Here is a 137,317-nt window from a genome sequence, read left to right on the forward strand (position 1 = left end):
CCTTTGCCGTGCAACTTCCTCCAGCAGTATCAACCCCTGCCTTTGTCTTGGGTAAGTCTGTCTGCCTGCTTGTCTTCCCTTGAGAAGAGATGGGGTGATAAACCTGTGTGCTTAATGCGTTTTGCTCACACCCCCCACACCCCGGATACTACAACAGAAATCTTGGTGAACTAACTGGGTCTGAGCAGACCAAATCAAGTCTGCATCTTCTATTTCTTTGCATTGTGCTTCTACCATTCTTACATAACTGTGGGAACCATCTATAGATAGTCCTCAATTTATGAGCAGTTGCTTTGGGGAGGCCTTACAACAGGCCTCCCCAAAACTACTTAAAAAAGACCTGAAGTTCCGACCTCCTCCTGCTGCAGTCACATGATTGTATTTTGTCTTCTTGGCAACCAGACCATATTTACAATTGTGACCGCTATTTATGGTTGTGTGTGTGTGTGTGTGTGTGTGTCTTTGGTTATTTGGGTTTTCTCCCGTGTAAAATTGGAAGTGTCTTGGCGACGTTTCAACAAAGTCTCATTCGTCATCTTCAGGCTGGTGTTTTCAGCTTCGTGCTTCGTGTTTTCGTGAAGCCGAAAACACCAGCCTGAAGATGACGAAACGTCGAAACGTCTTCAAGACTTCATCGAAACATCGCCAAGACACTTCCAATTTTACGCGGGAGAAAACCCGAATAACCAAAGACCTACATACAAACACCCGCGAAAACCTCAGAAATACACACACACACACACACACACACATGCAAGTCTTGGCGTATTCAGGCCTTTTCCCGTGTAGGATTGAGAGTATCTTAGCGACGTTTCGACGAGGTCCCACTCGTCATCTTCAGGCTGGTGTCTTCGGCTTCGTGCTTGTGCGAGCAAAGTGTGATTGGAGATGCTCGCACAAGCACAAAGCCGAGGACACCAGCCTGAAGATGACGAGTGGGACCTTGTCGAAACATCGCCAAGATACTCTCAATCCTACACGGGAAAAGACCCGAATACGCCAAGACTTGCACACTGTACCCGTGAAAATCTACGAAAACAGTTTTTAGCAGAAAACACCAATTAGGCCCAATGGGTTCACTTAATGACTATGGTGGTCACTTAACACACAAAACTAACACACAAACACACACCTGTAAAATTGGGCGTGGTCACGTAACTCATTATCGGCCTGATCTAAGGCCATAATTATTGACTGAATGATGGACGCACCTGTACATGAATGCTTAAAGCACTTCAGAACACAGCAGTCCCAATAAATACTTGATATTTATGCAGGATGTATTCATGTAACATGGATTGGCTGCAAAGCAAAGAATCAGAGCAGATAGTAGTATGTGTTCAATTTCTGGCACTATTTGACATTGCTATATGACCCGTACACCTCCCAGCTCATTCCCAAATTATAGTTTACTTACAAAGAGATAAAAATATGAGATATGTGTGAAATAGTAGTCTTAGCTGTATTTTTATGTAATTTAAACCACAGTTAGTTTTTGTTCCTGGTCCTCACTTTGGCTTACAAACCCTCCTCCCAGAATACAATTTTAAGATTGTGTGAAGTCTGGAAAAAGGTAACATTTTCCTGTTTGAATCAATTGGTTGGATTTTCAGAAGATGCAGAACTAGGGAGTTGTAAAATTTGTGGAGTATTGTGGAAAACCCAGGCCAGGTCCTACCACATTGGATGAACCATATTAAGACATATGCTTTATTTGTTTTGGATTGGATGTTTTCTGAATAAAGCTTTGTTTTGGGATTAGGGTTGGGGTTAGAGTTTAATGGGTCATGAGAGCATAACCTCTGAGTAAGCAAGTGGAATTCTTTGCAGCAAGAAAAGCAATTCAAGTGTGGGCAAATTAAATAAAAGACACTGCCAACAGAAACTCAAAATATATAAAGCCTAAAGTTAAATTGATGATTATTCCTGACATACATAAAGACTTGGAAACCATGACCCTGATCTGGAATACAGGTAGTCCTGAGTTAACTACTATAATTGGGACAGGGAACTCCTTCAACACAGTGACCCAGTTGTATATATATATATCATGTGATCACAGTTTAGAGTGGCAGTTCTGGTTATGGTTGTTATGCAAAATCAAAGGTAATCATTAAGCACAGTGTGACTTTACAGCAACTTTTACTTCTTGCCAGTTTCCTCATTGACTCATTGCCATTAGTGAAGGTCCCAAATGGCAGTCACATGACCACGGATACTGCAACCATTGTAATTGTGTGTCATTTGCTAAGCACCTGAATCGCAATCATATGACCATAGGCATGTTGCAATGGCCACAATGTTAAGGACCAGCCCAGGCTCCTTGTTTCATTGCTATCATAACTTCAAACTATTGCTGAATGAGTGGCCACAAAATGAGGACTACCTTATTCTTTCTGCTGGATTGGGCCGATGAAAGCCCCTAGGCTTTCATGCACCAACCCAGAAAATAGCACTTAGACTTATGTACTGCTCCATAGTTTTTTATTTAGCCCTCTCTAAGTGGTTTACAGAGTCAGCATATTGTCCCCAACAACCCGGGTCCTCATTTAACTGACCTCAGAAGGATGGAAGGCTAAGTCAACCTTGAGCCAGTCAGGGTTGAACTCCTGGCAATTGGCAGAATTAGCCTGCAATGCTACATTCTAACCATTGTGCCATCAAAAAAAAAATCACACATCAGCCTACTTCTGATAAAGTTTCTGAGTTCTGGAGATAAATTGCACCATTTTGCACCCCTGTTTATTTGTTTGTTTAATGTTTTTGGCCACCCATCTTATTCAATGACTCTATAAATGAAAAAAAAACGAAGGGGTCTTAATCAGCTTTCTCTAAACTAGGTGGAGTGTGTTACAATTCCCTTGCAATGAAAGCCATCCCGGCTTGGAAACTGGAGAGTTGTAGCTGTAGATCTCCCATACAATTATAGTGAAGACTATCTACAAACCTTGAGATAAAAGAAATGCTACAGGATTCATAAAGATGCATCCCAAGGCCAGTTGCCCTGGTCAGATCTTTTTGTTGGCTTATAGATGGAAGTCAAACTTTATGGGGAGGCTTCCCTATCCCTATCCTACCCCCATATCCACCACCCCCACCCCCCAGATTTTACATTTTACACAATTTCAATTAGAATTTATATGTTGTTTCCCGAGGGATTCCTGGACTTATTGGAAGAAAATATGGCATCAGCAATTACTGTGTCAGTCGAACATTTCTGCTGGCTTTTCTTCCCTGGATTGTAAGAAGAAAGCCTAACTTTCTAAGATCATTCTCTCCTATATGTGTGTGTCTCTGTCTCCAGAATCCTTCATACAAAGTCGAGAGATTTTCTTTCTTGATCCTGGGCCGGGAATCGGGCAAGTCGATGGAGCCCTGGCCTCGCGTCACCCAACCTGTCCTTTGCCGCAAACGCCATGTCCATGTGCATCTATGTTGTGCTGATGGCACCCTTCAACATGCTGTTGTGACATCAAAGAAACATAGCAGGTACTCGATTCCCTCTCGAGGTGTAAGAAGTCCTAGATCCAGGCTCCGCTGCCCTGAAACCAATAGAATAATAGAATTGGAAGGGACCTTGGAGGTCTTCTAGTCCCTGCTTAGGCAGGAAACCCTATACCACTTCACTCCAACATCTTAAAAAGTTCCAGTGTTGGAGCATTCACAACTTCTGGAGGCAAGTTATTCCACTGATTAATTATTCTAACTGTCAGGAAATTTCTCCTTAGTTCTAAATTGCTTCTCTCCTTGATTAGTTTCCACTCATTGCTTCTTGTCCTGCCTTCAGGTGCTTTGGAGAATAATTTGACTCCCTCTTCTTTGGGGCAGCCCCTGAGATATTGGAACATTGCTAACATGTCTCCCCTAGTCCTTCTTTTCATTAAACTAGACATACCCAGTTCCTGTAGCCATTCTTCATATGTTTCATCCTTGAGTCCCCTAATCATCTTTGTTGCTCTTTCTAGAGTCTCCACATCTTTTTTACATCGTGGCAACCAAAACTGAATGCAATATTCCAAGTGTGGCCTTGCCAAAGCATTATAAAGTGGTATTAACAGTTCATGTGATCTTGACTCTATCCCTCTGTTTATGCAGCCTAGAACTGTGTTGGCTTTTTTGGGAGCTGCTGCACACTGCTGGCTCATATTTAAATGGTTGTCCACTAGGACTCCAAGATCCCTCTCACAGTTACTGCTATTGAGCAAGTTACCACATATACGGTACCTGTGCATTTTGTTCTTACCTAAATGCAGAACCTTACTTTTTTCACCACTGAATTTCATTTTGTTAGATAGCGCCCAATGTTCAAGTCTGTCAAGATCCTTCTGCATCTTAAGCCTACCTTCCGGAGTGTTGGCTCTTCCTGCCAGCTTGGTGTCATCTGCAAATTTGATGAGTTCCCCATCTATCCTTCTCCAAGTCATTGAGGAAGATGTTGAAGAGCACTGGGATTAAGATTAAGAAGTTAGCTCTAGATCCAGGGTTACATTCAAGTGCCCATGAATGTAGCTCTGGGGGTCATCACCTGTCTTTGCTTCTTGCAGGGATCTCTATCGATGTGTCTGGAACAGTAATTGTGGAGATCGGCTTCCTATCCTGACTACAGATATAAAATCCATTTCGGAGGACAAGTCAACTCTCAAAGACCAGATAAACGATTCTCAAAAAGTGAATACTGCTCCTTGCCAGGATCAGAATTGATGAGGTCCCTTCCGGAATACTTTTATGCTTCCTTTTGGTGTGTTCAGACTGGATGTCTATCTCAGTTTGCTGGTTTCCAGAATCTGAATTTCTTATGCTGTTCTTGGAGCTGTAGACCCAAAGTTGTTTCTGCTCGGTAGTGCGTGTATAATCAACAACATCAAAGTGTGGTATACCTCAGTCTGTGTTCTATGGATCATGGCGATTTTCTTGCAACAACTTTGGCCAGTATCAGATGTGGTGGATTTAATTCAGCTGTTTTTGTCTTGGATATTAATAGCAAGCCACGTCAGGTATCCAGAGATTTAATTAGCTGTGATTATGTTGGTGGGCAGTTTGAACATTCTCACAAGACACAGAGACAAGCCCTTTGGTCGACTTCTTCAGTCTTGTGCTCTACAAAGAATTTGGATTACAGATTCCAATTTGGCTGTGAGAGCTCATTGGGCATGACAAAGGCTTCAAGAACATGAGGGTGCCAGAATCTACACTGCATTTATCTCTTTCTGAATTATTCCATTTGGGTTGGAAATGGACTATTTAAATATTCTCATCCTTTTAAAACATCATCTATAAGAAGATTAACTGAAGGTGATAAAAAATTAGCTTATTAACATTTTCACAGACAGTAGGAGTGTGTTACACAAGAAATGCAGTAACACTCCCTTCCAGAGGAGTAGTAGAAGCCAAATCTATATGGGTCAGCATAATATTTTTCTGTTCTGAGTGACACTTGGGTGCCCTGAAACTCACAAATACGTCTCCTACCTAATTTTGGATTGGTTGATGAGCAGTTTCAAAAGCTTGGCTTGATTGTGGTTGTTTTCTTCCTTGTTCTGCCTTCCTATTGTGTTATGTGTTTGGCTAAAGGAGAGAACAAATATTTTCCAACTTTTTTTTTTTTTTTTAAGAAAAGGTGTTCAAATAAAATGGCTTGGAGATCCTGAGTGAAGAGGAAGTGGAAAACAGTTTTGGCTTACTCTATGATGCAAAAGGGTGTGTGCTTATGACCACTTTATCTCATATCTCAGCAGGCTTTTTGTCATTGAACCAGGATGATCTTTTGTTTAGGCCACCAACATGCTCTGCTCAATGTTTTCTCCCTCCCTTCCCACAAATCATGTTGAGGGGGAAAAAAATTCCTTATCACTCAGATCTGTAGTACTCCCTGCCTGAGTCTGATTCCTATCTATCTATTGTCTATGAAAATTTTCAGTCATCTAGGTCCTGGTTGTCCCAAAAGTGCTTTTTGGTCTTTCTGTGTTTTTTTTTTCTTTGAAGACATTTTGCTTCTCATCCAAGAAGCTTCTTCAGCTCTGAGCTCTTGAAAAAGTACCTTTTGGGACATTCCTGTCCATTCTTCCTGAAGTCCAAATCTGGCTGCCCCATTTCTACCACTTTGATTTGAATGGCAGTAAGGAGAAATTGGAGGTCCAGTTTCTTAATCAGAAGAGGGTGCAGATTCTACTCAGTGATGCAGGCAATTATTTAGTGTAGCTTTGTATCTGTGATAGCAGTGTTTTTTTTAAAAGCCTGCTGAAATCAATCGAGTTAATTATAGTCTTTCTTGGTGAGAATGAATCATGTAGGTCAGGGGTGTCAAACTCACTTTGTCACGGCGTCTTCATGTGATGTATTTTTCCCCCTTCGCTAAACCAGACGTGGGCGTGACTAGCACGTGACGCATCCTGCCCATGGGCCGCGAGTTTGACAGCAGTGATCTAGGTCAGTATTATATAAACCTGGCAATTTTTAAAATGTATGGATTTCAATTCTCAAAATTGCTGGCTTTAGTCTCTCTTGCTGGTTGGGGAATTCTGGGAGTTGAAGTCCACACATCTTGGAAGTTTCCAGGTTTGAAAAACATCAGCCCATGGAACATTTGAGACTTGACTGGATTAAATTGGTGATCTGTCTTATCCAGTATTTTGTTTTAACCTAGGCAGCTCGAATTCCAGTTGGCTATTGCGTGTGTATAAAATAGATGTTGAGACTCTAGAAAGAGTGCAGAGAAAAGCAACCAAGATGATTAGGAAACTGGAGGCTAAAACATACGATGAACGGATGCAGGAACTGGGCATGGCTAGTCTAGGGAAGAGAAAGACCAGGGCAGACATGATAACAGTGTTCCAATATTTGAGGGGCTGCCACAGAGAGGAGAGGATCAAGCTATTTTCCAAGGCACCTGAAGGCCAGACCAGGAATAATGAATAGAAACTGATCAAGGAAAGATTCAACCTAGAAATAAGGAGAAATTTTCTGATAGAACAATCAACCAATGAAGCAGTTTGCCTTCAGAAGTTGTAGGAGCTTCATCACTGGAAGCTTTCAAGAAGAGACTAAACTGCCATCTGTCGTAAATGGTGTAGGGTCTCCTGCTTGGGTGGGGGGTTGGACCAGATGTCCCTTTCAACTCTGTTATTCTGTTCTATGTATCTGGATACCTGTTTCAAGTATTTGATGGAGTCAGGCAAAAAAAAAAAGAGAAGCTGGGTTAAGATTAACAATGGATTTAGATTAACTTTAAAATTAACTGAGATGAGTTAAAGGAAACTAATATTACCCTCTTTTTTGAATCCTTTTGGTCATAAGTTACCGATATTTGATATTGATTGGAGGGCTTTGGGGAGAGGGATTATATAATTGGAATTCCCCCCCGCCCCGCCATTCAATCCTGAGATTTTCACCAGTTAAAATAGTGCATGACAGCTATCAAACAGAAAAGAAAGAGCATCCAGTGTGCACATATCCAGCAGTATCTTGGCCCCAATTAATTAACCATTAAAATTCTGCTAATACGTTGCTGACTTTGACAAAAACCAAAACTTATCAGCTTTTATGTTGCGGTGTATACATTAGCCTGAAACTTGGCTACTGGACTGGAGCTGTGCGGTTGTTGATTGGACAAAAGGTAAAGTACACACCATTTAACTGCTTTGCCAAGTGTGTTTTTTAAAATGGGTGTGATAAGGTTAGAGCAGATATCTCTGAGGGGGATAGTGAAGAAAAAAACAACCCTGACTTTTCAAGTCTCTAGGGTCAGAGGACAGTTACATTAAAGGACAATGTTGTAGCCCTGAAAGCAAGGAATTCAGCTGGGTCCTAAAAGAGCTTCACATGCCTTGGGAAGCAGCTTTGACTTAGGTTTAAAGAGGTTATGGTTGATGAAAGCAACCTGATTTAGAATTATAGACTTTTTAAAAAAATTATATGGGGAGAAATTTAAAGCACCCTTTAAATTTGCTGATGCTGATGAAGTGGAAGAAACTCAGCTAATTTTCTATTAGATCCCCATAAGGGTGAAATTTTTATTTTTCTCCCACCCAACAACACCTCAAAACAGCCAACCCATCCATGCCCTTTTCAGGAAAAAGAGCAGAAAAGAGGAAAGGACAACATAGAAGGCTCCCATTGGCCACCAGTGAATCTAAACAGAATTTGGTTGAGCCAAAGCAAAGTTATTGAAACAAAGCAAAGAAAAGCCACTTTTCTAGACTATTTTTTTTTCATTTTCATTTTATTGAATTTATATACCACCCTACTCCCAAAGGACTCAGGGCGGTGAACAGCCATAGAATAAAAACATATAAATACAAAATTTAAAATAGAATAAAACGAATTAAATAATTTGGCTGAACAAATTTAAAACCCCAATAATTTAAAACCAAATTTAAAATTTCCATTTAAAAAGGGGAAAGACTTAGGACAGGCCAGCTTGATGAAATAGGACAGTCTTGAGCGCGCGACGGAAGGTACGCAGATCCGGGATCCTCCGTATCTCCGGGGGGAGCTCGTTCCAGATAGTAGGTGCCCCCACAGAGAAGGCTCTCCCCCTGGGGGACGCCAGTCGACTATCAGAATACTGGCACGGCATGAATGAAAAACGATGCTAGAGTGTTTCTCAACCTCAGCAACTTGAAGATGTGTGTGGACTTCAGCTCCCAGAATTCCCCAGCCCTCATGCTGGATTTCTGGGAGTTGAAATCTACATATCTATTGACGTTGAAAATACTGCTGAACTATGCCTTGTACATGGATGTTTTTTGCTGTCCATCTGGGAAAGTGTCCGTCCTCCTCACCCCCAACAATTGATAGGATTCTCCTTAGTTTTTGTTGGCAAACATTATGGGATGATGTTCCAAATGGAGGGAGCCACCACAGAGAAGGCCCTTCTAGGGAGGGATGAGAATAGCTCCTCAACTGGAGAGCCTTTGCTTGCCAGCATAAACTGATCTTCCCCAACTACAGGTAATCCTCATTTAGCAACCATAATGGGGACCAAAGATTTGGTCATTAAGCAAAGCAGCTAAGTGAAACCATGACTGCTTACTATCTTACTTTCCTTTGCTTTAAAAGACCTGTGAAGGTTATAAATACAAGGATTGGTCAAAAAAGTTGCTTTTTAAAATCACCATTGTAACTGTAAATAGCCACTGTAGGAAACAATTGCTAAATGAGGACTACCTTATGTATGACCTTAAATGTTTGGGCTTCTTCATCTCATGCCAACGTAAGATTATAGGAGTTGTAGTTCAGATCCTTTAGAGCAATAACAATCCAGGGAAGTTCGAAGCAAGTGGCCCTTAAGCAATTTTATTATAAGACAACATCCAATATTTTGTAGACGGAAAAAGGCAGTTGGTTCCAATTATGACCCAAATGGTTAATTTGTTTCTTTACAATACATCTGGCCAAAGGTAGTGTTTTAGTCTTGCAATGATCAAGGTTTTAAACAGCTGTTACACAAAAAAAATTTTTTAAGAAACCCTGTCACATAAATAGCGTCCCAAGCTCTGGACAAAATGGTGTTTCATTTCAAGGTTTAAATCTTCCAACAAAGGAAATAACAGAAACTCAGGACAAGTCATTTTTCCCCCCTCTCAGAAATGCAGAAGTAGCTGAAGTGGTAATAATCCCTGCTGTTTTATTTATTTATTTTGCTTAATAAAATGTCCTTGGCAAAAAAAAATAAAAAAATAAAAAAATGGGACAATAATTGAGTGTTTTTTAAAAATCTTGCCATCTATTTGCTATCTATTTTTTATTGGTAAAAAATTATCCTTTTAGGGGTTTATTTCAGTAGGTTATGTTGAAAGTAGCATTCCAGTGGACCACTAACCTCAAAACTCAGGACATCACAGGATTTTTTTTTTTTTTTACAAGTTACAACTAAATAAATTATCTGGAACATACACTGCTGTTTTTCTGTAGATGAATAGTAAAGGTGTTTCCATTGCAATAATGATACCGTAAAAAGGTTTGAAAAACACTGTGTCTTTTTTTTTTTTATGCAAACAATTCAAAGTTTTCCTTTTTTTTTTTAACTGCTGTATCCAATACTATGTTCCAAAGGCCACCCTTGCTACCTGAAGAACTGAGGAGCAAAGTAGGAGTAATCTCTAATAGTAAACTATGTGAAATGGGTGCTATACCTTTGATGTTTATTCTGACGTGTGTGTATCCAGTAGGGCTATACCACCTAACAAATGAGGGCATTCAGATTGTTGCTTTCATTAACTTAACAGCTTTGGTATGAGTCCTGATGCTGCTGGATTTTTTTAATTTTTTTTTTATGCTGATGGAGCAGCTTGGTTTTACCTTGAATTAAAAGGGAGGAGTCAGGCTGGAAGCTGTAATCTTGAAATACTTCTGCATTAACGTAATCATCGAAGCCTGCTTGCAGTCCATAGAACCAAAAGGTTGATTGGGAAAAAAAAATAGTAAATCGATTTAGCATTGATTCTCTAAGTCAACCTGGTTTGCCTTTTTGCAGATGGTAGTGGCTCAGTGGCTAAGATGCTGAGTTTGTCGATCAGAAACGTCAGCGGTTCGAGTTCCTAGTGCCCTGTAACGGGGTGAGCTCCCGTTACTTGTCCCAGCTTCAGCCAACCTAGCAGTTCGAAAGCACATAAAAAAATGCAAGTAGAAAAATAGGGACCACCTTTGGTGCTGCAATGGATCTTCACTGGCAGAATGCAATTGTTCGACTTACCAATTATTATTGGTATACCAATTATTAAGTTTGCTGCTTGGATGTTGTGCCAATCTTGCTTAGGGAATCTTTCCAAAGGAGAAAAGCAACCTGCTCATTCACATACCTATATATTTAGAAGAGGGGTACACAGGGCCTGCCAGGAACTGTTGCATTCCAAGTCCCATCATCCTGAAACCACATGGCCAGTGATCAAAGGCGAAGAGTGTTGTTATCCCTTACCTCTTTGTAGGAGTTGGTTGTGAATTACTTCATTGAATAGGTAGCAAACTTGAAGAAATCTTTCAAAGCTTCATTTGGCAATACAATTGCTTACTTGGAAAAAAAACCAGTCTATTTTGCAAAGGTGGGTAGTATAACCTTCAGGGCTCATGGAATTTTTTTTTATCCCTTTTCTCCACCCACCCATGTATAGAATAGTTCATACATGGAGCAATTAGCATAACTAATTGCCATTCTCACTGCAGCCTTCGCTGCCTTCTGCAAAAATATTAAGGCTGGTTCCAGCCACCCAGATCTTATCCTTCCTGTCGTGGTTTTAGCCTTACGTTGAATAAGTCCACAAAGAATTCTAGTTAATATAAGTCCATGTGCTGGATACATGCCAAGCTAAGCCACGGGTTGCTCTGTGCTACTTTGCTGAATGTTTTTTAGGGTTCAGATTTTTCACATTTTGCAAACTATATTAAGTTCACATAACATATTTAACCACGTATAGCTTAGCATCCTGGATCTGTTACATTATCTGAAGAACTATTGCGACTTGTACTTGATATAGTTTTTGTGATTTCTGCCCAATTTTTCCAGGAATGCAGACTGCCTTAAATTTATCATCTTTTGTTAGAACTACTATAAAATTGGGTGCATTGCATAGTAAATGACATGATTCATGCACTTATGGATTCTGGTCTATTTGGAGATCACTTCAATTTTTTTTTTATTTTCTTTTTTGGTTAAGTTAACAAACTCCAATTTTAATTACTCATTTTATTGGAAATTTGGAGGCGGAGCCCTTGTCTACTGCTACTATGGCCCAGTGACCTTAAGTTTATGATGAAAGTTTCCCTGACGAGCTGTTTCCTATAAGTGAAGCATGGTGTTTTAAAGTTTAATAGAGCAATTGGAATGGGCTGGGACACCAAATTGGTGGGAGGTTCCCTTGTGGAGTATCAGGGTGATTATTCACAGACATCCAGAGAAGTGTTAAGAACTGAAGGAAGATGGAATGGAAGCAAGCAGAGGGGAGAAGAACCTGGTGAGAAGGAGACAGGAGAAAGGAGGAAAGATGGAATAGAAGCAGCAAGGCTTCAAGAAAACTAGGACAGTGGGAGAACAGGAAGAAATTAGGAGAATGGAAGTCATTGTGAAGTGGAACTAAAAAGAGACTGAAGGTAAAGAAGAAACCAATACACTTTGGAGCTTTCAAGTTTGCCGTGGGGTAGAGGTGGACTTCATGAGTGCACAAGAGTGGATATCTTTCCTTGATCTTTGGTTTACTAAAGGAAGAAGGTCTGCAGAGTGAGAAGGATTTCTTCGCTCAAGACTAATTAATTGGCCTGAGAAGTTTTAGGAGCAGATTGGCCTGAGAAGGACCAAAAGCAACAGGAGGTGATCCTTATTTTGTTCTTCAACTCTTCAGCCCTCTTCCTTCCAGTTGCAAAGATGGATCAGTTGTTGGCTGTGAAAATTGGATGCCTGGCAGGGGTGCTGCTCATCACTCTTTTTTGCGGCCTCATCCCAGCCCAGATCAAGTGGTTCCACATCAACATGGCCAGAGGTGAGACATTTGGAGGTGTCATGACTTCCAAGATGTTAGGTTGGAACTAAGATAATAGAAAATGTGGAGATGGCATCCTAAAAAAATTGGGATTCATTATTTTTCTCGTTTTTGTTATGAATCCATTCATTTAAACCAGGAGTGTCAAACTCAAAGCCCAGGGGCCGGATCTGGTTCACGGGGTGCTTAGATCTGGCCCACAGTGCTCTCTGGAAACAGCGAAGGACCGGCCCGTGGTGCCTCTGCCAGCAAAAACGGAGCTCGGGAGGCTCCATTTTCTCTGGCAGAGGGTTGCAGGAAGCTGTCCTAGCCGAAAGCTGCTCACAAGGGCCACACAGCCTCCCACCCCACGAGCTCTGTTTTCACTGGCAGAGGGTTGCAAGAGGCTGTCCCATCTGAAAACTGAGCTTGGGAGCCTGTTTTCACTGGCAGAGCGCCCCTGACACGAGTGACGTCAATCTGGTCAGGCCCATCTTGTCCAGACCCACCCCAGCGCCCCAACATCAAACACAACCCCTGATGCAACCCTCAATGAAATCGAGTTTGACCCCCCTGATTTACACAGACCCTAATTTGTGATCGGGGTGAATTTTTGGTGACTCAGTATCCTTATTTTGTCTCTGAGATTTTAATGACAACATTGGCACGTACGGCACTTTATAAATCATAGGATTATAGGTTATTACTTTTCAGGCAGAGGAGCACAACTTGAAGTTCAGTGACTTAATAAGCTTTCCCAAAGCCTTTAATTTAGCCTCCTTTACTTTTATGTGAAGATAAGTTATTGAATGCTTTAAACGAGTCATATTAAGTATAATTAATTTTAATAAGTTAAGGCAGTGCTTCTCAACCTACACCACTTTAAGATATGTGGACGTCAACTCCCAGGATTCCCCAGCCATGATGTATTGACTGGAAAATTCTGGGAGTTGGAAGTCCACACATCATTAAATTAGAAGTGCTATATTGAAGACATTTAGAGTAAACCCAGATTGTGTTCAGAAATGTCTTTATGGGTCTCAGCACAAGAAGCATTTCATAGAAAAGAACCAGCATTTAACCTATTGAAAATTGTGAGAACAAGAGAATGGAGGATATAAGATGAAATAAAAAGATCAGTTGACTACTTATTTACCGTGTTTCCCCAAAAATAAGACCAGGTCTTATATTAATTTTTGTTCCAAATGACGCATTAGAGCTTATTTTCTGGTTAGGTCTTATTTTGGGGAAAATACGGTACTAAATGCACCCATCTGGCTGACAATCTTAACTCGGGCTTATTTTGAGGGTAGGGCTTATATTACGAGCATCCTGAAAAATCATGCTAGGACTTATTTTCCAGTTGGGTCTTATTTTCAGGGAAACAGGGTGTTTGTTTGTTTGTTTATATTTGTATGGCCATCCATCCACTCTCGGTGACTCTGGGTGGATTATAAAAATGCCAATATACAAACTTAAAAAACAGTAATCACCTACCTATCCTGGTAATGACGATCAATCAAACAAGCCATTTGATGGGTTCCATCCCTTTCTGGGTTCTCCAGACTCGTTGGCAAAACCAGATCTTCTGAGCCTTGAAAAAGAGTGTCAAAGTGCCAAATTTCCACAGGGTTGATGTTCCAAAAGGAGGGAGCCACCACAGAAAAGATCCTTCTTGTTCTCCTTAGGAGAGGACACTTATAACATTCCCTGTTGTCATTCCCCCCACTCAGTTTTCAAGGTATTTCATATGTACAATTAAGAGAAAGATTTGAAACCTATAAATAAGGTATTTGGAAATCGAACAGCACAAGACAGAATTTGAAACTGTGCAAATTTTATACACGTACAAATGATGATTTCTAAAATATAAATGACGATTTCTAAAATTTCTAAAACTTTTTTCGAAATTTGAAATGGGAGAACAAGTGAAAGGCTTATGATAAAAATAAGCTAAGAACTTTGGACACAATATGCTGATGGAACAATGGTAAAATATGCGACCAAAAGGGCTGAAATTAACATTACGTTATAATTTAAAAGAGAACTTTTATAAAATGGTATGCCATTGCCGTACGACTCCAGAAAAATTATCTAGAATGTATAAAACTACTTCAAACCTATGTTGAAAATGTGGAATAAATGAAAGGTCATTGTGTCCTATCTGGTGGACTTGCAAAAAAACCCCAGAGAACTTTGAGTTTAAATGCATACAGGTGATACAAAGAATTTTAAAGGTTGACATTCAATTGAAACTGGACCTTTTCTTGTTGGGACTAATGGATACACAGAAAAGAGTTCTGGAAGATTAGTTTTATATATGATAACTGCTGTGAGTTTATTATATGGACAAAAATGGAAAGACTCTGAAATACCCACAATGGAGAAATGGTTGGTGGAGGTGGGGGAATTAGCAGAGATGGTAAAATTGGCTTACTTGATTAGAGAAAGGAAAATAATCACATTTATTAGTCACTGGAAATTCCATAGGGACTTTTTGTTGAAAGAGGGGAAAAAATAAACTTGTGATGTATGGATTTGATGAGTGGAAAGAGTAGACTATGGAAAGAAGGTAATTATAAGATGGGGGGGGAGAGAGGGAGGGAAGGAGAGAGAGAGAGAAAGAGAAGTAAATTAAGTGCTGTTAAAGAAACCAGAAGCTAAATATAAATATAACCTCCTTCTCTCCCTCCACCTCTCCTGCTCCCTCTCTCCTCTTTATTAAATGTGGATACTACCCATAATAAATATGAGATTATTTCCCCCCCCCCACTTCTGTGTCTTTCTTTGCATTTTCCCACCTACTACATTCCTTTCCTTAATTTTCTGTTTCAAAATTTGTATGGTTTATGCCTTTAAAAATATTTAATAAAAATTATATATAAAAATTGTCATCACTTTTAATCCTGTTGAAAGGTACATTAAACCCTTTTTCATTTTTTTTCTCCTGGCCCTTCCCATTTCTTTGTCTTATTCCTGCCTACCCTTTGGAATAAGCAATGTAGCTTTACTATTACATTGTTTTTTTTAAACAGCCAAGTATCTTTCTATGTCAGAAAATTCTTCATCAGCTTTGGCACAGAAACAAACAGCAAAACAAGAGGGTGGAAGTGGAAGAAGGCATAGATAGATTAATATGTATAAGTAACTAGAAGTTTCAGGTTTGCACAATCCCAAGCATAAAAACTTGGATGCAGAACAATTGGATGTAAATGCAATCAGAATCAACACTCAAAGCATTATACAAGGTGTAACCTTGCTTAACCTTATAGAAATCCAAATTTACTGATCGAAATCCAGGACAGTCCTCAACTTACAACAGAATTGAGCCCAACGTATCTGTTGCTCCATTTTACGACCAATTGTTAAATGAATCACCGCAGTTGATAAGTTAGTAGCACAGTTGTTAAGTGAAGTGTTAAGTTTGCAAAAGGAGCCATTTGGGACGCCGTAATTGTCATAAATACATGCCAGCTGCCAGGTGTCCTGATCACATGACTATGAGGATGCTGCGACGGTTGTAAATGTGAAAAATGGTCATAAGTCACATTTACAAGGAATGTTTGTAAATCAAGGACTACCTGTAAAATGTGAGTAGAATGTCAATAGGATTTGAAATAAGTAGCTTGGATCATTTCTTTTTCATTGGGTGTTGAAGTTAGGGTGATAGGCCTATTTATTTCTTCATGCTAACTTTGTCCATACATTTATAGCCAGCAACTTTCCAAACCAGGCAGCCAGGAATCTTTTTTTTTTTTAAATTTATAAACTTTATTAACACAAATATAAAACACATATAACAAAAATATTAAAATACATTGTACAATAAACAATTATAAGTAATCAATTATTTGAAGCGTTTGTTACGTAATGGTCTTTCAAGTAGTATAGTAATACTTATTCCCCTAAATCTTAATTTAATAATTTCTTTTTGCCTTTTCTCCCTCTCCTTTCTAAGACTTCTCCTTTAATAATCTATATATTATATATTGGGATTATACCTTTGCTTTCTAGGCTTCTCTTTGTAAATTTATTTGCCCATAAAAAAGGAAGTGTTTGCATACACACTTGTATTTCTATTCTATCTAACTTCCAATTATATTTCTTCCGTAGTAGCTGTATGCCATTGATACCATTTGTTCCAGACTTTATAAAATTCTGTGTCTTCTTTTCCTTTTAGCTCTTTTGTCAGCATGTCCATTTCAGCATACTGTGTAATTTTATCCATTATTTCTTCTTCTGTCGGGGTTTTTTCCAGTTTCCAATTTTTGGCATATGTTATCCTCGCTCAGGCAGCCAGGAATTTTTTATTTCTCTTCAGAATAAAAAAAAAAAGTAGTAAAATCTCATTAAGTAAGAATGAGGAAACATTCAGCTTTTCTTACCTTTGTCCTCCTGATAAAAATCTGGTTATACGTACAAGTATGTGACTTGAAATGAAAGAATCTTTATTCCTTCATTTATGGGAATCTTTATGGGAATCTTTATAGGACGTTCACAGCAAAACTTTTAGTTCTGGAAGAACAAATAGTGGAAAAAATTCATCTTCCAGATTTAAAGTTAGGAGAAAAGGTTCTCAGCCATGAACGGTCTTGCAAAAATGAGTGGGAAAAAATAAAAATAAGAATGGTTGAGCATCTTTGTTCTCGTATCACGTAAAACAATGAGATGAATTGTGTTAACTCCTTGGTGAAATCTTCCTACAACTTCATTCAAGGTTGGTGAAACAAGGTAGGCACAAGGCACGGGTGGGCTTCTCCGGGTTCTCCCGGGTTCAGGTGATCCTCTAGCAAAGAGTATGCGCAGTTTGGCGAACCCCCAAATCCCACTCCTGATTGGCCTCTCCCACCTCGCCACTCCCAGGAATCTCCCCACGGCCCGTTTTGGATGTCAGGTAAGTGCAGGGCCTTCATGGAGGCTCAGGGAGGACGAAAAATAGGCCTACCGGAAGCTCCGGAAAGCCAGAAATGGGCCCATTTCCAGCTTCTGGAGGGCCTCCAGAGCCCGGGGAGGACGTTTTCGCCCTCCTGGAGGCTTGAGGAAAGCCTCTGAAACCTGGAGAGGGCAAAAAATGGACCTCTCAGAACTTTCAGAAGGCCAGAAACACGCCCCTTTTCCGGTATCCAGAGAGCCTCTAGAGCCTGGGGAGGGTGAAAATGCCCCCCTGCCAACTAGGTCATGCCCACCTAGCAACCGGGCAGAATACCTGTTGTTAAAATTTTTGAAGCCCACCCCTGGCACAATGTCTCAAGTGTCCCTACAATTATCACATAGTGTGGATGGCACTGTTTATCTTGTCACCAGGCAGCCTCACCTTGTACAGGTAAGTCTGCAGAATTGGATACCATCCATAAACAGCTGCTCCCAAGTAGGCAACCATTGGAGCATGTTTTTGTATACATAAATCTATACAGATGTAACTGCTCAGAGGAAATTTTGTTTTTCCTTGATACAGATACTATATCAAAATATTATTTTTTGGGGGGGGGGTAAGGCTTATTCCAAAAAGGTAGTCCTCAACTGGTTATTTGATGGCAGTTAGAAGATACGACGGTTTTTAAAATGTTTATGACCCATCCTTGGAAGTTACGACTGCCACCCATTCCGGTCATGTAACTGTGTTTTGCGTATTTGGCAACCAGCTTGCATTTACAACCAGTTGCAGTGTTCCACAGTCATGTGACTATGATTTATGATATTTTACCAGTTTCCGGTGTTTTTGCTGGTTTCCAGCAAATAGGTTTCCACCTATTTGGAAGAATAGATTTGCTTAATGACCATGTGATTCATTTAATAACCACCTGATTTGCTTTCTGACTGTAGTGACTTACTTTATTTATTTATTTGTTTAAATTTCTATACCGCCCTTCTCCAATGTAGGACTCAGGGCGGTGAACAGCCAAAGTAAAAACAAGACATACATACAAAACATACAAAATCTAAAATCTGTTTAAAATAATTAAATAATTTTGGCCGTAATTAAAACATTCCAATTTAAAATCCGTTTAAAATTTGACTCAAGCCAGCCCAGCTAGTTGAAATAAATGGGTTTTTAGGGCCCGACGAAAAATCCAGAGGTCTGTTATTGTACGTAGCTCTGGGGGGAGGTTGTTCCAGAGGGCGGGCGCCGCCACAGAGAAGGCTCTCCCCCTGGGGGTCACCAGCCGACATTGTCTGGCAGACGGCACCCTGAGGAGGCCCACTCTGTGGGAGCGTACTGGCCGGTGGGAGGCTATTGGTGGCAGAAGGCGGTCTCGTAAGTACCCCGGCCCTAAGCCATGGAGCGCTTTAAAGGTGGTCCAAAGGCCCAAAGATGCTTTTTCAAGAGACAACTGGACTTTCTGGTTTTTCTTTGAAGATGTTTCACTTCTCATCCAAGAAGGTTCTTCAATCGTGACTGGATGGTGGATTAGAGTTAGGGTTAGGGCTGAAGAAGAGCTGAAGAAACTTCTTGGATGAGAACTGAAATGTCTTCAAAGAAAAATCAGAAAGTCCTCTTGAAAAAGCATCATGAATGACTGAGAATCTCCATAGACACTTACTTTACAGTGCTGTAAAAGTTATAAAATTGAGTCTAGTCATGTAATACCGTGACTTACAGCCACAAAAACTTAACGATCACAGTTCCAGGCTCCACTGTTCTTGTAAGTCAAGAACTACCTGTACAATTTTTTTTTCCAGGAAAGGACTGCATTTTTAATTTTCTTCTACTGAACATCTAAGCACTGAGCAAAGTGGCGATGTGTCTTTAGAATTGGTGGGAACAAAAACATGAGCTTTCTTGTTACAGGTTTTTTTTAAAAAAAAGATTCAGAAAATGGAGTGATTAAGAAAGACCTAATTTATTCAAAACGAAAAAGATGGAACAGATTAGAAATAATCTCTTTACGCTGCCAAATTTCAGCATAATCCTGAGAGGACTGGAGAAACGAATTTGATGTCTAGTTTGTTGCCTAACCACAATATGACAATTCAGGTTTGGGTTTAGTAGTAAATTCCATATCTCTCTTTCCTGCTTAGAAAATTTATGGATGCAGAATAAGTGACTAGGGATTGAAGTAAATATATAAATTGCCTTTTTAAACCCATGTTCAATTGAAGTGTGTAGTGCAAATAATCAATTTTGCTATAAAGTAGAACTCCCCAATATATTGAATGCAGACAAAAATGCAGAATAACAGGCAGTTTAGCAACTGCTTCATTTAGTGACCATTCAGTTACAATGCTGGTGAAAAAGTAACTTTGTGATCAATCCTTATTTTTATGATAAAATGTATAAACCAAAGGAAATCTGAAAGCCACTTGTAAGCTGAGTCACATCCACTTAAACTTTACAGCGGAGTTCCCATTTTTTTGTTGTTCCAAATCTGTGCACTGACCAATTCCTAGCAATACTGGATAGTTCAAAAGAAAACATGAGAATTATACAGGTAGTCCTCGACTTACGACCACGATTCAGCCCAAAATTTCTGTTGTTAAGTGAGACATTGGTTAAGTGAGTTTTGCTCCATTTTATGACCTTTCTTGCCACAGTTGTTTGTTTATTTAGGAAAATTTATATAGCTGCCTACTTGCGACTCTACAGTAGGTGGCTTACAGAAAATAAAAACACAATGTAAAAAATAAAAATAATAAAATAATAACCCTACCTCACCCCCTCCTCGGGCACAGCACACACTCAAATCAGCCATTTAATAGGCTCCATCCCATTCTGGGTTTCTCAGGCCTGCTGGTAAAACTACATCTTTAGGCAGGGTGTTTTGAAAGAGTGTCAGAGTTGAGGGCCACTCTATTTTCTGGAGGGATGATGTTCCAGAGGGAGGGACCCAATAATCTATATATATATAAGAGCCAAGTGCCACTCACTCATCACGAAATCTCTAGAACGGTGAAGCCTACAAACTTGAAATTTGGCACATATGTTCCTCTTGGCTTCTAGGTGCTCGCTAAGAAAGGATTTTTCAAAATCAGATCATTAGTATACAGTATTATATACACATGCTCTGATACTAAGGAGTTCGATGTTCTACTCTCCCTCCACCTGAAAGGAACTCTGTCCCAACTGCCAGTTGCCTTATATTAACACCCTACATTCTATATTAAGTTTCAAGCTTTAAGTGTCAAGTTATCACACCCAATCACAGTTTCATAGAGAAGCACGGGCGTCCAGCTAGTGCTATAATAAAAGAAGCAAAGATGCATAGCACCAAACAAACTTAGGGGGTTACACCCTTCCTATCTAAGGCAAGGAATTAGATCTTCAAGATTCTTTGAAACACTAGCAGGGTGGGGCAGGTTGGATCTAGGGAACCTCATTCCAGAGAGAAGATCATGTGACAGATGTGTTTCCAAGGTCCCGAGATTTGGCACTGTTTAATGAAAGGGATCTCAAGCACACCAATCCTGCAGATGGAAGCAGTTGGGCAGATACTACTGTGATTCCTCAAGAATACAGTGCTCTATTGTTTCCATAGATTAATATCTGATCACAAATTACTATTTTACACATTCGATCAGGGGGGAAAAAAATCCCACTTCAAAGAAAATGTACTTTGACTTGCTATTTAATCCCATTGTGATTAGATATAATTTTACGCTTAATATATTTATAGCCCTTTAATTGCAGTGGGAATGTCTGTGAGTGAGAATGAGGTTCATTTTGAGCAATGCCTTTTCAGCTTAATCCCGGGTATGTTCTCCTTTAGTCAGTAGGCTAACTATATTCAAGGCTTCCTTCCCTTCTGTTCCCTTATTTTCCCTTCCTCCTTCCCTTCTCTTTCCTTCTCTTCCTCCTTTCCTTTCTCCTTCCCTTCCCTCTTCTTTTCTTTTCCTTTCCTTTCCTTCTCTTCCCTTCCCTTCTCTTCCCTTCCTCCTTTGCTTTGCTTTCCTTTCTCCTTCCCTTCCTCCTTCCTTTCCTTCCCTTCCTCCTTCCCTTCCCTTCCCTTCCCTTCCCTTCCTCTTTTCCTTTCCTTCCCTTCCCTTCCCATCCCATCCCATCCCATTCCATCCCATCCCATTCCATCTTCCAAACTAATTATTCTACAGTGTTTAATATGTAGATTGAAGCAGGGGTTGGTTCTAAATTTTTTTACTACCGGTTCTGTGGGTGTGGCTTATTTTGTGGGTGTGGCTTGATGGTCATGTGACAATTCTTTAGGATTTAGCAGAGGTACTGGTTTACCAGGCTTTTAACTGCTTGCAGAGCTGTACCAATCTACCCATTTATTTTTGCAGGCACTGATCTACTCATGTATTTTTGCAGGCACTGGTCTACCCATTTATTTTTACAGGCACTGGTCTACTCATTTGTTTTCTTTTAACACTGATCAGTTGTAGGGAGGCCCTTTGAAGCCCTGCCGCAAGAGTTTAAACTGTTTTTTCCCCTCTAACCATCAGCTGGGACTCAGGAGGCAGCAATTGATTGGGGGTGGGGCCAAATAAAAGGTAAGAATAACACGGGGTGGGGGGGGCGGAGGGGCAGAACCAGTTCGGTGACATCATCACCGCTACTGGCTCGGCGGAACCAGGAGGAACCGGGAGAAACCCACCACTGGATTGAAAGCCTAATACAAAAATGTGTTTTCTTGAAATTAACAAGAAATCCTATAAGAAAGATCAGTAAGTCCCAGACAATTCACAATTGAAGACCACTACACACACAGCGCACACACACACACACAATAAAAAAAAATATGCAGTGGCTTCCACAGTAATTTACTACTTTATCAGAATGATGACAGTGGTGTCATACCATAAGCTTCACTTCTTTGGGATATGCATGTGACATCATGATACATGTAGAAAACCATAGTACAGCTTGTACCATCCTTCTGCTCCTTCCCACTTCCAATAGATGCTGATCTTACTATGCGTATTATGTCTCATATGCCTATTTTACATAATAAAGCCTCTATACCAAAATTTGAAACTAGCAACCTACAGCTACACTAAATCTTTATTTGTCTTCATTCTTTTTTTAAAAAAACCAACTTCTCCCTAAGGGCTATTTGTCAACATCAATGAAACCAGAGTGGTATTAACAGATTTTTCTGGTCTTTCTTTCATGAGTTATAGCAATAGCACTTAAACTTATATACCTCTTCACAGTGCTTTACAGCCCTCTCTAAGCAGTTGACAGAGTCAGCATATTACTACCAACAATCTGGGTCCTCATTTTACCAACCTCGGAAGGATGGAAGGCTTAGTCAACCTTGAGCCAATCAGGATCGAACTTCTGGCAGTCGGCAGACGTAGCCTGCAGTACTGCATTCTAACAACTGTGCCACCATGGCTCTTACAAGATGTCTAGCAGCCATTAAAACAAAGCAAGTGCGTAGTTAGCAAGTTTTCATTTGCTCCTCTGAATGCCAATAATGGAGATTATCCAGGTTCCAGTTATTCATTTCCTATTTCAATAAAAATTTTGCACAATCCTTTGAATGTTCATGTAGGACCACCACAAATGTAAATATTTTCCACTTCTGATAACTTCCTCACCGATACAGATAGTCCTTGACTTAGGATCATTCATTTAGCAACTGTTCAAGGTTGCCACAGCACTGAAAAAAAAAAAAGGACTGGTCCTTGTACTTACAGCCATCACAGAATTCCCATGGGCGTATGATTGTGATTCAAGCACTTGGCAACCAAGTGAAATGAATGCATTTACAATATTGCAGCATCTCATGGTCATGTGATCACCGTTTGAGACCTTCCCAGTTGTCTTCCAACAAGCAAAGTCAGTGGAGGATGCCAGATTCGCTTAATAAGGGTGTGAATCACTTAATCACCCTGGCAAAAGGAGCTTGTAAAATTGGGGCATGGTGATGTGATGACTCACTTAATAATCCCATTGCTTAGCAATGGGTTGTAGTCCTGATTGTTTTTGTAAATCAAGGATTATCTATGCATTGGGTTGAGTACAAAGCATTTGTTCACTGCACTGTCCATGGTGCTGGAAATTGGGGGGGGGAATATGCTTGATGCTTGCAAGTGGATGATCACCAAAACAAAGACTTGCCTGGGCAGGTGATCCTTAAAGATCTTTCTCTTTCCCATTTATTTTCAGGGAAACATCGGCGCATCCTCAGTTTTATTGGCTGCTTCGCCGCTGGGGTCTTCCTCGGTGCCTGTATAATGCACATGGTGGCCGATGCACTGGGAGACATCGAAACAGAAATAAGAAAACGGCAGCACATGGTGAGTGCTGTTAGGAGAGCCTTGATTTCCATTTTTGCCATCCTGGAACAAGATTGTGCTTCCAAATGCCAAAGTTCTATGACTCATCATTTCCTATTCGAAAAAAATAAGTCCATGTAGGACAGGAAAAAATTCTGACGTTCTGTGAGTTTCTAATTCACCAGTTACTTCATTGATCCCCTCTGCGAGTCAATGTAATAATCTCCTTGGCTATTCTTTACTCTCATAGTAAGAATCTTATGACGTAGATTGATCTGAAAGTGACTGGCTCAAAGAATTGAGCTTGGTTTTTCTCATTTCACTGGCCTGTCCAATTTAGAGGTTCCCATATAGTTTTAAAAAAAAACAACGAACTACACCTTCATACACAAGGTCTCATGAAATCTTATGATCTCTTGAGATTTGGAACATGTTATTATTTTTTTTAATGACAGTGAATTAGATTGTATGTAGATGATGCTAGAAAAGTTGGTCAAATCCTCCTTTGACCAAATCAACCTGCTAACTAATTGTTGATAATTACTGCAAGAAATTCTGGACCAGAGTTAGCAATAATCTCACCTGGTAAAACAGTAAGTTAAGATTGTCTTTCTTAAGACAGTAAGAAAATCTGATTTTCTTCTACCTTTATGTGTATGCATATATTCTCACCTGCATCTGACAAATGTGTGTCTATCTAAAAGGAATATGCCTTTTCCAGCTGATTCTTAAAAGTCAGTATGAACAGCAATGTTGCAAAAAGTTAAATAGTTTCGAAAGCCAAATTCAGAACATGGAGATGAGTCATTTTCAAATTGATACCTTCCTTTTATTTCTGTGGAGTGGAGTGGAGTGGAGTGGAATGGAATGGAATGGAATGGAATGGAGTAGAGTCAAGTCGAGTCGAGTCGAGTCGAGTCGAATAGAATAGAATAGAATAGAATAGAATAGAATAGAATAGAATAGAATAGAATAGAATAGAATAGAATAGAATAGAATTCTTTATTGGCCAAGTGTGCTTGGACACACAAGGAATTTGTCTTTGGTGCATACGCTCTCAGTGTTCATAAAAGAAAAGATACATTCATCAAGAATCATAAGCTACAACACTTAAGTTTAAGTTTAGTTTAAGTTTTATTAAATTTCTATATCACCCTTCTCCCGAGGGACTCAGGGCAGTGTACAGCCATATTAAAACACATGAATTTATAAAATTTAAAGCCAATTAAAATCAGATATATAAAATTTGGCCCTAAATTTAAAACACACATATACCCATTTAAAATTCATATTAGGCCAGTCCAGCTTGCTGAAACAGAAGGGTCTTAAGGGCGCAGTGAAAAGTGCGCAGGTCGGGGCTAAGACGAAGCTCTAGGGGCAGCTCATTCCAAACGGCTGGTGCCCCCACAGAGAAGGCTCTCCCCCTGGGTGTCGCCAGTCGGCATTGTTTGGCCGATGGCACCCTGAGGAGCCCCTCTCTGTGGGAATGTATTGGCCGGTGGGAGGTTGTTACTGGCAGAAGGCGGTCTTGTAGATACCCCGGTCCTAAGCCATGGAGCGCTTTAAAGGTGGTAACCAACACATTGAATTGCACTCGGAAGACCAACAGGAGCCAGTGCAGCTCGCGCAGGAGGGGTGTTACATGGGTATGCCGAGTCGCACCCATAACCACCCGTGCGGCCGCATTCTGGACCAGCTGGAGCCTCTGAGTGCTCTTCAAGGGGAGCCCCATGTAGAGAGCATTGCAGTAGTCCAGACGGTACATGACGAGGGCATGAGTGACTGTGCGCAGGGCATCCCGGTCCAGAAAGGGACACAACTGGTGTACCAGGCAAACCCGATAAAAAGCTCCCCTGGCCATGGCTGTCATGTGATCTTCCAAAGACAGCCGTGCACCCAGGAGAACACCCAAGTTGCGAGCCCTCTCTGTGGGGGCCAAGGTTTCACCCCCAATAATCAGCGATGGTGCCAGCTGACTATACCGGGACGCCGGGAGCCACAGCCACTCAGTCTTGGAGGGGTTGAGTTTGAGCCTGTTTCTCCCCATCCAGATAACGGCCTCCAGATAACATTCTCAACATTCCCCTCCATCAGTCCATCCGGATCTACCCAATCAGAATCCAGTCCTTCCCGAATCTGAGTGACTTTGTCATGCAGGAATTGCACAAAATCCTCAGTCCTGCCCTGCAAGGGGTCTTCCCTTGCTCCAGATGAAGGAAGGAGCGAGTCACCCTAAACAGGGCAGCTGGGCGGTTCTCTGCAGACCCGATAAGAGTGGAAAAATAATTAAATTTTGCTGCTTTTATTGCCACTAGGTATATCTTAATATGAGACCTCACTAATGTTCGGTCAGATTCGGAGCGACTGGCCCTCCAATCACTCTCCAGGCGTCTTTTCCGGTGCTTCATCTCTCTCAGCTCCTCAGAGAACCAGGGAGCCAGGTGACCCAGGCACTGGGTCAGAGGCCGCAAAGGCACGATACGATCCAGAGCTCCGGCGGCCGCCCTATCCCAGGCGGCCACCAGCTCTTCAGTCGCGCCGTGAGCCAGAGCCTCAGGGAATGGCCCAAGCTCCGTCAAGAACCTATCCAGGTCCATCAGGCGCCTGGGACGGAACCACCTAGTCAGTTCCGTCTCCCTGCAGCGAGGTGTAGCGGTTCGAAAGTCCATGCAAAAGAGGGAATGATCAGACCATGACAAGGGCTCGATGACTAAATCCCCTCTTTCCAGATCACTCTGCCACTGCCCAGAGACAAAAATCAAGTCCAGAGTGTGTCCCCCCCCACAAGTGAGTAGGGCCTTGAACTAATTGGGTCAGGTCCAAGGCCGTCATGGAAGCCAAGAACTCCTGAGCCGCCATGGACATTTCGCCGACAGATGGCAGGTTGAAGTCCCCCATAACCATAAGCCTGGGGGTACCAACTGCCACCCTGGTTATCACATCAGGTAGCTCGGGTAGGGCCGCTGCCACGCAGCAGGGAGCCAAGTACGTAATCAGCAGGCCCATCTGCACCCCACGACCCCACTTCACAAGGAGGGACTCACATCCGGCTATCTGAGGTACAGTGGTCTCCCTCGGACATAGACTTTCTTTAATGATAACCGCCACCCCCCCACACCCCTACCCTGGGCCCACTTAATGATAGTCATAGGGAACAAATAAGCAATCAAATCATATTAGGAAACAGTCAATATAAATTGTAAGGGTACCAGCAACAAGGTTACAGTCATACAGTCATAAGTGGAAGGAGATGGGTGGTGGGAACGATGAGATGATTAATAGTAATGCAGACTTAAGAACTAGTTTGACAGTGTTGAGGGAATTATTTGTTTAGCAGAGTGATTACTTTCGGGAAAAACTGTTCTTGTGTCTAGTTCTGGTGTTCAGTGCTCTATAGTGCCGTTTTGAGGGTAGGAGTTGAAACAGTTTATGTCCAGGATGCGGAGGTCTGTAAATTAGTAGCTTTGATTGAATATAGGTCTTGTGTCCAAAATTCTGATGTTGTGTTGTTTCTAGGCCAGACATAAAGAAAATAGCACCTACACGGACACTGATAATGATTCAGAGGTAAGTATCCCATTGTTTGAGAACTTTGCTTTCCCTTCCTCTTGGCCTTTACTAATCAGATGAGTTTACTACTGATTGGGAACCTGTAATTTTCCATATGTTGGGCTCCAACTCCCATTGTCCCTGGCCATTGGGCATGCTTCCAGGGATGATTGAAGTTGGAGTTTGAAATGACATTTGACACAAAGAACCTATTACCTCCCTCTTCTGGGTCTTCAAACTTTGAACATGATGATGAATCTGTGAACTTCCAGTGTTCTTGAATTCCACAGATGCCTCATCAAAATCAAGATTTGAAGACCATAATGTCGGTAGAGGGAGGTAATACGTTCTTTCAGTCGAATGTCATTCCTGGTGACTTCAGGAGTATAGAAAGCTGTGTAACTCTCTTGGCAAAAATACAGAGTGACTTCCCATTGCTTTCTTTTGGGTTTATTAGTGGCCGTACTGGGTGTTTCATTGGATTTTTTTTTACTTCCCAGTTTAGTCTTGAATTCTTTTTTTCAACAACTAGCCAGACCTGTTCTTGCTTAGCTATTGGAGATCAGCTAAATTCTGCTAAATGCTGCTAAATGCTGCTATATAGTTGGGCAGAACAACATCTGTCAATCTTGTCCCCTTTAAGATGTATGGACTTCAACTCCTAGAATTCCCCAACCAGCAACCAGCTTGGGAATTCTGGGAGCTGAAGTCCATACATCTTAAAGTTTCCAAGTCTGAGAAACACCAGTCTAGAGAGAAATAAATTCCTTGACTGTGACCTCTGTGAATCGTATTTTATATTGTTCTACTTAAAAGTAGACGCACTAACTCCAATAGCTGGCCCAAATGTTCACATTTGTAACAGAATGGGTGTGGATCACCCAAGATTAAATTTTGTATTGGTTTCTCATTTTGTAATATTTTCGATTTTCTAAATCTCACAAGCTCAAGCTTCCACTTGGTTTTAGAGCTTCCAAAAATAGCAATACCTAACTTTGATTTTTTTTATATTAGATTAGACAACTTTAAATGATTTGTTATGATTTGTCTTTAAACTCTTTAAGCTTTTATGCTTAAAGAGCTTATGATAACCAGCTGGTATGATAACTTATCATATGAGTAGAAAAAGAACTGTTCCTTGATTTGCTGCCTGTTTGAGCCTTAATCTTTTTTTTTTAATTTGATTGTTGTCATTTTTCTGGAAGACTTTTTAAACCCAATTTTTAAAACAAGTACCATATTTTTCAGAATATAAAATGCTCCGGACTATAAGACGCACCTACCTATTTTGGTGAGGAAAACAAGAAAAACAAATCTGCCTCTGCAATTTTGCCTCGTTGCTGCAAACAGCCTGCTTTACTTTCATTTTCGTTTTCAGCATAGTTTGATTATCACAAGAAAAAAAAATCTGCTCCCAGCAATTTACCTCCTTGCAGCAATAGCAGAGGCCCATGCAGCAATAGGCAATGACAATCCCTGCAGCCTGAAACAGCTGACAGTTGGGAGGCCGATCCAAGGGACAATCAATTTATGCTAATTAGGCTGTGCTGAAGCTGAAATGGGCTGTTTCTTCTTGCTGCTTGCTGCAAGGAGGTAAATTGCTGAGAGGCAGAGGCCAAAGGGTGGGGGCCAGTGGGTGGGTGTGGCGACATTCAGTGTATAATACGCACCTAAATTTTCATTTCTTTTTAGGGGGGGAAAGGTGCGTCTTATACTCCGAAAAATACGGTAGATTGAAATACATAAATTTTGAACAATTGCTCTTAGGGCAATGTAGTACTTTGGATTTAAATTTGAAAAGTTGCTTCCACGTATGCAGGAATATATAGGCTTAATTCACCAGATCCTCATTAAATTAGTGATGCTTTATCAGCATCATGCAGTAATTATGAAAAGGACATGGCTGCCTTAAAGACATACGAAGAAGTACACTCCAAAATTCATGCTCAAGAGTCATATTCAAAGCATTGCAAAGCCTTTAAAGCAGAAGTTGGCTTTAAAACAACGATCTTGGCTACAGGGATGATTTGGCAAAAGAAACTCCTCCTCCCACAAATCTAATTTATTTCCTAGTGCATTTGTCAGATGCAAGGAGCCAGGATGACACAGGTAGTTAATAGCAATTAACAATCACACTTAGACTTACATACCCCTCCATAATGCTTTACAGCACTCTCTAAGTGGTTTACAGTGTCAACCTATTGCCCCCAACAATCCGAGTCCTCATTTTACTGACCTCAGAAGGATAGAAGTGTGAGTCAACCTTGAGCTGGTCAGGATTGAACTCCAGACTGTGGGCAGAGTTAATCTGCAATACTGCATTCTAACCACTGCACAGTTGATCAGATAGACATGCTCACCTATTGACAGGAATCTTGCCAGACTAATGCACTCATGATAGGATAGGATAGGATAGGATAGGATAGGATAGGATAGGATAGGATAGGATAGGATAGGATAGGATAGGATAGAATAGAATAGAATAGAATAGAATAGAATAGAATAGAATAGAATAGAATAGAATTCTTTATTGGCCACAATAAAGAATTGTGGTTGGACACACAAGGAATTTGTCTTGGTGCATACGCTCTCAGAGTACATAAAAGAAAAGATACATTCATCAAGAATCATAAGGTACAACACTTAATGATAGTCATAGGGAAACAGTCAATATAAATCTTAAGAATACCAGCAACAAAGTTACAGTCATACAGTCATAAGTGGGAGGAGATGGATGATAGGAACGATGAGAAGATTAATAGTAGTGCATTCTTACTAACTAGTTTGACAGTATTGAGAAACTACTAACAGTGTTGTAGAAACTACTAGATAAGTACTGCAAGCTTTAGGGACAATTTGCTTTCCACCACCTCCTTCCCCTTAACAGTTCCAAGCTAGCCAGATTCTCCTCCCAGCTCCAGATTCCACTGCGTCATTGGACTTCAATCTCCAGAATTCACCATTTAGTAAGAACTTTGCCAGTAGGGGCTGGGTTGGGCTAGAGTAGTAAAAAAACCTGCAAGTTAATGTGTTCACGTAGTATTAGGGTGGGGATAAGTGATTTAGGAACCAACAAATGTGTAATCTTTCACAAACTGTGGGATTTTTTTACTCAATAAATACCCTGTCCATAGATCATGAGGAGGTAATTTGTGGCCTTCCAGGTGCTGCTGCACTACAGTTCCCAGCATTCCTCATCATTGGATATACTTCCTACTTTGCTTGCTTGCTTGTATTCGTGTCAGAAGCACCTAAAGCACTTCCAGGCTGAAAGAATTAGATGATGACATCACAGTTCCCCTGGGGATGCCTGAATGGGGGATGACCAACTCAAGGTTGACTTCACCTTCCATTCCTCCGAGGTCGGTAAAATGAGGTCCCAGATTGTTGGGGGCAATATGCTGACTCTGTAAACCACTTAGAGAGGGCTGTAAAAAGCACCGTGGAGCAGTATATAAGTCTAAATGCTATTGCTACTTGCAATTACTCACTTTGGAACTGCTAGATGAACAGGAGCTGGAGCGAATGACGGAGGCTCACCCTGCCACACAGCAGCACTCAGGTCTTGAACGGGGGCTTGCTAATTATCAACCTAGCATTCTAGCCACCTAAGCAACCACGCTCCTTCCTCTTCTCTTGCTTATTCTGACAGATAACAGGAGGGAAAGAGGCAAACCTGGGGAAAGGAACCCATTTCAGTGGCCAGAAATCAGCCAAATTCTTTTGAGAAGGAGGCTACCATGGAAGGAAAAATGGGGCAAAAATGGGCAGGAACTGAACTTTATTTATTCCCAGAGGTTGGTTTTTTTTTTTTTTTTCCCAGAGAGCAGAATGACTTCCTTTCTTTTATGAATGCCATTATTCTGTGGCTGAAGTTAGTAAAAAAGACTTTAAAAAAAAAAATCACAATTGGCTTGTCCCTGCTCTAATTCAGGCTTTTCTTCAGAACTTGGTTTCTGGCATCAGAACCGGGGTGGGCTCTAATTTTTTTTACTACCAGTTCTGTGGGTGTGGCTTATTTTGTGGGTGTGGCTTGATGGTCAGGTGACAATTCTTTAGGATTTAGCAGAGGTACTGGTCTACCAGGCTTTTAACTGCTTGCAGAGCAGTAGTGGTCTACCCATTTATTTTTGCAGGCACTGGTCTGCTCATGTATTTTTGCAGGTACTGGTCTACCCATTTATTTTTGCAGGCACCGGTCTACTCATTTGTTTTTGGAGGCACCGGTCTACCACCAAACTGCCTTTTACCACTGATCAGCTGTAGGGCGGCCCTTTGAAGCCCCGTGGGAAGAGTTTAAACAGTTTTTTTCCATATAGCCCATCAGCTGGGACTCAGGAGGCAGCAATAGATTGGGGGTGGGGCCAAATAAACGGTAAGAATAACGCGGGGGGGCAGGAGGCGGGGCGGCAAAACCAGTTCAGTGACGTCATATCGTCACTGCTACCGGCTCGGCAGAACTGGGAGGAACCCACCACTGATCAGAACAATAGGTTTCTGACATCAGGACAATAGGTTACACCCCTGAGAAGCGTCCTACGAGTATATTGATTCATGTCAATCCAAGACTGGCGAGATCAGATTTGAGATCTAGGAAACTGAGCAACTTCTCAGTCTCACCCAGCTCATAGGTAACAAATGAGTGTTGGAAGAACTGCACACGTTATGGGTCTGTTTGTTTTTTTCATTCTTGTTGTCCCAAAAGGTGCTTTTGGGTTGTCCCAAAACAAAAGCATCTTTTGGGACAACCATGACCTGGATGACTGAGAATCTCCATAGACTTTATCATTCCACAGGGAGTAAAAAAGCAAAATTAAATTTGCTTCACACACACACACACATACTTACTTTTTAAACTATGATGTTGAGAATTCAGCCTCGCACAAGTTTGCATTCTTGGAAATGTTGATATACTTTTTTTAAAGTGCCTTTCTGTACTGAGTGAGAGATCTTTCCTTTGTTCCCAGTAGAAATGTTAATAACCTAAGAGCCTAAGAAATTACTATCTGTAAAGGAAGACTTTCTGTTGAGTAATCCTTCACTGCCTCCTGCTGGTCCAACCTTAGTATTGCCACACATCAATTCTCCAGAATCAGTAAAAGAAGGACTAGTGGGGACATGATAGCAGTTTTTCCAATATCTCAGGGGTTGCCACAAAGAAGAGGAAGTCAAGCTATTCTCCGAAGCACCTGAGGGCAGGACAAGAAGCAATGGGTGGAAAACTAATTAAGGAGAGAAGCAACCTAGAACTAAGGAGAAATTTCTGGACAGAACAATTAATCAGTGGAACCACTTGCCTCCAGAAGTTGTGAATGTTCCAACAATGGAAGTTTTTAAGATGATAACCATTTGTCTGAAGTGGTGCAGGGTTTCCTGCCTAGGCAGGGGGTTGGACTAGAAGACCTCCAAGGTCCCTTCCAATTCTATTATTCTATTCTACTTTAAAATATATTTATTTATTCGTCAAACAAAAATTTACAAATTTGAACAAACATAATGAAAAAACTGTAACAGGGGTGCTAGGTACATTACTGCACTTACCCACTAGGGACCTTAGGAACCTCTTAAAATATGCGATGAGGTCCACAGAAGTTAAGTTGGAATTAAAAGAGACAACTGCTACATATAAGATTTTCTTAGTTTTGCCTTCATTTCTTGGCAAAGGTGGGCGAGTAGAAAGTGTGGGGGGGGAGAAACCCTGAAAAAAATGTAACATTTGCCTGTTAATCTTGAAAGATTTGAAAACCTTTGTAAACCTTAACAACTGTTTTGTCATGCAGACTAATGGGCGGCTTTTGAAAAATAGCAATGGGGAGTAATTGTCCAGGTTTTTCAATGTAGCGATAAAGCTATAGTTGGTCATGAATAAATAAGTCTCGTAGTCTTGGATCCTTAGAACAAATGGAACATAGTTATGTTGCCAGCAAAATCCAGATTCAAGACTCCATTCAACAATGGACATTCGTGGGTTTCTCTGGATAAATCCAAATAGCCAAAAATCCAAATCACAGTAGCTTGGTTGATATTTTGTCCACTTGATCTTTTAGGCCAAGGTGCCAGTGTGCATTGGTCAGAGATAATCATGGATGCCTCTGTTCAGTGTTGAAGGAAGCTGCTGTTTCTTTCACAACTGAGTGTAATGTGTAATAAAAGGTAAAGGTTCCCCTCGCACATATGCGCTAGTTGTTCCTGACTCTAGGAGGAAGTGCTCATCTCCATTTCAAAGCCGAAGAGCCAGCGCTGTCCAAAGACACCTCCATGGCTATGTGGCCGGCATGACTCAATGCCAAAGGTGCATGGAACACTGTTACTTTCCCACCAAAGGTGGTCCCTATTTTTCTACTTGCATTTTTTTACATGCTTTCAAACTGCTAGGTTGGCAGAAGCTGGGACAAGTAACGGGAGCTCACCCTGTTACGCGGCACTAGGGAGTCAAACTGCTGAACTGCCGACCTGTTGATCAATAAGCTCAGTGTCTTAGCCTCTGAGCCACTGCGTCCCTGTAATGTGTAATACAGGTCCTCATTCAGCAGCTCTGTTGCAAGTCAGCTTGCCTTCAGTTAGCTTGCCTTTGCCTTGGAACAGAGGACTTTCAATATTCAACCAAATTGTTTCAACATCCATGTAGATTTCTTTCTTCTTTCCAATACCCCCATTTTTGGTTAGAGTTCTAAAGAACTCAGAAACATCCATGTTTTTAAGAGAAGGATGAGGGTGGGGCATGATAGCCTCCCAATACCTGAAGGACTCTCAAAAAAGAAGAGGAGATTGACTCCTAACAGAGAGAACAATTAACCAGCGGAACAACTTGCCTTCAGAAGTTATGGGTGCTCCATCACTGCAGGTATTTAACAAGAGCCTGGACAGCCGCTTGTCTGGTATAGGGTCTCCTGCTTGAGCAGAAGGTTGGACTTGAAGACATCCAAGGTTTCTTCCAATTTATTTTGTTAGATTCTGTTATGTTAGACTTATTCTCTAGGGCGGGTGTCGGGAACGTGCAACTCCCTAACTGCATGCGGCTCTTATGTCCCCCTCCTCTGGCTCCCTGCCAGCTGGCTGGCCCCGCCCTTTGCCCTCCCCTCTCCCAGTCTCTCCTCGCCAGGTCTGAGAAGGTAAGGGTGACAGCAGGGGTGGAGACTCGCTCCATATTCCAGAGCGGGAGGGATTTTACTTGCCTCTCATCTCGTGGGCGCTTCTTCCAGCACTTCTTGGTGCTGCGCGCACCTCAGTTGCTCGGGGAGACGCGCAACTTCCTCTCTGCCCCGAGACACTGGCCCAGCCCAGCTGATGCTCTGCTTTGTAATGGGCTCCAGGAGGAGGAGGGGATGCTGTCTCCCCCATTATGAAGCACGCCAAAGTTAAGTGCAGGCCATGGAGCCGGCGAGAGCAAGTTGCACACCCGGAGCCACAAAACCCAGGTAGGCATGACTGGGGGGGAGTGATGTGACTGGGTTGGAGTGCTATTGAGTTGGCCACACCCACCCAGGTTTTGTGGCTCAGTGTTTTCTGTGAGAAACGGGTCCAAATGGCTCTTTGAGTGTTTAAGGTTGCAGACCCCTGCTCTAGGGCAGCAGAGGCCAGCACAATGGGGGGAAGCTCGTCAAAGAGAAGGACAACCTAAAAGTAAGGAACCATTTTCTGACAGTGAGAGCAATTAATCAATAGAATAGCTTGTGTCCTGCAATTGTAGACGCTCCATCACTGGAGCGGTGGTGAAATCTAAAATTTGTTACTACTGGTTCTGTGGGTGTGGCTTAGTGGGGGGGGGGTAATGTGACGGTGGGTGTGGCCAATTTTTTTTTTTTTAACTTTTAAAACCATTTTTCTACAACCTCTTTGGCGAAAAGCTCTGACGATCCCAGCTGAATTGCCTGATTGTCAGAGGCTTTTTTTCTTTTAAATGCCTCTGACGATCAGGCAACTCAGCTTGGATCATCAGAGGCATTTAAAAGAAAAAAACCCTTTTATTTTAGTTAGATATGAGCTTGTTCGTATGCTTAACAATTCAGTGACCCAGGTTCAGATTCACCTTTAGCCAGGCAAACTTCTTGAATGGATTTTTCCTTCCTCAGCTTAACCAACTCCACAGAACGTTTGCAAGAAAATTAAGAATGTGCTAATGGAGGAAAGGGGAGATTTAACCTGAACTAATACATTATACAATGATGAGTGCTTTAATTCATAATGATTCTGTTTCATTACTCATTCTCTCTCTCTCTCTTTCTCTCCCACTCTCTTCCTTTTCTCCCTTGACAGCTGTACCCATATGGAGAGCTCATAATTTCATTGGGCTTCTTCCTGGTGTTTTTTATCGAAAGCATGGTGCTCCACTGTTGCCCTCAAGCTGTTCACTCGCATGGCAGCCACGAAAATCATGAGGATCACAAAGAGCTCCCACCTTCTCACAGTTCCTTCCGGGCATTTATACTTTTCCTGTCACTGTCCTTTCATTCGGTCTTTGAAGGAGTCGCTATTGGCGTGCAAAAGGAGACCACGGACACCATCCAACTTTGCCTGGCCGTGCTCATCCACAAAGCCATCATGAGCTTCAGCTTGTCTTTGAAGTTAGTGCAGAGTAGCACCAAGCTCCAGTGGAGGATACTCTACCTGGTGGTCTTTGCTCTGATGTCTCCTATTGGTATCAGCATAGGCATCGGTGTGTCTCTTTCCAATGGGGATGGGAGCGGTCTGGCTCAAGCTGTCCTCGAAGGGGTTTCAGCAGGAACTTTCCTCTACGTCACATTCCTGGAAATTCTTCCTTACGAGCTGGGTTCTCATGAAAGCCCTCTCACCAAGTTCCTTTTCATCAGCCTAGGCTTCTCTATCATGGCTGTCATTGCTATTTGGGCATGAAACTCATGCTCATGCTAAGGAACCTGGAAAACTTGCCTTCCATCAACCGTCGTCGATGCACGGACCTGTTCCTGTTTGTCTTCTCTGGCACTTTGTATTGTGCCTATTCATGTTGCGTATGCCATTATGCTTGCCTTGAGTGCCACGACAAAAATGTAGCAAGGAGAGACACCTATAACAATCCTCCAAGGAAGTTCAAGAGAAAACTAGGCGATCTAGATAAAAATAGTTGACTGTGACATATGTAAGACATCAAATGGATTCATTTTCACTTCTTGAGCTACCGAAAAGGCTGTAATTCAGTCTTCTCAATCATTTGTCTTCTATAAAACTGAAGACCATAGATTAAAACAAAACGTTAACAACAAAAACATAATGGAAGAAGCAGAGACTTCAGCAGTGGAGGTCAGTGATGAAAATGGTGTTGTGTTGTCTCAACACAAGTCCACCTTTATCTACACATGTCATGCTGCTAGATGGATGCACGAAAGGGGCATAGCTACTACTATCATAATTCTGTGAAACATTGATTCCTGAGGACATCTCTGGGAAGAAGTCAATAAGTACCATCTTATTATTGCTAAGTCCATGATTTGGCTGGGAAGAATCTTTAAGGGTTGGGGATGGGATGTAAGTAAAAAAATTGAATGGCCCCTTCCTTTTTTAGGAAGTCAAAGAGAAGATAGGCCATTATAGCTGGACTGAGAAAAGGAGAGATAATGGAAATGTTAATTCAATATACTTTGAAAAATAACACAAAAAGAATATTCTGGTAACAAAACAAACATTCTGTAATTAAACATAAGGACATAAGCGTGTCGATGTCCCTTTTTCAAGCAAACAGCTTACTATATACCTTACTCACACACCCATCTATGATACTATCCTACTAAGAAAAGAACTGATATAATTGACAACGTCAAACACCAGAGTATAAATTCTATTATGCTAATAATAACAATAATAATAATTTTATTGTCATTGTATGTGTATATACAGTATATACAACGAAATTCACTTAACATCCAAAGACCAGGTCCAACACACATAACAATCCCCAAACACACTCCCACCCACCACAAATTCCCCACCCCTAAACCACCCAAACATCCACCCAACAGACCAAGTAATGCTGTCCAACAGCTCACTGATGGTGGCCCTTTAGTTCATTGTTGAGTGCAATTATAGCTCTGGGATAAAAGCTACTCAGAAACCATGTGGTCCGAGTTTTAATAGTTCTGTATCTTCTGTCAGAAGGCAACAGTCCAAAAAGATTGTAAGCAGGATGGGAAAAGTCTCTGAGAATGATATGCAACTTCCTCAAACAGCGAGATTCGAAGATGTCATTCAGAGCTGGTAGCTGGAGTCCGATGATATTCTGGGCAGTTTTAATGATTCTCTGTAGAGCTTTTTTGTCTGCTACAGAGCTGCTCCCATACCATGCAAGAATGCCGTATGTCAGGACCCTCTCAATGGTGCTGTGATAGTAGGACAGAAGTAGATGCTGAGATAGATTTATCTTCCTGAACATTCTCAGGAAGTACAGCCTCTTCTGTGCCTTCTTCACAAGCATGTTAGTTGGCATTGTTGTCATTATCATTAAAGAACATTCAGCCTTCCCAAACCTTGGAAGAAATAACGGCTCTTCTGTCCAATAAACCCTAGTTTTCCCATGTGGATCTCCACTCTTCCACACACACACACACTTTTTTTAAAAAGCTGGCCATGTGCTATCAGCCAGCACCAAGTAAGCACCTTGTCACTCATCATGTCTACATCTACAACACTATGGCTTTAGTGAGTGACAACTGTTTGATATAAAATCACTCAGCAGTTATAATCTAAATAGTTAAATATGGCTTGGTTGATACAGAACAGAGTGGAATTGTGGATTTCTTATGATCTGGAAAGAGGTGTACAGCTGAGTATCATCATCAGGTTGATATTTTGTCCCATGGTAACGGATGATCTCATCCAGCAGTTTCATCTCACCATCATAGCATTTGTACATCAAAACTGTCTCAATCCATTTTTTTTAAAAAAAAAATACCTGTCTTCTACATTGCTCACAGTTGCAGCCGTCTGGAACTCTGAGCAATAGGCCAGGATGGGAACTTTGTAATTTAAATTGGAATATTAAATTATTCACAACTGTCTTAGAATCTCAGTTTTGTACCTATTTGAAGTGCAGGTTACTTGTAGGTGCCCACTTTTTATTATCTTTTTTTTAAAAAAAAAATTAAAATCCTGTAAATTCTAAACGATGTAAAAGGGAAATTTCTTAAAAAATATAAAGATAAGAAAACAAGGGATGAAAGGAAATGAATAGAAGAGAGGAATAATATTTAAAATGTTCCAGATAGAAAGGAAAACTGCTGACACACAAAAAATGGGTAATTAATTGGCATTAAAATGTGGGTTAGACTAAATGTTGGTAATCTACTTTCCAGATGCTAAATTTCCTGAATCTTTTCTGGAAGGAGGAGGAGGGGGAGGGGGGAGGAGGAGGGGGGGAGGAGAAGAAGAAGAAGAAAAGAAGAAGAAGAAAGAAGAAGAAGAAGAAGAAGAAGAAGAAGGAAGAAGAAGAAGAAGAAGAAGAAAAAAGAAGAAATCTTGTTAGACTCACTTTAATCCTTACTTTGGCCATGTTCAGATTTTGCAAAACCATAATTTCTGTAGAACTTCAGGGACTAGTGGACTTGAGGGAAAGTTATTATTTTGCCCTATAATTAAGAAAATCACTATGCTGCATTTCTTAATCTCCGGAGGTATGAAAGTTATAGAAAGATTACTAAACAAAACATAGCCAGCTACACTTTGTAAAGGCACCTCATATTTCCCATTTAGCACAAAGGTTAGTTGTAACAAGCCAGGAGCAGTCCGTGGAAGTTTTAATAAGTCCTCCTTTTTCTTTTAACCATCTTCACACTTCTGCACAGAAATTTTCTCTTAGGTCTCGGTGATATGTGTTTGAACTTTGTGCTTTGATATGGCCTATAGGCTAATCAATAAAGCTGTCTATCCATCTTAGGTCTCGTTAATAAATGTTATTTGCAGTGATCTCAGCTATTTTTATGTTAGTTATGTATTTTCCAAGATGGGGTAATAGGTTGAAAGTGTTGGCAGTTCAACCCTTCTTGCTTTTTTTCCTTCCTGAGAATGTCAGTGAGAGTTTCAAATCGATGTGCCGCCAGCCCGCTAAAGATCCAGAGAAACTGCGAGGCAATAATGTTGCTGTGATACTTGGGGCATTTATTTCAATTGTATTTTGCAATTTAAGTTTAGTAAACTTCATACAAGAGCCAATCACATCAAAAGTGGGATTGTAAGTACATCTTTCTTCTTTGTGTTAACACGTGATATGATTAAAGAAAATGGATTGAATCAAGAAAAGAAGATAATTCTGGTTCAGAGCTCACTGTTACAGCATTGCCAAAAAGGCATTAAGACTTGTTAACCTAATTTTGTGAAGCTTCTTCTCTGGTAACATCAAATTGTTAACTAGGGCATACAAAACCTTTACCAGACCAGTTCTTGAATACAGCTCATCTGCCTGGAATCCACACTGTATATCGGACATTAATACAATTGAGCAAGAAGTATTTCACGAGAAGAGTCCTCCCCTCCTCTGCTCACAATAGAATACCTTATGCCACCAGGTTTCAAATTTTGGGCTTGAACAACCTAGAAACTATGCTGACTACGGTCTGACCTAAGCGTAGTACACAAAATTGTCTACTACAATATCCTACCTTTCAATGACTACTTCAACTTCAACCGCAATAATACACAGGCAAACAATAGATACAAACTTAAGGTAAACCGTTCCAAACTCAATTGCAGAAAATACGATGTCAGCAACAGAGTCGTCAATGCCTGGAATGCACTACCTGACTCTGTTGTCACATCCTCAAACTTTAACCTTAAACTGTCCACCATGGACCTCACCCAATTCCTAAGAGGTCTGTAAGGGGGTGTACATCAGCGCACCAGCATACCTACCTTCCGTGTCCTACTGTCCCCATTTATTCATACTCATTTCCTGTATTCATGTCCATGTTTATATGTATAACTCTTTTCTCATATATGTTTGACAAACTAAATAAAATAAAAATAAAAAATAAATAGAGGATATAGCATTGAGTGATTTTATCCAAGACTTTCAGAGAGATGGTGCTTATAATACTCATAATACACAAGTGAGATTTGCTCTTAATTAGCAGCAATCTGAAAATGAGCTGCAACCCCACTCACCCCATGAATGACAGTATAGAGGTCAGTTAAAACAGGACCATTGATCTACCTGTCTTTTTCCACATAGCAAATACTGGGGACTTTCGTAACATTTATCGGGGGTGGGAAGCAGAATTCAGGCATTTAAATAAAGGCAAGTAAAATTGTTTCCAATAACCCATTAGAAGCAGAATGCTAAATTAAGAAATTCCTTTCTGAGAATGTTCAGCTTAGATCTTCCTAATCAAATTGTTCATCTGCTGATGCCAATGAATGAAGGAACTAAATGGAAAAGATTTGAAAATGCACTGTGAACATTGAGTTCCATGTTGAGAATTAACATTGGTTTAGGCTTGTAGTTCTACCTGAATGTTTATGTCAGTACGTTTTGGTGAGTCAAAAGTTATTTTTACACCCTTGAGTAATTTACTGTAGTGTTTTAATATACGTACCCACAGTGTTGATTGCAGAAGGTTATATATTAGTAGATAGTATCCACCATCTATCTACCATCTATTTAAAACTATTAAAGCATTAAAGGATCCAGAAAAGGACTTCCAAAAAGCCCCTTCAACACCTTTCCCTGGATATCTTGCTAAATTAATAGATTAACAAGAGTTGGAAGGGACCTTACAGGTCATCTAGTCCAACCCCCCGCTCAAGCAGGAGACCCCACACCATTTCTGACAAATGGCAGCCCAATCTTTTCTGAAAGTCTCAAGTGATGAAGCTCCCACAACTTCCGAAGGCAACTTCTGTTCCTTTTTGTTGATTGTTCTCACTGTCACAAAGTCCCTCCTCATTTCTAGGTTGAATCTCTCCTTGGTCAGTTTCCATCCATTATTTCTTGTCTGGCATTCAGGTGCTTTGGAAAATAGCTTGACCCCCTCCTCTCTGTGGCAGCCCCTCAAATATTGGAAGATGGCTATCATGTCTCCTCTGGTCCTTCTCTTCACTAGACTTGCCATGCCCAGTTCACGTAACCCGTTCTTCATGTTTTAATCTCCAGTCCCCTAATCATCCTGGTTGCTCTACTCTGCATTTTTTCTAGAGTCTCATCCCAAATGAATTGAAGACTTGTTACCTTATTATGAAGTTGGTATTAACTACATGATTAACAGCAAATGTATTATTTTCCTATATGTGTTGTAACAAAGAATAAAACTGATTTATCTTGGTTTTTCATTGATAAATTAACTACTTTTCATATGTATTAAGAATCCAAAGGATAGAAGTTAGAAAGTGGCAGAGTGGATTACATTCTTAAAACAAGATTAAATGACTGTCTTTTCAGGCAGAAGAATTCTTGCTCATTTACAAGGAGTTGATATGCACGATTCAACTCTGTTGTTAAAATAGCAGCAGATTTGATATAGTGAGCATCATGTGAAAAGGACAAGTTTCTTTAAGTAACAATCTAAAATTAAATACGGTCGCAAATTGCTGAAATTATGTGAATTATTTGTAATTGGTTTGCTTCTTTTTCTGGCATAATGATGTGCATTTATGCATTCCAATTTCAGAATGATCACCAAAGATTACCAACATGTTCTTTCTATGTATTTTGCCATTCATGAGATCAACAAGAACATTAAACTGTTACCCAATACTACCCTACAGCTGGAGATTTTTGAGCATAGTTTTATAGCACATTTTGCCATTCAGAACATTCTAAAATTTCTTTTTTTAAAGCAAGGGAATGCCTTAAACTACAACTGTATCAGAAGGATGAAAAGCAAGCTCTGGAATGTCATTGGTGGCCTCACTTCTCACAGCTCCGTCCACATAGCTCACATTTTGAACACCTACAAGATTCCACAGGTAGGATAACTTTTCCACAGGACAGCTTGTAGTTGTGAAATGATCAGTCTCAGTAAATTAAACTGCACTTCTTGTGCTATTTTGAACAGTTATTTTAATGTTTTAATTTTTTAAAAATGAAACCAACTTCAGGTGGAAAAACACAAAATCTAAACAAAGCAGAGGATAGGTCAATAGAAGGTCTTAGGCATTTTGGATTCTAAGCTCAGGAATCGTTCCTAGAGTTGATGAAGGAATAAATTGTGCGTCAAGCCAAAATATTTTAAAGGCACAAGGTTGCATAGAAGAAATTATGACAGAATGAGAAAGTATAAAGAAGAAATAATAAATGAATTAGTAATAGAAACAAAATGCCCATGGTTTATTAAAAAGGTTTAGAAAAACATCCTATTGGATATAGATGTATGTTGGAATTAAGTTAAAATATTAAATATTAATTTTTGCATCTGTGTTTTTCTCTGGGGTAGTAATTCAGTATATGTGTGTGTGTGTGTGTGTGTGTGTGTGTGTATAGTTAATATTTCGGGTTTCTTCCCGTGTAATTGTGGATATATCCCTAAAAGGGTAGAAGCGACGTTTCGGCAGAATCCCATCTGCCATCATCAGGCTTATGTTAGCAGTCATTTTGCGCTAACAAAATGTGCAAAATGACTGCTAACATAAGCCTGATGATGGCAGATGGGATTCTGTCGAAACGTCGCTTCTACCCTTTTAGGGATATATCCACAATTACACGGGAAGAAACCCGAAATATTAACTATACACACATACATACCCGTGAAAACTTACATAAACATATATATATATATATATTTGTTTTCTGAGGTTTTCGCGGGTGTTTGTATGTAGGTCTTTGGTTATTCAGGTTTTCTCCCGCGTAAAATTGGAGGTGTCTTGGCAACGTTTCGATGAAGTCTCATTCGTCATCTTCAGGCTGGTGTTCTCGGCTTCGTGCTTCTAGGAGCAATGTGTGTGATCGCAGCTGTTTCTTCCTTTTAACTGCCAGTGGGGGTGTGAACTGATTGGGTGGGAGCTATGTATATATGTATATATATGATATTTTTTTTAGTTTTATTTCTCCTAAACATATTTAAGTGTACAGCGTCTTATCCTTAATCATTGATCATTCATCTTATCCTTTAACTTTCATTTTTATCTGTTCAGGGCTGCTCTTTTACGATTTTCTCTTCTTTGCTTTACCACACAGGTACCATAAGGTACCATATTTGGAGTTCTTTGATAAAACATCTGACCTTACTCTTTCACCTAAAAAAGAGCTATTTCTCCCCATTTATTACATAATGCTGATGTTCAAGCTACTCAGAGTCACTGTATATGAGATGGCAGGAAATGAATTTCAATAGATAGATAGATGATAGATAGACAGACAGGCAGACAGACAGACAGACAGACAGACAAAGTTGTGAAGGATGACAGACATCTGTTGCTAAATCTCAATTATCTTCAATCAGTTAGAGTATCAGGTGAACAGGAATGATGGAAACTGAGATCTACAACTTTTCCTTGCTCTGAACAGAAGTATAAGTTTTGAAGTGTTCTTTTCAGGAAGGTTGTAAGTAACAGTAACAGAGTTGGAAGGTATCTTGGAGGGCATCTAGTCCAACCCCTGCTCACACAGTAGACCTGTATTAGGGATTCGAACCGCCAAACTGCTGACCTTTCTGATCAACAAACTCAGTGTCTTAGCCACTGAGCCACCTAGTCAGACTCAGTGTGATCTAATTCTTCCACTTAAAGCTTGATGGCAATCATTTGGTTTTTGTAATTCAATCATAATGTTATAGTAACATCCAATATTCTATGGAGAATGGAAAAGATCTATGTTCTTCGGAATCACAAAAGGATTCTCAATTTAAATTTCCATGCATGTGTCTTCTAAACAGCTCAGTTATGGCTCCTTTGACCCAGTTCTGAGTGATAAAAGGCAGTTCCCATCCTTCTTCAGCATGGTTCCCAATGAAAATGAACAATATGAGGGGATTGTTCATTTACTGAAACATTTTGGATGGAACTGGATTGGTCTTTTAATATCAGACAATGAAAGTGGGGAAGCCTTTCTTCGAAATCTCCAGCCAAAGCTCTTGAAGAACGATATTTGCATTGCTTTGAGGAAATTGGTCCCAGTATTCAAAACTGTCAGATTAAGTGAAGATATTTATACACGACTAAAAGACATAGCGTTTGCTATTTTATTGTCTAAAACGAATGTGTTGCTTGTTTCTGGAGATATGCAATCCATGGTGAGTTTACAGTTGATTCTACGAGTCACTGACTCAATGAACTGGCCAATGGATCACAGAGTGTGGGTCATAACTTCTCAGTGGGATGTCACTGCTGTTTACTTGAGGCAGAATAGATTCCCAGCAAAAATCTTGAATGGTTCCTTATTTTTCTCACTGTACACAAACACTGTCCCAAGATTTCAGGAGTTTTTTGAAAAGATGAACCCTTATTTTGATTCCTTTCCTATTCTTGATTGGTTCTGGGCATCTGCATTTCATTGTACCATACCTCCCTATTATAAAGGACAAAAATACTGCACTGGGAAAGAAGAATTGGGGAAACTCCCTGGCTCTTTGTTTGAAATGAGCATGTCTGGAGAGAGCTACAATATTTACAATGGGGTTTATTCTGCAGCATGTGCCCTGCATGCAATGTATTCCACAAGAGGAAATTCAGTTTTTCTGAGAAATCAAAACAGAGAAAATCTATGGGATGTTCAGCCCTGGCAGGTAGGCTTATTTCTCTTCTCAGATACACCTGTTTAAGGACTGAAGAGGATGAGGTGGAAACAGCAATATAAAGACTTTGCAGTTAGTCAAATTGATCGTCTAATTACTTGGTGTCAGGTCAGTGCTGACTCTTAGGAATCACCGAGAACAATTTATCTCCATGATGACTTGTTTAAAGATGTTCAGGTCTTTGAATGGTACACTCTTTGCCAACATACCATATTTTTCAGAATATAAGACATACTTCCCCCCCACCCCAAAAGAGGATGAAAAGTTGGGTGCATTTTATATACTGAATGTAGTGCCCCTCCCCCCATAAAATGGGGCGTGTGGAGGCAGCAATAGGCTATGGCAATTCCTGCAGCCTGAAGCAGCTGATCTTCGGGAGACCAATCCAACTGACAATCAGCTGCTTGTGCTAATCAGGCTGTGCTGATGCTGAAATGAGCTGTTTGCTACAAGGAGGCAAATTGCTGGGAGGCAGAGGCAGATTTTTTTTCTTGTTCTAATCAGGCTGTGCTGAAGCTGAAACAGGCTGCTTGCTGCAAGGAGGCAAATTGCTGGGAGGCAGAGGCAGATTTTTTTTTCTTGTTTTTCTCCCCAAAAAAGGTAAGGGCGTTTTATAATCCGGAGCATTTTATACTCCGAAAAATATGGTAACTCTAAAAGTATGTGGGAATATGGGGCCATGAGATGTTGCCTAGGGAACAGGCAGATAGAGACAATTCTCTCTCTATAGGGAGGGTTAACAACTTCTTTAAATTTATTCCATAATTCTGCTGCTTCTCCGTCAATGAATTTTAGAACTTTAAGGCAATCCCTGATGTTCCACTTGAAAATGGTGGGTATATACTCTATGATTAAGATTATATGTTGTGGAAGCTGGTTGATTTTTTCTTCTTTTTTAGTTTAAAAGGGCTATGATTTGCCTTAATTTACCCAAATTCTTATTTGAATAGGGGGCCTATTTGAATTATTACAATCTGGATACATCGTATGCATTATAACTTTCCTTTCAAGAAGTTCTGCAGTGCTGTGATTACAAGAACTGTACAGAGGAGGGGAAGTGTAGCTGAATCTTCTTAATAAATCATGGCCTTTTTCTTAACTTTCTTAGGACTTTTAGCTATTATTCTGTATTGTCTAATATTCTTCTCACATTAATGATCAAGGGAAGTTTGAAAGTTTGGTTTTTCAGAATCTTTCCTTTCAAACATAAATTTGAGTTTGTTGCAAATATAGAAAATGTAGAATATAGAAAACCTATACAAATAGGCCAATTTTACTGTAATTTTGCATTTCTCTTGCATAGAAATGTAGATCACGTCAGTTATTTTAATATTTTTCCATTCCTTAAAAAGTAGGGGAAGTACAGGTAAAAATGTATGTGTTGAATCCTCTTAATAAATGCTGGACATCTTAAGTTTTTAGACATCATCCTATATCCTCCATTATTTTTCTAACAGTGATGATCAACAAAAGTTTGGGGAGATTGCCTTTTGAGAATCATTATTTTCAAACATAAATTTTTGTCCATTGCAAAAATATGCTTAGCTACTAATCTCAATTTGATCAGAGTTCAATGGTCAAGAAATGATCTCCACTTCACTGAGGGAATACAATATTAACTCATCTTTTGGAATCTGATTAATCTTATTTTTATTCTTCCCTCAATCCAGCTTCATCACTTTCTTAGACACGTCCGTTTTAATAACAGTGCAGGCGATGAAATCTTTTTTGATGACAAGGGAAACTTTGACCCTGGATATGATATCCAAAACCTGGTCACATTCCCTAATAATTCCTTCAAGAGAGTCCAGGTTGGAAGAATAGACTCCAGAGCCCCTGGTGGGAAAAAGTTCGTCATTAATGAAGATGCCATTCACTGGAATCACAAATTTGAGCAGGTGAGACATTTGTGGATATTTTAACATGGCAGAATGTGCCTTTTGGAGGAAAATATTTTTGTTTGAATGTGCCTTTTGGAGGAAAATATTTTTGTTTGATGACTAGAAAATCCACAAGTGAAGTGTATTGATGATGTCCTGGAGTCTTGTGGTTTGGGGGATAATTGTGTTTTTCTTTTAGAAGATATTCATCAGAAGATTTTTGTTTAATTTAGTTTTGGAATTTATATAACATAAGAATACATAAGAATGTTTGGACATGAATATGTAAAGGTAATTGGCTGCTAAAGAACAATGTAAAAAAAGGACATACTGTAAAGGAAATAAAATATCAGTAAAATAAGAGAGTGTATATAATTGTCATAACATTTAAATTTCATTATTTTCTGGATTATAAAATTAATGAAATGTATATAATAAGATTCATTATGCCATTCTTCCTGAAACATTTCAGTAATTCTTAACAGTAGTTCTTTTTTATTGAAAAATCAATAAAAGCACTTTTACAGTTTAAACAGTTTATTGTTGTCATAAGATTTAAACTTCATTAGTTATTTAATGAAATATATAAAATGAGACTCATATTATCCTTCTTCTTGAATCATTTCAATAATGATTAATATTAAAAGGTTTTTGAAAATTAATTAAAACATTGAATAATAATAGTAATTGCAAAACTAATTGTTATTCCTAAAACACATTCAAAGGACCTTGTAAAAACATGAACCTGGACATGGTTTGAGAAAAATGTATGATGCATCCCATAATGATTTGCATCAAACTTCAAATTTCTTGAGCTGAAAAAAAAATTGCTCACTCCCTGAACTTAGTAAACTAATACACTACAAATAAGGTTGTATTTCCAAAAACTATTGTTAAATTCCACAAAAAATCATATTTTTTTAGGTACCTCCTTATTCCAGATGTGTTGAAAGGTGCCCCCAGGGATTCATGAAAGTTGTTCAAGAAGAAGCACAAATTTGTTGCTACAATTGCACTAAGTGCCCTGAAGGAAGAATTTCAGTCCAAATTGGCAAGTAAAAAAAAAAAATATATACAGTGGGGGAATGGATTTTTCTATTCTACTCTGGAAGGGGCTTGGAGGTATGGAATGGGGTATGTGAATGTCTTCAAAATAAATGATTTCTCTAAATAAGATTTTCACAATAGATTAAATGGTTGGCAATGATAAAACCTTCTTCATGTATTTCAGATGCAGACCAATGTGAGAAATGCCCAGAAGATCAGTATTCAAATGCAGGAAGAGAGCAGTGCCTTCCCAAAAGTTTCAGTTATTTATCCTACAGTGAACCCTTGGGGGCCACACTGACTTCCTTGACTCTTTTCTTTTCAGGAATCCTCATTTTAGTGGCAGTGACTTTCATTCTGCACTGGGAGACTTCCATTGTCAAAGCCAATAACAGGAACATCACCTGCATCCTTCTATCCTCTCTCCTGCTTTGTTTTCTCTGCCCACTGCTGTTTATTGGCTGGCCTGGGGAGGTGACTTGCTTTCTCAGGCAAACAATATTTGGCACTGTTTTCTCCATTTCTATTTCCTGCATCTTGGCCAAAACCATCACGGTAGTTCTGGCCTTCATGGCCTCTAAGCCAGGAAACCAGATGAGGAAGTGGTTAGGAAGAAGACTGGCAGGATCCATCATTGTCATCTGCTCCTTCATTCAAGTTGTTATTTGTATAGTGTGGTGGGTCACATTTCCTCCCTTCCCTGAGTTTGACATGCAATCCCAGATGGATAAGATTATTGCGCAATGTAATGAAGGCTCAGATTTCATGTTTTATATTGTCCTGGCTTATTTGGGACTTCTGGCCAGTATCAGTTTTACTGTGGCTTTCTTTGCAAGGAAATTGCCTGATACCTTTAATGAAGCCAAGCTGATCACCTTTAGCATGCTTGTGTTCTGTAGCGTTTGGGTGTCCTTCATCCCAGCTTATTTTAGCACCAGAGGGAAATATATGGTGGCTGTGGAGATCTTCTCCATCTTGGCCTCTACTGCTGGTCTACTGGGTTGCATCTTTCTCCCCAAATGCTACATCATTCTCTTGAAGCCACATCTAAACACAAAAGAACATCTGTCCAAGAGAACAGTTTAATTGGTATATGCACACTCCATCAGACAACATTTTCATGAATCATCTAAAGGGAAAATCCCCAAAAATTCAATATTGGTACCACAATAAAAGACTTCCCCTTTATTGTGTGCTTTGTGATGCATGTAATAAGCAATATGATTTTGAATGCTCAGTTACAATTACTATCATCACTTTTTAAAAAAGCAAATCAATAAATCAATTAATCAATAATGTTGTTGCTGGTGATGAAACTTCATCCAAAGGACACTATTTTTTTGTTCCTTTTTTAATGTTGAAGTGGAGACGTAGTGACTCATTGGCTTAATAATGGTAGAGATGATCTTTGCTCAGCAGTGCAGGTCTTACTAGTGCATAGTGGGCTGAGCTCCCTGTCACTTGCCTCAGTTTCTCCCCACCTAGCAATTCGAAAACATTCTCTTTGTATATCCATGGAGATTCTCAGTCATCCAAGTCTTGGTTGTCCCAAAGGTGCTTTTTTTTTCAAGAGTTTAAAAGTCAAGTTGCCTCTTGAAAAAAGCATCTTCGGGATGTTCTTTGTATGTAGTAGATAAATAGGTACCATTTTGGTAAGGAGATGAGCTGGTGCTTAATGCAGAATCTTAATGTTAGAATCCTACCAATGCTGAATCATTGTGTTTGCCACACCTGTTTGTGAGGCAACTTTGGTGGAGGGGGAGGGCTTTGGATGATGCAGGAGGAAAGCCCCTCATCTTTCTTTCTGGTGTGGAGTTAGCTCATCCTCATGTGGCACATCTTGGGAAGCGCAAGAACATGAATCAATCAGGGCTAGTAAGGTAAAGGTAAAGGTTCCCCTCGCACATATATGCTAGTCATCCCCGACTCTAGGGGGCGGTGCTCATCTCTGTTTCAAAGCCGAAGAGCCAGCACTGTCCGAAGACGTCTCCGTGGTCATGTGGCCGGCATGACTAAATGCCAAAGGCGCACGGAATGCTGTTGCCTTCCCACCAAAGGGGGTCCCTATTTTTCTACTTGCATTTTTTATGTGCTTTCGAACTGCTAGGTTGGCAGAAGCTGGGCTAGTAAACAGGCAGTCAAATTGCTATTCTGCATCAGCATTTAAACTGGATAATATAACATCACCATATGCTAAATAAATGAATTAATAAACATTAGATATGTTCCTTTGTGTGGTGTTCTGTGTTTCTACAGTTAATATTTGATTTTATTTTAAACTGGGATGTCTTGAATTATCTAGGACCAGAATGTTTAGTATATTTTAATTGGTTTTTTATTATTAACGTTTGTATTACATGTATTTTTATCGTTCGCTGTTCACCGCCCTGAGTCCCTTAGGAATAGGGTGGTATATAAATTTAATAAATAAATAAACAATAAATAAATAATAAATAAATAAATAAATAAATAAATAACTCCGAGACACAGGTTCAGGTTCACCCTTACCCAAGGAATGGATTTTTCTTTCTTAGTCCAACCAACTCCATAGGATTTTGTAACAAAATTAAGAAGCAATGGAGGTGGGGCTAGGAAGCAAGTGAGAATATTGGATGTCCCTTGTCTTTTTTAGGAAGAGAAAAGCAGAGAGGAGAGGTCATTGATAGCTGGGTGGAGAAAATAGAAGGGAAGAGAAGGGAATTATTATCCAATATACAAACAAACCAAACATTCTGTATTCTGGGTGGAAAAAAAAACTCCAAACATTCATTCTTATTTAAACATAAAAAGATGGTTGTATTGTTGTCTACCTTTCAACTCATAGTGATGTGGCCCCATCGGAGCCCGGGTCTGAGGAGGAGATGGAGCAGGAGCTGAAGGAGGGGGTGGCCACAGCCCCTATGGCTTATGAGGAATGACTTGGGGATGAGGATGAGGCACTCTCAGGTCCCTTGGGCCTAGGAAGAGTAAGTAGGTAGGAAGAGAGGATGCAGGCTGACTGAGGAAGTGGGGAGGAAATGGAAAGGTCAGGCAGCAGAGCAGAGGAGTTGTGGTGCTTTGAAAACAAGCAAATATTTTCCCCACCCAATCCCCAAATGCGGAGAATGGAGAGGAGGCAGAATCAGCATAGGGCAACCCAACTACTCGGGATGAGGGCACCCCACCTCTCCTCATGAGGATCACCTGGAGAATAGCATTTAAGGAGTTGCCGTGGGGAGAGGCTTTTGTTGGGAATAAGAGTAGTGCTTCATGGCAACACTTTCCATGGCTGTGAGAAGAACTTTGCTCCAGAGTCCTTGCTGTTGTTGACTGAGGTTTGATCCTTTGCCTTGATGTTGGTGGGCTAACAGCAACATGGCTCTGTCCTGGGTTTTTGCTGCCTTCCTGGTGGCCTCTCCATCCCTTGAAGTTCCAAGGCATTTTTTGTGAACTTTGCTGAGTTGGAGATCCTGTCTTGCTCCCGGAGCAATGCTGCTCCATGGACTTCCATTGCCAGGAAGTTGCATTAAGTGGATGTGTGCATGTGTATTTCAAGCCTTGCTCTTGGACTGTAGGTGTAACTGTATGCAGAACTTTGGGAATGAACTGGGAATTGCTGGATTGTGGGTATTTGGGTGGATGGTGGTTGAAAAAAGGCTGACAGGGAGGCAAGGGAGAAGACTGGCAGGATCCATCATTGTCATCTACTCTTTCATTCAAGTTATTTGTATAGTGTGATGGGTCACATTTCCTCCCTTTCCTGAGTTTGATATGCAATCCCAGATGGATAAGATTATTGTGCAATGTAATGAAGGCTCAGTTTTCATGTTTCATATTGTCCTGAGCTACTTGAGACTTCTGGTATCAGTTTCACTGTGGCTTTCTTTGCAAGGAAATTGCCAGATACCTTTAATGAAGCCAAGCTGATCACCTTCAGCATGCTTGTGTTTTGCAGCGTTTGGATGTCCTTGCTCCTAGCTTATCTTAATACCAAAGGGAAATTCATGGTGGCTGTGGAGATCTTCTCCATCTTGGCCTCTACTGCTGGTCTACTGGGTTGCATCTTTCTCCCGAAGTGCTACATTATTCTCCTGAAGCCACATCTAAACACAAAAGAACTTTTGTCCAAGAGAACAGTTTAATTGGTATATGCACATTCCATTAGACAGCATTTTCCTGAATCATCCAAAGGGGAAATCCGAAGAATTCAATCTGGCAGCTACAACTATGAAATAAGCACTTTTCCCCTTTACTGTGTTCTTCATATGTGTGGTGCATGTAATAAAGTACAGGATTTCTGTACTTCCCAACTTCTATCTTCATTTTTTAAAAAGCAAATAAATAAATGCCTTTGCTGGTGATTAAACTTCATTGAAAGCAAACTATTTAATTGTTCCTCTTTTAATGTTGAAATGGACATATCATTACATCTGTGTCTCCATCATTTGATTATTGCTTTATAGTTACTTCACCAGGCATTTTCCTTAAAGAGTTTAAACTCCAGACCTTCCCAGGAATTTATATACAATTTATTTATTTAATTCCCAGGAACATAAAATAAAATAAAATCCAAAATTATTTTGGTTTGGTCATTCCCTGTTTCCTTCCTGCTGAGCCTGCAAGTCCAATCTTCCTTCTTTGAGTCTCAGTGCTCTTCCTCACATGGTATCTGCAAAGTCTTTTACCAATCCTACAGGCTTTCTTGTGAGAAGCAGTTGCACAAAACACAAACTCTTTTTGCTTTCCTCTTTTCTCAAGAAACTCCACAGAATCAGGTACACCACCTAATCATGATTCCAGCTTTGGCAGCATCTCTGCCAACACAACTGTTCTTTGGGCAATTCCTGGAAGACATCATTTGTCCTATAGTAATCAAAACAACTATGTTTCACCTCTATGAAGAATGGTGGCAGGAATTGGGTATTTAACTAGTCTAACGAAAAGGAAGACTAGAGATGACATGATAGCAATGTTCCAATATCTAAGGGGTTGCCACAAAGAAGAGGGGTCAGCTTATTTTCCAAAGCACCTGAAGGCAAGACGAAAAGCAATTGATGGAAACTAATCCAGGAGAGATCCAATCTAGAACTAAGGAGCAATTTCCTGACAGTCAGAACAATTAATCAGTGGAACAACTTGCCTGCAGAAGTTGTGAATGCTCCAACACTGGAAGTTTTTAAGAAGAGATTGGATAACCATTTGTCTGAAATGGTATAGGGTTATTATTATTCTATCTATCTATAAAGGAAATGAGAATGATTCCCATTTTTTCATCAACATTACTAGATGAAATATTTGGGAAAGAACTGGTTCTTTACTGCATTAGAATAGTGATCTGCTAGGTATCTCTCACTGCATCTGAAAGAGATGAGGACAGCTTTGTCATTTCTTAATATATAGGATACTATGGGTTTCTTGGTGCTCTCTGAGCTGTTTTCTTGCAGATAGTTCATTATCTAACTAAGTAAAATAATCAGTGTGCGTAAGGAGTGGGTTTTACTTTCAGCTATTTTTCCTATGGTGAATCCTTGGGAGTCAAAAGAGAGAAGCCCAAATTTAAAGACTACAGAGTCCTGAGCTGGAGGGAAAAGGGATAAAGAGATTCAGAGTCTTCACACCCTTGAAACTCTCATGGTATATTAGGTTAGAAGGCTATAGCTTTAGTGTGAGAAGCTGCTGTCTATTAGGTACAAGCACATCAAAATTGGACTTGATTGAACTGTATTCTCTTTGGGTTTAGATCTGACATTATCAGACTTTGATGACTCAAAAAAATTGTCCAGATTAGAAGCAATAGTACTTAGACTTATAAACCACTTTACAGTGCGTTACAGCCATCTCTAAGCAGTTTACAGAGTCAGCATATTGCCCCCAACAGTTTGGGTCCTCATTTTACCGACCTCGGAAGGATGGAAGGCTGAGTCAACCATGAGCCTGATGACATTCGAACTGCCCAATTGGAGGCAGCCAGCAGTCAGCAGAAGTAGCCTGCAGTACTGCACACTAACCACTGTGCCACCATGGCTCATAGAAGACAGTACCAAATAGATGAAGCCTTGCAAGGTTGGGAGTTATCCTCTCTGGAAAGGTGCTATGGGGTTCACAAGAACCTTGTCTGTACCTGTAATTGACATACCCCTACAGTCAGGAAGAAACTCAAGAGTTCCAGCTAGCTGCTTAACTCCTAGAAGAGAGTGAAAACCAGGAGCATCAGCTGATACAAGCATTAAAAGTGTTTCAACAGCTGCAATGGTCTGTTAAAGTAAAGTAAAGGTTCTCCTTGTACATATGTGCTAGTCGTTCCTGACTCTTGGGGGCGGTGCTCATCTCTGCTTCAAAGCTGAAGAGCCAGCACTATCCAAAGATGTCTCCGTGGTCATGTGACCAACATGACTAAACACCAAAGGTGCACAGAACGCTGTTACCTTCCCACCAAAGTGGTCCCTATTTTTCTACTTGCATTTTTTACATGCTTTCAAACTGCTAGGTTGGCAGAAGCTGGGACAAGTAGTGGGAGCTCAACATGTTATGTGGCACTAGGGATTTGAACCACTGCACTGCTGATCTTTCTATCGACAAGCTCTTAGGCACTGAGCCACCGCATGCTACAATGGTCTGTTAAGCCTTTGTAAAAGATCTTCTTATTCAATTTTTGAATTGAAAAGGCTTCCATTGAATACATCATGCGTGAGTTCATTGCTTATCTGGTTGATTCCAAGAGTCAACTTAACTGAAGAGCAAATGATGTGGTTAAATGGGAGTCAGGATTGCCCACAACTGAAGTATGTTCTTGGAGGTTAACATGCTTGGAGGAGGTGCTCAGCTAAATTTATAATTCAAAAATGAAATATGATGTTTTTCATGTTCAGATTAAAATTCACTTGAATGTCTGTTTGTGTGTGCCTTGCTGATTTTCTTATATTGTTATGCTAAAATTTTTAGGATAGCAAAAGACATCTGAAAAGTGAAAGGAGCTCACAACCAGATTTCTGGAACAAAGTGAGTGTTGGAAATGAATAAAAGGTAGTGAGAAATCACAGAAACAGAATTCCATAGATATAAACTACTAATGCAAAACAGGGTTTGATTGCACAGTTATGAATATCTTGAATATTCAGATTCTCCCAAGGTCACCAGGAAAATGGTGAGAAATAGAAAGAGATTGAAATTGGATTCAACCATTAAATCATCTTCTGGTCAGATGTTGTTTTGTATTAAGATGTGGTTTCAAGATTATGATGTAGCACTTGGGGAGAAAGATGCAACTCAAAAGACCTGCAGCAGAAGCCAGGATGGAGAAGATCTCCACAGCCACCATGTATTTCCCTTTGGTGCTCAGATAGGCTGGGATGAAGGACACCCAAATGCTGCAAAACACAAGCATGCTGAAGGTGATCAGCTTGGCTTCATTGAAAGTATCTGGTAATTTCCTTGCAAAGAAAGCCACAATGAAACTGATGGTGGCCAGCAATCCCAAGTAGCCCAGGACAATATAGAACATGTTATCTGAACCTTCATTACATTGCACAATAATTTCCTCAACCTGTGAATGCTTGTCTAATTCTGGGAAGGGAGGAGATATGATCAACCACACCACACAGATAACAATTTGAATGAAGGAGCCAAGGACAATGGCTGATCTCTCCAGACCTTTTCCTAGCCACTTCCTCATTGTGTTTCCTGGCTTGGTAGCCAAAAAGGCTAGGACTACTGTAATGGTTTTGGCCAAGATACAGGAAATTGAGATTGAGAAAACGATACTAAAGACTGTTTGCCTGAGAATGCAAGTCATTTTCCCTGGCCAACCAATGAACAAAAAGGAACAGAGAAAGCAAAGGAGAAGAGAAGAAACAAGGACGCACGTGATGTTTCTGTTGTTGGCTTTGACAATGGGGGTGTCCCAGTGAAGAAAGAACGTCAATGCCACCAAAATGAGGATTGCCGAAAAGAAAAGAATCAAGGAGGTCAGAATTATTCCTAATGGTTCACTAAAAGATAAATAGCTGAAATGTTTGGGAAGGCACTGATCTCTTTCTGTATTTGAATACTGATCTTCTGGGCATCTCTCACATTGATCTGCATCTGAAATACATGAAAAAAGTCTTATCATTTCCAAATAAAAAGAAAATATAGAGCTAACATACAGAACCTAGTCTAAAGTAGAGAAATTATGCTAACTAACTAACTAACTAACTAACTTAACTAACTAACTAACTAATTAATTAACTAACTAACTAACTAAGTGCCAGAGCCCACTGTAACAATATTGCCAAAAAGGCATTAAAAGTTGTTAACCTAATCTTGCGTAGCTTCTTCTCTGGTAAGGGCCGAGCTGAGGATTTTGTACAGTATCTGGATGATAAAATAACTCAGATTCGGGAAGACTTGGCCGCCGACTGGGTTAGTTCAGACGAGATGACTGAGGCAGGCCTTGAGAGTGTTATCTGGGAGGAGTTCGATCCCGTGGCTCCCGAGGACGTGGACAGGATCTTGGGACGGCTGAACGCGACCACATGTTTATTGGACCCGTGTCCCTCCTGGTTGGTGCTGGCTTCCCGGGAGGTTACACAAGGCTGGCTCCAGGGGATTATCAATGCTTCTTTGAGTGAGGGTGTCCTGCCGGCCACCTTGAAAGAGGCTGTGGTGAGGCCTCTCCTCAAGAAGCCATCCCTGGATCCGGCTGTTTTGGCTAACTATCGTCCAGTCTCCAACCTTCACTTTATTGCGAAGGTTGTTGAGAGTGTGGTGGCACGACAGCTTCCCCAGTACCTGGATGAAGCTGTCTATCTGGATCCGCTCCAGTCCGGCTTCAGATCTGGGTACAGCACGGAAACGGCATTGGTCGCGTTGGGGTGGATGATCTCTGGAGGGCCCGGGATAGGGGTTATTCCTCTATCCTGGTCCTATTAGACCTCTCAGCAGCTTTTGATACCATCGACCATGGTATCATGTTGCACCGGCTGGAGGGACTGGGAGTGGGGGGCACAGTTTTGCGGTGGTTCTCCTCCTATCTCTCCGACCGGTCGCAATCTGTGTTGACAGGGGGGCAGCAATCGACCCCAAGGTGCCTTGTTTGTGGGGTGCCACAAGGGTCAGTCCTCTCGCCCCTCCTGTTCAACATTTATGTGAAGCCGCTGGGTGAGATCATCCCTGGTTTTGGGATGGAGTTCCATCAGTATGCTGATGATACTCAGCTGTATATTTCCATCCCAGACCATCCCAATGATGCCTTGGAAGTAATGTCCCAGTGCCTGGAGGCCGTGCGGGTCTGGATGGGGAGAAACAGGCTTCGACTCAACCCTTCCAAGACCGAGTGGCTGTGGCTGCCGGCGTCCCGGTATAGCCAGCTGACGCCATCGCTGGTTATTGGGGGTGAATCATTGGTCCCCATGGAGAGGGCCCGCAACTTGGGTGTCCTCCTGGATGCACGGCTGTCTTTAGAAGGGCATATGATGGCCGTGGCCAGGGGGGCTTTTTGTCAGGTTCGCCTGATACGCCAGTTGCGCCCCTTTCTGGACCGGGACTCCCTACGCATGGTCACTCAAGCACTCGTCACCTCTCGTCTGGACTATTGTAACACTTTCTACATGGGGCTCCCCTTGGGGTACACTCGGAGGCTCCAACTGGTGCAGAATGCGGCTGCGCGGGGGATTATGGGAGCGATGGGGCACTCCCATATGACTCCTCTCCTGCGCAAGCTGCATTGGCTTCCGGTGGACTTCCGGGTGCGCTTCAAGGTGTTGGTGATCACCTTTAAAGCGCTCCATGGCTTAGGGCCAGGGTACTTACGGGACCGCCTTCTGCCACCAATAGCCTCCCACCGGCCGGTTCGCTCCCACAGAGAGGGCCTCCTCAGGGTGCCGTCGGCCAGACAATGCTGGCTGGCGACCTCCAGGAGGAGAGCTTTCTCTGTGGTGGCACCTACCCTATGGAACAATCTACCCCCAGAGATACAAGTGATCTCCGACCTCCGGACTTTTCGTCGGGCCCTAAAAACTTATTTTTTTCAGTTAGCCGGTCTGTCTTGATTTTAGGGTTAGTTTTAAAATTTTAATATTGATTTTAAATTGACAAGTTTTAAATTACGGGCCAAATTTATAAATTATTTTAACTCTATTTTTAACTGTAATGTTATGTATAGATGTTTTTATTTTGGCTGTTCACCGCCCTGAGTCCGAAAGGAGAAGGGCGGTATAGAAATTTGAATAATAATAATAATAATAATAATAATAATAATAATAATAATAATAATAATAATAATATTGTACTACTAACTAGAGCATACAAAACATTTGCTAAACCAGTTCTCGAATACAGCTCATCTGTCTGGAACCCACACTGCATATCGGATATAAATACAATTGAGAGAATCCAGAGATATTTTACAAGAAGAGTCCTCCATTCCTCTACCTGCAATAAAATACCTTATGCCACCAGACTTCAAATTTTGGGCTTAGACAATTTAGAACTATGCCAACTACTGTCTGATCTAAGCGTAGTACATAAAATTATCTGCCACAATGTCCTACCTGTCAATGACTACTTCAGCTTCAACCACAACAATACACGAGCAAATAATAGATTCAAACTCAAGGTAAACTGCTTCAAACTTGATTGCAGAAAATATGACTTCAGTAACAGAGTGGTCAAGGCCTGGAATGCATTACCTGACTCTGTGGGTTTTTCCCCCAAACCCCCAAAACTTTAATGTTAAGCTGTCTACTGTTGACCTCACCCCATTCCTAAGAGGTCTGTAAGGGGCGTGCATAAGCGTACCAGCGTGCCTACTGTCCCTGTCCTAATGTTCCTTTTTACTCTTACTCTTTCAATGTATTCAAATTATGTTTATACTTTTACCTGTTATATTATATACTGTATGCTTGACAAAATAAAATAAATAAGTAAAATAAAACATAAAACATAAAGATCTAAAGAAAGCATACTTGGTAGGTCAATTCACATAACCAATTCCACTTAAAATGGAATTATGACCACAGTTGAAACCAAAATTTTGATCACTAAACAAGGGAGTAGTTAAGTCTGTCATGCCCAATATTATGACCTTTTTCTCTCATCGTTTTTAAATGAATCACTGTGATTGTTAAATTAATCAAATGGTTTTTAAAGGAATCTGGTTTGCCCCATTGATTTGTCGGAAGCTGGCTGGGAAGGTCACAAATGACAATCATATGATCCAGAAAGCTGCAACCATTGGGACTTCACACTGGTCTCCAAGGGCCCAAACTGTTTGAACATGTGACTACGAGGATGCTCTGAGTCTGAAAAGTTACTTTTTCAATATTTTGGTTTAACTTTTAATGATTTCTAAAGAAATGGTTGATTTAAGGACTACCAATGTACAACAACGATTTTCTCTTAAATTAAATTAAAATTTAATTTCCACACTATTTGAAGGTTATCTTTTCCTTTCTGCTTTCTAAAAACACTGCACAGCTTCGTATAGTGAAGGATAGTTTAACATAAAAATGTATTCAGGTATCCAAATTCTCTCCTTTAAAAATTATAATAGGCTATTCTAGTGTAACCCTACTCTATTTTGATGTTGGTTGAATTAGTCTATTCACTATGAAAGATTCAGAAAGAATTAAGAAGTGTGTAAGGTTGAAAACGTCTAAATTTCTGCATTTATAATTCTATTTTTAACTTGCCAGTTTGGACTGAAATTCTTCCTTCAGGACATTTTCTGCAACTGTAGCAACAAGATTGTTTCCCCTCCTGAACAACCCTGCTGTAGCCCCGGGGGCAGCTCTCCACACATCTGGCCTTAGGAGGTACCTAGAAATAACCATCAAGAAATCAGCAATTTTTTCTAAAAATGACACCATGGGGCGATACCCACCAATAACAAACTCTATGTTACTCTCTTTCTCTATTCATAGTTTCACATCCAGAGAAATGCCTAAGATAAAGTTGAAATACAGTCCATTTAAATGAATAGAAATACTATTGTTTTATGATTACTTTTTTTAGAAAGACATAAAATGTTGAAAGATTTTAGTTTCTAACATTTTGTAAAACAGGTAGAAATACAGTTTAAAAAGTTATCATTGTTTCATCCAATGTCAGGAATATTTCACAGGAATAAAGAAAAAAAATATCCTACTCATATTTATTCTGCACGTAATACATTTTAATAAATTTTAGGTATAGATATTACAGTTGCATACAGAATATCATCGCTGTCCTTCATTTCTGTAGTAGTCCATAGTAGTCATCAAACAAAAATATCTTCTTCCAAAGATTATAGTTACTTAGCTAAAAGTCAAGGTAAGGTTTTCTCTGTCCAATCATGCCTGAGGAGGCAATTTTCATCTCCATTTCTTAGCTGAGGAAGCCAGTCTTGTCTGAAGATAATTCCATGGTCATCTGGCAGACATCACTATATGGAACCCTGTTATTTTCTCATTGAAGTGATACCTATTTATCTACGTGCATTTGCATGCATTCGAACTGCTAGGTTGGCAGGAGGTGGAACAAGTAACAGGAGCTCACTCATTAAACCAGCATTCGGGTCTTGAACCCAGGGTGTCAACTTTTCAGCTGACAAGCTCAGCATCTTTAACCGATGAGTCATAGCTTAACTACACTAACTCAAAAAAATCCTACCTGCTGAAATTTTTGATTCCACATGATGGCACTTTCATTGAGGGTGAACATTTTCCCATCAGGAGTTTTGGAGTCCATCCTTCCGACATGGACTCTCTGGAAAGATCTATTCTGAAAGACGACCAAGTTGAAGATGTCGTACCCTGGATCAAAATCCCCCTTCTCGTCAAAAAATATTTCTTCTCCCGCACTATTATTAAAGCGAGTGTTTCTCAAAAAGTAGTGAAGCTGGTTTGAAGGGAGAAGAAAAGTGAGATAAAATGAGAATTGCCTCATTATTTTCCCAAATTTGGCAATATTCACAATCCCAACAGAATTTCTGTAGTGCAGCTTATTACAATTGTAACTGATGTCTATTCCCGTGTGATTCAGATATCTAGTCAACCCACATTCCAAAACTCAGTTTGAATTTCAGAAATCAAAACTGAAATTTTTCTTACACTTAACCTTGAATGTTTTAATAAATAAATCAATATCCTTTGTATAAAATAGAGTTCTCACATAATCAGCCCTTTCCCCACCTGTTGCATATATAAAAAATAGGAGGAAAGAGGCCATCCCACATAAATGGGGGAGGGTATCCATTACAAAAAATAAAATAAAATAAAATAATAAAAAAAAGCAGAGACTTCACCAAACCACACCAAACTCGTTTGCAGAAAATATGACTTCAGCAACAGAGTGGTCAATGCCTGGAATGCACTACCTGACTTTGTGGTTTTTTTCCCCAAACCCCCAAAACTTTAACCTTAAGCTGTCTACTGTTGACCTCACCCCATTCCTAAAAGGTCTTTAAGGGGCGTGCATAAGCGCACCAGTGTGCCTACCATCCCTGTCCTAATGTTCCCTTTTATTCGTATCCATTTCATGTATTCATAATCATGTTTATACTTATATCTGTTATCTAATACATGCTTGATGGAATAAATAAATAAAATAAAGTATCATGGTTTCCACCTGCTTTGGTACAGCTTGCTCATTGGTAGAATGATGAGTTCTGAATTGTGCCTGCAAATTCTACTAGTAAATGTCAAAGCATCTGTCTATGAAATGGAGGTCAAGAGAAAATTACTCATGCAGCAAGACAATGAACAAAAACACACACATTGTTCTACCAAAGAATGGTTAAAGCAGAAGAACATTAATGTTTTTAAAATGGACAAGTAAAGAGCCTTGGTGGTACAGCAGACTAAACTGCTGTTAAGGTGCACTTAGCTGCCAGCTGCCTGCAATTACTGTGAGTTCAAATCTCACCAGGCTCAAGGTTGACTCAGCCTTCCATCCTTCCGAGGTAGGTAAAAGGACCCGGATTGTGGGGGCAATAAGCTGACTTTGTATAAAAAAGAACACCGCTTAGGGGAGGGGGCGAAAGCCCTACTAAGCAGGTATATACAAAAGTATGAAGGCTATTTCTTAATGCATTGTAAGCCACCCTGAGTCTCCGGAGAAGGGCGGCATATAAATCGAACCATTAAATAAATAAATAAAACTACAGACTTTAATCACACAGAAATATTACAGAAGGACATAACTGGGCAGTTCATGTGAGGAAGCCCATCACAATGCCTGTCCTGATGCTGTTCTTAATACATGCTTGAAATTCTGCAGAGAATAAATCACATTTTAGGCCATATCCATGCACAAATATCAATGATTTCAAAGGGTCGACAAATTTATAAAATAATTGTACATGTGAAAGATTGTCATATAAATGTACAGTATGTATAAACAGTCCCACTGTAAGATCAGGGGGTATAATAGCTAAATGCAAGTTATTTAGTAGAAAGAGATCCCACAATGAAGATTGTGGACATCAATTTTAGTGTTGTCCATTCAAATTTAAGAGAGATTTGATGGAAGTGTTTGCCCAGGAACTGATAAAATTGATGAGCTATTTATGGTACAACACTAAAAAAAAAAATCTATTCTATTCTATTCTATTCTATTCTATTCTATTCTATTCTATTCTATTCTATTCTATTCTATTAATTGATAAACATCCCACCAGAAAAGATGGTGGGATGTGATCTCTGCCTTGGAGTCATTACTTGGAACCCTGACAATAGATTTTGTAAAATTGTTAACCAACATAGTTACTTTGTATTTTAATTTGATTTATTTTTCTCTTTTAAAATTATAAGACTTTATTAAACCATGACAGACTGGAATGTAGGGGAAAAAATATCCTATTCATGAATGGATGGATTAATAGCCACTAACATTCCTAAACTGGAAAGATAAATTATAGAATGGATAGCTGGAGAATATCCTGATAAGACAAAATTTATTAGTGATAATTGGCATCTGGTCTGTCCCTTCATGAACTCCAGACAACATTTTTCCTCATTAACATCTTAAATTTTATGTCCCCTTCTGACATTAGACCTCATTTAAATGGACATATATATAACCAGAAGTGGTATTCAGCCGGCTTGGACCAGTTCGCCCAAATCTCCTGGGGTTGGTTTGAATTGGAATGCAACACAACCGAATGCGTGAAAGACTGAATTGCAGACCAGTAATTGCTAATAGTTAACACCTTTCTCAAGAAGAACTGACCCAGAGGCTTTATACTACTGATTCATGTTCCTTCCACTTCAGGCTACATAAATATTTCTGGGAAGAGCAAAGACGTACCTGCCATGGCTGAAAATGAAAATCAGGATTTGCTCCCTTCTGATTCTTCAATAGAGCTGGCTTTCCTCTGCTTGAGCGCATGGCTTGCAGAGCATGTGCTACAGAATAAACCGCATTGTAGATATTGTAGCTCTCTCCAGACATGGTCATTTCAAACACAGAACCAGGGACTCTGCTCAGGTCTTCCTTCCCAGTGCAGCGTTTTGCTCCTTTGGAATTTGTACGAAATGAACAGTCAAATATAGTCCACCAGAATCTACTCATGAGAGCAGATGAATGTGCAAATTGCTTTCTCCTTTCAAGAAACCCATGAAAACCTGGCACCGTTTTTGTGTGCAATGCAAAGTATAAGGACCCATTGAAAGTTAGGGCTGGGAAACTCCCCGGTTTAAATATCATAACAGTGAAATCCCACTGAGAAGTCATAATCCACACTCTGTGATAAATTTTCTTTTTCTTGGACCTTTCAGAAAGATACAGGATTATTTGCAAAGCCTCCATAGATTGGATGGTCCCAGAAGCAAGGAACACATCAATTTTCTTCACTAGCATAGTGTCCTGTATGTTGGATATATGTGAAGTAACTGTTCCTGCAGCTAAATCTCCACCTTTAAAAACTGGCATGAACTGCTTCCAAGCAATGCAAATATCATTCTGGAAGAGCTTTGGCTGGATATTTTGAAAAAAGGCTTCCCCACTCTCATCCTCTGATGCTAGGAGGCCAATCCAGTTCCATCCAAAATATTTCAGTAAATGAATGATCCCCTCATATTGTACATTATCATTGGGAACCATGCTGAAGAAAGAAGGGAACTGCTCTTTATCACTCAGAATTGGGTCAAAGTGGCCATAACCAAGCTGTTTGGAAGAAAGATGCATAGAAAATTTGAATGGAATAATCTTTTTGTGATCTTGAAGAACATAGAGCTTTTCCATTCCCCCTATAATTTTGGATTCTAGTGCAACAGCATGGAAGAATTAGAAACACCCCAAGTTTCCCATCAAGATCTTCTCTGAGCACTTTTGCTGAAGAAACTGATTTATGAAAAATGGCCATACCTGTGGAAATTTATAGCTGTTCAAAATGTGGGCCATCTGGAGAGAGTTTTGAGAGTGGAGGCCTCCAATGATAGGCAAGAAGTCTGTCTTCCTCCTTCCAGCACAGTTGAAGTTGATAGGGCTCCCTTGGTCCAGGAAGAGATGGCCTAGAGCGTGCTTACTGGCCTGCCTGACGCTGAAACTGCTTTCGTGAATTCTCAGGACTAGTGTAGTGTTGGGGAACTTCTTGATGTTCCTGTTGATCTCATGAACAGCAAAAGACATAGAAAACCGGTGTTGGAAGTTTTTGGGTATCAGGCTAAAATAAAAGTGCATAAATACATATAACCATGTCCCCAAAAGAATTAAATCCAGTTGTGAGCTATCAGTATAATTTTAGCAATTTGTGCAAAGGAAACTAATTTCAATGACTTTCTGCTTTGTACATCGTCCCCACCACCTCAACAGCCACTGTTATTTGAGCAAAAGAATGGGAGCCATAGATCTCAGTTCTTTGTAAGAAAGTATGGATTCTTTCTGTCCAAATCAACACCCCTTCATTCTTGTGCCTTTCCCCTTATGAATGCAATCAGTTATGTAACTGAATGCAACCAGTTATGTAACTGAATGCAACCAGTTATGAAGCTTTGTCGCAGTTTGACACATGTGAAAAGCAGTTGGATCAGATTTACTGTTTTTTTAAAAGATATGTATTAAAATAAGTTAATTTCTCTTAACCAATTGATTACTAGTATTCTTATTAATTATGCAGAAACTATTCAAATCTTTTAGAAGGAGACGTTCAGCAAGGTGTAGACCACCAGGCAAATGGTTTGGAGAAGAAAATTGGAAGTCCTTTTCCTGACAGATACAAAGATGCTCTACTTACTTAGTAAAGTCATCTATTAACACAAAATACAAGCTGGGCAGATACGACCTCATAGCTGACCCTCATTCTGTCAAGGACCTTGGAGTACTCATCTCAAATGATCTAAATGCCAGAACCCACTGTAACAACATTGCCAAAAAGGCATTAAGAGTTGTTAACCTAATCTTGCAAAGCTTCTTCTCTAGTAATATTGAACTGCAAACTAGGGCATACAAAACTTTTGCTAGACCTATTCTTGAATGCAGCTCATCTGTCTGGAACCAGCACTGCATATCGGACATTAATACAATTGAGCAAGTCCAGAGATATTTCACGAGAAGAGTCCTCCACTCCTCTGCTCGCAACAGAATACCTTATGCCACCAGACGTGAAATTTTGGGCTTAGACAACTTAGAACTTCACTGTCTTCAGTCCAACTTAAGCGTAATACATAAAATTATTTGCTACAATGTCCTACCTGTCAATGAATACTTCAGCTTCAACCACAACAATACAGAAGCACATAATAGATACAAACTTAACATAAACCACTCCAAACTTGATTGCAGAAAATACGACTTCAGCAACAGAGTGGTCAATGCCTGGAATACACTACCTGACTCTGTGGTTTCTTCCCCAAACCCCCAAAACTTTAACCTTAGGCTGTCTAGTGTAGATCTCACCCCATTCCTAAGAGGTCTGTAAGGGCCATGCATAAGCGCACCAGCTTGCCTACTGTCCCTGCCCTAATGTTCCCTTTTATTCATTTCCATTTCATGTATTCATAATCAAGTTTATACTTATATCTGTTATCTAATACATGCTTGATGAAAATAAATAAATTAAAATAAATTAAACGATCCTGGGTTTGTCTTTGAAAGTCCAGGAATACCAACATATAAACTTCTTCAGTTAAAACTGGGTGGATCTATGTTGTTCTTGGGTAGTAAATTATATGATCAGATATAAAATTTTAATTTTTAGATCGCAATTTGCAGTTTCTTTCCTTCATTCTTGTGGAAAAGTTTTCTCCAGAACATTGAATGAAATGAATCAGCTCTCTAGTTCTTTCTACAACTGCTGTAAAAATTAATTTGTAACTACACACTTCAATCAATAATTTGATTATTATAATCTGTAATCATGAATGATTTATGGAGGATGATGTGAGCAATTGGAATTGTATTTCCTTTAACGTTCAGCTCCTAAATATATTGCTAGAAAGCATTGTAACTACCTGATTTTCAGTTTGTGAATACTAATTATATCAATGTTAGAAATATGCCAAGTATTTGCTCTATTGAAAAAGATTTAGAATCAAAACACAACATTTTTCATGAATCCAGTGCTACTTCCATTCTTGTGGCGAAGGGAGGAAAAGACTTAGAGTATTTTTTTCCCAAAATTCAATTTTTGAGTGTTTATGTTAAAATGCATCTTCATAAATCTAGATCTCAAAGATGGTTGTTTATAATATGCACAGAATCCCACTTTCTATTTTCCAAAGGGCCAGCTCTCAGCTGAAGTCATGCTCAAAATGCCAAAATGTGACAGCCAAGGGAGCAGTGCCACATTTGATGCAAAACCGTGCTCTTTTCTACATTCTATCTCCTTTTTCTGAAGTTGTATTGCACTTTATTCAAAGATAAAAGGGGTACTTACTGTCTATTTCTGGCAGAGTATGGCTCTTTTGTTAAACTCTCTATCACTTCATCAGTATACATAACGGACATAAATCCTCCAAGTATCATTTGAGATTTGGAGGTGCTAATCTTGCTTCGAGCTTTGGAAGGCTGGATGCAGATGGATTTCAAATGCCCATTGACACAGTCAGGAAGGAAGGAGAAGAGTAGAATAATTTTAAGCACCAGTAGTCTTGAGCCACCATCCCACCTGTTCAAGTATTTGGTGAACAACATGTAGCTGTCCCTTTTTCAAGGAACTAGACCTAATGGGAAATATCCACTGAATATGAGAAGAGGGAGGAAAAGTGTTCTTTTTTAAAAAAAATAAAAAGATAAATGCAAACGTTTGGCTTATTAAATGTAAAACATTTCTCTGATTCAGCTAACCTCTGAGATTTCAGAGGCAGAAGGTGAATTGTGAGGGCTCTTTTTAAAAAGTTGCATTTCTAGTCTCTTTTTCCAGCAGTAATTTTTATATAGCAGTGTTACTGCTAAAGAAACAGAAGTGGAATAGAGTCATTTTGCTAATTAGCAGGCAAATAATACTCTTCCTTCAAGTCTACTAGTCCCTGGTGATTTATAGAAATTTTGTTTGTGTGAAATCTGTACATATCTAGTTTACATGTTGTAGTTGGTGTAATATAGTAATTCGAACTTATTTCTCTTGCCTTGCAACCATACCTACTCTTGCCTTGTCCCTATGTGCAGAAAAGGTTTCAGAAATTTTTGTTCTTCAATATTCAGTATATTGGTGAGCACATTGTAAGCCGCTCTGAGTCTTCGGAGAAGGGCGGCATATAAATCAAATTAAAAAAATATATATTAGGTTATATACACTGACATATGTTAAACTCCCCATGGGGATACTAACTAGTTAGTCTTTTCTTAGACTATGAAATGTTGAATGTTGTTTTTTGTCTCTTCTAGTTTCATTTCTTTTACTCCTTTTTTGGAGGTGGGGTTATCCTCACATTTTTATTAGGATTCCTGTTTTTTCCATCTTCACTGATGTCAGATGCCAGAGAATATCATACCAAGGACTGGGGGACTCAACACTCTTCCCTCAAAATTCACTTTTCTCTGATATGAAAGCAGGGACAGTATTCTTTAAAATATAATATTTTGTTTCCAAGAAAAACTCTTGAACCTGAATTTATATTGTGGAGATTCTTGGGGGGTAGGGGAGATTGGGCATTTAAGGCAATTTTTTGTCTAAACAAAAATAAAAAAGATTGTAAAAGGTATATAAAAACTGGTTGAAGTCACTTTCCCAAGCCAATGAAAATACAAGAAGATCACATAAAGCAGATTTACAGGAAAAGAAAGGATGATGTTGACAATGCTCAAGTATATAGAAAAAGTCTATATCAATACATTGGTGTTTCCAAAAATGAAAAATTCAAAAGAAATCAATATAATTCTTTCTGGTTCTTCCAATAATCCATCCCTCTATCAATCAACTATTTCTATACTATGAATCTCACACATTTCAGTTTTTGACCCCCAAAATATAAATCCATATAATAAGCAGTTTTAGTTTAAAATTTAGTCTGGGTGTGGTGGAAAAATCTCTGATACGAATGTTTTCATGATTGCTGTTATAGGTTGATCTTGCACATTAGAGTAGGGAATAGTTAGAAATCCTAAATTAGGCTTTCAATAAAGAACCTGTAGGAGACTCACTTTGTCCTTATAATTTTCATTTACTTACAAACTATTTAACACTTCTGTTGTAAGTGCATTTTAAAGTTGACTCATTCTCTTTAGTATGACAAAATTACCATCCAAGTTTCTTTTTCAAATGGATTCTAATGATCCGTTTATGGGACCGAGGATTTTAAGAATGTTATAAATGAAGTCTGTTACTTCATACAATCTGAAGGGAGAAAGTTTAAACAACAGATGCCAAAATAAACATATTAGGTCTCTATTTATTGTCAGAACAATAATATAGATTTTCAGAACTGCATGAACCAAAGTACAACAAAGGAAAGTAGCAGAGATCTGGTGTTAGTATATATCTAGTGAACTACAAATCTTGAACTGGGGTTATAAGAAAGAACAATCAGATTCAGAGATTGCAACAAGGACTTTGGAGCAGAGGGAAAAGATCATATAAGGTTTAACACTCTGCCTGGAAAAAGGCGGAGTGGGGGAAAGTGTCATATTTCCCAGGAATTACAAACCAGAAAAGTACAATGGTGGTAGAATATACAAATGTGAAACACTTATATATTTAGCAAACACTTTTGCCAAAATCCAGAGAAAGGAATATTTAAAGATCCTGTGATATGGAAATATGTGCCCCCCCCATTTTTTTTAAATTTTTTTTTTTATTAATAATACAAAATTTTAAAAAAACATTGGACATAGATATGACATCACTGGTTCCAAACATCTTCTGTCACTTTACAATAATATTAGTACTCATAGAAACAGATAAATGTATGTGCCCCAAAATCTTATGGTACATTAATTCATGTGTCATATGAGCATGCTAGATGAGTTAAAGTATCATGCAGTGGTGGGATTCAGCCTGTTCATACCACTTCGGGAGAATCGGTTGTTAACTTTCTGATCAGTTTGGCAAACTGGTTGTTGGAAGAAATAATTAGGACAGAGAACCGGTTGTTAAATTACTTGAATCCCACCAATGGTATCATGCTCATATGACCATTCATATAACCCTTTCCAATTACAAGTAGACTTATACTACTGGTTGTAATTACTGAGTAACAAAATTTGTACCACAAAATATTGGACTGAAAAGTGATTTCATGCCAAGGCAAAAACAGGATGTAATGTTTGCAAGAGAATACAGAAAATTGATTAAGATGCAGGTGGTCATCCTGTTAAAATATATGCTGTTTAGGAACATTTATCCTATTTGCATCGCTTTATAATTCACATTTTCAGAGGCACTGTGATACAATGTTGTCCAGGTTCCCAGGATGGTGGGAATGCATTCCAAAGGAGCAAAGGGAAGCACAGGCTTCTATTTAGTAGTTCCCAGAGTATATGTTTTATGATGCAAGTATAATGCAAGTGCAATTTCCTGGTATGCGTTGTTTTAACCTAATTTAAATAAAAGGCACTGTACAGGATTTAAAAAGCATGGTAACTTCTGTGTTACTTTCTGTAAGTTCTGTGTTACAGAACAAGCCCACAGTAGTTTTGAATCGGCTTACTTTATGATTATCAAATTATGCCGACTGGTGACTCCCAGGGGGAGGGCCTTCTCTGTGAGGGCTCCAACCCTTTGGAATGAACTGTCCCCTGAGATACGAAATATCCCTGATCTCCGTGCTTTCCGCCGTGCCCTCAAGACCCTGATGTTCCAACAAGCGGGGCTAAACATATGAACATGTGAATGTTTTTAAAATGTTATCTAATTTTAGGTTCTATTTAATTGGGCCAAACTATGTTATAATAATAATTTTAATTAGCAATTTTATGATGTTTGTATATCTATATTTTTCTTGACTGTACACCGCCTTGAGTCCTACGGGAGAAAGGCGGTATAGAAATATAATAAATAAATAAATAAATAAGTAAATAAATAAATAAATAAATACCTGGAATAGGCTTGTTGTGAAGTTTGGCTCAAACATTCTTACCTCTTTTGGCTGGTGTAATCCTTTTACTTTGCACAGGCCAAAGTTTTCACTGATTGCTTTAAGAAGAGTGTAGGGCTAAATCCTGTTCTTGTGCTAGATTGTCAGCCCCAGACTGCCAGATGGCCAAAACCACCATTCAGGCAAGGGAGGCTTGGACAGCTGGCACTCTCGCAGCTGGGATGCGCGTGCACGGGCATCAACGGCCATGCTGCCCTGCCATCCTGATGAGGAGGAGCCACCACCATCTGTGATCGCGTTCCAGACACACGCCCACAGCCTGCATCCCATCGCTCCTGCCTCCACAGGGCTGCTGACTGGCTAGTGAGGCCCTGACTGTAACTGATTGATCACGGAGGAAACAGCTGATCGTCGGACCATATGTGGAAGCAGGAAGCGGAGAGGGATAAGCTGAGATGGGTGGCTAGGGGCATAGCCGGCCTGCAGCAGCCATACTGGCAACAGGCAGTTGGTAGAAGGTGAGGGGTGTACACTGGACTTTCTTGATTTTTCCCCTTGGAAACATTTCTCATTCAAGAAGAACTGAAGAAACAAGTGTTGCTGTGACTGCCTTCTTTTGGTGCCTGGATATTTATTGGTTCGATTTTATATGCTGCCCTTCTCCGGAGACTCAGGTCTTACGCGCTTACAATGCTTTAAGCAATAGTCTTCATACTTTTGTATATACCTGCTTAGTAGGGCTTTTGGGCCCCCCTAAGCGGTGTTCTTTTTATACAAAATCAGCTTATTGCCCCCACAATCTGGGTCCTCATTTTACCTACCTCGAAAGGATGGAAGGCTGAGTCAACCTTGAGCCTGGTGAGATTTGAACTTGTAGTAATTGCAGGCAGCTGGTGCTACTTAATAGCACTTTAGTCTGCTGCGCCACCAAGGCTCTTGGAGCAACAGATTTTGGCTGAATCCTGGTAAAACTGAATGGCTTTGGGTGAGTGGGGACTTTACCATCTTTAGTTTTGGATGGATTTGCATTGGCTAAAACCAAACTCATGTGCAACTTCAGCATTCCTTGGACTCTCAACAACTAACCAAAAAGCAGGTTGCAGTCATGGCAAGGTGAGCCTTTACAAAACTTCATGCCGTGTGCCAGTTGCACCCTTTCCTGGATCATGAAGCACTGCAGACAATTACTCAGACCCTCGTCATGTCATATCTGGACTACTACAATATGATCTACATTGGGCTAACCTAGAAGAGTATTTGAAACTATAGCTGCCACAGGATGCAGCAGGCTCCTCATCTGCCTCACAAAAATAGGGACAAAAAATATTTGAAGGGAATTTTCCAACCATTATTTTGGCTGCCAAAGCAGGGCAATTGATGTTAGTGTTTGGAGACACAAGGTCAACAAATGACTCAGCTTTAGTAATAGTGACTATTATGTTTTTCTGAAATATTTCCATATTATGCATTATCTTGTTCATTCCTGGGCAGAAAACCATAAGGCCAACTTCTGCTGAATCTGATACATCTTCATTTAGTGAAGCAGGCTGAATCCCACCAGTTTGCTTTTCAAGGTCAGATGTGGGGGAGAGGAATATTTGCTCACATATGGTAAAGTTTGATTTACAGGGATTTTGTTGTTGTTATTAGTTGCGAAATTGTGTCCAACCCATTGTGACCCCATGGACAATGTTCCTCCAGGCCTTCCTGTCCTCTACCATCCTCTGGAGTCCATTTAAAGTCATGCCTACTGCTTCAATGTCTCCATCGAGCCACCTCATTCTCTGCCGTCCCTTTCTTCTTTTGTCCTCAATCTTTCCCAGCATTAGGCTCTTCTCCAGTGAGTCCTTCCTTCTCATTTACAGGGATTAGGTGAGATCAAACAGAATAAGAAGTTAACTTTTAGTTTGCAAAAGAGTTTGGGATGTGAGGAATTTGAAATGTTGCTTAAACATTGTCTCATCTTAAATAGCATTAGTGTGAGAGTAAGCTAGAGTAAGTAAAAGACAACAATATCCAGTTTTATTGGATATTCAAATTTTAAACATTTGAATGCCAGAATGTCTTAAATATCTGCACTTAAAATGAAGAAGTTGCTCTAGGAAGTTTACAAACTCCTAAAATCCCAGTGTCAAACATTGAGTCTCTTCAGGGAGATTCAAATATGTTGTGTCTGAGGTGAACAATTTAACAGACAGTGCCAAATAGAAGAGGTCCTGGCAAGGTTGGGAGTTAGCCTTTCTGGGAAAGTATTTTGGGGATCACAAGAAGCTTTTCTGTACTCCTGGATGACTCATCCCTCCATTCAGGAAGGAGCTCTGCTGAGTTTAATTTAATTTAATTTAATTTAATTTAATTTAATTTAATTTAATTTAATTTAATTTAATTTAATTTAATTTAATTTAATTTAATTTAATTTAATTTAATTTATCGCATTTCTATGCCTCCCAACTCCCAAGGCACTCCTGGAAGAGAATGAGAATCAAAGGCCTCAGTTAATACAAGCTTTAAAAGTGTTTCAGCAGTTATAGGATTTGATCAAGCCTTTGTAAAAGCTGTTCTTGAAAAGCCTTCCATTGACTACATCATGCCTGAATTAATTGCTTATCAGGATGACTCCTAAAATCAATCTAACTGGAGATTAAATGACCAGGCTAATGAGTGTTCTTGGAGATTGTCATGCTTGGAGGAGGCATTTAGTTTAAGTTTCTAACTTAAAAGTGAAATTTGATAGTTTTCATTTTCAGATTAGGATTCACTTGCATGAGTGTGTTTGACTGTGTGTACTTTGCTTGGTTTTGTCACATTTGTAGGATAGCAAATGGCATATGAAAAGTAAAAAGATGACCCTACCCAGATTTCTGGTACAGTATGAAGGACAGAAGGAAATAAAAGGTAATGAGAAATTGCAGAAACAGGAGTCTGTAGACAAAAACTATCTACTCCTGGAAAACATTTTTGTCTATGTATTTCTTTTGGTTTCTATGCTATTTCAAGGCATAAGAAATTCTTAGCTTTTTCTTTCACATATAAAGCAATAAGTGTCAGGGCATTTATTAATCCCATGTTTGGCTCTGGGACTAATTACCCTGGTTTAGAGGAGATGTATCGTGGCTTATTCCAAATTGCAATAATCTGAAAAGAAATGCGAGGAAAAGTTTCTAATAAAACTCATTTATTTGTTATAAAGAAAATAAAACACCTCACTAACTAAGAAAAGTTAATTGCTACATTTTTGAAAGTAATTCGGGCCAGTTGCTTTTCACAGCAACCGGCACTCCTGGCAAGAGAACAAAGGAAAGAATGTGTGAAGCAAGTGTGGGTGGATGGACATGCGTAGTAGCTTTTGATAACAATTCTTGGCAAGGTACGGAAAGTCTGATAGTCCAGAAATAATGAGTTCAGCTGGCAAATAAAATAACGCAGTGACAATAAGGTTACCAAGATTTTAAAAAATATTTAAAACCATGGCCAAAGCAATACATGACTCTACCTAGTCAAAGTGTTATTGTAGCATTTGTCACAAATCCAACTCCTGGTCCTAGATCACACAGGGAAAAATCAGAACAAAGGAAAGCATTTGATTGCAGGTTTATGGCTAAATATTTTGAATAGTCAGATTGAGCCAGTGTAGTGACTGTAGGTCACCAGGAAAATGGTGAGAAATAGAAAGAGATTAAAATTGGATTCAACCATTAAATCATCTTCTGGTCAGATGTTGTTTTGTATTAAGATGTGGTTTCAAGATTATGATGTAGCACTTGGGGAGAAAGATACAAATCAAAAGACCTGCAGCAGAGGCCAAGGTGGAGAAGATCTCCACAGCCACCATGTATTTCCCTTTGGTGCTCAGATAGGCTGGGATGAAGGACATCCAAATGCTGCAAAATACAAGCATGCTGAAGGTGATCAGCTTGGCTTCATTGAAAGTGTCTGGTAATTTCCTTGCAAAGAAAGCCACAATGAAACTGATGGAGGCCAGCAATCCCAAGTAACCCAGGACAATGTAGAACATGATATCTGAACCTTCACTACATTGCACAATAATTTCCTCAAACTGTGAATGCATGTCCAACTCTGGGAAGGGAGGAGATATGACCAACCATACAATACAGATTACAATTTGAATGAAGGAGACAATGACAATGGTTGATCCTGCCAGTCATTTCCCTAGCCACTTCCTCGTTGTGTTTCCTGGCTTGGTGGCCAGAAAGGCTAGTACTACTGTGATGGTTTTGGCCAAGACACAGGAAACTGAGATGGAGAAAATGGTACTAAAAGGCAAATCACTTTCCCCGGCCAACCAATGAACAAAAACGAACAGAGAAAGCAAAGGAGGAGAGAAGAAAGAAGGACACATGTGATGTTCCTGTTGTTGGCTTTGACAATAGGGGTATCCCAGTGAAGAAAGAAATTCAATGCCACCAAAATGAGGGTTGATGAAAAGAAAAGAATCAGGAAAGTCAGAATGATTCCTAAAGGTTCATTAAATGATAAGTAACTAAAAGTTTTGGGGAAGCACTGATCTCTTTCCCTATTTGAATAATGATCTTCTGGGCACTTCTCACATTGATCTGCATCTGAAATACATCAAAAAAGATAATTTTGGAATAAAAAGAAAATATGTAGCTAACATAGAGAATGCAGTGTAACAGAGAAATCACAGTAACATAAAGAGCTAACATAGATACAGCACATTTGATACGGCATTCAAAGCCCTTTCAAATTACTTGTAAAAACATAAAAGCACAATTGAGACCAAAATTTCCATTACTGAGCAAGGGAATATTCAATTATGTTGTTCCTCGCACTTGGGAAGACAAATGGAGCTCAGAAGACCTGCAGACCTGCAGAAGAGCCCAAATGGAGAAGATCTCCACATCAACCATGAATTTCCGTCTGGTGCTCAGATAGGCTGGGATGAAGGACACCCAAATGCTGCAAAACACAAGCATACTGAAGGTTATATACTATATATAGCATATTCTTTAGATATTGATAGATAGGAATCTTTAAAACTTACCCTTTCATGAAAGACATTTTCATATTAAGTTTCATTTGCATAATTGCATTTCAATAGAATAGAATAGAGTAGAGTAGAGTAGAGTAGAGTAGAGTAGAGTAGAGTAGAGTAGAGTAGAACAGAACATAGAACAGAACAAAACATAGAACAGAACAGAATATAGAACAGAATAGAATATTCTTTGCAGGATACCACACACAGAATAGCCCAAAGTGCGCTCACTGCTAGAGAGAAGTACCTTGAGGATGGGCTCCAGAATGAGTCCAAATGCTCAGAAGACTAAACATCTGGTCCCAGTGACTGACCCAAATTGAATCCTGTAACATTATTCTGGGACATGTACATTCGCCTTCATTCATGAAAATATTCTTTATTGACCAAGTGTGATTGGATACACAAGAAATTTGTCTCTGGTTCATAAGCTCTCAGTATACATACAAGCAACAAAGTGATAAACCATAAATCATAAGATACAACCAACAAGGTGATAGTCATAAGATACCAATAGGAGTAGGTAACAAGAAAGATGAGAAGTGATAGTTATACAGTCTTACTACATGTTTAGATATCCTTAAGCCTAAAATTGTGCTGTGGAAGTGCTGTGTTTAGCAGAGTGATGACTTTGGAGAGGGGGGGGGATGCTGTCTTTGTGTCTAGTTATTTTGGCATGCAATGTTCTATAACAGCATCTTGAGAGAAGTTAAAACAGTTTATGTCCAGGATGTGAGGGGTCTGTAGATATTTTCTCAGCCTTCTTTCAGGCTCATGCTGTATAATGGTCCTCAAAGGAAGGAAGGCTGATTGCAATTTGTTCTTCAGTCCTAACTATCCATTCAGTCCTAACTATCCATTGAATAGATACAAAGATAGAAACAGGAATTAAAATTATTTGCAAAGAATTTCTTAAAAATAGCCACCCACCGTTTCCTGCTACAAAAATCTTTTTAAAAACCTGCCATGAGTGACATTGAGTTGGCCACACCCACTCAGTCACATGGACACCCCCGCCCCACCACCATGCCTACCCAGCTAGTCATTAGGGAGAACCAGTTGTTAAATTACTTGAATCGCATCATTGGTTGTCTGCACCCCCAGATACTTAATACTGTTGATCACCTCTACAGCTGCATCCTTGATTCTGAGTGGAGTATGATATACTTTCTAAAATCTGCAATGATCTCCTTTGTTTTATTAACATTTAGAACCAGGTTTCTTTCATTGCACCAAACCACCAAAGCCTTCACCTCTTCCCTATAAGCATATTTATTGTCATTCGGATAAGACCCACCACTGCCGTGTCATCCGCATACTTCATCTTTGATTCGTATTAGATAGATAGATGATAGATAGATAGATAGATAGATAGATAGATAGATAGATAGATAGATAGATAGATAGATAGAATTCTTTATTGGCCAAGTGTGATTGGACACACAAGGAATTTGTCTTTGGTGCATATGCTCTCAGTGTACATAAAAAGACAAGATACACTCTTCAAGAATCATAAGGTACAGTACTTAATGATAGTCATAAGATACAAATAAGCAATCAGGAAACTATTGACTAATATCAATATAAATTATAAGGATATAAGCAACGAAGTTACAGTCATGCTACCATAAATGGGAGGAAATGGGTGATATGAATGGTATAGATATGGCACAGCAGTTGTAGGTAATCAAGGTGAACAGTAATGGACTCAAGACACAACCCTGTAGGTAATGTGTACTCAAGCAGATGAAGTTGGAAACTTTCCTTCCAACTCGTAGAAATAAGGAAATCAAGTATCTAGATAAAGGAGTATTAAAACCTAATAGGCCCAGTTTGTTGAGGAATGATTGTGTTGAGCGCTGAACTAAAATCAACAAACAGCATTTGGACATGTGTTTTCTTCTCTTCCAAGTCCACCAAGCGAAAATGAAGGACACATGAAAATGCATCATCTATAGACTGGTTCTTCTGATTGGCAAGCTATAATGAATCAAATGTAGGGGGAAAGCATGAAACCATATAGTCCTTTACCAATCTCATCATAATAGAAGTGAGTGCAACTGGACAGTAATCATTAAGGCATGTGATTATAGTTTTGGGAGTGTGGGGGCACTGATACAATGACAGCATTCTTAAACCATGTCAGCAAGTGAGCAAAGAAGAGATTTGCATTTAACTGAATTAGGAGATTGTGAGGTGAGAAGGGATAATTTATCTACTAATCCATCTCTTGCTCTTTTAATCAGCATTGCTTTCCTTCAGTTGAGAAAGCCAGACTTGATTCCCCAAATCTGTTATGATCCCATTTCTTTCTTCCCTGATGAGGAGCTGCCAAGAGATGGGTTTCGGTCATATAATTTCTTCAACTGGAAAAATACTTGATAATAGCTTTGGGAAAGAGAATTCCCTACCTAATGATTATCAGAATTAATGAATTAAACTTGGTTTTTGGGCGAGCACAGAACCTAGGGAGACTTAGCAGTTTAAGTTTACCATGAGCAACAGCTTCATGAGTAAGTGGCCTTATGAATCACTCAGATGATAATGATTGTAATTTACAACTTTAGTTGTGCATAAAACCAGTAGAGGTTCTTTCATTGTTCCAGGCAAAGTGTTGTGATGAAGATGTGGTTGCACTGCTCTGATTGGAGCCAAATTACTTTGGCATTCAAAGAGACTCACACACTTTCTCATGGATTTCTGCTCTCTCTCCTTCTCCTCCAGGCTTCTTTCAACAAGATCTTTAACTCCATGGGTCGTAACAAACAACATTTGCAGCTTAATCTCCCTGCCCTCTCCAGTGATATCGTCATTGGAGAATTTGTGTCGACTTTATATCCTAATTTGCCTTTCCTCCACTTTATGGAACATCCAGAAGAATCTTTGAAAGGAAGGCAAGTACTCCTTTGAAAGAAACTGTCTTCCAAGATATTCTGATTAATAATAATAATAATAATAATAATAATAATAATAATAATAATAATAATAATAATAATAATTTTATTTATATACCGCCCTTCTCCCGGGGCGGTATACAGCCAAGATTAAAAACATAAATATACAATATCATAGTTAAAATTAATTAAAATCATTAAATAGTTTTGGCCAAATTTTAAAAACCCAATATTAAAACCCAATTTAAAATCATTCAGTTAGACAGCCCTGCCTGTCGGAACCGTAGGGTCTTGAGGGCACAGCGAAAGACCCAGAGGTCAGAGATGTTACGAATATCCGGGGGCAATTCATTCCAAAGGGCAGGAGCTCCGACAGAGAAGGCTCTGCTCCTGGGTATCGCCAGCCGACATAACTTGGCCGAAAGTGCCCTGAGGAGTCCCTCTCTGTGGGAGCAGGATTAAAATTTTTCCACTTTAGATGAGAATTAAAACTGGTTTAGGCGTGATTTTTATTTATTCATCTGTCTTGGTTAATGATGTTTCAGGTGCTGGAATGTAGCCTTGTAGACATGGTTTTTCATGTTGCTGTTGTTATATATCAATTAATCTGCTCGTAGGAAAAACTCCCAGGTTTGATTTTAATGACACTGTTCCTCTATTTTGTTTATTTAGTATACAAAATGAAAAAGAAACCATATCAAAACTATTTAGCATGAATATTTTAATAAAGGTTTTAAATACATATCTATGATTCTCATACTACATAATGACACTGTTAGGATTTTATCACTTTTTCCTGATTTGCAAACACTTCTAGATACAAAGACTTTTATTTTATAAAGATTGTGGTTGCTTGAGTTTTCTACTTATCATGCAGTAAGCCTCCTTGGTACTTGAAGGCACACAAAGATGGGGTATATTTAAATATATGAATGTGATAAAATGTTATGTCTTAAGTATCTGGATTGTCATTAACTATTGGCAAAATCCTTCAATTGTATTGCTACCCTACATACATGAAACAATCCTTGCAATTGCGTTAAAACCCTGTTTTAAACTTCTCAAAATGTGATGCACAAATGCCCACAGGATCCTTAAGTGTGATTCAAACATTCCATTTCAGCTCCTCATTCCATGCCTTCCTCACTTCTGGAATATCTTAACTACTGAATTTTAAGAATCAAAGTACTTTTCATGCGACATTTATTAAGTGAATCACTGCAGTTCTTAAATTAGTAAATTTTGTGAAGTGAATCTGGTTTCTCCATTGACTTTGCTTATCAGGGGGTCACAAAATGTGATCACATGATCCCTGGACACTGGAACTGCCGTAAATGTGAATCAGTTGTCAAGCATCCAATATAAATCACGTGACCATGGGGATACTGTAATGGTTCTAAGTGTGGGAAATGGTCAGAAGTCACTATTTTCAGTGCCATAGTAACTTCCAATGGTCAATACGTGAACTGTTGTAAGCTGAGGACTACCTTTACTCATTCAAGCAGACAGATACACCATTTTAGCTGCAGAGAAAAACATTATGAAAACTACCTGTCTAAATCTAATCCTTGTCACATTCTAATATTGTAGAACTAAATGAAACTCTTCTTGCAGGCCATTGCCTAAAAGCTTCCAGCATGTCCTAGCCTTCAGTTTTGCCATTCAGGAGATCAACAGGAATGAGAACTTGTTACCCAACATCACCTTGGTCTCCAAGATATATGAGAATGGTTTTCAGGCAATGAAAGCCTCTGAGAGCCTTTTCACTCTCTTCTTTGTGGAAGACCGCTGTCAGCTCAATTACAGGAAGGGAAAGGAGCAAAACATCATGGCTGTCATCGGTGATCTCCCTTCCCAGAACACAATTCAGGTGGCCAACATCTTAAATGCCTACAAGATTCCACAAGTAGGTATCTGGGCTCACATAAATGCACAAGAAGAAGGAAAGGGTGGTAGTTTAAAAAAAAACTATCTATGGACAAAAAGTGGGTGGTAGCCTTCAAAAACAGGTAAAAGAATTGGGGAACTCATTTTGGTAATTTTTATTCATTTATTTTGCCAGAGAAATGCAATGCATCGATTACTATTGCAACAGCAGTAAATCTAAATAAGCACAAACATTACATTTAGTATGTAAGAAATGGTGTAGCTGTCATTCCTTCCATCTTGATTCTTTTTCTTCTACTACTACTACTCCACTTCCACCTCATCTTCAAGCTCTTCTTCCTCTTCCTCTTTTATCACTTCAGGTGTTAAGAGACACCTGAAGTGATAAAAAAAACTTCTGGTTCTCACTCTTCTGGCACCCTTAGTCATTCTTAATACATATTGTAGCAGGGTCTGATGTTGATTCTCAATCTTCTGGGTATGCGTGATATTATTTTACTTTCTCTCTTTTTGTTTATGTCACAACAATTTTAAGTATATTAATCAGTAAAGTAATAGATATCCTTATAATATAAAATGCTACATGAAAGTTATTTGAGTGTCACTACGGGTAATTAATACTGTCCAATCCTTAATGAATAAGCCTCCTCTCTTGTTACTCAAGAGAGTAACACGTACTAAAGCACACCATTATTATTCCCACTCTTCAGCTCAGTTATGGCACTTTTGACCTGGCATTGAGTGATAAACAGCAGTTTCCTTCTTTCTTCTGGATGACTCCAAATGAAAAGCTCCAGTATGTTGGGATTATTCAGCTCTTGACATATTTTGGATGGAATTGGATTGACCTGCTCATTCCAGAAGACACCACTGGAGAGAGATTTCTCAGAATTTTGAGACCAGAATTCATTCAGAGTGATATTTGCATTTCTTTAGTTCTATTTGTTCCAAGAGTGACCACTTACAACCCCATTGCCTTAAGGAAGCATAATAATCTAAATAAGATAGCACATTCACTATGGTATAGTAAAACCAATGTAATACTGGTTTATGGGGACATGCAATCTATGGAAGGTATAAGAATAATTCTTGAATGCTATGAAATTGGTCACAGGCTCCCAATAGAGAGGGTTTGGGTCATAAGTGCTCTCTGGGATGTCACTTCTGTCTTTGAGTCACAGAACTTCACCCCATTATCCTTCAATGGCAGCTTGTCATTTGCCCTACACAAAAATAGGGTACCAGGCTTTCAAGAGTTCCTTGAGAAGCTAAATCCATATCACTCTAAAGTACATTTCCTACCTTTCTTCTGGAGTGCCGCATTTATCTGCTCGTTTCCAATAAACAGTATACAAACAGTAACTAAAGTAAAATGCACTGGGAAAGAGGATGTGCGGAGTCTCCCTGGAACTGCCTTTGAAATGGAGATGTCTGGCCAGAGCTACAGTATTTACAATGCTGTCTATGCTGTAGCACATGGTCTCCATGCTATGTATTCATCCAGAGCCAGGCAGAAGATAACAAGCAATGGAGAGAAGTGGAATTTGCTGAAAGTCCAACCTTGGCAGGTTAGTAATGTTGCCTTTCAATGGGAACATAGCCATAATAATATAGTAATTTCAATTTTTATAAAATTCACAAAGTATCGCAATACCAATAATTACTTAGATTTATATACTGCTTTACAGTGCTTTACAGCCATCTCTAAGCAGTTTAGAGAGTCAACATATTGCCCCCAACAATTTGGGTCCTCATTTTACCAACCTCAGAAGGATGGAAGGCTGAGTCAACCTTCACCCTGGTGAGATTTGAACTGCCAAATTGCAGGCACTCGGCAGGCAACAGAAGTAGCCTGCAGTATTGCACTCTAACCACTGCGCCACCATAAACTTTTACGAATGAAGGCAAAAATACATGTCCCAGGATAATGATGTGAGATCAAATTTGGGTAGGTCAATGGGACCAGAGATTTACTCATCTGAGCTTTCAGATTCATGCTGGAGCCCATCTTCAGGAAATTTCTCTCTACTGAAATACCTGCTTTGGGTTGTTATGTGTGTCCATGTTCACTGCAATGTGAGGCTACTCTCCTCATCTACTGCTTTTTTTGGCAAGATGTGCCATATAGTTGGTGTTTTACCTAATTTTTTCTTTTCTCTTTTTCTGGCCCACAATTTTTGTTAATTTGTCGAAGAATGCAATAAGGTTTGTCTGGCATGGTCTTTTTTTGACAAACCCAGGTTGGCTTTTGGTTATGACTTTTTTACCTCTAGGTGTTCACAGATTCATTCCAAAAGATAATCATCTTTTCTAGAATCTCCCCAGGGGAAGGCTGAGGTCAGGCTGATAGGTCTCCTATTTCCTGAATTAATATTTTTTCCCTTTTTTGAAGATGGGAATTACATCAGCTATTTTCCAGTCCTCTGGTAGTTCTCCTCTACTCCAGCATTTTTGAAAGATATAGTTCATTGGTTCTGAGATCATGTCTGCCAGTTCCTTCAGAACCTTCGGATGTAATCCATCTAGTCCTGATGATTTGAACTCATCTAGGGTGGACTTACCATTTTCTTATTTATTTTAAATTGTATTCCTGATCTATTTTTCACGATTCTGTTTTTAATAGGTTTGGCTGTTCGTTCCTTTTCATTGAGCATTGTTTGACAAATCCAGCATGGAACTATATGTTCTATTGCCTGCTATTGGCACCAGTTTCTCTCTCTTATCTTTCAGCTTCGTTTATTTCTGAAAAACCTCCATTTCAACAATAGTGCTGGGGAAGAAATAGTTTTCAATGAGAATGGAAACCTGGCAGCAGCATACAATATCATCAACTTGATTACTTTCCCCAATCGATCCTTTCAGAAGGTCCAAGTTGGACGCGTTGAACCTCAGAGTTCTCAAAAGGAAGATCTCACCATAAATGCAACTACCATTGTATGGAATCCCAAAAGTAAGCAGGTGAGTTAAACAAACGAACTGAAACATGGGGATATTTTCTCAATTTCTGGAATTTTTAAACCAGTAATCTCAGAGTGCTTCCAAGGTCATTTGATATCTTCTTAATGATGTTAGAACACTTTTGTATCCTAGAAAAATAAGTTCTCGATTCTACATTACATTTTCAGATTTGTAGGGAAAGAGCTCATTGGGGTTATAGAAACTCTGGGTTCAGTGGCTTGTTAAGAACTTAGTGAGGTGGAAGATTCACATTTTGAAAGGTAACACTGAAGGAAAGATTTACCTTTCTTCTTTTTAAAAATATTTAAAATTACAATTACAATAAAACAAACAAGAAAAGGAAAGATTTTATATAGAGTTAGGTGATAGATATAGATAGATGAAAGATAGATGATAGATAGATAGATAGATAGATAGATAGATAGATAGATAGATAGATAGATAGGCAGGCAATTTCCCACTAAGAAGTTATGTCACTTCTTAGTCAATGTTTGAATCAGTTGAGACACAAAGCATGAAAAAGGTCATCATACCTATTTTCCACTTCAGGCTAATATAAACATCCCATTTCCCTGGAGTTTTACAGGAAATATTTCTCTTGCCACTATCACATTCTGCTTCCTATACCCAATTGAAAATCTGGAGACAGCTTCTGGCCATTTAGAGATTCAGTTGGTTTTTCTCTTCTTTTTCCCAGAAAACTGAATAACATTTCAGCAGGCACTGGTGCTTGTGTATTTTGAAATACGGGCAAGATTGAACTATTGTGCTATCCAATTTTGTTGTTCATAACAGAATACTACAGATGGACTGTGGACATATTCCAAAGTTGGCCATCACTCAAATCCTGTGTTCACCACATTTGCAACATTCTCCTAATTGTCAGATGGTTTTTCAATAACTGAGTATGTGCAGAAAAAGCGTGGCCACTGAAGCTGGGCAATCTGCTTGTTTTGCATCACCCATCCTGTAAATGGAAAATCGGAATGCCATTCTTGAGTGGTAACATAGGGATAATTGGAAAAGGATAGCAAATACTAGACTAGAATATTTTTGCTGTCAGCTCAACAGTTTTAACACTATTTCCCATACATTACAAACTTATTTTGGATTTTCTTATTACCATTCACATTTAAAATAGCTCATTAAGATTATTAGAAACATACACTTTTATCATCCCCTTTAGAAAATCTCAAGTTCCTTTACGTACTCTATAAGGGTCATGAACTGATTTGTACTCAAATTTTCAATAGCAATTCAAAGATGTTTCAGATGTCAACTTCTCCTCTGATTGATCCTAGCAATCAGTCCTGGGAATTCCAAATTTTGCATTATTAAAAATTATAAGAAGCTGGGTGGTTTTGGATTTTTTTTAAAGAGAATGATTGATTCAAAGCTTGATTATAATCCACTTTAATTCCTTACTCTGGCCATTCCCATTAGACTCCACCTGCTGCCACCTGTGTAGAAAGCTGCCATCCTGGGTACCGGAAATTGATTAAGGAGGGAAAACAGGTTTGCTGCTATGACTGTGTTGAGTGTTCAGAGGGAAGCATTTCCACCATGATTGGTAAGAAAACAATATGGATATTTCCTTAAAAATACATTATGCTCTAACCAAGTTGGGTTCTTGAATATAATTTTAAAGAAAAGCATAGATTGATTGGGATCTCTCACTAGCCTTGTTCTCTTTCTTCTTTTTTTAAGTAAAAAACTTTTCCTTATTTAACTGTGTAATCTCTTGTTCAGGAAATGTAGTCTATTGAATAAAAAAATAAACTTTAAAAGGATTTTTTTAAAGCAAACATTTTAATAGCTTTATTCTCTCCAAAAACAGGCATAATCAGGAGGCATAATTGCTAAAAACTTAATCCGATTCAATGTGTAGAATTTTTAGATATTTTATTTATGGTTTTTAGATTCCAAGCAATGTGAGAGGTGTCCAGAAAAACAATATCCAAATGAGAAACACCATCAATGTATTCCCAAAATTATCACCTACTTATCCTACAAAGAAGTCCTGGGAGAAGTCCTGACTGGCTTTGCTGTTTCTTTTGCTGTCATCACAGTTGTGGTGATGGGGACATTCATCTTCCACCAGAACACTCCCATCGTCAAAGCCAACAATTGGGATATCACCTGCACCCTGCTCGTCTCGCTCCTGCTGTGTTTTCTTTGCTCCTTCCTCTTCCTCGGATGTCCAGGGACAGTCACATGTCTCCTCCGACAAGCAGTTTTTGGAGTGGTCTTCTCCATTGCGGTGTCTTGTGTGTTAGCCAAAACCATCACGGTGGTTCTGGCCTTCATGGCCACAAAGCCAGGGAACCGAATGAGGTTGTGGGTGGGGAAAAGGCTGTCCGTCTCAGTCATTGTTTTGTGCTCCCTTATTCAAACAAGCATCTGTGCTGTGTGGTTGACCATTTCTCCTCCTTTTCCAGACTTGGACATGCATTCCCAGGTGGATGAGATCTTAGTGCAATGCAACGAAGGCTCGGAGATCATGTTTTATGTTGTGCTGGGCTACATGTGGCTTCTGGCCCTCATCAGCTTCACGGTGGCCTTCTTTGCCCGGAAGTTGCCCGACACTTTCAATGAAGCCAAACTCATCACCTTCAGCATGCTGGTCTTCTGCAGTGTTTGGGTGTCTTTTGTGCCCACCTACTTGAGCACCAAGGGGAAATCCATGGTGGCTGTGGAAGTCTTTTCTATCTTGGCCTCAAGTGGTGGCTTATTAGGCTGCATTTTCCTGCCCAAGTGCTACATCATCCTACTGAGACCAGAGCTGAATACCAGAGAGCAGCTAGTTAGGAAAAAGACAGATGTGATATCAAGGGCAGCATGAATGATACCTGAATTTATATGATTTGGATGAAAATTTCTGAATTCTGAATTTTATTCAGAAATAATTGTCTTCTTCATTTTTTTAATAGCAATCACATTTATTGCCCCATAGTGCTTTATAACATTCTCTGGGTGGTTTACAATGTAAGCATTGTTTGCATACTGTGCCCAACAATCTGGGTCTATTCTTCCATCCTCAGATGGATGAAAGACTGAGTCAATCTTGAGCACCTTCATGATCAAAGTCCAGGCTCTGGGCAGAGTTTGCAGGCAAATTTACTTTTACTATGCCACCAGGGCTCTTAATGTAAGAAACTTCACATATACACAATATCAAGGAGAAAAAATGTGCACAACGTTTTCTAGATGAAGATTTCTTTGTCTTTGACAAATAAACTGGAAACTACATTCAGAAATAAAATACTTGTGCTTTCCAGAACTGATTGTGTTTATTAAGTAAGATTTTATCTCATTTATATTTAGATTTAGCTTAGAATATCTTTATTGTCCCTTTAAATTACACTAATCGGCATATATTAAAGTGAAATTTCATTGCATACAGCACTCAAATGGTCATCACCTCCAATATACACTTCATAAATATGACAAATAAATAAATAAATACCCACATACCCCATGTATTATATGACACAGAGAAACAACACAGTTTCGTTTGGATGCATAAATGTACTTGGCGAGAAAAGTGAATCTTGCATGGTTACCAGACGGATGGCATAGGGAACAAAGCTGTTACAGAATCAGGTAGTCCTGGTAAAAATACTTCAAAAACTCCTTCCGGAGGGGAGCAACAGAAACAGATCATGAACTGTGTGTGTGTGTGGGTCTTTAACAACACTTTGAGCTCTAAGCACATAGAGCTTATAAGGAGCATCCTGAATAACGGGAAGCGAGTTTTTGTTTGTCCTTACCACTCTCTGTATGGACTTTCTATCTGAGGCGCTGCTACCCACCAAATCGAAGAGTGATGCAGTTTGTTAAAATGATCTCAATCGTGCCTTTGTAAAAAATGGCCAGGACGGAAGGAGAAAAATGTGCTCTCCTCATCCGACACAGGAAATACAGACACTGATTTGCATGCTACACTAAGAATGATGTGTGGAGAGACTAATCCACATTCTTAGTTGTCTGCACCCACAGATACTTAACACAGTTGATTACCTCTAAAGCTGCATCATTGATTCTGAGTGGAGTATGATATGCTTCCTAAAATCTGCAATGATCTCCTTTGTTTTATTAACATTTAGAACCAGGTTTCTTTTATTGCACCAAACCACCAGAATCTTCACCTCTTCCCTATAAGCATCTTCATTGTTCTCCTGGATAAGTCTCAACACTGCCGTGCCATCCGCAGACTTCACAATATGATTCGTATTAGATATGGCACAGCAGTCGTGGGTCATCAAGGTGAACAGTAATGGACTCAAGACACAGCGCTGGGGGGAATCTGTACTCTGCAGATGGAGTTGGCAACTTCTCTTCCAACTCGCACAAACTGGGGGCTATCAATAAGGAAATCAAGTATCTAGTTAGATAAAGGAGTATTAAAACCTAATAGGCCCAGTTTGTTCAGCAAATGCTGAGGAATGATTGTGTTGAGTGCCGAACCAAAATCAACAAACAGCATTCGCACATGAGTATTCTTCTCCTCCAGGTGCACCAAGCTAACATGAAGCACACCCAAAAGTGCTTCATCAATAGAGTGGTTTTTCGAATAGAATAGAATAGAATAGAATAGAATAGAATAGAATAGAATAGAATAGAATAGAATAGAATAGAATAGAAATTTTATTGGCCAAGTGTGATTGGACACACAAGAAATTTGTCTTTGGTGCATAGGCTCTCAGTGTATATAAAAGAAAAGATATGTTCATCAAGAATCATAAGATACAACACTTAATGATAGTCATAGGGTACAAATAAGCAATCAGGAAAACATATAAATATAAATCGTAAAGATACAAGCAACAGAGTTGCAGTCATACAGTCATAAGTGAAGGAGATGGTTGGTGGGAAGGCAAGCTAGAATGAGTCAAATGAGGGGGAAGGCATGAAACCATATAGTCCTTTACCAATCTCTCAAAACATTTCATCATAATAGAAGTGAGTGCAACTGGACGGTAATCATTAAGGCATGTGATTATAGTTTTTTGGGGAGGCACTGGTACAATGACAGCATTCTTAAAACATGTCAGCAAAGTGAGCAAAGAAGAGATATGCATTTAACTGAATTAGGAGATTGTGAGGTGAGAAGGGAGAATTTATTTGGCTACTAATCCATCTCTTGTTCTTTTAATCAGCATTGCTTTCCTTCGGTTGAGAAAGCCAGACTCGGTTCCCAAAATCTGTTATGATCCCAAGATCATTTCTTTCTTCCCTGATGAGGAGCTGCCAAGAGATGGGTTTCGGTCATATAATTTCTTCAACTGGAAAAATACTTGATAATAGCTTTGGGAAAGAGAATTCCCTACCTAATGATTATCAGAATTAATGAATTAAACTTGGTTTTTGGGCGAGCACAGAACCTAGGGAGACTTAGCAGTTTAAGTTTACCATGAGCAACAGCTTCATGAGTAAGTGGCCTTATGAATCACTCAGATGATAATGATTGTAATCTACAACTTTAGTTGTGCATAAAACCAGTAGAGGTTCTTTCATTGTTCCAGTCAAAGTGTTGTGATGAAGATGTGGTTGCATTGCTCTGATTGGAGCCAAATTGATTTGGCATTCAAAGAGACTCACACATTTTCCCATGGGTTTCTGTTCTCTCTCCTTCTCCTCCAGGCTTCTTTCAACAAGACCTTTAACTCCATGGGTCGTAACAAACGACATTTGCAGCTTAATCTCCCTGCCCTCTCCAGTGATATCGTCATTGGAGAATTTGTGTCAACTTTATATCCCAAATGGTCTTTTCTCCACTTTATGGAACATCCAGCAGGATCTTTGGAAGGATGGCAAGTACTCCTTTGAAAGAAACTGTGATATGCCTTTCAAGGTTTTTTTTTTTTTTAATTGATTGTATTCAGGACATTCTGATTAATATTTTTCCATTTTAGATGAGAATTAAAACTGGTTTAGGCATATTTTTTATTTATATATCTGTCTTGGTTAATGATATTTCAGGTGCTGAAATATACAGTAGCTGTTAAATGTTGCCTTGTAGACATGGTTTTTCATGTTGCTGTTGTTATACATCAATTAACCTGTTCATGAGAAGATTTGATTTTAATGACACTGTTACCCTATTTTTTTATTTAACATTCAAAATGAAAGCGAAAACATATCAAAACTATTTAGCATGAATATTTTAATAAAGGTTTAAATACATATCTATGATTCTCATACTACATAATGCCACTGTTAGGAATTTGTCACTTTTTCCTGATTTGCAAACATTTCTATATACCAAGACTTTTATTTTATAAAGATTGTGGTAGCTTGAGTTTTCTACTTCTTATGCAATAAGTCTCCTTAGTAGAAAGACGGAGCATATTTAAATACATGAATATGATAAAATGTTACATCATATATTTAAATATATGAATGTGATAAAATGTGAATTGTTGTTAACAGTTGGCAAAATCCATCAGTTTCTGCCCTTCTTTTGCATTGCTGCCCTACATACACAAAACAATGCTTGTAATTGCATTAAACTTCTCAAAATATGATCACAGTTCCCACATGATCCTCCAATGAGATTCAAGCACTGCACTTCAGCCCAGATACATCATTTTAGATGTATCTAAATCCAGTTATTGTCACATTCGAAGATTATAGAACTAAATGAAACTCTTCTTGCAGGCCATTGCCTAAAAACTTACAGCATGTCCTAGCCTTCAGTTTTGCCATTCAGGAGATCAACAGGAATAAGAACTTGTTACCCAACATCACCTTGGTCTCCAAGATATATGAGAATGGTTTTCAGGCAATAAAAGCCTCTGAGAACCTTTTCATTCTTCTCTTTGTGGAAGACCGCTGTCAGCTCAATTACAGGAAGGGAAAGGAGCAAAACATTATGGCTGTCATCGGTGATCTCCCTTCCCAGAACACCATCCAGATGGCCAACACCTTAAATGCCTACAAGATTCTACAGGCAGGTATCTGGTTTCACATTATGCACAAGAAAAGAAAGGATGGCAATTAAAAGTGAAGACAACCCCTCAAAAACAGCTGCAATATTGGGGAACTCATTTTAGAGTTTTTATTTACTTATTTTGTCAGAGAAATGCAATGCATCAATTACTATTACATGTGTAGTAATTCTTAATAAGCACAAACATATTTAGTTTGTAGAAACTGTATAGCTATCACTGTTTCAGACTTCTCCTCCTCCTCCTCCTCCTCCTCCTCCTCCTCCTCCTCCTCCTCCTCCTCCTCCTCCTCCTCCTTCTTTTTGTCTTTCTCTTTATCAGTTTGGGTTCTTGTTCTTACTCTTCTGGTGGCTGCAAGCATTGTTAATTGATATTGTAGTAGTGTATCTGATGTTGTCTCTCCATCTTCTGGGTATTCTATGTTCACAAGAATTTTAAATATGCTTATCCTAATTATCTTACCCTCATAATATAAAATGGAAGATGAATACTGTCAGATCCTTAATGAAAAAGCCTCCTCTCTTATTACTCATTCCTATCTGCTCTCTAAAAGGCATATGGTGGCTCAGTGGCTGCTGACCTTGTCAATCTAAGTTCAGTGGTTCAAATCCCTAGTGCTGCATAATGGGCTGAGCTCCTGTTACTTGTCCCAGCTTTTGCCAATCTAGCAGTTCGAAAGCAGGTAAAAAATGTACATAGAAAAATAGGGACCACCTTTGGTGGGAAGGTAACAGGGTTCCATGAACGTTTGGCATTTAGTCATGCCGGCCATATGAACATGGAGACATCTTCAGACAGCACTGACTCTTTGGCTTTGAAATGGAAATGAGCACCACCCCCTAGAGTCAGGAACGACTAGCACATATGTGCGAGTAGAACCTTTATCTTTCTCTGCTCTCTATTTCTACTTAGCACAATCAAAGATTGAGGTGACTTTGTCTAAAAAGGGATGAATGGAATTCTAATGGTGGTTTGGTTGCAAAAGCTCTCAGGAAAGACTTGTTGATCTCCAGATTTAGTATTTATCTCACCCATCAATATTTTTTTATGGAAAAACAGGTCCAAAAGAAATACTTCCATTTTTTTTATGTGTCTAAAGAAGCAGTATTTCATCTAAAAGTACATCATTATTATTCCCACTCTGCAGCTCAGTTATGGCACTTTTGACCTGGCATTGAGTGATAAACAGCAGTTTCCTTCTTTCTTCTGGATGACTCCAAATGAAAAGATCCAGTATGCTGGGATTATTCAGCTCTTGAAATATTTTGGATGGAATTGGATTGACCTGCTCATTCCAGAAGACACCACTGGAGAGACATTTCTCAGAATTCTGAGACCAAAATTCATCCAGAGTGATATTTGCATTTCTGTAATTCAATTTATTCCAAGATTGACAGATTATGACCCCAGTACTTCACGGAAGATTAATCTAGGTAAAATAGGGCATGTCCTCTGGTATAGTAAAACCAATGTAATACTAGTTTATGGGGACATGCAATCTATAGAAGGCTTACGAGTAATTCTTGAATGGTATGAAATTAGTCAAAGGCTCCCAATTGAGAGGGTTTGGGTCATAAGTGCTCTCTGGGATGTCACTTCTGTCTTTGAACCTCAGAAATTTACAGCATTGTCTTTCAATGGAAGCTTGTCTTTTGCCCTACACACAAATAGGGTCCCAGGCTTTCAAGAGTTCCTTGAGAAGCTAAATCCATATCACTCTAAAGTGCATTTCCTACCTCAATTCTGGAGTGCAGCATTTATCTGTTCATTTCCAATGTACAATATATATGCAGCAGGCAAAGGAAGCTGCACTGGGAAAGAGGATCTGGGGAGTCTCCCTGGAACTGTCTTTGAAATGGAGATGTCTGGCCAGAGCTACAGTATTTACAATGCTGTCTATGCTGTAGCACATGGTCTCCATGCTATGTATTCATCCAGAGCCAGGCAGAAGACAACAGGCAATGGAGAGAAGTGGAATTTGCTGAAAGTCCAACCTTGGCAGGTTAGTTATGGTTCCTTCTAATGTAGTGGGAATGTAGTCATAATAACATATTGATTTCAATTTTTACAAAATTCAAAATTCATTAACAGTATATTTTACAACAGTCTGCATTCAACTGAAAGTGTCTGAACAAAACATCTTTTCATTTAGATAATGTAGGAGATTACAAGGTTGAGCCCGAGGGTAGGGTCAAATGCATCATCGGTTTGGTGTCTCTACACCCCCATAAAAGACCTAATTCCAGCCCCCCTTTAAGTCCGTTGGCTCTTCTCTGGTGCCAATTCACCTTGACCATTGATAGTTCAGAATGTTGTAATAGGTAGCATGAAATAAACTTGTAGTACTTTTGAACTCTGTTCTGATTCCATGAAACAAGGAATATTACCATATTCTTTATTTAGCTGCTCCTCTAAAGTGTATGTATGTATGTATGTATGTATGTATGTGTGTGTGTGTGTGTATGTGTAGAGATAGATAGATAGATAGATAGATAGATAGATAGATAGATAAATAGATTTAAAATATATGTTTAAAAATTACTGTTTAATAACAGCATAGTTGGAAGGGACCTTGGAGGTCTTCTAGTCCAACCCCCTGCTCAGGCAGGAAACCCTATACCAGTGATGATTAACCTTTTTGGTGCCGAGTGCCCAAAGCATGCACGCGTGAATGCATTCACATGAGGGCTTCCCCTGTACCCCATTTTAGGCCTCGAAAGCCTCCTGAACCCCCATGCATGAACTCTGCCCTCCCACATGCGCCCCACCCCTGCACATGCACGGCAGAGACCAAAAGACCAGGTGGCCGGCTGGAGGCACACATGCATACGCGATGGAGCTGGGCTGGGGCGACCACTGGCGTGCTGCAGAGAGGGCTTTGCATGCCATAAGTTCACCATCAAATCACAACTAGTCCTTCTTTTCATTAAACTAGACATACCTAATTCGAGCAACCTTTTTTTACACATCTTAGTCTCCAATCCCCTAATCATCTTGGTTGCTCTGCACTCTTTCTAGAATTGCAACATCCTTTTTTACAATGTGGTGACCAAAACTGGATGCAGTATTCGAAATGTGCTCTGCAGGATGAAGGCATCTTCCCATATTTCAAACCAATATGGTCTGAGCTTTCTTTTGCCAATTAGACCCACAATATTTGGTGATGTCATTGATCCATCTTCTTTTTGGTCTCTTTCGTAGACACCTTTTATCAACAGTGAAAACTGATTAGAGTTGATAAAACACTTTTTTATCAACTGGGATCCATTCTATGACTGCCTTGGTCCACCTGCCAAGTCCTTGTCAAGTGGTATTAACACTTCAAATGATCTTGATTCTATCCTCTGTTAATGCAGCCTAGGATTGAGTTGGCTTTTTTGGCAGCTGCAGCACACTGCTGACTCATATTGTCCATCAGACCCCAAGATCTCTGTCACAGTTACTACTATTTTCTTACCAAAATATGGAACCTTACTTTTTTCACCATTGAATTTTCTTTTGTTAGATAGTGCCCGATAGGTCACATCTGACAACATCCTTCTGTATTTTAAGCCTATCTTCTGGAGTTTTGGCTACTTCTGCCAATTTTGTGTCATATGCAAATTTTATGGCTTATCTATCCCCTCATCCAAATCATTGATGAAGAGGTTGAAGAGTACTGGGCCTAAAACAGAGCCTTGGGGTACCTCACTGCATATTTCCATCCATGTAGATGCAGTTCCATTGAGGACTACATGTTGAGTGTGGTTGGTCAGCCAATTATGAATCCATCTGGTGGTGATGCTGTCTAACCCACATTTTTCTACTTTAGCAAGTAGTAGGTTATGGTCTACCTTATCAAATGCCTAACTGAAGTCCAAGTAAATTATATCCACAGCATTTTTCTCATTCACTAAAATTTGTCTGGCATGATCTGTTTTTGACAAACTGATGTTGGCTCTTGGCTACAACTTTGCCTGCCTAAGGTGTTCACAGATTCATTATTTGATTTTCTTTCCAGAATCTTCCCAGGTATTAATGTCAGGTTGATAAGTCTGTAGTTTCCGGGATCCATTTTTCCCCTTTTTTGAAGATGGGAACTACGTCACCTCTTTTCCAGTCCTCTGATAGTTCCCCAGTGCTCCAGGATTTTTGAAAGATATAGTTTGTTTGTTTATTTATTTATTTATTTATTTATTTATTTATTTATTTATTTATTTATTTATTTTGCCGAGTACATATTAGATAATATAAATAAGTATAAGCATGAATTGAATACATAAAATGAATACAATTAAAGGAAACATTAGGACAGGGACGGTAGGCTCTTATGATCACATCTGCCGGTTCCTTCAGAAGCTTGGAGTGTAATCCATCTGGTCCTGTTGATTTGAACTCGCGTAGGGTAGACAGGTGCTCTCTTACCTTTTTCTTATCTATTTCTTATCTATTTTAAGTTGTATTCCTGCATTTCCCATGCAGCTGCAAAAAATTAATTAAGCAGTTCTTCTTTCTTTCTGTTGTTCATTACTTTCTTGCCATTTTCTCCCATTAATGGACAATAATTTCCTTGACATTTTTCTTGTTTTTTTACATGTTGAAAGAAGCTTGTTGTTGTTGTTGTTGTTGTTGTTGTTTACTTTTGTCACAAGACTTAGTTCATTTTGAGCTTTAGCTTTCCTGACTTCATTTTTGCAGTCTCAAGATATTTGTTGATATTCTGCTTTGGTTAGGTGCCTCTCTTTCCAGTTTTTATATTTGTCCCTTTTGTCTTTAAAATTTATAATTTTTAGTTGTCTATAGGCTTGGTGGTAACCTCTGAAAGTATGTATTTCTTGTTGCAATTTTGATTTTTTTTTTCACAGATATTATATTAGGTATATGGAGATATTTTTTCCCAGAGGTCTTCTGCTTCCTTTCCAAGTTTCAATCCAGTAAATGACTATCTTTTATGCAGCATTTTGTGGTTGAATAGCAGAAGAAAAATTCACTAAAGTAGAGAGAAGGAAAAATTGTGCAAAATAATAATAATAATCAATGAAATTGGTGGCAGGGGTAAGATAATTAATTGTTCTAACTGTTCTAACTTCTAGAAATTGTGGATGCTCCAACACTGGAAGTTCTTAAGAAGAGATTGGACAACCATTTGTCTGAAATGGTATAGGGCCGTGATGACGAACCTATGGCATGCATGTCACAGGTGGCACACATAGCCATATCAGTGGGCATGCCAGCTCAGCTCTGGCATGCATGCGCGTGCAGGCCAGCAAATTTTCCGGCCTTCTGGGCCCACCAGAAGTAGGGAAACAGGCTGTTTCCTGCCTCCGGAGGGCCTGGCCCGTTTTCCTTTCTTACCTGGCTCCAGATCCTCTCTATTTATCTGGGAAGGGTGAAAAACAGCCTTTCTCACTCCCTCGGAGGCCTCTCTAGGAGTCTCTGGAGACTGGGTACAGCAAAAAAGGTCACTTCCTGTCCCACCAGGAGTTGGGAAATGGGCCCTTTCAGGCCTCTGGAGGGCCTCCGAGGGAGTGAGAAAGGCTGTTTTCGCCCTCCCCAGATGCACAGAGATGATCTGGAGCCAGGTAAGAAAGAAAAATGGGCCTACCAGGCCATCGCGTGCCAGAAGCGGGGGGAGGGGGATTGCGCACGCATGCGCAGGGGGGTCGCATAGAATTATGGTGTGGGTATGCACACATGCAAACCTCCCCCACCCACCCCCTCCTGGCATGCGATGGCAAAAAGGTTAGCCATCACTGGTATAGGGTTTCCCACTTGAGCAGGGGTTGGACTAGAAGACCTCCAAGATCTCTTCCAACTCTGTTATTCTATTATTCTGTTATATTTCTTAGCAAAAATTTTATCCATCATGAAGTGCAACATGTGCAATATATCTGACCAAAAAACTCTATTTTAATTAAAGTCAATTTCTTTAGTGTTAGTGGCCTAACACTTTTTAAATGTTTTTAATTGTTTTGTTTATCGTTTTTAATTAATGGGGCCAAATTCATATATGTCTTTTTAATTGTATTTTAATATTTGTACTTGATGTTTTTACTTGGCTATTCACCGCCCTGAGTCCTCAGGGAGAAGGGCAGTATACAAATTCAAAATAAAATAAAATAAAATAAAATAAAATAAAATAAAATAAAATAAAATAAAATAAAATAAAATAAAATAAAATAAAATAAAATAAAATAATAAAATAAAATAAAATAAAATAAAATAAAATAAAATAAAATAAAATAAAATAATAAAATAAAATAAAATAAAATAAAATAATAAAATAAATAAATTGAAATGAAATGAAATGAAATAAAATAAAATAAATTCAGTTTATTACAGTCATAGACAAGACACCAGAAACAATAAAAACACTCAGTAAATATGCAATTAAAAATTCTAAAAATCGATGATAAAATCCAGCCTGTCGATTATATATGGTCTAAAACTACAATTCATAAACTTGTAGCCCATAGTCATTTTAATATTTAAAAAGAAAGAAAGAAGCAGTGCAACAGGTTTGCCATATTTGTTGTGTAAAATAGCTATGGTGGATTAGAAATGTGTTTCTGATGAATCCCCAATGCTGGTGTGCAGAATTTAGCCACCTGCGCAGAAGTAATGGACTTAAGCAGCCACTGGAGATAAGGAGTGTCAGAGTGGCCAGGATACCCAGTAAATGTTGGAAGAATATGTTTCTTTGAATCTCTCTGTAAAGGCACATCGAAAGAATAATACTTAAACATAAAATATAGTCCTGCAAAATAGAATTATGCCTTTGGAATATTAAAAAAAATACTATTAACGCTAAAGTTTGGCTGCTAGTTAAAAATGACTTGAGTACCATTTGGTAAATCCCAGCATGGAATTGTACATTCTATTACCTACTATTGGTATCAATACCTCACTTATCTCTCTTATCTTTCAGCTTCGTTTATTTCTGAAAAACCTCCATTTCAACAATAGTGCAGGGGAAGAAATAGTTTTCAATGAGAATGGAAACCTGGCAGCAGCATACGATATCATCAACTTGATTACTTTCCCCAATCGATCCTTTCAGAAGGTCCAAGTTGGAGGTGTTGAACCTCAGAGTTCTCAAAAGGAAGGCCTCACCATAAATGCAACTACCATTGGATGGAATCCCAAATTTAAGCAGGCGAGTTAAACAAACCAACGAAAACATGAGGATATTTTCTCAATTTCTGGGATGTTAAATCAGTAACCTTAGAGTGGTTCCAAGGTCATTTGGTATCTTCTTAATGATGTTAGAACACTTTTGTATCCTGGAAAAATGAAGAAGTTCTCAATTCTACATTACACTTTCAGAATGTGGGAAAAGAGCTCACTGGGATTATAATTTATTTATATATTTTTGTATAAAATAACAGATATAAGTATAAGATTATGAATATAGGAAATGGGTACAAATAAAAGGGGACAGTAGTGATGGTAGGAATGTAGGTGCACTTATGCATGCCCCTTACAGACCTCATAGGAATGGGGTGAGGTCAACAGTAGACAGTCTAAGGTTAAAGTTATGGGCGTTTGGGGATGAAACCACAGAGTCAGGTAGTGCATTCCAGGCATTGACCACTCTGTTGCTGAAGTCGTATTTTCTGCAATCCAGTTTGGAGCGGTTTACCTTTAGTGAGGTGGAAGATTCATCTTTTGAAAGGTAATACTGAAGGGAGGATTAACCTTTCTTCTTTGAAAAAAATATTAAAAATTACAGTTACAATAATACAAACAAGAAAAGGAAAGATTTTACATAGCTATACTGTAGATGATAGATAGATGAGATAGATAGATAGATAGATAGATAGATAGATAGATAGATAGATAGACAGACAGACAGACAGACAGACAGACAGACAGACAGACAGGACTCTCCCACTAATGAGTTTATCTGACTTTTTTTTTTTCAATCAGTTGAGACAGAAAGCATAAAAAAGGTCATCACACCTATTTTCCACTTCAGGCTAATATAAACATCCCATTTCTCTGGAGTTTTGCAGGAAATGTTTCTCTTGCCAGTTCCCATAGCCAATTCAAAAATCTGGGGACAGCTTCTGGCCATATAGAGATTTAGTCATTTTTTTCCCTCTTCTTTTTCTCAGAGAACTGAATAGCTTTTCTGCAGGTACTAATGCTTGTGTATTTTGAAATACAGGCAAGTTTGGATTAGAGTGGCAACGTAACACAGGGATAATGGAAAAGGATAGCAAATACTAGACCAGAATATTTTTGCTGTCATCTCAGCAGTTTCAACACTATTTCCCATACATTACAAATTTATTTTGGATTTTCTTCTTACTATTCAAATTTAACAGCTCATTAAGATTATGAGAAACATACTGTTTTATCAACCCCTTTAGGACATCTCAAGTTCCTTTACACACTCTGCAGGGTTCATGAACTGATTTGTATTCAAATTTTCAATAGCAATTCAAAGATTTTTCAGATTTTAACTGCTCCTCTGACTGATTCTAGCAATCAGTCCTAGGAATTCCAAATTTTGCATTATTAGAAATTACAAGAAGCTGGTTTTCTTTAGGTAAATGTAAAGGTTCCCCACGCACAGATGTGCTAGTTGTTCCCAACTCTAGGGCACAGTACTCATCTCTGTTTCAAAGCCAAAGAGCCAGCACTGTCCAAAGACGTCTCTGTGGTCATGTGGCCGGCATGACTAAAAGCCAAAGGCGCACGGAATGCTGTTACCTTCCCACCAAAAGTGGTCTCTATTTTTCTACTTGCATTTTTTACCTTCTTTCAAACTGCTACATTGGCAGAAGCTGGGACAAGTAACGGGAGCTCACCCCATTACGCAGCACTAGGGATTCGAACTGCTGAACTTCTGATCTTTCCATCAACAAGCTCAGAGTCTTAGCCACTAAGCCACTGCGTCCCATGTTTTCTTTAGCTTTTATTTAAAGAGAATGACTGCTGACTGATTGATTCAAAGCTTGATTATAATCCATTTTAATTCCTTACTCTGGCCATTCCCATTAGACACCACCTTCTGCCACCTGTGTGGAAAGCTGCCATCCTGGGTACCGGAAATTGATTAAGGAGGGAAAACAGGTTTGCTGCTATGACTGTGTCAAGTGTTCAGAGGGAAGCATTTCCACCATGATTGGTAAGAAAACAATATGGATATTTCTTTAAAAATACATTATGCTATAACCAAGTTTGGGTTCTTGAATTTAGTTTTAAAGAAAAGCATAGATTGATTGGGATCTCTCACTAGCCTTGGTCTCTTTCTTCTTTTTTTAAGTAAAAACTTTTCCTTATTTAACTGTGTAATCTCTTGTTCAGGAAATGTAGTCTATTGAATAAAAAAATAAACTTTAAAAGGATTTTCTTAAAGCAAACATTTTAATAGCTTTATTCTCTCCAAAAACAGGCATAATCAGGATGAATAATTGCTAAAAACTTAATTTGATTCAGTGTGTAGAATTTTTAGATATTTTATTTATGGTTTTTAGATTCCAACCAATGTGAGAGGTGTCCGGAAAAACAATATCCAAATGAGAAACACCATCAATGTATTCCCAAAATTATCATCTACTTATCCTACAAAGAAGTCCTGGGAGAAGTCCTGACTGGCTTTGCTGTTTCTTTTGCTGTCATCACAGTTGTGGTGATGGGGACATTCATCTTCCACCAGAACACTCCCATCGTCAAAGCCAACAATTGGGATATCACCTGCACCCTGCTCGTCTCGCTCCTGCTGTGTTTTCTTTGCTCCTTTCTCTTCCTCGGGTGTCCAGGGACAGTCACATGTCTCCTCCGACAAGCAGTTTTTGGAGTTGTCTTCTCCATTGCGGTGTCTTGTGTGTTAGCCAAAACCATCACGGTGGTTCTGGCCTTCATGGCCACAAAGCCAGGGAACCGAATGAGGTTGTGGGTGGGGAAAAGGCTGTCCGTCTCAGTCATTGTTTTTTGCTCCCTTATTCAAACAAGCATCTGTGCTGTGTGGTTGACCATTTCTCCTCCTTTCCCAGACTTGGACATGCATTCCCAGGTGGATGAGATCTTAGTGCAATGCAATGAAGGCTCGGAGATTATGTTTTATGTTGTGCTGGGCTACATGTGGCTTCTGGCCCTCATCAGCTTCACGGTGGCCTTCTTTGCCCGGAAGTTGCCCGACACTTTCAATGAAGCCAAACTCATCACCTTCAGCATGCTGGTCTTCTGCAGTGTTTGGGTGTCCTTTGTGCCCACCTACTTGAGCACCAAGGGGAAATCCATGGTGGCTGTGGAAGTCTTCTCTATCTTGGCCTCAAGTGGTGGCTTATTAGGCTGCATTTTCCTGCCCAAGTGCTACATCATCATACTGAGACCAGAGCTGAATACAAGAGAGCAGCTAGTTAGGAAAAAGACTGATGTGATATCAAGGGCAGCATGAATGATACCTGAATTTATATGATTTGGATGAAAATGTTCTGCATTCTGAATTGTATTCAGAAATAATTGTCTTCTTAATTTTTTTAATTGCAATAGAATTTAGATTTGTTAAGTGTGAGAATTGCAATAGAATTTAGACTTGTTAAGTGGGTGAGAGTGACCAAGGTTCTCCAAACTGTCCTGACCAATGTAATTTTGTTGATTGTAAAGGAATGTTAAGTTAACCTTGATGAAGGAATCGACGTCCTGGGAAAGTAGAAAGTGAGGGGAAAAAACTCAGAGTAACTCCATCTTGATTCTGTTTAATTCAGAAAGGGTCAAAGAAGTTCAGGCAGGCTTTCAAGATAGCCTACAACAATGGTGTACCATTGGAATAAGACAAAAAATGAATATGATTGAATACAGACAACAGCCCATATAGGGGATTATACTGTGGATCGTAATGGCAGCAAAATGTCATTATATCTCTGCTCTCATTGTTTCTGGAGATAGCTATTCAAGTAACAGAAATCCTTCATGGCTTCAGACCAGGTTATTTGAAGAACCACCTTGTCCCAGGCACATCTACCTGACCCACCAGAGCACAGAGGAAGGGAGTGTTAAAGAACTCCTCTGCTAAGAAGGAACTGACATGTTCTGAGTAACGAACCCAATCAAATCAGGACTCTGAGGCTTCAGTCAGGCTCAAAAGACCTTTTATTGAGTATATCATATTGGCATGTAGAACAGTGAAGCTAGCTCTAAGTAATTCCCGGCTTTAGGGTTATTAAAAGGATAGAAACTTCCCACCCACCTTGGTTGTCCCAGGTCACGTTAGCCAATCAGTCCGGTGGCAGCTTTCCCCTCGGTCTCAGCACATGTTCGTTGCCTTGACCTTGGTTCTCATGCTGAGCCTGGTTGATGTTTTGTCTAGAGGTTAAGGCACCACCTTCTGACACCATCCCCTTCCCCCAAGAGTGGCAAATGAGAAACGAAACAAAAGAAAGTGCAGAGTCAGCCAAAGTCATTTCCAGAGTTGACAAGTACATCTGATAGGACACATAAGAAGAAGGATCTTCTCTATGGTGGCTTCCTCGCTTTGGAATATGATCCCCACAGAGAGTAAATTGCCCCTCATACTGACATTCATTTACAAGGTCCTGAACACCAGGTTTGCCAAGGGGCATGGGGAACCCAAAGTGAGATGGAGCCTATCAAGTGGTTTATCTGATTGATTATAATCACCAGGATGGTAGAGTCTATTGTTTTTATTGTTTATATATTGGGATATGGCGGGCAGCCATAAAAATGTACTACAAACATAGCTATCCAGATAATATCAGTGTCCTGACTGAAGGCCCATTCATGAGGAGGAACAGAATCAGATTACATCAGCTGAGGAGTTGCAGTTTGAGTTGCAGATTCAAATCCCGGCACTACTGGTTCACTATTGGGAACGTGCGGGTGCGCACACTTTCTTTGCAGGCACGCAGTGCTTCTGTGGCCCAACCGGTAGCAACCCACTCCTGTCCAAACCATAGCTACTGTTTGATGATCAGTTGATAACTGGCCAGGAGTCCTTTGTTGAGGTCCCTTATTTGCCAATTGAGTCATTCCTAGAATGGGAGGTCCCCTCAGGTAGTCACATACTCTAGTCATTTCATTTCTCCCCCCCAACTTTTTTTTAAATTAAGATTTATTATAAATCCATATAACACATGAAAATAAAGATGAGAACAAAGAGAAAAAAGGATTATAGGGAAAAAGAAAAGGGAAAAAAGCTGTGATCTAACTCTTGTTAGTACAGTACAATAGAATAACAAATGCATCACCACCAGATGGATTAGTAACTGGCTCAACAATCGCATTCAACATGTAGTCCTTAAATAAACTGCATCCGCGTGGAGGGAAATATGCAGTGGACTACTTCAGGGCTCTGCCTTAGGCCTAGTACTCTACAATATTTTCATATACAATTTTGATGGGGGAATAGAAGGGGAATTCATCAAATTTGCAGATGATACCAACCTGGTGGAAATAGACAATATTCTAGAATATGGGTCCTCAAACTAGAGCCTGCAGGCCACATGCGGCCCGCTAAAGCAATTAATCCAGCCCGTGGAGAGCCACGAGGTTGCCCCATCCACCCTTAAGCAGAGCTCAGGACGTGCCTTCAGGAGCCCTGCGGGCTGGAACCAAAAGCCTGCAGAATGCTTACAGAGGTGGAGGGGGGTGGGTGAAAGGAGGTCAAAAAACAGGCAAAAATGGTCAATTTTTTGCCAAAAAACAAGCCGCTTTTACCTGGTTTTAGTCTGCAGAATGCTTGTGGGGGAGGCAAAAAACAGACAAAAACAGCCCATTTTTTACCTTCCCTGCCTCCAAAAGATAGATAGAGATAGACACAGAGAGAGAGACAGTCAGAAAAAGAGAGAGAGAGAGGAAAAGAGAGAGAGAAACAGAGGGACAGAGGGACAGAAAGAGAGAGAGAGGGAGGGAGGGAGGAAGAGAAGGAAAGAGAGAGGGAAAGAGAAAGAAAGAGTAAAAGAGAGAGAGAGAGAAAGGGGGAGAGAGAGGGAGAGAGACAAAGAAAGAAAGACAGAGAGACAGACAAAGAGAGAGAGAGAGACAGAGAGATTTCTCAAGGTCCTTGGAGCTGAGAAGAATTACTGCAAAACTGAGTTTCCTGAAGTGGACCACTAGACTCCTAAATAACTGAAAAAATGACATAGTAAAAAGAAAAGGCAACCAAAAGAGCAACATACAAACAAAAGCAAATAAAACACCCCAGGAGCAAAACAAATTAAAGTTTAATTTGTGTGCATTGTTCAATGGATTGTTAAATTGGCCATGCCCACCTAGTCACATGACCTAGCCACACCCACCTAGCCACATTGTTGTGTCCTTATACGGGCATCCGCCGGTGGTTGGCTAATCCACCGGCGGGAAGTTTAAATGAATGTCATTGGCCGGCTAGCTTGCCAGAGCTGTATATAAGGAGGGCTCAGCAGCACAGCTGGCAGTTCCGTATGAGCTGAATAAAGTGCTGAACGGACCTCTGCTGAGTCACATCTTTTTTTCCATGCACCAATCTAACACTGGCAACAAAGGACACAAAAGAACCGACAGCATACCTCGTGGCACAATCGCCACCATTTACCAAGAGCTGAGTCACTTGAGCGAAGTCACTGCAACTGAACCACAGAACCATGTCTGGACCACAGATCTCACTGGCTCCGTTCGAGCCTAACCAGGAGAAATGGAAGTCCTTCATGGTCCGGTTCAGACAGTTCCTGGTGGGCAGTGGTTTCATCGACCTGGACCACAACCGAAAGCGAGCCCTGTTCCTGGCTCACTGAGGCTCCGGGGTCCTGGAAATGGCCATGGATCTCGTGACACCGAGGGATATTGAGCTGATGCCTTGGACTGAACCACAGGAAGTCCTGCAAGAGCATTACGTTCCAACCAGCACCCCGTTGGCCAACTGGTTTGATTTCCACCAGCGGAATCAACAAGACGGCGAATCGGTTAAGGACTTCGTATCTGCCCTCCGGACAATCGCAGCCAGCTGTGAGTTTGAGAATGTGGACATCCAACTGAGAGACCGGATCGTCTTCAGGATGAGGAAGGCTTCTGTCCAGAAGAAACTCCTCAGCCGTAAGAAGGTCTCACTGAGAGATGTGATTGAAGAAGCCACAGCTGCAGAATCGTCAGAGAGAGCAGCAGCCGCCATGAGGAGGTCTAAGGAGATCAACAAGATCGACAAAGATTCCCAACCTTCATCAGATGAGACCACCACAGAGTCAGAGTCAGAAGCTGAAATGGCCGTCCACAAGGTTCTCAGACCCCAACGGTGGGAAAACCCTCAAGATGGCGGACGAGAGGAACGCTGTGCCAGCTGCAACGGGGATCACGTGCATGCTAGATGTCGCTGGCGGGATGCGACATGCAGGCGCTGCAGGAGGAAGGGCCACATCACCGAGGCGTGCAGAGCAGCAGAACTGGTCATGGAGGCTCCCAGAACCCGCAACTGCGAGAACCAGAGGCCATCCAAACGGTCCCAATACCCCAGGCGCGAGGGAGAAGGCTACCCAAAGAGCAGAGGGGTCCATCAGACCACCATAGTGCATGCCACTGCTGAGGGATCCAACAAGTTCCACATGACCGTCCACGTGGAAGGGACACCATGTCCCATGGAGATCGACTCTGGATCGCCCTATTCTATTATAGACTGGGTTCAGCTCAAGAAACTCAAGCCGCAGATTGCCAAAAGCCACCTCAAGCCGCTGCAAGCGAAATTGGTGGATTTTGGAGGCCATCCAATCAGAATCCTGGGAAGGACCAAGCTCAGAGTCCATTACAAAGACTTCTCCGGGGACCTACCCATCGCAGTTGTCAAGGAGACCCAACCAACCCTTCTTGGAGTGGAGTGGTTCAAGCCTCTAGGGCTCACCATTGGCAGGATTAATCAGATTAGACAGAGCGAACTCGACAAGCTCCTAGGGGACTTCCAGGATGTCTTCAACAGGAGCCTAGGTAAATTTGTGGGGAAACCCATTTCATTTAATTTAGATCCAACAATTACTCCAATTCAGCTAAAGCCCCGCAGGGTTCCATTCGCCCTCCGGCCTAAAGTTGACGCCCAATTGGACAAATTAATTGCCCAGGGCATATTGCAGCCGACTGATCATGCTGCATGGGAGACCCCCATTGTGACCCCAATGAAGCATGAGGGATCTGTGCACATCTGCGCTGACTATAAATGCATCATTAATAGCAGAGCGTATACCCAATCCCAGTGGTGCAACATCTGTTGCATTCGCTAGGGAGTGGAACCATATTCGCAAAACTGGACCTGGCCCAGGCTTACCAGCAACTGCCAGTCAATGAAAAACTGTGGAGGCTCAGACTATTGTCACTCACCGGGGCACATTCAAATGCAAACGCCTCCAATTTGGAGTCAGCGCTGCCCCAGGCATTTTCCAGTCTAACACATATGACCACCTAGCCATTCCTACCCAACCAATCCAGGCCCCCAACAGTCTTAGGGACTGTGAATTGGCCCCCTGTTTAAGAAGCTGGAGGACCCCTGCTCTAGAAGGTAGGCTCAAAATAGAGAAGGATCTTGATACACTTGAACACTGGGTTCTACCATGCAAAATGAAATTCATTGGTGAGGAAAGTAAAATTTTAGACTTAGGCAAGTAAAACAAAACCCACAGATATAGAATAGGCGATGGTGAATCTTTTTGCCATCATGGGCTAAAAGCGGGGGGAGCGCGGGGGGTCGTGCATGGGTGTGCCCACACCCATAATTCTCTGTACAATGCTGCTCTGAAAGTGCATGAGACACTCCCCTGGGGTCCTTCTGCTTTTGGCACGGTGGGCCCGCTAGGCCCATTTTTTGCTCTTCCCAGGCTCAAGAGCCTTTCTAGGAGCCTGGGGGGGCAAAAATGGTTTCCCCCCCAGAGGCCCTCCAGAGGCTGAATATGAACCATCTGCCGACTTCTGGTAGGACCAGAAGACCCATTTTTTACTCTCACCAGGCTCCAGAGCCTTGGGAAAACCAAAATGGCCTTCCCCAAAACTCCCCAGAGGCTCTCCGGAGGCCAGAAACAGCCCATTTGCTGACTTCCAGTGGGAAGTCGGCAAATGGGCTGTTTCTGGCCTCCGGAGGGCCTCCGGGGGTTGGGGAAGGCCGTTTCCCCTCCCAGCTCCTAGAAAGGCTCTGGATCCTGGGGAGAGCAAAAAAACAGGCCTTCCCCATCCTTTTCAGTCCCTCTGGAGGTAGGAAGCAGCCTGTGCCATAGTTCCGATGGGTCCAGAAGCTGGCTGGCATGCACATGCATGCCCACCAATATGAGTACGCGTGCCACCTGTGGCACACGTGCCATAGGTTCGCCATCATGGGAATAGATGGTATTCTGGCTCAATAGTAGTAATTGTGAATGGGATCTGGGAGTCCTGGTTTACAAACATCTTTTGCCTCACCACATACAGATTTTTTAGAAGCCATTCAAATTACTCCTGCAGTTGTAGAAACATTTTCTGCCTTTCAGCTTTCTAGCATAAGATCGTGGCAGAGGAAGGCATCCCATAAGATCCTATAGGAATGTTCCAATATCTAAAGATATTGCCACAAAGAAGAGGGGATCAACCTATTCTCCAAGTCACCTGAAGGCAGGGCAAGAAACAATGGATGGAAACTAATCAAGGACAGAAGCAACTTAGAGAAATTTCCTGGAGGTTAGAACTGGAAGACCTCTAAAGTCCCTTCCAACTCTGTTATTCTGTCATTTTCTTTTATTTCTGTGATTCTGGTACTTTATGAATAAAAAATATAAATAATATTCTTTCAAGATACCTTGAGGACAGAGAAAATCCTCCTGAAATATGTACATACATACTACAAATGGTCTAAGACAGTTCCACTAATGAACTTGAGTCACATGTGATCAGGTTACATACCTTGAACCATGATAAGATGGACCTGGAGGCACAGAACGTGCCCCTTCATTGCTCCAGAATGTCCAGAGGGAGATCAGAGGGACCCTGTTCTTGAAAACTCACACAGGTTCCTACAGACCCAAAGGTGCTTTTTACAAAAGGCAATTGGATTTTCTTTTTCTTCGAAAACATTTTGCTTCCCATCCAAGAAACTTTTTGGATGAAAAGTAAAATGTTTGAAAAGAAAAAAAATAAAAATAACTCCAGGTGCTTTTTTAAAAAAAAAGAAAAGAAAGAAAAAAAACCACCTTTGGGACAACCATGATCTTGATGATTGAGAATCTCCATAAATATCCTCCTACACAGAGGTGGGCTTCACATACTGTAGCAACCGGTTCGCCCAGCACCGGAAATGTGAGCTCACATATGCGCCATCCATGCGATGTCAACCAATGCGGCAATTTATTTGGCATATGATGTCACAAAACACAGCAATTTGCTCATATGTGCTGTCCGCACAAACATGCGACATCACAAAAAATGGCAATTCGCATGCACACGCCATCTGCACATGCATGTGATGTCAAAAACACAGCAATATAGGAAAGGATTGCGGCTGGGCAGGTGGGCGGGGCTGGCCCACCCGCAAGTGGCCACTACCGGTTCTCATGAACCGGTCTGAACCGGTTGAATCCCACCTCTCCTCCTACAGACTTCCTTTTTTTCTATGTGACAGTTTCAGCAAATCAAGGGGCAGAACTGGTAAGTATTTTTCTGAATTAGGAGGTTGTGAGATGAGAAGGGAAAACTTATCTGACTACTAATCTATTTCCTCCTCTTTTAACCAGCATGCAAAACTCAGTTTCCAAGATCTCAAGATCATTTCTATCTTGCCTGATGAGGAGCTGCCAAGAGATGAGTTTGGACTGTACAATTTCTTCATTTGGAAGAAGAGCTGAATAGCTTAGCGAAAGGGATTCATCCACCTTGTAATTATCTAAATTAATTAATTAAACTTGTTTTTTAGGGGGAGGCATAGAACCTAGGGAGACTTAATAGTTTAAAATTAACAACTCCATGAGGCTCCATAGGTTCAGTATGAATCACTAAAATGATAATAATTGTAATCTACAGTTTTAGTTATGCTTAAGACCAATAGAGGTTCTTTCATTGTTCCAGGCAAAGTGTTGTGATGATGGAGATGTGGCTGCACTGCTGTGATTGGAGCCAAATTGCTTCGGCATTCAAAGAGACTCACATACTTTGCCATTGGCTTTTATTCTCTCTCCTTGCCCTCCAAGCTTCTTTTAGCAAGACCTTCAACTCCATGTGTCGAAACAAAGAACATTTGCAGACTAATCTCCCAGCTCTCTCCAGTGAGATCGTCATTGCAGAATTTGTGTCTACTGTATATCCTGAATGGTCTTTCCTCCACTTTATGGAACCCCCAGTAGGGTCTTTGAGAGGAAGGCAAGTACTCCTTTGAAAGAAACTGTGATATGTCTTTCAAGGTTTTTTTTAACATGATTGTATTCAGGATATTCTGATTCTGAATTCATCTGTTCATAAGAAAAACTCACAATTTTAATAACATTGTTCCTCTATATATTTTATTTTTTATGCAAAAATAAAAATAAACCCAGGAAAAATATTTAGCATTTTAATAAAAATATATTATTTTTTGCGTCATTCCTGCTGTTTATTGACACTATTAGAATTTTATCACTTATTCCTTGTTTGCCTCCTTGCTTACTGCAGGGTAAGGAGAAATGTAGATATGCTTAAATATGTGAATGTAACAAAATCTTACATCTTCAGCATTGTCATTAACAGTTGGCACAATCCATCAGTTTCTGTCCTCCACTTCCATTGCTGCCCTACATATGTTAAACAATCCTTTTGATTACCCACAGGATCCTTAAGCGTAATTCAAACACTCCACCTCAGCTCCTCGTTCCCTGCTTTCCTCACTTCTGGAATATCTTAACTACTGAATTTTAAGAACCAAACCTTCTTCTTCAAACCTTCTTTAGTTTTGGTTGCCACATTCTAAAAAGGCATTGAGACTCTAGAAACAGTGCAGAGAACAGCAGCCCAGATAATCAGGGGACTGCAGGCTAAAATATATGAAATGAATATGAATATCTAATTTAATTTTTAGAAAAAGGAAGGACTAGGGGTGACAGGATAGCAGTGTTTCAATATCTAAGGGATTGTCACAAAGAAGAGAGAGTCAATCAATTCTGCAAAGAAGGCAGGACAAGAAGCAATGGAAGTTCTGAATGCTCCAACACTGGAAGATTATAAGAAGGGATAGGAGAACCACTTGCCTCAAATGGTATAAGGTTTCCTGGCTGAGCCACAGTTGGGCTAGAAGACCTCCAAGGTCCCTTCCAACTCTGTTATTCTGTTTATTCTTTTTCAGAGAAGTGCTTCAGAACATGAGTGCTTCCTTTATCTCTCTAATACTCATTAAAGCCGAGAGATACATCATTTTAGGCATGGAGAAAAACCTTATGAAAGATGTCTGTCTAAATCCAATTATTGTCACATTAGAATATGATAGAACTAAATGAAATTCTTCTTGCAGGCCATTGCCTAAAAGTTTCCAGCATGTCCTAGCCTTCAGTTTTGCCATTCAGGAGATCAACAGGAATGAGAACTTTTTACCCAACATCACCTTGGTCTCCAAGATATACGAGAATGGTTTTCAGGCAATGAAAGCCTCTGAGAGCCTTTTCACTCTCTTCTTTGTGGAAGACCGCTGTCAGCTCAATTACAGGAAGGGAAAGGAGCAAAACATCATGGCTGTCATCGGTGATCTCCCTTCCCAGAACACCATCCAGGTGGCCAACACCTTAAATGCCTACAAGATTCCACAGGTAGGTATCTGGGCTCACATAAATGCACAAGAAGGAAAGGGGGGTAGTTTTTAAAAAAACTATCTGTGGACAAAAAGTGGGGGGGAGCCTTCAAAAACAGGTAAAAATATTGGGGAAGTCATTTTGGGTAGTTTTTATTCATTTATTTTGCCAGAGGAATGCAATGCATCAATTACTATTGTAATGCTCCTCCTCCTCCTCCTCCTCCTCCTCCTCCTCCTCCTCCTCCACCACCACCACCACCAACAACAACAACAACAACAACAACAACACCTCCTCTTTTATCATTTCAGGTGTCAAGAGATCTCTGTGTCTTGATTTTATGGCAGCCTTAGCCATTCTTAATTTATATTGTAGTAGTGTCTGATGTTGTCTCTCCATCTTCTGGGTATGCCTCAGTTATTTGATTTTCTCTCTTTTTGTTTATGCCACAACAATTTTAAATATATTTATCAGTAAAGTAATAGATATGTTATCCTTATAATATAAAATGCTAGTTGAAAGTTATTTGAGTGTCACTGTGGGTAATTAATACTGTCTAATCCTTAATGAATAAGCCTCCTCTCTTGTGACTCATTCCTATCTGCTGTCTATTTCTGCTTAGCACAATGAAAGATTGAGGTGACTTTGTCTAAAAAGGGATGAATGAAATGCTAATGGTGGTCTGGTTGCAAAAGCTCTCAGGAAACACTTATTGATCCAAAGATTTAATATTTATCTCTCCCATTAATTATTTTTATGGAAATAAGGTACAAAAGAAATGTGCTTCCTTCATTCTTTTTGACATGTCTGCAAAAACATTTCCTAGCCTGAAGTACATCATTATTATTCCCACTCTGCAGCTCAGTTATGGCACTTTTGACCTGGCATTGAGTGATAAACAGCAGTTTCCTTCTTTCTTCTGGATGACTCCGAATGAAAACCTCCACTATGCTGGGATTATTCAGCTTCTGAAATATTATGGATGGAATTGGATTGACCTGCTCATTCCAGAAGATGCCAGTGGAGAGAGATTTCTCAGAATTCTGAGACCAAAATTCATCCAGAGTGATATTTGCATTTCTGTAATTCAATTTATTCCAAGATTGACAAATTATGACCACAGTACTTTACGGAAGATTAATCTAGGTAAAATAGGGCATGTCCTCTGGTATAGTAAAACCAAAGTAATACTAGTTTATGGGGACATTCAATCTATAGAAGGCTTACGAGTAATTCTTGAATGCTATGAACTTGATCACAGGCTCCCAATAGAGAGGGTTTGGGTCATAAGTGCTCTCTGGGATGTTACTTCTGTCTTTGAGTCACACAAATTCACCCCATTGTCCTTCAATGGCAGCTTGTCATTTGCCCTACACACAAATAGGGTACCAGGCTTTCAAGAGTTCCTTGAGAAGCTAAATCCATATAACTCTAAAGTGCATTTCCTACCTGCATTCTGGGGTACCGCATTTAGCTGTTCATTTCCAAAATACAATATATATGTACTAGACAAAGGAAGCTGCACTGGGAAAGGGGATGTGAGGAGTCTCCTTGGAACTGTCTTTGAAATGGAGATGTCTGGCCAGAGCTACAGTATTTACAATGCTGTCTATGCTGTAGCACATGGTCTCCATGCTATATATTCATCCAGAGCCAGGCAGAAGACAAGAGGCTATGGAAACAAGTGGAATTTTCTGAAAGTCCAACCTTGGCAGGTTAGTAATGATGCCTTTCAATGGGAACATAGCCATAATAATATAGTAATTTCAATTTTTACAAAATTCACTAAGTATAGCAATTGCAATAGCACATATATACTGCTTTACAGTGCTTTATAGCCCTCTCTAAGCAGTTTACAGAATCAGCATATTGCCCCCAACAATTTGGGTCCTCATTTTACCAACCTCGGAAGGCTGGAAGGCTGAGTCAACCTTCACCCTGGTGAGATTTGAACAATCAAATTGCAGGCAGCAGAAGTAGCCTGGAGTATTGCACTCTAACCACTGCGCCACTGTAAACTTTTACGAATGAAGGCAAAAATACATGTCTCAGGATAATAATGCAAGATCAAATTTGGGTAGGTCAATGGGACCAGAGATTTACTCATCTGAGCTTTCAGATTCATGCTGGGGCCCATCTTCAGGAAATTTCTCTCTACTGAAATACCTGCTTTGGGTTGTTATGTCAGTCATGTTTATGTGGTGTCTTCCTGTTGCTGCAAAATTAAATCTGTGTCCTTGGTCACTGCAACGTGAGGCTACCAATGAGTTCGGGTCTCCTCATCTGACTCGTCGTATTGCAAGCTGTGCCATATAGTTGGTGTTTTTCCTTCTTTTTCCTTTTCTCTTCTTTTTCTGACCCACAATTTTTGTCACTTTGTCAAATATTACAATAAGGTTTGTCTGACATGATCTTTTTTTGACAAACCCATGTTGGGTTTTGGTTCTGACTTTTTTGCCTCTAGGTGTTCACAGATTCATTCCAAAAGATAATCATCTTTTCCAGAATCTTCCCAGGGGAAGGCTGAGGTCAGGCTGATAGGTCTGAAATTTCTTGGATTTATGTTTTTTCTCTTTTTTGAAGATGGGAACTACATCGGCTATTTTCCAGTCCTCTGGTAGTTCCCAGCTACTCCAGGATTTTTGAAAGATATAATTCATTGGTCCTGAGATCATGTCTGCCAGTTCCTTCAGAACCGTCGGATGTAATCCATCCGGTCCTGATGATTTGATATCATCTAGGCTGGATTTACCATTTTCTTATCTATTTTAAGTTGTATTCCTGATCTGTTTTTCTCGGTTCTCTTTTTGATAGGTTGGGTTGTTTGTTCCTTTTTGGTTAAGAAAGATGGAAAAAAGTGAATTAAGCAGTTCTTTCTCCCTGTTGCTCATCACTTGCCATTTTCTCCCATTGGTAGACCAATCATTTCCTTGACTTTTTCCTTGTTTTTTCCTTGTTTTTAACATGTAAAGCTTTTTTTGTCACAAGATTTGGCGCCTTAGCTCTCTTGATTTCATCTTTGCAACCTCAGGTTATTTGTTGGTATTCTGCCTTAATTGGATGCCCTTCTTTCCACTTTTTATACTTTTTCTTTTTGTCTTTCAAATTTATAATTTTTAGTTGTCTAGAGGCTTTGTGGTAACCTCTGAAAGTGCTTATTCCTTGTGGCAATTTAGATTTTTATTTACAGATATTATGTTCAGATATTTACAGATCTGATTTTTATTTACCAATATTATAATTATGGAAGTAATTTTTTTCCCAGAGGCCTCTTGCTTCCTTTCCAATCTTCAATCCAAAAAAACTCTCAAATCCAGGAAAAGCCTACCATTTTTCAGCATTTTGTAATTGAGTAGTAGAAGAAAAAATCACTAAAGTAGAAGAGAAGGAAGAATTTTGCATAATAATAGTAATAATCAATGAAATGGGAGGCAGAGGTAGGATGGAAGGACAATACTTGTCTTTCTGTAAGATATGTTTGGTGTAAGAGTTTTCTATCCCGTGCTTGAAGAAAAAAATGATTTAATCTACCAAACTCATAATTGAATTTCCTAATCCTATTTTCTGGACCAGAACTCCAACGAATACGTTTTGTTGTGATATGCATCATATATAATGGGCTGCCAAAAAGAAGAGCTGGTCAATCTATTGTTCCAAGCACCTTAAGGCAGAAGCAGCAATGGATGGAAAATAATCAAGGAGAAAAGCAACCTAGAAATAAGGAGAAAGTTCTTGACAGTTAGAACAGTTAATCCGTGGAATGACTTGCTTCCAGAAATTGTGGGTGCTCAAACACTGGAGGTTTTTAAGATCAGACAACCATTTGTCTGAAATGGTTTAGGGTTTCTTGCTTGAACAGGGGGTGGGACTAGAAGACTTCCAAGGTCCCTTCCAACTCTGTTATTCTATATTCTGTTATATTTCTTAGCAATAGTTCTTATCCCTCATTAAGTTCAAATATGCAATATATCTAACAAAATCTCTATTAATAAAACTTAAACATAAAAATGTGAATATAGTCCAGCAAAATAACATTTTGCCTTTGGAATGTAAAAAAAAATATTATTAACTCTACAATTTGGATGCTCATTAAATATTAATTGAGCACCATTTGGTAAATCCCAGCATGGAACTATACATTCTATTGCCCGCTATTGGCATAAATTTCTCACTTATCTCTCTTATTTTTTAGCTCTGTTTATTTCTGAAAAACCTCCATTTCAACAATAGTGCTGGGGAAGAAATAGTTTTCAATGAGAATGGAAACCTGGCAGCAGCATACGATATCATCAACTTGATTACTTTCCCCAATCGATCCTTTCAGAAGGTCCAAGTTGGAGGTGTTGAACCTCAGAGTTCTCAAAAGGAAGGCCTCACCATAAATACAACTGCCATTGTATGGAATCCCAAATTTAAGCAGGCGAGTTAAACAAACCAGCTAAAACATGGGGATATTTTCTCAATTTCTGGGATTTTAAACCAGTAATCTTAGAGTGGTTCCAAGGTCATTTGGTATCTTTTTAATGTTGTTAAAACACTTTTGTATCCTGGAAAAATGAAGAAGTTCTCAATTCTACATTACACTTTCAGATTGTAGGGAAAGAGCTCACTGGGGTTATGGAAACTCTGGGTTCAGTGGCCTCTTAAGAGCTTAGAGAGGTGGAAGATTGATCTTTTGAAAGGTAACACTGAAGGGAAGATTTACCTTTCTTTATTTAAAAAAATATTAAAAATGACAGTTAAAATAATACAAACAAGAAGGGGAAAGATTTGAGATAGATAGATAGATAGATAGATAGATAGATAGATAGATAGATAGATAGATGGATGGATGGATGGATGGATGGATGGATGGATGGATGGATGGATGGATGGATGGATAATAGACAAAGAGAGAAAGAGAAAGACAGACAGACAGACAGAATTATTTTCCCACTAATGAGTTTATCTGACATTTTAGGTAGGCAGGCAGGCAGGCATTTTCCCACTAAGAAGTTATCGGACTTCTTAGTGGGAAATCAGTTGAAACACAAAGCACGAAAAAAGTCATCACACCTATTTTCCACTACAGGCTAATATAAACATCCCATTTCTCTGGAGTTTTGCAGGAAATGTTTTTCTTGCCAGTTCCCATAGCCAATTCAAAAATCTGGGGACAGCTTCTGGCCATATAGAGATTTAGTCATTTTTTTCCCTCTTCTTTTTCTCAGAGAACTGAATAGCTTTTCTGCAGGTACTAATGCCTGTGTATTTTGAAATACAGGCAAGTTTGGATTATTGTGCTATCCCATTTTATTGTTCATCACAAAATACCACAGATGGACTGTGGACACATATCAAAGTTTGCCATCACCCCAACTCCTGTGTTCACCACACTTGCATGACTGTCCTAATTGTCAGATGGTTTTTTCATAACTGAGTATGTGCAGAACAAGGGAGGCCACTGAAGCTGGGCAATCTGCTTCTTTTACTTCACTCATCCTGTACATGGAAAATCAGGATACCACTCTTGAGTGACAACATAACACAGGGATAATTGGAAAAGGATAGCAAATACTAGACCAGAATATTTTTGCTGTCATCTCAGAAGTTTCAACACTATTTCCCATACATTACAAATTTATTTTGGATTTTCTTCTTACTATTCAAATTTAACAGCTCATTAAGATTATGAGAAACATACTGTTTTATCAACCCCTTTAGGACATCTCAAGTTCCTTTACACACTCTGTAGGGTTCATGAACTGATTTGTATTCAAATTTTCAATAGCAATTCAAAGATTTTTCAGATTTTAACTGCTCCTCTTACTGATTCTAGCAATCAGTCCTAGGAATTCCAAATTTTGCATTATTAGAAATTACAAGAAGCTGGTTTTCTTTAGCTTTTATTTAGAAAGAATGACTGCTGACTGGTTGATTCAAAGCTTGATTATAATCCACTTTAATTCCTTACTCTGGCCATTCCCATTAGACACCACCTTCTGCCACCTGTGTAGAAAGCTGCCATCCTGGGTACCGGAAATTGATTAAGGAGGGGAAACAGGTTTGCTGCTATGACTGTGTTGAGTGTTCAGAGGGAAGCATTTCCACCATGATTGGTAAGAAAACAATATGGATATTTCTTTAAAAAATACAGTATGCTCTAACCAAGTTGGATTCTTGAATATAGTTTTAAAGAAAAGCATAGATTAATTGGGAGCTCTCACTAGCCTTGTTCTTTTTCTTCTTTTTTTAAGTAAAAAACTTTTCCTTATTTAACTGTGTAATCTCTTGTTCAGGAAACGTAGTCTATTGAATAAAAAAATAAACTTTAAAAGGATTTTTTTAAAGCAAACATTTTAATAGCTTTATTCTCTCCAAAAACAGGCATTATCAGGAGGCATAATTGCTAAAAACTTAATCCGATTCAATGTGTAGAATTTTTAGATATTTTATTTATGGTTTTTAGATTCCAAGCAATGTGAGAGGTGTCCAGAAAAACAATATCCAAATGAGAAACACCATCACTGTATTCCCAAAATTATCACCTACTTATCCTACAAAGAAGTCCTGGGAGAAGTCCTGACTGGCTTTGCTGTTTCTTTTGCTGTCATCACAGTTGTGGTGATGGGAACATTCATCTTCCACCAGAACACTCCCATCGTCAAAGCCAACAATTGGGATATCACCTGCACCCTGCTCGTCTCGCTCCTGCTGTGTTTTCTTTGCTCCTTCCTCTTCCTCGGGTGTCCAGGGACAGTCACATGTCTCCTCCGGCAAGCAGTTTTTGGAGTGGTCTTCTCCATTGCGGTGTCTTGTGTGTTAGCCAAAACCATCACGGTGGTTCTGGCCTTCATGGCCACAAAGCCAGGGAACCACATGAGGTTGTGGGTGGGGAAAAGGCTGTCCGTCTCAGTCATTGTTTTGTGCTCCCTTATTCAAACAAGCATCTGTGCTGGGTGGTTGACCATTTCTCCTCCTTTCCCAGACTTGGACATGCATTCCCAGGTGGATGAGATCTTAGTGCAATGCAACGAAGGCTCGGAGATTATGTTTTATGTTGTGCTGGGCTACATGTGGCTTCTGGCCCTCATCAGCTTCACGGTGGCCTTCTTTGCCCGGAAGTTGCCTGACACTTTCAATGAAGCCAAACTCATCACCTTCAGCATGCTGGTCTTCTGCAGTGTTTGGGTGTCTTTTGTGCCCACCTACTTGAGCACCAAGGGGAAATCCATGGTGGCTGTGGAAGTCTTTTCTATCTTGGCCTCAAGTGGTGGCTTATTAGGCTGCATTTTCCTGCCCAAGTGCTACATCATCATACTGAGACCAGAGCTGAATACCAGAGAGCAGCTAGTTAGGAAAAAGACAGATGTGATATCAAGGGCAGCATGAATGATACCTGAATTTCTATGATTTGGATGAAAATTTCTGAATTCTGAATTTTATTCAGAAATAATTGTCTTCTTCAATTTTTTAATAGCAATCACATTTATTGCCCCATAGTGCTTTATAACATTCTCTGGGTGGTTTACAATGTAAGCATTGTTTGCATACTGTGCCCAACAATCTGGGTCTATTCTTCCATCCTCAGATGAATGAAAGACTGAGTCAATCTTGAGCACCTTCAGGATCAAAGTCTAGGCTCTGGGCAGAGTTTGCAGGCAAATTTGCTTTTACTATGCCACCAGGGCTCTTAATGTAAGAAACTTCACATATACACAATATCAAGGTGAAAAAATGTGCACAACTTTTTCTAGATGAAGATTTCTTTGTCTTTGACAAATAAACTGGAAAGTACATTCAGAAATAAAATATTTGTGCTTTCCAGAACTGATTGTGTTTATTAAGTAAGATTTTATCTCATTTATATTTAGATTTAGCTTAGAATATTTTGACTGTCACTTTAAATTACACTAATTGGCATATATTAAAGTGAAATTTCATTGCATACAGCACTCAAATGGTCATCACCTCCAATAAACACTTCATAAACATGACAAATAAATAAATAAATACCCACATACCCCATATATTATATGACACAGAGAAACAACACAGTTTAGTTTGGATGCATAAATGTACTTGGCGAGAAAAATGAATCTTGCATGGTTACCAGATGGATGGCATAGGGAACAAAGCTGTTACAGAATCAGGTAGTCCTGGTAAAAATACTTCAAAAACTCCTTCCGGAGGGGAGCAACAGAAACAGATCATGAAGTGTGTGTGTGTGTGTGTGGGTCTCTAACAACGCTTTGAGCTCTAAGCACATAGAGCTTATAAGGAGCATCCTGAATAATGGGAAGCGAGTTTCCTAAACTTTTTGTTTGCCCTTACCACTCTCTGTATGGACTTTCTATCTGAGGCGCTGCTACCCACCAAATCGAAGAGTGATGCAGTTTGTTAAAACGATCTCAATCGTGCCTCTGTAAAACATGGCCAGGACGGAAGGAGAAAAATGTGCTCTCCTCATCCGACACAGTTAGTACAGACACTGATTTGCATGCCACACTAAGAATGATGTGTGGAGAGACTAATTCACATTGTTAGTTGTCTGCACCCCCAGATACTTAACACAGGTGATTACCTCTAAAGCTGCATCATTGATTCTAAGTGGAGTATGATATGCTTCCTAAAATCTGCAATGATCTCCTTTGTTTTATTAACATATAGAACCAGGTTTCTTTTATTGCACCAGACCACCAGACTCTTCACCTCTTCCCTATAAGCATCTTCATTGTTCTCCTGGATAAGTCTCAACACTGCCGTGCCATCCGCAGACTTCACAATATGATTCGTATTAGATATGGCACAGCAGTCGTGGGTCATCAAGGTGAACAGTAGTGGACTCAAGACACAGCCCTGGGGGGAATCTGTACTCTGCAGATGGAGTTGGCAACTTCTCTTCCAACTCGCACAAACTGGGGGCTATCAATAAGGAAATCAAGTATCTAGTTAGATAAAGGAGTATTAAAACCTAATAGGCCCAGTTTGTTCAGCAAATGCTGAGGAATGATTGTGTTGAGTGCCGAACCAAAATCAACAAACAGCATTCGCACATGAGTATTCTTCTCCTCCAGGTGCACCAAGCTAACATGAAGCACACCCAAAAGTGCTTCATCAATAGAGTGGTTTTTCGAATAGAATAGAATAGAATAGAATAGAATAGAATAGAATAGAAATTTTATTGGCCAAGTGTGATTGGACACACAAGAAATTTGTCTTTGGTGCATAGGCTCTCAGTGTATATAAAAGAAAAGATATGTTCATCAAGAATCATAAGATACAACACTTAATGATAGTCATAGGGTACAAATAAGCAATCAGGAAAACATATAAATATAAATCGTAAAGATACAAGCAACAGAGTTGCAGTCATACAGTCATAAGTGAAGGAGATGGTTGGTGGGAAGGCAAGCTAGAATGAGTCAAATGAGGGGGAAGGCATGAAACCATATAGTCCTTTACCAATCTCTCAAAACATTTCATCATAATAGAAGTGAGTGCAACTGGACGGTAATCATTAAGGCATGTGATTATAGTTTTTTGGGGGGCACTGGTACAATGACAGCATTCTTAAAACATGTCAGCAAAGTGAGCAAAGAAGAGATATGCATTTAACTGAATTAGGAGATTGTGAGGTGAGAAGGGAGAATTTATTTGGCTACTAATCCATCTCTTGTTCTTTTAATCAGCATTGCTTTCCTTCGGTTGAGAAAGCCAGACTCGGTTCCCAAAATCTGTTATGATCCCAAGATCATTTCTTTCTTCCCTGATGAGGAGCTGCCAAGAGATGGGTTTCGGTCATATAATTTCTTCAACTGGAAAAATACTTGATAATAGCTTTGGGAAAGAGAATTCCCTACCTAATGATTATCAGAATTAATGAATTAAACTTGGTTTTTGGGCGAGCACAGAACCTAGGGAGACTTAGCAGTTTAAGTTTACCATGAGCAACAGCTTCATAATTAAGTGGCCTTATGAATCACTCAGATGATAATGATTGTAATCTACAACTTTAGTTGTGCATAAAACCAGTAGAGGTTCTTTCATTGTTTCAGTCAAAGTGTTGTGATGAAGATGTGGTTGCATTGCTCTGATTGGAGCCAAATTGATTTGGCATTCAAAGAGACTCACACATTTTCCCATGGGTTTCTGTTCTCTCTCCTTCTCCTCCAGGCTTCTTTCAACAAGACCTTTAACTCCATGGGTCGTAACAAACGACATTTGCAGCTTAATCTCCCTGCCCTCTCCAATGATATCGTCATTGGAGAATTTGTGTCAACTTTATATCCCAAATGGTCTTTTCTCCACTTTATGGAACATCCAGCAGGATCTTTGGAAGGATGGCAAGTACTCCTTTGAAAGAAACTGTGATATGCCTTTCAAGGTTTTTTTTTTTTTTAATTGATTGTATTCAGGACATTCTGATTAATATTTTTCCATTTTAGATGAGAATTAAAACTGGTTTAGGCATATTTTTTATTTATATATCTGTCTTGGTTAATGATATTTCAGGTGCTGAAATATACAGTAGCTGTTAAATGTTGCCTTGTAGACATGGTTTTTCATGTTGCTGTTGTTATACATCAATTAACCTGTTCATGAGAAGATTTGATTTTAATGACACTGTTACCCTATTTTTTTATTTAACATTCAAAATGAAAGCGAAAACATATCAAAACTATTTAGCATGAATATTTTAATAAAGGTTTAAATACATATCTATGATTCTCATACTACATAATGCCACTGTTAGGAATTTGTCACTTTTTCCTGATTTGCAAACATTTCTATATACCAAGACTTTTATTTTATAAAGATTGTGGTAGCTTGAGTTTTCTACTTCTTATGCAATAAGTCTCCTTAGTAGAAAGACGGAGCATATTTAAATATATGAATATGATAAAATGTTACATCATATATTTAAATATATGAATGTGATAAAATGTGAATTGTTGTTAACAGTTGGCAAAATCCATCAGTTTCTGCCCTTCTTTTGCATTGCTGCCCTACATACACAAAACAATGCTTGTAATTGCATTAAACTTCTCAAAATATGATCACAGTTCCCACATGATCCTCCAATGAGATTCAAGCACTGCACTTCAGCCCAGATACATCATTTTAGATGTATCTAAATCCAGTTATTGTCACATTCGAAGATTATAGAACTAAATGAAACTCTTCTTGCAGGCCATTGCCTAAAAACTTACAGCATGTCCTAGCCTTCAGTTTTGCCATTCAGGAGATCAACAGGAATAAGAACTTGTTACCCAACATCACCTTGGTCTCCAAGATATATGAGAATGGTTTTCAGGCAATAAAAGCCTCTGAGAACCTTTTCATTCTTCTCTTTGTGGAAGACCGCTGTCAGCTCAATTACAGGAAGGGAAAGGAGCAAAACATTATGGCTGTCATCGGTGATCTCCCTTCCCAGAACACCATCCAGATGGCCAACACCTTAAATGCCTACAAGATTCTACAGGCAGGTATCTGGTTTCACATTATGCACAAGAAAAGAAAGGATGGCAATTAAAAGTGAAGACAACCCCTCAAAAACAGCTGCAATATTGGGGAACTCATTTTAGAGTTTTTATTTACTTATTTTGTCAGAGAAATGCAATGCATCAATTACTATTACATGTGTAGTAATTCTTAATAAGCACAAACATATTTAGTTTGTAGAAACTGTATAGCTATCACTGTTTCAGACTTCTCCTCCTCCTCCTCCTCCTCCTCCTCCTCCTTCTTTTTGTCTTTCTCTTTATCAGTTTGGGTTCTTGTTCTTACTCTTCTGGTGGCCTCAAGCATTGTTAATTGATATTGTAGTAGTGTATCTGATGTTGTCTCTCCATCTTCTGGGTATTCTATGTTCACAAGAATTTTAAATATGCTTATCCTAATTATCTTACCCTCATAATATAAAATGGAAGATGAATACTGTCAGATCCTTAATGAAAAAGCCTCCTCTCTTATTACTCATTCCTATCTGCTCTCTAAAAGGCATATGGTGGCTCAGTGGCTGCTGACCTTGTCAATCTAAGTTCAGTGGTTCGAATCCCTAGTGCTGCATAATGGGCTGAGCTCCTGTTACTTGTCCCAGCTTTTGCCAATCTAGCAGTTCGAAAGCAGGTAAAAATGTACATAGAAAAATAGGGACCACCTTTGGTGGGAAGGTAACAGGGTTCCATGAACGTTTGGCATTTAGTCATGCCGGCCATATGAACATGGAGACATCTTCAGACAGCACTGACTCTTTGGCTTTGAAATGGAAATGAGCACCACCCCCTAGAGTCAGGAACGACTAGCACATATGTGCGAGTAGAACCTTTATCTTTCTCTGCTCTCTATTTCTACTTAGCACAATCAAAGATTGAGGTGACTTTGTCTAAAAAGGGATGAATGGAATTCTAATGGTGGTTTGGTTGCAAAAGCTCTCAGGAAAGACTTGTTGATCTCCAGATTTAGTATTTATCTCACCCATCAATATTTTTTTATGGAAAAACAGGTCCAAAAGAAATACTTCCATTTTTTTTATGTGTCTAAAGAAGCAGTATTTCATCTAAAAGTACATCATTATTATTCCCACTCTGCAGCTCAGTTATGGCACTTTTGACCTGGCATTGAGTGATAAACAGCAGTTTCCTTCTTTCTTCTGGATGATTCCAAATGAAAAGATCCAGTATGCTGGGATTATTCAGCTCTTGAAATATTTTGGATGGAATTGGATTGACCTGCTCATTCCAGAAGACACCACTGGAGAGAGATTTCTCAGAATTCTGAGACCAAAATTCATCCAGAGTGATATTTGCATTTCTTTAATTCAACTTATTCCAAGATTGACAAATTATGACTCCAGTAACTTACGGAAAATTAATCTAGGTAAAATAGGACGTGTCCTCTGGTATAGTAAAACCAATGTATTACTAGTTTATGGGGACATGCAATCTATAGAAGGCTTACGAGTAATTCTTGAATGGTATGAAATTAGTCAAAGGCTCCCAATTGAGAGGGTTTGGGTCATAAGTGCTCTCTGGGATGTCACTTCTGTCTTTGAACCTCAGAAATTTACAGCATTGTCTTTCAATGGAAGCTTGTCTTTTGCCCTACACACAAATAGGGTCCCAGGCTTTCAAGAGTTCCTTGAGAAGCTAAATCCATATCACTCTAAAGTGCATTTCCTACCTCAATTCTGGAGTGCAGCATTTATCTGTTCACTTCCAATGTACAATATATATGCAGCAGGCAAAGGAAGCTGCACTGGGAAAGAGGATCTGGGGAGTCTCCCTGGAACTGTCTTTGAAATGGAGATGTCTGGCCAGAGCTACAGTATTTACAATGCTGTCTATGCTGTAGCACATGGTCTCCATGCTATGTATTCATCCAGAGCCAGGCAGAAGACAACAGGCAATGGAGAGAAGTGGAATTTGCTGAAAGTCCAACCTTGGCAGGTTAGTTATGGTTCCTTCTAATGTAGTGGGAATGTAGTCATAATAACATATTGATTTCAATTTTTACAAAATTCAAAATTCATTAACAGTATATTTTACAACAGTCTGCATTCAACTGAAAGTGTCTGAACAAAACATCTTTTCATTTAGATAATGTAGGAGATTACAAGGTTGAGCCCGAGGGTAGGGTCAAATGCATCATCGGTTTGGTGTCTCTACACCCCCATAAAAGACCTAATTCCAGCCCCCCTTTAAGTCCGTTGGCTCTTCTCTGGTGCCAATTCACCTTGACCATTGATAGTTCAGAATGTTGTAATAGGTAGCATGAAATAAACTTGTAGTACTTTTGAACTCTGTTCTGATTCCATGAAACAAGGAATATTACCATATTCTTTATTTAGCTGCTCCTCTAAAGTGTATGTATGTATGTATGTATGTATGTATGTATGTATGTATGTGTGTGTGTGTGTGTGTATGTGTAGAGATAGATAGATAGATAGATAGATAGATAGATAGATAGATAGATAAATAGATTTAAAATATATGTTTAAAAATTACTGTTTAATAACAGCATAGTTGGAAGGGACCTTGGAGGTCTTCTAGTCCAACCCCCTGCTCAGGCAGGAAACCCTATACCAGTGATGATTAACCTTTTTGGTGCCGAGTGCCCAAAGCATGCACGCGCGAATGCATTCACATGAGGGCTTCCCCTGTACCCCATTTTGGGCCTGAACTCTGCCCTCCCACATGCGCCCCACCCCTGCACATGCACGGCAGAGACCAAAAGACCAGGTGGCCGGCTGGAGGCACACATGCATACGCGATGGAGCTGGGCTGGGGCGACCACTGGCGTGCTGCAGAGAGGGCTTTGCATGCCATAAGTTCACCATCAAATCACAACTAGTCCTTCTTTTCATTAAACTAGACATACCTAATTCGAGCAACCTTTTTTTACACATCTTAGTCTCCAATCCCCTAATCATCTTGGTTGCTCTGCACTCTTTCTAGAATTGCAACATCCTTTTTTACAATGTGGTGACCAAAACTGGATGCAGTATTCGAAATGTGCTCTGCAGGATGAAGGCATCTTCCCATATTTCAAACCAATATGGTCTGAGCTTTCTTTTGCCAATTAGACCCACAATATTTGGTGATGTCATTGATCCATCTTCTTTTTGGTCTCTTTTGTAGACACCTTTTATCAACAGTGAAAACTGATTAGAGTTGATAAAACACTTTTTTATCAACTGGGATCCATTCTATGACTGCCTTGGTCCACCTGCCAAGTCCTTGTCAAGTGGTATTAACACTTCAAATGATCTTGATTCTATCCTCTGTTAATGCAGCCTAGGATTGAGTTGGCTTTTTTGGCAGCTGCAGCACACTGCTGACTCATATTGTCCATCAGACTCCAAGATCTCTGTCACAGTTACTACTATTTTCTTACCAAAATATGGAACCTTACTTTTTTCACCATTGAATTTTCTTTTGTTAGATAGTGCCCGATAGGTCACATCTGACAACATCCTTCTGTATTTTAAGCCTATCTTCTGGAGTTTTGGCTACTTCTGCCAATTTTGTGTCATATGCAAATTTTATGGCTTATCTATCCCCTCATCCAAATCATTGATGAAGAGGTTGAAGAGTACTGGGCCTAAAACAGAGCCTTGGGGTACCTCACTGCATATTTCCATCCATGTAGATGCAGTTCCATTGAGGACTACATGTTGAGTGCGGTTGGTCAGCCAATTATGAATCCATCTGGTGGTGATGCTGTCTAACCCACATTTTTCTACTTTAGCAAGTAGTAGGTTATGGTCTACCTTATCAAATGCCTAACTGAAGTCCAAGTAAATTATATCCACAGCATTTTTCTCATTCACTAAAATTTGTCTGGCATGATCTGTTTTTGACAAACTGATGTTGGCTCTTGGCTACAACTTTGCCTGCCTAAGGTGTTCACAGATTCATTATTTGATTTTCTTTCCAGAATCTTCCCAGGTATTAATGTCAGGTTGATAAGTCTGTAGTTTCCGGGATCCATTTTTCCCCTTTTTTGAAGATGGGAACTACGTCACCTCTTTTCCAGTCCTCTGATAGTTCCCCAGTGCTCCAGGATTTTTGAAAGATATAGTTTGTTTGTTTATTTATTTATTTATTTATTTATTTATTTATTTATTTATTTATTTATTTATTTTGCCGAGTACATATTAGATAATATAAATAAGTATAAGCATGAATTGAATACATAAAATGAATACAATTAAAGGAAACATTAGGACAGGGACGGTAGGCTCTTATGATCACATCTGCCGGTTCCTTCAGAAGCTTGGAGTGTAATCCATCTGGTCCTGTTGATTTGAACTCGCGTAGGGTAGACAGGTGCTCTCTTACCTTTTTCTTATCTATTTCTTATCTATTTTAAGTTGTATTCCTGCATTTCCCATGCAGCTGCAAAAAATTAATTAAGCAGTTCTTCTTTCTTTCTGTTGTTCATTACTTTCTTGCCATTTTCTCCCATTAATGGACAATAATTTCCTTGACATTTTTCTTGTTTTTTTACATGTTGAAAGAAGCTTGTTGTTGTTGTTGTTGTTGTTGTTGTTGTTGTTTACTTTTCTCACAAGACTTAGTTCATTTTGAGCTTTAGCTTTCCTGACTTCATTTTTGCAGTCTCAAGATATTTGTTGATATTCTGCTTTGGTTAGGTGCCTCTCTTTCCAGTTTTTATATTTGTCCCTTTTGTCTTTAAAATTTATAATTTTTAGTTGTCTATAGGCTTGGTGGTAACCTCTGAAAGTATGTATTTCTTGTTGCAATTTTGATTTTTTTTTTCACAGATATTATATTAGGTATATGGAGATATTTTTTCCCAGAGGTCTTCTGCTTCCTTTCCAAGTTTCAATCCAGTAAATGACTATCTTTTATGCAGCATTTTGTGGTTGAATAGCAGAAGAAAAATTCACTAAAGTAGAGAGAAGGAAAAATTGTGCAAAATAATAATAATAATCAATGAAATTGGTGGCAGGGGTAAGATAATTAATTGTTCTAACTGTTCTAACTTCTAGAAATTGTGGATGCTCCAACACTGGAAGTTCTTAAGAAGAGATTGGACAACCATTTGTCTGAAATGGTATAGGGCCGTGATGACGAACCTATGGCATGCATGTCACAGGTGGCACACATAGCCATATCAGTGGGCATGCCAGCTCAGCTCTGGCATGCATGCGCGTGCAGGCCAGCAAATTTTCCGGCCTTCTGGGCCCACCAGAAGTAGGGAAACAGGCTGTTTCCTGCCTCCGGAGGGCCTGGCCCGTTTTCCTTTCTTACCTGGCTCCAGATCCTCTCTATTTATCTGGGAAGGGTGAAAAACAGCCTTTCTCACTCCCTCGGAGGCCTCTCTAGGAGTCTCTGGAGACTGGGTACAGCAAAAAAGGTCACTTCCTGTCCCACCAGGAGTTGGGAAATGGGCCCTTTCAGGCCTCTGGAGGGCCTCCGAGGGAGTGAGAAAGGCTGTTTTCGCCCTCCCCAGATGCACAGAGATGATCTGGAGCCAGGTAAGAAAGAAAAATGGGCCTACCAGGCCATCGCGTGCCAGAAGCGGGGGGAGGGGGATTGCGCACGCATGCGCAGGGGGGTCGCATAGAATTATGGTGTGGGTACGCACACATGCAAACCTCCCCCACCCACCCCCTCCTGGCATGCGATGGCAAAAAGGTTAGCCATCACTGGTATAGGGTTTCCCACTTGAGCAGGGGTTGGACTAGAAGACCTCCAAGATCTCTTCCAACTCTGTTATTCTATTATTCTGTTATATTTCTTAGCAAAAATTTTATCCATCATGAAGTGCAACATGTGCAATATATCTGACCAAAAAACTCTATTTTAATTAAAGTCAATTTCTTTAGTGTTAGTGGCCTAACACTTTTTAAATGTTTTTAATTGTTTTGTTTATCGTTTTTAATTAATGGGGCCAAATTCATATATGTCTTTTTAATTGTATTTTAATATTTGTACTTGATGTTTTTACTTGGCTATTCACCGCCCTGAGTCCTCAGGGAGAAGGGCAGTATACAAATTCAAAATAAAATAAAATAAAATAAAATAAAATAAAATAAAATAAAATAAAATAAAATAAAATAAAATAAAATAAAATAAAATAAAATAAAATAATAAAATAAAATAAAATAAAATAAAATAAAATAAAATAAAATAAAATAAAATAAAATAAAATAAAATAAAATAAAATAAAATAAAATAAAATAATAAAATAAAATAAAATAAAATAATAAAATAAATAAATTGAAATGAAATGAAATGAAATAAAATAAAATAAATTCAGTTTATTACAGTCATAGACAAGACACCAGAAACAATAAAAACACTCAGTAAATATGCAATTAAAAATTCTAAAAATCGATGATAAAATCCAGCCTGTCGATTATATATGGTCTAAAACTACAATTCATAAACTTGTAGCCCATAGTCATTTTAATATTTAAAAAGAAAGAAAGAAGCAGTGCAACAGGTTTGCCATATTTGTTGTGTAAAATAGCTATGGTGGATTAGAAATGTGTTTCTGATGAATCCCCAATGCTGGTGTGCAGAATTTAGCCACCTGCGCAGAAGTAATGGACTTAAGCAGCCACTGGAGATAAGGAGTGTCGGAGTGGCCAGGATACCCAGTAAATGTTGGAAGAATATGTTTCTTTGAATCTCTCTGTAAAGGCACATCGAAAGAATAATACTTAAACATAAAATATAGTCCTGCAAAATAGAATTATGCCTTTGGAATATTAAAAAAAATACTATTAACGCTAAAGTTTGGCTGCTAGTTAAAAATGACTTGAGTACCATTTGGTAAATCCCAGCATGGAATTGTACATTCTATTACCTACTATTGGTATCAATACCTCACTTATCTCTCTTATCTTTCAGCTTCGTTTATTTCTGAAAAACCTCCATTTCAACAATAGTGCAGGGGAAGAAATAGTTTTCAATGAGAATGGAAACCTGGCAGCAGCATACGATATCATCAACTTGATTACTTTCCCCAATCGATCCTTTCAGAAGGTCCAAGTTGGAGGTGTTGAACCTCAGAGTTCTCAAAAGGAAGGCCTCACCATAAATGCAACTACCATTGGATGGAATCCCAAATTTAAGCAGGCGAGTTAAACAAACCAACAAAAACATGAGGATATTTTCTCAATTTCTGGGATGTTAAATCAGTAACCTTAGAGTGGTTCCAAGGTCATTTGGTATCTTCTTAATGATGTTAGAACACTTTTGTATCCTGGAAAAATGAAGAAGTTCTCAATTCTACATTACACTTTCAGAATGTGGGAAAAGAGCTCACTGGGATTATAATTTATTTATATATTTTTGTATAAAAGAACAGATATAAGTATAAGATTATGAATATAGGAAATGGGTACAAATAAAAGGGGACAGTAGGACAGTGATGGTAGGAATGTAGGTGCACTTATGCATGCCCCTTACAGACCTCATAGGAATGGGGTGAGGTCAACAGTAGACAGTCTAAGGTTAAAGTTATGGGCGTTTGGGGATGAAACCACAGAGTCAGGTAGTGCATTCCAGGCATTGACCACTCTGTTGCTGAAGTCGTATTTTCTGCAATCCAGTTTGGAGCGGTTTACCTTTAGTGAGGTGGAAGATTCATCTTTTGAAAGGTAATACTGAAGGGAGGATTAACCTTTCTTCTTTGAAAAAAATATTAAAAATTACAGTTACAATAATACAAACAAGAAAAGGAAAGATTTTACATAGCTATACTGTAGATGATAGATAGATGAGATAGATAGATAGATAGATAGATAGATAGATAGATAGATAGATAGATAGATAGACAGACAGACAGACAGACAGACAGACAGACAGACAGACAGACAGACAGACAGACAGACAGGACTCTCCCACTAATGAGTTTATCTGACTTTTTTTTTTTCAATCAGTTGAGACAGAAAGCATAAAAAAGGTCATCACACCTATTTTCCACTTCAGGCTAATATAAACATCCCATTTCTCTGGAGTTTTGCAGGAAATGTTTTTCTTGCCAGTTCCCATAGCCAATTCAAAAATCTGGGGACAGCTTCTGGCCATATAGAGATTTAGTCATTTTTTTCCCTCTTCTTTTTCTCAGAGAACTGAATAGCTTTTCTGCAGGTACTAATGCTTGTGTATTTTGAAATACAGGCAAGTTTGGATTAGAGTGGCAACGTAACACAGGGATAATGGAAAAGGATAGCAAATACTAGACCAGAATATTTTTGCTGTCATCTCAGCAGTTTCAACACTATTTCCCATACATTACAAATTTATTTTGGATTTTCTTCTTACTATTCAAATTTAACAGCTCATTAAGATTATGAGAAACATACTGTTTTATCAACCCCTTTAGGACATCTCAAGTTCCTTTACACACTCTGCAGGGTTCATGAACTGATTTGTATTCAAATTTTCAATAGCAATTCAAAGATTTTTCAGATTTTAACTGCTCCTCTGACTGATTCTAGCAATCAGTCCTAGGAATTCCAAATTTTGCATTATTAGAAATTACAAGAAGCTGGTTTTCTTTAGGTAAATGTAAAGGTTCCCCACGCACAGATGTGCTAGTTGTTCCCAACTCTAGGGCACAGTACTCATCTCTGTTTCAAAGCCAAAGAGCCAGCACTGTCCAAAGACGTCTCTGTGGTCATGTGGCCGGCATGACTAAAAGCCAAAGGCGCACGGAATGCTGTTACCTTCCCACCAAAAGTGGTCTCTATTTTTCTACTTGCATTTTTTACCTTCTTTCAAACTGCTACATTGGCAGAAGCTGGGACAAGTAACGGGAGCTCACCCCATTACGCAGCACTAGGGATTCGAACTGCTGAACTTCTGATCTTTCCATCAACAAGCTCAGAGTCTTAGCCACTAAGCCACTGCGTCCCATGTTTTCTTTAGCTTTTATTTAAAGAGAATGACTGCTGACTGATTGATTCAAAGCTTGATTATAATCCATTTTAATTCCTTACTCTGGCCATTCCCATTAGACACCACCTTCTGCCACCTGTGTGGAAAGCTGCCATCCTGGGTACCGGAAATTGATTAAGGAGGGAAAACAGGTTTGCTGCTATGACTGTGTCAAGTGTTCAGAGGGAAGCATTTCCACCATGATTGGTAAGAAAACAATATGGATATTTCTTTAAAAATACATTATGCTATAACCAAGTTTGGGTTCTTGAATTTAGTTTTAAAGAAAAGCATAGATTGATTGGGATCTCTCACTAGCCTTGGTCTCTTTCTTCTTTTTTTAAGTAAAAACTTTTCCTTATTTAACTGTGTAATCTCTTGTTCAGGAAATGTAGTCTATTGAATAAAAAAATAAACTTTAAAAGGATTTTCTTAAAGCAAACATTTTAATAGCTTTATTCTCTCCAAAAACAGGCATAATCAGGATGAATAATTGCTAAAAACTTAATTTGATTCAGTGTGTAGAATTTTTAGATATTTTATTTATGGTTTTTAGATTCCAACCAATGTGAGAGGTGTCTGGAAAAACAATATCCAAATGAGAAACACCATCAATGTATTCCCAAAATTATCATCTACTTATCCTACAAAGAAGTCCTGGGAGAAGTCTTGACTGGCTTTGCTGTTTCTTTTGCTGTCATCACAGTTGTGGTGATGGGGACATTCATCTTCCACCAGAACACTCCCATCGTCAAAGCCAACAATTGGGATATCACCTGCACCCTGCTCGTCTCGCTCCTGCTGTGTTTTCTTTGCTCCTTTCTCTTCCTCGGGTGTCCAGGGACAGTCACATGTCTCCTCCGACAAGCAGTTTTTGGAGTTGTCTTCTCCATTGCGGTGTCTTGTGTGTTAGCCAAAACCATCACGGTGGTTCTGGCCTTCATGGCCACAAAGCCAGGGAACCGAATGAGGTTGTGGGTGGGGAAAAGGCTGTCCGTCTCAGTCATTGTTTTTTGCTCCCTTATTCAAACAAGCATCTGTGCTGTGTGGTTGACCATTTCTCCTCCTTTCCCAGACTTGGACATGCATTCCCAGGTGGATGAGATCTTAGTGCAATGCAATGAAGGCTCGGAGATTATGTTTTATGTTGTGCTGGGCTACATGTGGCTTCTGGCCCTCATCAGCTTCACGGTGGCCTTCTTTGCCCGGAAGTTGCCCGACACTTTCAATGAAGCCAAACTCATCACCTTCAGCATGCTGGTCTTCTGCAGTGTTTGGGTGTCCTTTGTGCCCACCTACTTGAGCACCAAGGGGAAATCCATGGTGGCTGTGGAAGTCTTCTCTATCTTGGCCTCAAGTGGTGGCTTATTAGGCTGCATTTTCCTGCCCAAGTGCTACATCATCATACTGAGACCAGAGCTGAATACAAGAGAGCAGCTAGTTAGGAAAAAGACTGATGTGATATCAAGGGCAGCATGAATGATACCTGAATTTATATGATTTGGATGAAAATGTTCTGCATTCTGAATTGTATTCAGAAATAATTGTCTTCTTAATTTTTTTAATTGCAATAGAATTTAGATTTGTTAAGTGTGAGAATTGCAATAGAATTTAGACTTGTTAAGTGGGTGAGAGTGACCAAGGTTCTCCAAACTGTCCTGACCAATGTAATTTTGTTGATTGTAAAGGAATGTTAAGTTAACCTTGATGAAGGAATCGACGTCCTGGGAAAGTAGAAAGTGAGGGGAAAAAACTCAGAGTAACTCCATCTTGATTCTGTTTAATTCAGAAAGGGTCAAAGAAGTTCAGGCAGGCTTTCAAGATAGCCTACAACAATGGTGTACCATTGGAATAAGACAAAAAATGAATATGATTGAATACAGACAACAGCCCATATAGGGGATTATACTGTGGATCGTAATGGCAGCAAAATGTCATTATATCTCTGCTCTCATTGTTTCTGGAGATAGCTATTCAAGTAACAGAAATCCTTCATGGCTTCAGACCAGGTTATTTGAAGAACCACCTTGTCCCAGGCACATCTACCTGACCCACCAGAGCACAGAGGAAGGGAGTGTTAAAGAACTCCTCTGCTAAGAAGGAACTGACATGTTCTGAGTAACGAACCCAATCAAATCAGGACTCTGAGGCTTCAGTCAGGCTCAAAAGACCTTTTATTGAGTATATCATATTGGCATGTAGAACAGTGAAGCTAGCTCTAAGTAATTCCCGGCTTTAGGGTTATTAAAAGGATAGAAACTTCCCACCCACCTTGGTTGTCCCAGGTCACGTTAGCCAATCAGTCCGGTGGCAGCTTTCCCCTCGGTCTCAGCACATGTTCGTTGCCTTGACCTTGGTTCTCATGCTGAGCCTGGTTGATGTTTTGTCTAGAGGTTAAGGCACCACCTTCTGACACCATCCCCTTCCCCCAAGAGTGGCAAATGAGAAACGAAACAAAAGAAAGTGCAGAGTCAGCCAAAGTCATTTCCAGAGTTGACAAGTACATCTGATAGGACACATAAGAAGAAGGATCTTCTCTATGGTGGCTTCCTCGCTTTGGAATATGATCCCCACAGAGAGTAAATTGCTCCTCATACTGACATTCATTTACAAGGTCCTGAACACCAGGTTTGCCAAGGGGCATGGGGAACCCAAAGTGAGATGGAGCCTATCAAGTGGTTTATCTGATTGATTATAATCACCAGGATGGTAGAGTCTATTGTTTTTATTGTTTATATATTGGGATATGGCGGGCAGCCATAAAAATGTACTACAAACATAGCTATCCAGATAATATCAGTGTCCTGACTGAAGGCCCATTCATGAGGAGGAACAGAATCAGATTACATCAGCTGAGGAGTTGCAGTTTGAGTTGCAGATTCAAATCCCGGCACTACTGGTTCACTATTGGGAACGTGCGGGTGCGCACACTTTCTTTGCAGGCACGCAGTGCTTCTGTGGCCCAACCGGTAGCAACCCACTCCTGTCCAAACCATAGCTACTGTTTGATGATCAGTTGATAACTGGCCAGGAGTCCTTTGTTGAGGTCCCTTATTTGCCAATTGAGTCATTCCTAGAATGGGAGGTCCCCTCAGGTAGTCACATACTCTAGTCATTTCATTTCTCCCCCCCAACTTTTTTTTAAATTAAGATTTATTATAAATCCATATAACACATGAAAATAAAGATGAGAACAAAGAGAAAAAAGGATTATAGGGAAAAAGAAAAGGGAAAAAAGCTGTGATCTAACTCTTGTTAGTACAGTACAATAGAATAACAAATGCATCACCACCAGATGGATTAGTAACTGGCTCAACAATCGCATTCAACATGTAGTCCTTAAATAAACTGCATCCGCGTGGAGGGAAATATGCAGTGGACTACTTCAGGGCTCTGCCTTAGGCCTAGTACTCTACAATATTTTCATATACAATTTTGATGGGGGAATAGAAGGGGAATTCATCAAATTTGCAGATGATACCAACCTGGTGGAAATAGACAATATTCTAGAATATGGGTCCTCAAACTAGAGCCTGCAGGCCACATGCGGCCCGCTAAAGCAATTAATCCGGCCCGTGGAGAGCCACGAGGTTGCCCCATCCACCCTTAAGCAGAGCTCAGGACGTGCCTTCAGGAGCCCTGCGGGCTGGAACCAAAAGCCTGCAGAATGCTTACAGAGGTGGAGGGGGGTGGGTGAAAGGAGGTCAAAAAACAGGCAAAAATGGTCAATTTTTTGCCAAAAAACAAGCCGCTTTTACCTGGTTTTAGTCTGCAGAATGCTTGTGGGGGAGGCAAAAAACAGACAAAAACAGCCCATTTTTTACCTTCCCTGCCTCCAAAAGATAGATAGAGATAGACACAGAGAGAGAGACAGTCAGAAAAAGAGAGAGAGAGAGGAAAAGAGAGAGAGAAACAGAGGGACAGAGGGACAGAAAGAGAGAGAGAGGGAGGGAGGGAGGAAGAGAAGGAAAGAGAGAGGGAAAGAGAAAGAAAGAGTAAAAGAGAGAGAGAGAGAAAGGGGGAGAGAGAGGGAGAGAGACAAAGAAAGAAAGACAGAGAGACAGACAAAGAGAGAGAGAGAGACAGAGAGATTTCTCAAGGTCCTTGGAGCTGAGAAGAATTACTGCAAAACTGAGTTTCCTGAAGTGGACCACTAGACTCCTAAATAACTGAAAAAATGACATAGTAAAAAGAAAAGGCAACCAAAAGAGCAACATACAAACAAAAGCAAATAAAACACCCCAGGAGCAAAACAAATTAAAGTTTAATTTGTGTGCATTGTTCAATGGATTGTTAAATTGGCCATGCCCACCTAGTCACATGACCTAGCCACACCCACCTAGCCACATTGTTGTGTCCTTATACGGGCATCCGCCGGTGGTTGGCTAATCCACCGGCGGGAAGTTTAAATGAATGTCATTGGCCGGCTAGCTTGCCAGAGCTGTATATAAGGAGGGCTCAGCAGCACAGCTGGCAGTTCCGTATGAGCTGAATAAAGTGCTGAACGGACCTCTGCTGAGTCACATCTTTTTTTCCATGCACCAATCTAACACTGGCAACAAAGGACACAAAAGAACCGACAGCATACCTCGTGGCACAATCGCCACCATTTACCAAGAGCTGAGTCACTTGAGCGAAGTCACTGCAACTGAACCACAGAACCATGTCTGGACCACAGATCTCACTGGCTCCGTTCGAGCCTAACCAGGAGAAATGGAAGTCCTTCATGGTCCGGTTCAGACAGTTCCTGGCGGGCAGTGGTTTCATCGACCTGGACCACAACCGAAAGCGAGCCCTGTTCCTGGCTCACTGAGGCTCCGGGGTCCTGGAAATGGCCATGGATCTCGTGACACCGAGGGATATTGAGCTGATGCCTTGGACTGAACCACAGGAAGTCCTGCAAGAGCATTACGTTCCAACCAGCACCCCGTTGGCCAACTGGTTTGATTTCCACCAGCGGAATCAACAAGACGGCGAATCGGTTAAGGACTTCGTATCTGCCCTCCGGACAATCGCAGCCAGCTGTGAGTTTGAGAATGTGGACATCCAACTGAGAGACCGGATCGTCTTCAGGATGAGGAAGGCTTCTGTCCAGAAGAAACTCCTCAGCCGTAAGAAGGTCTCACTGAGAGATGTGATTGAAGAAGCCACAGCTGCAGAATCGTCAGAGAGAGCAGCAGCCGCCATGAGGAGGTCTAAGGAGATCAACAAGATCGAAAAGATTCCCAACCTTCATCAGATGAGACCACCACAGAGTCAGAGTCAGAAGCTGAAATGGCCGTCCACAAGGTTCTCAGACCCCAACGGTGGGAAAACCCTCAAGATGGCGGACGAGAGGAACGCTGTGCCAGCTGCAACGGGGATCACGTGCATGCTAGATGTCGCTGGCGGGATGCGACATGCAGGCGCTGCAGGAGGAAGGGCCACATCACCGAGGCGTGCAGAGCAGCAGAACTGGTCATGGAGGCTCCCAGAACCCGCAACTGCGAGAACCAGAGGCCATCCAAACGGTCCCAATACCCCAGGCGCGAGGGAGAAGGCTACCCAAAGAGCAGAGGGGTCCATCAGACCACCATAGTGCATGCCACTGCTGAGGGATCCAACAAGTTCCACATGACCGTCCACGTGGAAGGGACACCATGTCCCATGGAGATCGACTCTGGATCGCCCTATTCTATTATAGACTGGGTTCAGCTCAAGAAACTCAAGCCGCAGATTGCCAAAAGCCACCTCAAGCCGCTGCAAGCGAAATTGGTGGATTTTGGAGGCCATCCAATCAGAATCCTGGGAAGGACCAAGCTCAGAGTCCATTACAAAGACTTCTCCGGGGACCTACCCATCGCAGTTGTCAAGGAGACCCAACCAACCCTTCTTGGAGTGGAGTGGTTCAAGCCTCTAGGGCTCACCATTGGCAGGATTAATCAGATTAGACAGAGCGAACTCGACAAGCTCCTAGGGGACTTCCAGGATGTCTTCAACAGGAGCCTAGGTAAATTTGTGGGGAAACCCATTTCATTTAATTTAGATCCAACAATTACTCCAATTCAGCTAAAGCCCCGCAGGGTTCCATTCGCCCTCCGGCCTAAAGTTGACGCCCAACTGGACAAATTAATTGCCCAGGGCATATTGCAGCCGACTGATCATGCTGCATGGGAGACCCCCATTGTGACCCCAATGAAGCATGAGGGATCTGTGCACATCTGCGCTGACTATAAATGCATCATTAATAGCAGAGCGTATACCCAATCCCAGTGGTGCAACATCTGTTGCATTCGCTAGGGAGTGGAACCATATTCGCAAAACTGGACCTGGCCCAGGCTTACCAGCAACTGCCAGTCAATGAAAAACTGTGGAGGCTCAGACTATTGTCACTCACCGGGGCACATTCAAATGCAAACGCCTCCAATTTGGAGTCAGCGCTGCCCCAGGCATTTTCCAGTCTAACACATATGACCACCTAGCCATTCCTACCCAACCAATCCAGGCCCCCAACAGTCTTAGGGACTGTGAATTGGCCCCCTGTTTAAGAAGCTGGAGGACCCCTGCTCTAGAAGGTAGGCTCAAAATAGAGAAGGATCTTGATACACTTGAACACTGGGTTCTACCATGCAAAATGAAATTCATTGGTGAGGAAAGTAAGATTTTAGACTTAGGCAAGTAAAACAAAACCCACAGATATAGAATAGGTGATGGTGAACCTTTTTGCCATCATGGGCTAAAAGCGGGGGGAGTGCGGGGGGTCGTGCATGGGTGTGCCCACACCCATAATTCTCTGTACAATGCTGCTCTGAAAGTGCATGAGACACTCCCCTGGGGTCCTTCTGCTTTTGGCACGGTGGGCCCGCTAGGCCCATTTTTTGCTCTTCCCAGGCTCAAGAGCCTTTCTAGGAGCCTGGGGGGGCAAAAATGGTTTCCCCCCCAGAGGCCCTCCAGAGGCTGAATATGAACCATCTGCCGACTTCTGGTAGGACCAGAAGACCCATTTTTTACTCTCACCAGGCTCCAGAGCCTTGGGAAAACCAAAATGGCCTTCCCCAAAACTCCCCAGAGGCTCTCCGGAGGCCAGAAACAGCCCATTTGCTGACTTCCAGTGGGAAGTCGGCAAATGGGCTGTTTCTGGCCTCCGGAGGGCCTCCGGGGGTTGGGGAAGGCCGTTTCCCCTCCCAGCTCCTAGAAAGGCTCTGGATCCTGGGGAGAGCAAAAAAACAGGCCTTCCCCATCCTTTTCAGTCCCTCTGGAGGTAGGAAGCAGCCTGTGCCATAGTTCCGATGGGTCCAGAAGCTGGCTGGCATGCACATGCATGCCCACCAATATGAGTACGCGTGCCACCTGTGGCACACGTGCCATAGGTTCGCCAT

At 39.9% G+C, this 137,317-nt stretch overlaps 8 protein-coding genes across 8 annotated transcripts in view; 7 read left to right on the forward strand and 1 right to left on the reverse strand.

Annotated features, from left to right (window-relative positions):
* The window catches only part of METTL17 (methyltransferase like 17), a 19,837-nt gene extending 14,170 nt beyond the window's left edge, over window positions 1–5,667 (forward strand). Inside the window, exons 12-14 of the mRNA XM_034411508.3 lie at window positions 1–51; window positions 3,305–3,489; window positions 4,545–5,667. The exon at window positions 1–51 is cut by the window's left edge and continues 42 nt beyond it. Coding sequence (XP_034267399.2) covers window positions 1–51; window positions 3,305–3,489; window positions 4,545–4,701 — 393 coding nt within the window. The 3' untranslated portion in view covers window positions 4,702–5,667. The remainder of the gene's footprint in view (window positions 52–3,304; window positions 3,490–4,544) is intronic.
* Window positions 5,668–12,240: 6,573 nt separating this feature from the next.
* On the forward strand, window positions 12,241–36,842 carry SLC39A2 (solute carrier family 39 member 2). The gene is made up of 4 exons (XM_060690998.2): window positions 12,241–12,470; window positions 23,518–23,648; window positions 27,144–27,194; window positions 35,433–36,842. Exons 1-4 carry the CDS (start codon window positions 12,356–12,358, stop codon window positions 36,027–36,029), a joined length of 894 nt encoding a protein of 297 aa, XP_060546981.2. The 5' UTR covers window positions 12,241–12,355; the 3' UTR covers window positions 36,030–36,842.
* Window positions 36,843–41,786: 4,944 nt separating this feature from the next.
* LOC117662235 (vomeronasal type-2 receptor 26-like) lies at window positions 41,787–48,960 on the forward strand. Its single transcript, XM_087894487.1, has 5 exons — window positions 41,787–42,083; window positions 43,988–44,836; window positions 46,516–46,743; window positions 47,650–47,776; window positions 47,957–48,960. The coding sequence occupies exons 1-5, from the start codon at window positions 41,787–41,789 to the stop codon at window positions 48,856–48,858; spliced, it is 2,403 nt and encodes an 800-aa protein (XP_087750613.1). The 3' UTR covers window positions 48,859–48,960.
* Window positions 48,961–54,937: 5,977 nt separating this feature from the next.
* On the reverse strand, window positions 54,938–64,110 carry LOC117662236 (vomeronasal type-2 receptor 26-like). The gene is made up of 4 exons (XM_087894488.1): window positions 64,075–64,110; window positions 60,379–60,606; window positions 59,421–59,547; window positions 54,938–55,833 (listed from the first exon to the last, which is right to left on the reverse strand). The coding sequence occupies exons 1-4, from the start codon at window positions 64,108–64,110 to the stop codon at window positions 54,938–54,940; spliced, it is 1,287 nt and encodes a 428-aa protein (XP_087750614.1).
* Window positions 64,111–77,334: 13,224 nt separating this feature from the next.
* LOC117662237 (vomeronasal type-2 receptor 26-like) lies at window positions 77,335–86,214 on the forward strand. The gene is made up of 7 exons (XM_060690997.2): window positions 77,335–77,391; window positions 77,920–78,089; window positions 79,704–79,995; window positions 80,687–81,544; window positions 82,707–82,934; window positions 84,378–84,504; window positions 84,854–86,214. Exons 1-7 carry the CDS (start codon window positions 77,335–77,337, stop codon window positions 85,774–85,776), a joined length of 2,655 nt encoding a protein of 884 aa, XP_060546980.2. The 3' UTR covers window positions 85,777–86,214.
* A 1,748-nt stretch (window positions 86,215–87,962) lies between these two features.
* LOC132711616 (vomeronasal type-2 receptor 26-like) lies at window positions 87,963–101,573 on the forward strand. The gene is made up of 7 exons (XM_087893517.1): window positions 87,963–87,992; window positions 88,578–88,747; window positions 89,595–89,886; window positions 91,032–91,886; window positions 96,792–97,019; window positions 98,873–98,999; window positions 99,349–101,573. Exons 1-7 carry the CDS (start codon window positions 87,963–87,965, stop codon window positions 100,269–100,271), a joined length of 2,625 nt encoding a protein of 874 aa, XP_087749643.1. The 3' UTR covers window positions 100,272–101,573.
* Window positions 101,574–109,134: 7,561 nt separating this feature from the next.
* Window positions 109,135–116,928, forward strand: LOC148113897 (vomeronasal type-2 receptor 26-like). Its single transcript, XM_087893518.1, has 5 exons — window positions 109,135–109,218; window positions 109,336–109,575; window positions 113,750–113,977; window positions 115,529–115,655; window positions 116,006–116,928. The coding sequence occupies exons 1-5, from the start codon at window positions 109,135–109,137 to the stop codon at window positions 116,926–116,928; spliced, it is 1,602 nt and encodes a 533-aa protein (XP_087749644.1).
* Window positions 116,929–119,097: 2,169 nt separating this feature from the next.
* On the forward strand, window positions 119,098–132,495 carry LOC148113898 (vomeronasal type-2 receptor 26-like). Its single transcript, XM_087893519.1, has 7 exons — window positions 119,098–119,127; window positions 119,713–119,882; window positions 120,730–121,021; window positions 122,133–122,987; window positions 127,926–128,153; window positions 130,040–130,166; window positions 130,516–132,495. Exons 1-7 carry the CDS (start codon window positions 119,098–119,100, stop codon window positions 131,436–131,438), a joined length of 2,625 nt encoding a protein of 874 aa, XP_087749645.1. The 3' UTR covers window positions 131,439–132,495.
* Window positions 132,496–137,317: the final 4,822 nt, after the last annotated feature.

The sequence above is a fragment of the Pantherophis guttatus genome, chromosome 4 (assembly GCF_059756535.1).
Source record: "Pantherophis guttatus breed Tessera chromosome 4, ASM5975653v1, whole genome shotgun sequence".
NCBI classification, from domain to species: domain Eukaryota; kingdom Metazoa; phylum Chordata; class Lepidosauria; order Squamata; family Colubridae; genus Pantherophis; species Pantherophis guttatus.

What these genes read in the sequence shown, in the direction of transcription:
- LOC117662235 (XM_087894487.1), top strand. Translation starts at nt 41,787, where the DNA reads ATGATCACCAAAGATTACCAACATGTTCTTTCTATGTATTTTGCCATT. An exon ending in ACACCTACAAGATTCCACAG is followed by an intron (nt 42,084 to 43,987) that starts GTAGGATAACTT and finishes TCTTCTAAACAG; the next exon opens with CTCAGTTATGGCTCCTTTGA. An exon ending in GGGATGTTCAGCCCTGGCAG is followed by an intron (nt 44,837 to 46,515) that starts GTAGGCTTATTT and finishes CCCTCAATCCAG; the next exon opens with CTTCATCACTTTCTTAGACA.
- LOC132711616 (XM_087893517.1), top strand. Translation starts at nt 87,963, where the DNA reads ATGACAGCATTCTTAAAACATGTCAGCAAA. An exon ending in GCAGGATCTTTGGAAGGATG is followed by an intron (nt 88,748 to 89,594) that starts GCAAGTACTCCT and finishes CTCTTCTTGCAG; the next exon opens with GCCATTGCCTAAAAACTTAC. An exon ending in TGAAAGTCCAACCTTGGCAG is followed by an intron (nt 91,887 to 96,791) that starts GTTAGTTATGGT and finishes CTTATCTTTCAG; the next exon opens with CTTCGTTTATTTCTGAAAAA.
- LOC117662236 (XM_087894488.1), bottom strand. Translation starts at nt 64,110, where the DNA reads ATGGCCCACATTTTGAACAGCTATAAATTTCCACAG. An exon ending in ACAGCTATAAATTTCCACAG is followed by an intron (nt 60,607 to 64,074) that starts GTATGGCCATTT and finishes CCTTCAAACCAG; the next exon opens with CTTCACTACTTTTTGAGAAA. An exon ending in GGAATCAAAAATTTCAGCAG is followed by an intron (nt 59,548 to 60,378) that starts GTAGGATTTTTT and finishes GGTTATTTCTAG; the next exon opens with GTACCTCCTAAGGCCAGATG.
- LOC148113898 (XM_087893519.1), top strand. Translation starts at nt 119,098, where the DNA reads ATGACAGCATTCTTAAAACATGTCAGCAAA. An exon ending in GCAGGATCTTTGGAAGGATG is followed by an intron (nt 119,883 to 120,729) that starts GCAAGTACTCCT and finishes CTCTTCTTGCAG; the next exon opens with GCCATTGCCTAAAAACTTAC. An exon ending in AAGCATTTCCACCATGATTG is followed by an intron (nt 130,167 to 130,515) that starts GTAAGAAAACAA and finishes TATGGTTTTTAG; the next exon opens with ATTCCAACCAATGTGAGAGG.
- LOC148113897 (XM_087893518.1), top strand. Translation starts at nt 109,135, where the DNA reads ATGAGTGCTTCCTTTATCTCTCTAATACTCATTAAAGCCGAGAGATAC. An exon ending in ATGCCTACAAGATTCCACAG is followed by an intron (nt 109,576 to 113,749) that starts GTAGGTATCTGG and finishes CTTATTTTTTAG; the next exon opens with CTCTGTTTATTTCTGAAAAA. An exon ending in AAGCATTTCCACCATGATTG is followed by an intron (nt 115,656 to 116,005) that starts GTAAGAAAACAA and finishes TATGGTTTTTAG; the next exon opens with ATTCCAAGCAATGTGAGAGG.
- SLC39A2 (XM_060690998.2), top strand. Translation starts at nt 12,356, where the DNA reads ATGGATCAGTTGTTGGCTGTGAAAATTGGATGCCTGGCAGGGGTGCTG. An exon ending in TAAGAAAACGGCAGCACATG is followed by an intron (nt 23,649 to 27,143) that starts GTGAGTGCTGTT and finishes TGTTGTTTCTAG; the next exon opens with GCCAGACATAAAGAAAATAG. An exon ending in ACACTGATAATGATTCAGAG is followed by an intron (nt 27,195 to 35,432) that starts GTAAGTATCCCA and finishes CTCCCTTGACAG; the next exon opens with CTGTACCCATATGGAGAGCT.
- LOC117662237 (XM_060690997.2), top strand. Translation starts at nt 77,335, where the DNA reads ATGTCAGCAAGTGAGCAAAGAAGAGATTTGCATTTAACTGAATTAGGA. An exon ending in GAAGAATCTTTGAAAGGAAG is followed by an intron (nt 78,090 to 79,703) that starts GCAAGTACTCCT and finishes CTCTTCTTGCAG; the next exon opens with GCCATTGCCTAAAAGCTTCC. An exon ending in TGAAAGTCCAACCTTGGCAG is followed by an intron (nt 81,545 to 82,706) that starts GTTAGTAATGTT and finishes CTTATCTTTCAG; the next exon opens with CTTCGTTTATTTCTGAAAAA.